Genomic DNA, 144,179 nt, shown 5'->3' on the forward strand with positions numbered 1-144,179 from the left:
ATATTGCATAATGTAAAAAGAAAGGTTGGCCATGGTGTCATTTTCAAAGTTAAAATGAGTTTCTGCTCATAAAATATACAATTACCTGAAGGGATTAAAAAATTTATCTGAGTCATGTAAGAGCATTTGGTATACTGTTAAATTGGATAACTATATCGGAATGTAAAAATTTAAGAAAGTGGGATGCTTGACTTTTAATTTGAGAGTTTAATTAAAAACATACAAAGCTATCATGTGGTTGATTAGCTTTCATGGTTTAAAATTAGCCAAGTAATAATAAGTATCTAGATTTGCAATATAGCTGTTCCCTAAGGCTTGTTTCTCAGATTCAACCTGGCATGAGTTTGAATACTGAATTAATTTATTCAACATAAATAGAAATTAAAAACGATAGTTTATGAATTCAAATTTTCTCGTCAAAAATAAAACATCCATTTGTCTGAAAAGTTTTGCCAACAGCTTTATGCTGTTGCTTCCATTCTTGGTACAACAGACAAATTCAGGTCTGAAAGATGAATGTTCAGAGGAGCATTGGGGATTCTGCACTCTGTCATTAGCAAACCATGGAGCCACAGGTAAATGCTTGGCAGTCACACACATTGAAAATGTCTGTGTATCCAACCAACCAGAAGAAAAATATATTTCTATAATAGAATTCCTATAACTCCCCACTCCAATAATATTGCAAGAAAGATGATCTTCTCCTACTCTCTACTCATTAATGCAAGTGTAGTATGTTTGTCTGAAAAGTTTTTGGCATAATAAAGAATGCACTAACACATAGAAGAAGCAACCTGCTCCTAAATGCTGCCTTTTGAAAGATTCATCTCCCGTGAGTGATTCTATTAAAGTATTTTACTCAAGATAAGACTGCAGTTATTAGAAAGTGTTATACTGACTGATGACATTTTTGGACTGCCTCTCCTTTCCTTCTGATAATTAAACACTATCTTGCAAATACTACCTTCTCCTTCGCCTTTAGGCATGTATGAGTAAATTGCATTTTCAAGAAATTCTTGCTCCATCCATCTTATTTTCAAAGTGCTGTTTTGTCACTCTGATCCCTGTCATATGGAAAGCCTGGAAATACATCACTTTCTCAAATGAAATCACTTGTGTGTTTTCCACACTTGTGCAATACCTGTTAACCAATAACAAATAATGCTCCTGAGGGTTGAAGTGCGGTGCCCTTGTTTTTCTTGGTCATCTATTTATATGATTTCAAATATCAACGGTACTAGGGTGACTTTGATTTATATTTCTACACCTGACCCCTTGTCTTCTCTATTCTCTTGTGTTTCACAGCCCACTGGATGTTTCTTGATCATAAATGGGACCCAATTTTTTTGCCTTCCCATGTCTCCCTTCTTTCCCAATAATTTTTAAAAGAATTTTGATAACCCCCAAATCTCAGAAGCTATGAATTATCTTTCACTCTTCCAAATCCTATGTTCACTCTATGAAATCACATGCTAAAATGTGTTGTATTCCATCTCTAAATCCAGCTCCTCTTCTCTCTCTTTGCCACCCAATCTATCCAGACAGGTAGGGAATGGCAATGATATCTTTGTTTTGAAATAATATTAATAGGTTACTCAGACCATATTATCTATCTTCCTTAAGTGATTCCACTGACTCCTCTTTTTTTTTTTTTTTTTTTTTTTGTTTGTTTGTTTGTTAACCCTCAACCAAGGATATTTTTCCATTGATTTTTAGGGAGTGTGGGTGAGGGAAAAACAGAGAGAAGCATCGATGTGAGAAAAACAAAACAAAACATCAATTGGTTGCCTCCTGCATGCACCTTGACCAGGGTCTGGGCCGAGGAGGAGTCTGCAAACAAGGTGCATGCCCTTGACCAGAATTGAACCCGCGGATCCTTTGGTAGGCAGGCCGACAATCTATCCACTGAGCCAAAAGTGCTAGAACTCATTTTTGCCTTCTTAAATAAAACTCACTTAGAAGATTCAAGGATCTTTGGCAAGTAGCTTACATTCATGCCATATGCTTATTATGCATTGAGTCATTTTGTCCTATTCAGACTTGAGAACTCTTTTCTCCCCTCTCTGATAGGTTTATTATTTTTACTTATTCCTCAGTACTATTTTTAAGCCTGTTGTTTTCCAGGTATTGAGGAACTAGAGATAAACAAGATATGGTTACCTTTCTCAAGGAATTTTGTTTTCCCAGGGGAGATGCTGATACAGATAGGTGAACAATTAAGTTCTGTTCACTGTTAAAAGTGCAGGAAGAAAAAAAAAAAAAAAAAAAAATATATATATATATATATATATATATATATATATATATATATATATATGGAAGTAAAGCAAAGATATGAGTTACTAGGTTGCAATGATGCCATTTACTAAAGATTAACTAAGGAAAGCTAGAGAAGAGAGTTCTCCAGGTAGGAGGAAACTTATGCAAGTGGAGACGCAGAAAATAGAACAAGGTATTTTGAGAACAATGATTTCAATAATGCCAGATTCAAATCTCTAGAGGCATTCTCTATGAAATAGGCCTTTAGAATAAAATTTCAAATTTTTACTGGAAAACTTAATACTTATTTTCTCCAATATGTACAATATATAGATTGTCATTTCAGAGAGGAAGAGAGAGGGAGAGAGAGAGAAATATCAATGAGAGAGAATCATTGATTGGCTGCTCCATGCATGCCCACTAGTGGTTGGAGATCTAGCTCAAAACCCTGGCTTGTGCCCTGACTGGGAATGGGATGGTGACCTCCTGACACACACTTGTCTGGCAGGGCAATTTGTCAATTTTTTAAACATATATTTGTAGTAAATGAGAGTATATGTATATATAGAAAATGAGTTTATCCAATGTTAAGCATACCTTTCTACAAGCCAGCATATGCCTGTATTTCCTTTCTGATTAAAATGTTCTATGGATCTGATTTGTATTTGGATTAGGCAAAGGGTTCAACAGTACTTTGGCTGTCTGGATTTCTCAGGGTTGGTCAGAAAGCTTAGGCTATTTACTAAGAAAGTGAAAGAAAAGGCAGCTAATTGTGCTCACACACCTTCTGCTATTCTCTCTTTGGACCTCACTAACTCTCCTTTGTAAGTCTCAAAGCCATTGATCACCTCCTGAATATGTTTTGTTTTTTTGTTTTTGTTTTTTTAATTGTCACCTGTGCTAAATGTTCTCTCTCTCTAATTTAAGGTGAACCTTCCCATAATTGCACCATAGTGTTTACACAATAATCTTAAATAATCTTAAATAATTTTAAAAGCATGTCTTTTATCCTATGTTATAAGGTTCTTAGAATATTAAAAAACATTTTTGATCTCAGAGCTGAGTACAGTGTCTACTTCACAAGTGGTCACTTCACCTGAGCATCCCACCAACTGGTGCTTCTGCTGCAAGGCATGTCATAAGTGAAGCTAAATGTCTGAAGAATAGCTTCATGGAAATGAAAAGAAAACATAATTACTGCGAACAGCTGCTAGAGACCAAAACCAAAAAAAGACAAATAGGAGAGTGATTTTATTCAGGGGACTGAAGAAGGCAGTTCCCCAGATCTAAGGAGGGAGTAGAGCACTCAGCAGAGCAGGGGAGGGGGGGCGTTGCCTTCACTTGGACAGGAAGCCATAGCCTGTTGTAGGTGAGTTGACTTACATTGATCTGTTTTACAAAAGCAGGGAGTGTCTCATTAGGTTATCTGAACGGGAACTGTTCTTTTTTTGGTGTTGTTTTTTTCCCCCTCTGTGATTACCCCATTTCTCTGCAGAGTAAAGGGTTCTAATCCCAGCTAATCACCTGAGAGATAAAGGCTGGGCTGTTATGCAGTTCCTGGCCTTGACATTAGGTTCAGGCAGAAGGTAAAGATATGAGAGTTCTCACAGGTGAACAAGGGAGCCGAGGGGCAGCAGGACCAATGGGAGTCATGAATGGCAGAGTCTGAGCCAGATGGGGAAACATTCTTCTTTTCCGTAAGCCATTTTTCCAGAAAACAAATGGGTATGGGATTTTGGCATAAAGAAGTAAACTAGGGCTGTTTCTAAATTGTTCTCTGGAAGTGAAGAAGTCAGTTGTAGCTGTTGTGAAGGCCTAAGTAAGCAACCTAAAATCTTAGCCTGTGCATGTCTCAAGGTTACAAATTCAAAACACCAAAAACAACCAATCACAGCCAGCCATGAGGCTTTAGGCTAGAGCCAATCAATAATTTCCTTTCTTTGCTTCTGCACTTTTTAGGTCTTTCCCAGCTTCCTGTGTATCCAGGGCTCCAACAACTTCTGCTTTGGTTTCTGCCCAATTGGATTTGATTTTTACTCAAATTATTAAAACTTTTAATATGGATTAATTAATATTTTAGCAATTGTAACAGCTTAAAGAATATTTGCAGTGAGATGGTTTCTGGTATTTGTATTTAATGCTGTTTATTATTATTTACTCTCAGTGTTTTTTGTTTTTTCAAAAGTAATAACTTCTATAAATATGTCAGGTATTTTCAGTTATAAGTCTTTTTTTTCCTTTTCACTAAGACTCCTTCATTGGTTTATTGGTCCAACTTTCATTGGTTCCTTTTTCTTTTTCTTTTTTTTTTTTTTTTGCCACAACATGCTTCTAAATTATAGTAATATATCATTACTTCTAACAGATGTGAACTCATTTGTAGTGTCAGAAATGTGACCCCCAAAATGTGCTAATGCAGTGGAAAAGAGCGTTGATGCTTTTGTTTAATTTTATTAATAAGCAAGATTTTTCTTTCCTTGTCCTACATAGAAACTAGGTTAACTTTCAGTCTAAAAAGTCTTGCAAAATAAATGACCATGTGTTTGATTTATACAGGCAACATAGAAGTTGTGTACTTTAAAACAGAAAGATTTTATGCTAGGATTTATGCTACATGTAGTTTGTTAGATGTGGGTCAAATTAATGGAATATTTCATTGGTATTGTTCTTCCAGAATTCATAAGAACTCTATAATTTTGCACCGGTTACCCTCCTTCAATCTCGCAAAACAACAAAGGTTCAGTGTGTGATACATGCTGCTATAATTTGAATTGTTTATATATTTACTTTCTCTTTATCATGAAACTCCAGGGGTTCATACTTCCCTTCAAATGCATGATTCTTACCAACGAGGCCACAGGGATTAGCATGAAACAACAGCAGATTTCTTCTAAACTTTTATATCCAATGAAGTGTATATATCTTTAATGAGATATAGAAAAAATGGTCATTTTTTTCTTCATAATAAATTTTCACAAAAATTATTTAATCCATATATGATCGCTTGATTCGTTTGAGATGCATACTTATTAAGAATGACTAAACTCATATTAAAAAAAAGACATTTATAGATATTGTTATCATCAAGATATCCTTTCAACATCATTAAAATTCAGCAATAGCACAGAAAGGTTTATTCTAAAACATATATATGTGTGTGATCTTGCTGCAGGAATACACAATGCAAGAACCTAAATATGGCAAAGAATGCATAGGATACTTTTCAGGCTTTACTAATTCAGACTGGTCTAGGTAAAGAAGATTAACTCTGTATGCTGTGATTGGTGACAATGTTTTAAAATCCATTACCCAAAAGAAATAGCCAATAAACACAACTCTTTAAAACAGAGCCAGCCAATTCTAGATTACTCACTAAAGAATGGTTTGTAGATCACCAAATAAATTATAGAAAAAGTAAATTTCTATTACTACTCCATGTCTTTGTAAGATGTTTTTTTGAAAAATGGGGAGTGATGATAATAATTTTGAAATTGCTTTAACATGCATGCCTCCTGGCAGGAGGAAGGGAAATACTGAAATATGACCCTGGTATTGTCCTTAACAAAGGCTATCTACTCTTCAGAGGAAAGACTGTACCAGAGTCTTATCTCACCCAGAAGGATGGAACTTATACTAGTTCATCCTCTCTAGCTCACCTATCTCACCTAAGAGGAAATTGGGAACTAAGAAACACTTGTAAAAGTCACAGCCCAGGGACACAGACCCACTAACTACTCGGATTTCATTATCTGTCTATCTATCTATCTATCTATCTATCTATCTATCTATCTATCATCTATCTATCATCTGCCTAAAACCCTAATATGCAAATAGACCAAATGGTGGAACAACCAAACAACCAAACAACCGATCACAATGAAGTGCACTGACCACCAGGGGGCACGTGCGGAACATGGCAGGTGTCGGCCACAGCAGAATGGTGGAACAGGTGAGTGGGGGTGCCAGATCAAGGCAGGACAGTGGTCCCTGTCATCAGGCGAGTCTCTGGTGGTTACTGAAAATTCTTTGCTCCTCCACACTGCAGTCCTGCCCAGTGCTCACACTGCAATGCTGTGAGTGGTGGCTGCTGGCCCTGATTGCTCCTGAGGGCTTCTCCTCCCCTTCTCCCCCCCTCCCCACCCCGCCTTGCTCTTGAGAGGCAATCTGGACAGGCAGCTGCCTCTTGCACCCGCTGCTGGTGCTGGCCCCAATCGCTCCATGCTATCAGTAGGTGTGAGTGGGGCTGGTGCCATCAGTATGTGGGAATGGTCGCAGTGGGAGTGGGGCTGTCAGCAGACAGGAGACTGGGGGCTGCTGCAGGAGGGGCTGGGCGGGGGCATGGAGGATGGGCTGAGACCCACCCCTGTGCCCACCTCAGCCTTGTGGCCCACAGTTCTTTTCAAGGTGCACAAATTTCGTGCACTGGGCCCCTAGTAATATTATAGAAAGCTCCCCTCTCCACCATATTAATAGGAAACCAGGGTTTTAAAAGTGGATTACAGTTTAAATAAATGCAAGACTCAGATTCTAATGAGGAAGGAGTTCTTAGGGAAGCTCAGAGATAATAGGGGAGATAAAAACAATATTGAAAGAATTTGAAGCCTAAGAGAAAAACAAGTAAGCAAAGAATGACCTGTCCTTAATATTAATATAGACTAAGAAGACTGATAGGCATGTTGAAAGCTAAGTGACTTTATATGACCAAATTTCCTGTAAAAATACTTGTAATTTTTTTGAGGACTCTCCATACTGTTTTCCATAATGACTGCATCATTTACAAGTATACAAGGGTTCCCTTTTCTCCACATCCTCAACAACCTTGTTACTTGTTATTTTTTATTTTTTTATTTTTTGAAAATAGCCATTCTGACAGGTGCAAGATGATAGTCACTCTGGTTTTGATATCCATTTCCCTGGTGATTAGTAATGCTGAGAATTTTTTCATATGTCTGTGATGCAGAGAACAAACTGATGTTTGCCAGAGGGGATGGGAGTTGAGGGATGGGTGAAAAAGGTGAAGGGGAATAAGAGGTACAAACTTCCAGTTATAAAATAAATAAGCCACAACGATGTAGTGTACAGCCCAGGGGATATAGTCAATCGTATTGCAATGATTTTTCCCAATGACAGATGGTTGCTAGACTTATCCTGGTGATGACATTGTAAGGTATATAAATGTCAAATCACTAAGTTGTATGCCTGAAACTGATATAATATTGAATTCCAACTATACTTTAATAAAAATTTTAAAATGTCTTTCTAAACTTTATAGTGAAATGCCTTAAATCAGCCAAATGTTGTAAAAAGCTATATTTTGGAACAAGTGATAGGTTTAATTGGAATATCTGCAAAAAACAAACAAACAAACAAACAAACAAAACACCACCTTAACTTTGGGTCAGGGAGGTGAATTTTATCTAGATGCAATTAAATGAATTATAATAAATATTTCTGACAATAATAAAATGTGTAGATTTTGAAAAGTAAGGGCTTTGTTTTGTTTTATTTTTTTTTTAATTTTTATTAAGGTATTATATGTATACATATCTTACCATTGCCCCTCCCTCCACTCCTATACATGCCCTCCCTCCCCAGAGTTTTGCATCCATTGGTTATACTTATATGCATGCATACAAGTCCTTCGGTTGATCTCTTATCTCACCCATATCTCCCTACCCTACCCGCTGTAATTTGACAGCTTGTTTGTTGCTTATTGTCTCTGTATCCATCTTTTTGGTCATCAGTTTATAATGGTCTTTATTATCCATAAGTGAGTGAGATCATGTGATGTTTTCTTTCATTGACTGGCTTATTTCACTCAGCATAATGTTCTCCAGTTCCATCCAGGTTGCTGCAAATGATAAGAATTCTTTCTTTTTATGGCAGCATAGTATTCCATTGTGTAGATGTACCATAGTTTTTTGATCCAATCATCTGATGATGGGCACCCAGGCTGTTTCCAAATCCTAGCCATTGTAAATTGTGCTGCTATGCACATAGGGGTGCATATATCTATTTTGATTGGTGTTTCTAGTTTCTTAGGATAAATTTCTAGGAGTGGGATTAGTAAGTCAAATGGGAGTCCCATTTTCAGTTTTTTGAGGAAATGCCATACTGTTCTCCACAGTAGTGTACTTTTTTTTTTTTTTTTTTTTTATTGGAAACATTCAGAGTCGAGTGAAGTGCAGATTTTGATCTGAAAGTGTTTCTCCTTCTTCATATTGAGATTATTTCTAAACTAGAGACCTGGCGCACAGAATTCATGCATGAGTAGGGTCCACTAAGTCTGTGGAGCAACCAACGGGACTATTGTGGGGGCCCCTGCTGGCACCTGACTTGGCCGGCCTGGCAAAAATAATACAATACATATATATATGGCACACATATATTCACATGTATATGTACACATATATAAATATATATTTACCCTTTACAGTGTGTTTCCTCTTTTCAAAAGGCCAAAAAATTCATCATGTATCTATTTGTTTCTAATATTCACTCATTACCATGGCAACACCTTATCTGAGTCCGACCTGATCAGGTGAACTTTTTTACAGCTATTGACTGGAGATACCATCCTATGAACAAAAGAAGTTTAAGTATCCTATCCTTTTATGTACTAGTGCAAGAGGCTTTCTTACTGCTTTCATTCCCCATTAACTCACCCAGGCACATGGATAAACATTATTTTTGGAAGAATATAACTCAGGATTCACCTGGAAACTTGAATATGTCTCCTCTCCAGATGACTTTCTTATGTTTAGTTTCCCAGTGTCAGCTTGGAAATAACTTAAAACATTTTAAGATTTTTTTTTTTTGGGGGGGGGGCTACTTTTCCTTATATTATTTGTAGAATGAGTTTTACAATTGAGGAAACAAAAAGATCTAAATTTGCCCTAACTGGTTTGGCTCACTGAATAGAGCGTCAGCCTGCTGACTGAAAAGTCCTAAGTTCATTTCTGGTCAAGGGCATGTACCTTGGTTGCGGGCACATCCCCAGAAGGGGGTGTGCAGGAAGCAACTGGTCGATGTTTCTCTCTCATCCATGTTTCTAACTCTCTATCCCTCTCCCTTCCTCTCTGTAAAAAAAAAATCAATAAAATATTAAAAAAAAAAGATCTCAATTCATCTCCTTTGCTGTCCATGTCACTTTCAGTTTCTGTGAGAAGTTATATAACACACATCACAGAGCTTGTCTCCACCTTTGTGTTGAAAACACCGGATTATCATTGTTTTCTCCTCAAATGTTTGGCAGCTTTGCCTTTTTCCCAACCCCATCTGTCTTTTTGCAGCTGTTCGGTTGCATGTACACTCACATTTTTGGATTTCAAAATCAATAATTAAAAGTGGTTATTTTTGTTGTTGTTGTTGCTGTTACATAAAAATTCCTCAAGCCCCAAACTCTAATGACCCATCTCTTCCCATCTGCCAATCACCCCCTCCCACGTTCATTCTCAAGGTCATCTCAGATCAATACAATTGGCATAATATTTTTAAACTCAGAATTTTTCTAAGTTCACTTAATTTATCCATTCATACATATTAATGTAAAGTGACTGTGCCTGGACATTTAAAAAAGAAAATAACTCCATGTATACCTTTAAATTTAGCCAAGAATAACATCTTATAAATGGAAGTACTCATGTACTTAATTATGACTCAGGTATAAAAGGCATTGTGGCATGTTTATTAAATAGATTTCACAATTGTTGCAATCTCCAAAACAGGATGGACATATATACAACTTTTCAGTTCATTATTCACTGAGAAAATATTCCACTCGAAGGGGCTAACGTATTGCGTAGATCACCTAATGTCCCACATTCTAAGTATAAGGAGACATTTCAGGGGAAGAAGCACAAATGCACACGTATACCAATGAGCATGCTACCTCTGGGCATCGCATTCACTGGTAGATGCCAGGCAAATATGAAAGAAATGGAGAAATTCTGATTCAAGGAAAAGTCAAAACATTACTCTGAATACCTTAAGATGCGTCTGTACGACAATTTGTGGTTGGAAGCTTGTGGACACATATCTGAGCAATGAATGCATCACTAGTTTGGAATTTTAACTAGCTTTTTTTTTTTTTTTTTTTGCTATTTTAACTGAAAATTTCAAAAGCTGGGAGTTATCCACCAGAGGGGATCTGTCACATTAAGTGATTTAGAAAGTCTGTGCTTAAGAAGGAGCTGCAGTGAAAAGCAAAAAGGAAGAAATTGGTTCAAAGCAAAAACATGGTCATAAACCGTAAGAGCTGTGAGTACACGGGTGCATCAGAAAGCCAGTCAGTCACCGTCCTATGTCAACCACTCACCACACCTCCCACAGGCTCCCTAGGTACCTTGTCTGCATGCCTAGCCTCCATAACTGGTGACTTCCTGCTGCGTATGATGCTCCACTGTGACTTGGGAGGCCCATGACAGCTGGAAGGCTCCATGCAACACCCCCGAGTCAGTGCCAACTGAAGTGGCACCCAGATAACACCCCCCCACCAATCCAGTTTCTTTCCTTTCCTTTTTTTAATTTTTATTTATTTTTTTCTTTATTGATTAAGGTATTACATATGTGTCTTCATCACCCCATTGCTCCTCCACCCCCCACTCATGGCCTCACCGCTCTGGTGTCTGTGCCCATTGGTTAGGCTTACATGAATGAATACAAGTCCTTTGGTTGATCTCTCACCCTTACTCCCACCCTCCCCTACCTTTTCTCTGAGGTTTGACGGTCTGATCGATGCTTCTCTGTCTCTGGATCTGTTTTTGTTCATCAGTTTATGTTCATTATATTCCACAAATGAGTGAGATCATGTGATGTTTATCTTTCTCTGACTGGCTTATTTTGCTAATTTTTATGTTGAAAGTACTACATATGTCCCCCTTTCCCCCCCACCCCCATTGACCCTCCAGCCCTCACCCTACAGTTTCTTTTCTATATAAAAATATCATGAGATAGATTTAGTAAGTGAATAGTTTTCTTTGGTAATCAAATGCATCCATGGTTACATAATTTGCAAACATTTAAAAAATGTTTAAATCTCAGTACTTCATTTCTATGAAATTTGTCATTATTTTTATGACATGGTTCTGTTATCTTATCTAATTCATTACAAGTGCTCTGGAAGATTAAAATCAGCTTACATGAGTTATACAATGCACTAGGATTAGTGAGCTGCTGTTCACCTCATATTGTTGCTGATACAGTAAGCCAGAGTTCTCATTGTTGACGCTATTAAGCATATCTCTCTATTGCCTATTACATTTGAAAAGCTAGCGTACTACAAATTAAAGTAAAAAGAGTCATGTTTTCAATATAAATATATTCATATGCACTCAGGTCAATTAGACTTTATAAGGGGATAATGGCATTTTAAACAATAATTGGTTGACAGACTAGAATACAGGAACATGAGAACAGTTGGCCAGTTTTTGTTATTTGTATTATGACGTCTCATGAGAAGAACAACAAAAGAAATGTTTACATTAATATACAGTTAGTGGCTTTCTGCCAAGTATGCTATGTGAGAAGTTATCTAATTAGTACTTCATTTTTTTTTTTTTTCAAAAAGGCTAATAATCCTTCTTAAAGCTGCCAAATGTTGAAGGTCTTTGGTATAGTTCACTAACAAGCAGATTTAGCATCATCAGGAAAATAATGAAAACAATGTTATCCTTTCTAAGGCAACCTCACTGATACAATCAAAATAGCAATGAAAACATTTTTTAAAAATTAGGATTCTTATACTCTCCTTTTAAAGAAATAAGTTCCTCAAAGTCAGCTTAAGAGTGAAAGATGAGATCATTATGTTTCACTCTAAGAATGTGTGCTCAGAACGGAAACCAAGGTTGTAAACCAACTCTTCTTTTGAAACTCATGATCACAAATAAGTGATTATCATTCCTTTTCATATCGGTAAGTGAACAGAGTGACAGACCCAAATTAGACGTTTGGTTCTTGCCTGCTCACATGTGGGGGTTGGAGAGAGTGTGTTGGGGGAAAGAATCTGCTCATTTTTAAAAATCTGCTCTTTGCCTTTCTTAAACTCTTAGAACAAAAGATATAACTTGTGTGAGAATGGAACTCTTTCCTGTTTCTCTTCTCATCTGTTATTGTCCCCCTTTCTGTCCCCGTAAGTGCAGAACTGATAGGGAGGGTGTCTTAGCGTGCAGGGCCAAGGCCAGCTGTGTTGGGCCAGCCCAGAGGAGGAAGCTTGTCTTGGGCTAGTCACACAGGCCAGTCTGCCAGTCAGTCCCCATTCTAACTCCGAGGTCACCCTGCCAACATAGTACCCCCTTCAAGATGTAGGGAGGCATTCCAGTGAGTATATTGGCAGCAATAATTGTGACATAAAGTAAGGTCCTGGAACAGCAGTTGAAAGGAGAAAAAAAAAAAATGTTAACGTTGTTATCTGAAAACCTAATAATTTCACCCAGGATAAAAAAGGACAAAAATAAAAAATTTCCATCTCCAAGGGCCAACTCTTGAGGCCATATGTTAAATGGCCCAAGAATGACTTACAATCACAGTTGTTTTCCAAGTGCCTTCTTCTGTTATCTTTCAAAAAGTATTAAAAGTACTTTTGGGTTTGTTTGTTAGTTTCTCTAATCACCAAATGTACTGCTTCTTTGAGCCATTGATTTAACAGAAAATGAAAAATCAATAATTTAATCCAGTGGAATAAGAGTGACTTAATCATCAAAAAAATGGGCAGGCTCATATTACTTAGAAAGCACTAGATTATCCCTGAATGTTTTTCATTTTTCTGTTGGGAGGGGGAACAGTGCTATTCATTACTTGAAAGTGGTTGGTTTGTCCCCTGGATTCCAGTCTTGAAGAATAATCATGCATCAGCATTGAAAGAAATATTCATGTGCTGTATTGATGACTCTTTACACATTTTCTGTGGCTTGCTGTATATGTTTTGGAGGTGTTTGATAAATATACAAACGTTGCTTTGATCAATGAGAAAAAAAAATTACCTGTCAAGGGGATTGAGTTTTAGAACAAATTTACTCAAAGACTAATAATAGATTCAACATCCTGTAAAAGGTGTAGAAGAAGGCAGTGTTATTAAGTTTTGCCTTTAAATTCAGTTTTGGTGCTTTACAAAAGCAATAAATCATAGTTTGTAAATTTTATTAAATGAAAGTAACCTAAAATGGATGACACTATTGTGATAAAGGAGTTAAAATTATTAAGTGCCATGATTTCTAATAAAAATACAACAGCTTGATCTGTTGTCAAGCTGCAATAGCATCAAATTATAAAAAAAAAATTATAAAAACACACTATGAGCAATAATTAACCACTTTATTTTCTCTCAATACTTAAATTAAATATAAATTTGTTCTAAAAATGAATTTTCAAAGCAGTTTTAAAATTTGACTTGTTAATTTTTTTACTAAGTGTTTTGAGGCAAGCACTAAATATTGAAAAGGTCAAAATTGTTCCATAAAATTCTTAGGTAAAGCATGCAATGTTTTAATGAAGCACTAAAACTAGATCAAGAAATGTTCAGAAAATGCACTATCTTTTAAATTATAAAAGAACCTTAACACATACTTACAATGTAACTTAGGTGTGTGAACACCAATAAGAGATATTTAACATTCAATATTTGAGTATATTCCATGTTAATAATTTGTATATTTGTTTATCTCTATTTTTTTTAGCATAGATTTTTCAAATAATCATATTTTGCTCTGGTAATTATAATTTTTTTAATTGTATTTTTTATTGATTTCTTTACAGAGAGGAAGGGAGAGAGATAGAGAGTTAGAAACATCAATGTAAGAGAAACACTGATCAGCTGCCTCCTGCACACTCCCCTACTGGGGATGTGCCCACAACCAAAGTACATGCCCTTGACTGGGATCAAACCTGGGACCCTTCAGTCTGCTGGCTGATGCTCTATCCACTGAGCCAAACCTGTTTGGCCGGTAATTATAATTTTTAATACCTATTTTTATTTATTTTTAAAAAATATATTTTTATTGATTTCAGAGAGGCAGACAGAGGCTGCCTCTTGCACACCCTCTACTGAGGATCGAGCCTGCAACCCAGGCATGTGCCTCTCACTGGGGACCTTCAGTCAGCAGGCCAATAAGCTAACCATTGTACACCAATGAGGGTGGTAATTATAATTTTATTTATTTTGTTTTTTTTTTGTAATTATAATTTTAAAAACGCATTCATCATATGTAAATTGCTTAAAGAATGTACTTGCAAATATGCTTATATATAACATATTTGGAGAATTTCAATTTTCCTTTTTCCTTCATTATTTTTAGTTTCCAATAATCTATATTTTAATCAATTCTGTAATCATGAAAACACACAGATAAATGAAGCAACTACACACATTGCACACACCTACCATGGTGGAAGTTTCTTAAGTTCTTTTGTTGTGGAAGCACATGAAAGGGTAAGTATCCTGAAAAGAAATAATACAATGTGAACAGAATGTTGACACAATTATAGTTTAAAATATCCTCACACTAAGTTGTAAGCACATGTTCATAAAGCTTTTGAAATCATATTTTGATGAAATAAATGAAGACAGCTGAGAGCAAGGTCTAAGCTTTAGGGAAGATGTTATTCTTTTATCCTCTTCTTTAACAATGCAATCATATAGCCATTGGGAAAAATAAAACACACACAATTTTCCTTCAAAGAATGTATATTCTAGTGGGGATGAAAAATGAATGCAAAGTTATGTGAAGGACATAAGTGCCTGAACAAACTTCACTTGATGAATAAATAAATGTCTTAGGTACAGTCCTAACTGTTTAAATCTATGTGCTATTCGAGAGAGGACTACGAATTGTAAAGTGCCCATTGGTAATAAAAAAAAAAAAAGTTTAGAATCTTGGGAGAGTATGGCTCAAACACAGTTTCCTGAGTGATGGACCTCCTTTGAACATCCCTTGAGGGCCCAGCACAGTGGGAAGGTGTTCAAATCTATAGTATGAGCTTCTTGGAAAGGGGCAAGCGTGCAACCTGTTAGCTGTCCTACAAAGACAGGTATTTCAAAATCTTTTTAAAAAAATATATTTTATTGATATTTACAGAGAGGAAGGGAGAGGAATAGAGAGCAAGAAACCTCGACCAGGTGCCTCCTGCACACCCCCTTACAGGGGATCTGCCCGCAACCAATGTACATGCCCTTGACTGGAATCAAACCTGGGACCTTTCAGTCCGCAGATCCACACTCTATCTACTGAGTTAAACCAGTTTCGGCTGTATTTCAAAATCTTAATTCTGGTTGGTTTGGTGTTGACTTCGTACATATTGTGTATCCAATTGAGAGAGAGAGAGATTTTAGTTCATTTAGCAACATCATTTTTTACTGTTTTCAAGGCCAATGGATGATGAATGTTTAGGAATTCAAATTCCACCTTTACGTTTGAACCCCTCACTTTAATTGGGCAGTGAATAAATATTAGTAAGGAAGTCACTGTCTTTGGAATAAATGCTGTATTTATGTTCTCAATACTGTGAGGCTAATGTGGGAGAATTAATTTTCATTAATTTTTTGTATGGAATCATGTATTATAGAAGTCATTAAGAGCGAGGCAGTGCTTGCAAAGCATGGTCATTTTCTCTGAAGAAGGTAAACTAAAATACACAATAACAAATTACAGCCAGAAGCGACAAAGAAAGCTGTCACCATCCCACTGGATTTGCAAAGGCAAATTGAAGAGCTAACGTCCTCTGTAAGCAAGCTGAATTCTCTACTTACACTGAGAACATTCTAAGATATGGCTGTGACTCTGCTCTGTCTCCTTTGCGAAATGTGTTTGTTTCGGGAAATCCGAAATATGCACATGAGAATCGGCTAGGTCCATGTGTGCCATTTGTCATGTCTCCTCGTCCTAATAAATCTGTCTCCACTCTAATACATCAGTTTCATGTGGAGTAATGTTTTATACTGCTGGAAAGGCTTTCCCCCTAGCTATTGTCATCGGTCATAGAGAAAACAGTGCACGGTATGGAGTAATAGTTGCTTGATACCGGAGCATAAAATTGTGTAAAAATACGAGTGGATTTAGTGGTCATAACAATGATGGACTGTGTGAATTGAACCAAATAAACGGTGTGTTGCCTTTCACTGCTTGGCCAACACGCCTCATCTATACTGCCTCTTTACACTTCACTCTTGAATTTTTTTCAGCAAAGCACAATAAAACTTGTTGGTGTTAAACAACAATAGGGTTCCTTTGAAATACTCACAAGCCGTGAGTTATAGCACCACAACCACTTGGATATATTACTTGAGCTTTCATAAGTAGCAGTTGCTATAACACTGATATTATGAAAGAACAAGGAAAAACTGATTTTTTGTTTCCTACTTTTGAATTTTGCATATGTTCTCAATGTAATAAACAGGTGTAAAATGCAAATGACAATGAGAGCTCATAGTCCTAGAGAGGTTTATATTTCCAAAATGCTTATCAAAGAGTCTAGTGTAGGGGAGTGGAACACAAATCTCTTCATAATGTAGCAATGCTAAATTCATTAAGTTTTTTTTTTAATTGTTAATTCTCACCTGAGGCTATTTTTCCCATTGATATTTTTAGAGAGGGTAGAAGGGAGGAAGAGGAAGTAGAGGAGAAAGAGAAACATCCATGTGAAAGAGACACTTTGATTGGTGATTGGATGCCTCCTGCATATGCCGATGGAACCTGAAACTCAGGAACTTGCCCTTGACCCAGAATGCAACCTAAGATCCTCTGGTGTGTGGGCTGATGCTTTACTCAGTCTGCAACACTGGCCAGGGCAATTTCAAAAGAGGGTATTTTAAAAGCTCGCAGAACCCAGCAACTAAATGAACATTTCTCTAATAGAAAAATAAACAAAAGAATATTTAGCTATTTTTAGATCATAAACACAACAGACATCCAGTATTTTAAAAAGGAAACTTGAGTGAAAATAAATTTATAAACACTAGATATTTAAATGAACTATGATTAAATACATTAAAAGAAACTAACTGTGAAACAGTAATGAAAAGAAAGAAAATGACAATTACATGTGGCAAGTACAACAAAAGGGTGGGTAAGAAGTTCATGAAAAATTAGTTCAGAAGAAAGACATTTTCTTGTCTATAGTGCTGAAGCATTTGTTATTAGTCATTAATGATTTTAGAAGAACTGAAATTTTTTATCAAGATTTAGCCTATTGCCGAAACCGGTTTGGCTCAGTGGATAGAGCATCAGTCTGTGGACTGGAAGGTCCCAGGTTTTATTCCAGACAAGGGCATGTACATTGTTTGCATAGGGGATGTGCAAGAGGCAGCTGGTCGATGTTTTTCTCTCATCAATGTTTCTAGCTCTCTATTCCTCTCCCTTCCTCTCTGTAAAAATTCAATAAAATATATTAAAAAAAAAAAGATTTAACCTGTCCACTATTTCAGGGAAAATGTGTAATCTTAAAAGGTGTTATTCTAAGTCTATAGTGTGAGCTCAGCTATACAGCCCAGCATATACTATCTAATAATGAGGGAATATGCTAATTGACCATCACACCATCACAAATATGGCAGTGCCCACAGCCAATAGAGAATATGCTAATTGACTGTCACACCTCAAATATGGCAGTGCCCACAGACACAAGATGATAGCGCCCAGTCCCCTCAGCCCTTCTAGGGTGGCAGGCGAGTAGCACAGTTGAGCCTTCCCCCAGGCAGGTCCGGCCACTTCACGTGCCTACTTCCACAGTCCCTCAGTTCCCTCAGCCCTCCAGCCACCCAAGGCTGGCCTGAGGCACAGGCAAGCCTTGTAAGGAAGCTGCCCAGTTGCCTAGGGCTGCCCAGCTTCCCAGTTGCCTAGGGCTGCCTGAGGCTCAGATCCAGGGCTGTAGAGGCTTGTGTTGTTGGTAGCAGCAGCAGCTGGGGTGTAATGGAGGTGTTGTCTTCCCCTAATTGCCAGGTCACTTCCTGCCCCTGAGGGCTCCAGGACTGAGAAAAGGGGCAGGCCGGGCTGAGGAACCCCCCTCCAAGTGCATGAAAATTCATGCACTGGGCCTCTAGTTGAATAATAAAATATAATAGTTAAAAGTTTCTAATGTTGGCTGTGCTACACAGTACTTTATATTGATCATTTTCTTTTATATTCTCATGAAACTTAACCTCAAATATGCACAATTTTATATACCTACTGTACAAATAGCATATGCCATTTATGATATATCTCCAGGGTTACACAGTAGAATATCTAACATTAGAACCCATAACTCTTTACATATCATTAAATATGCAGCTATAGAATGTAGTTTTCTATTATGAATAGCTCAAAACTATATTTTTTTCTACTTTGTTTCTATATCTCAAAAATTTTAGGACCATTTTAAATCCCACTTTTAATAGTAATGCCATTAACTTAGTGATGTGTGTCTCTTAACCTCATTCAAACTCTAAAATTATAAACACACAGTTCCAGAAAACATCACTTACTTTAAATACCCTTTCAAGCAGAGAAATTATCCCTACTATCTTCCTGCCAAATAGCTGTCCAGCTTGTCTTGATCAAGGACAGTAACTGATCGTCTGAGACAGCCCTTTCTGCCTCAAAAGGTTACAATGACCATGGTCAAGTAAAATTGAAATATTGTCCTTTGAACATCTCATACTGCTGCCCTTGTTCTAATCTTGGAACATCATAAAAGAACCTTATTTCCTGAACCACAAGAATATTTTAAATACCTGAAAATGTATTTTTCCAATTGAGACAAACTTAGTTTCATGAACTTCATTCATCTTAGGCTGTTTTATGTCCTCTTTGTGCTGTGACCACTGTCTTCTGTACCCTGTGCTCAGTGAGCCAGCCTACTGAAAGGTAGTGAACAGGGTTTGGAACAGAGCTTAGATTATCTAATTCGTGCAATGAAAATATCCTAGATTCTAGCTTGGTATTTTTAAATGAATTGGGGTTTGTTTGTGGCTGGTTTGTTTTGTTTCGTTTTGTTTAGCCTGTTTATGAGCTGTTCTACTTAACTTAGAGTATTTATATATTTAAATCAAGAACTATTGCTATAGCTCAAATGCCTCTTTAGCTAGCTAAGAGGAGTCCCAGGCTTTTATGAATGTTCAAGACCAAGTGATCAGCTGGACTTTGGAAGAAGCTGTGTTTTCATGAAATAGAGATTTATTTATTTATTTATTTATTTTAAAATATATTTTATTGATTTTTTTACAGAGAGGAAGGGAGAGAGATAGAGAGCTAGAAACATCGATGAGAGAGAAACATCGACCAGCTGCCTCTTACACACCCCTTACCGGGGATGTGCCCCCAACCAACGTACATGCCCCTGACCGGAATCGAACCTGGGACCTTTCAGTCCGCAGACCGACGCTCTACCACTGAGCCAAACCGGTTTCGGCTCATGAAATAGAGATTTAAAAGGACACATAATTCACTGGAAATACTTATATAATTTATCTCAACTGAAATAAGTCCTTAATGTGAGAAAAATAAATTTGAGTGGAGATAAACAGTTTCTACAAAGCAGGCTGAAATGACTTTGAGTAGAATAAACTGTTTACTAGCAAGGAAAGCCCTAATAAGATTCGGTTTTCCCATGGGCCAAATTTTGCCTGCAGTGTTTTAATGACATCTGAGACCATAGCTTCTGGAATATTACTAAGAATTCTCAGCTTGAAGTCTCTTGCTGGAATGAATGTTCAGTAGTCAGGAGAAAAAATTTATATTTCTTTTTTTGGGGAAATATGAATCTAAGGTTCAACTCCTTGGAGTGTTGCTCTACTTGATAAGGTCTTTTACAATGATTTTCATTGATGGAGGGTTCTTCTCTGCTGTCATTTCTAGAAATCCAATACCCCAGAGTCACTTTTTTTTTTTCAGAGTCACTTTATATGTCTTTAAGAAATGCAAGTGGAGCCTGTTATGGATATTGTGGTATTTATCTCTTGTGGTAATTGTTTGTTAGCCCAAATATAAGGTAGTATCTAGGATCATGAAGTAAAATTTCTAAATGCATGGGATGTCCTCGTATTAACTCATAATAATAAAACTTGTGGATCCTAAATGGAATTGATATTAATATAATCAAATGTAATGACAATGGTTTAGGCCAGGGAAGCTCAAGGTGTCTTAAAGTTTTTTAATAGTTGTAGTTTTATTATTTTATTAGTGAGCTTTACTTTTTATAACTTTTGTGGATAAAGTTAGTATACTTTCTAAATATGAAATACAGCTTTAGAGAGAGCTATTTGAAAACAGTGCCATTAAGACTCTGGTCCCTGTATCTGTGATCTCCTAATTGGGTAATTCACAATCAAACAGAAATGTTCCTTCCATTGCTATTACAGCTCTTCAGAAAGGCAAAGCCTTAACCCATCCTGAAAAGAAACTACAATATCCAGAACATACTTCTGGGTCATTCAGAGTGGTCTAATGAGGCCTTAAGGTTTGGGTTTCTATTCATGTCCTCCCTTTTAGCAGAAATATTATGAAATTATCGGAAGATACAATTACTCTAGCAGGAAAAATGATCATACTCAAAAAAGAGATTAAGGAAGTACAAAGACTACTGAATATGCTTCCATATCCTTGATCTCAAGTTGTATTTATACATTAACGTATCACCAAAATGGGATAGTTTTTGTATGAAAGATGTTCAGATGTCTAGTCCAACTTCAGAGTTCTCTGATCTTAGGGAAAAATTGGTCTTGCTAGGAATCAAAGAGAGAAATAAGACATTGGATGTCATCTTTGCTAGGAAGGCTTCCAGCGTTCCTGTGGAGTTATTGTACTTCAGGTATATTTTTTCACTGAAAATCAGAATAGTAAATTGGGAATTTTATTTTTGAAAATTATATAGTTTGTTCTAATTCATATACTTTGTTTTGCCACAGGCCACCCCCCCCCCCCCCCCCGAGATATATTTGAAAACACTAAACCTATCATCCAGTGCTATTGTGAGTTAATATTCTATGACCTCCAGGATCAGGGACTGAAAAACAAACAAACAAACAAACCAAAAAACAAAACAAAAAAACAAGTTTGAAGGAAGTAAAACTTTTATACACAAAAAGTTTAATTTTACTCTGATATCCTACTATAAGAGATATTTCTAAAAAGCGATCATTATTTTTTACTTCAAGTTTTTTTTTAAATAGTCTATTTTACTTAAAGAATAATAGCATGCTTTTAATATTGGATTTGTTCATGTAGATAATAAGAGAATTTCAAGGCCAGAACATCACTGCCACACTGATCCTCTGCACAACAGAGGGATTTATTAATTGGATATTAAAAATAAAGTAGAATTCTTTTTGCTGAAAAGAGTCATTCAAATAGTTTTTCTTCTTCTTCTTTTTGTTTTATTACTCCAACCTTGAAAAATATCCCAATTAGTTTTAGTAACTGTCTGGACTGAACTGAATTGCCCCAGAAGTCATATGTTGAAAAGATGGGGCTTTTAAGGAGTTACTTAAGGTTAAATAAAGTCGTAAGAGTGGGGCCCTCATCCAATAGAACTAATGTCCCTATAAGAAGAGGAGTAAACACCAGGGATGCCTGGGCACAACTGTGAGAAATAAATATTTGTTGGTTAAGCTACTCATTCTGTTGAATTTTATTATGGCAGCCCTAGCAGCTAATATCATAATTTATATGTTAAATTCCATATATTATATGTTCTATCATATATATTTAATTATATATATTTTATAATATATATATAATAAAATAGATGTAATAGAATGAGTGACTTCTATTTTCTAGTAGTTTTTAGTTTTTTCATGTTTTGATTTTCTCATTTGCCCATAAGGCCCTGAGGTTTAACATGATGCAATATGCTCATTGCCAGACTATTGGCAAATATGAATGAACAAGTATCATTCTCTGATAAGAGGAGTAGAAATACTTTTGTCAAAAGATTCACTTTAGGTGGTAAACACACAACGGAATATACACATGATGTGTCATAGAATTGTGCACTTGAAAATGATAGAATTTTATTAGCTAATATCTTCCCAGCAATTTCATAAGTAAAATATACATAAATAGCAAAATAAAAACATTAACTTTCTCAATTATCTAAGAAGTAGGCATATTTTGGAAGTGGAAAAAATATGATAAGCAAAATTAACAAAATCACTAAGAGACTACACTTTTTCTGCCTGTGCTTCCAAAGATTTACCTTAAGATTTTTGTTTTAAATAGCAACAGCCTGCAATTTTCCCAAAAATAAAATCTGTGCTGTTGCCAAATGATATAACATTTACTCTGGGACAATTCTGCCAGACAGAACTGCTGGAAATAATGTTAGTATATGCTTTGCCCAGTAATCCCAATCAGAGTGCTTAGGAGAAATTCAATTCCTTAGTGGAGTTTAATTATCATACAGTAAATGTGCACACGGACACCTCAGAGAGGCCCTGGGCATATTGGGCACCTTGCTCCATGTTCTGTTTCTGGTTTTAGTGTTCGTTTGTTCTATAGAGGCAGGATATGTACTCAAATGAGCAAAGTATGGCAAGAGCATTTGCTGTATATACAGGCTTTGTTCCAAAATACTCACTCAAAGATAGGATGCCAGCATACTTCCCAACTATTTTATGGATTTTTTTTCTTCAAAGTATGATACCATAAAAATAAAATTATGACATTCAGACCCAAAAAGGATACACACGAGTGCATGCGCACACCCCCCCCCCCCATGTATACACACATATGTATTGTTATTTAGTGGTTTTTAGGTTATAAAAGATTGTTTCCAGATGTAAAGACATCTTCATCTTTAAAAAAATTTTTAATGCTTATTATTATTGATTTCAGAGAGAGGAAGACAGAGGGAGAGAGAGTTAGAAATATCAATGATGAGAGCCATTGATTGGCCACATCCTGCATGCCCCCTATTGAGGATCAAGCCCAAAACTTGGGCATATACTCTGACTGGGACTTGAATCCTGACCTCCTGGTTCATGGGTTGATGCTCAACCACTGAGCCACACTGGTTGGGCAAGGACATTATCATGTTAGAGAGTGTGGTTATATTGTAAATGGGAGTAGGACTTATTTCAATTCACTATAAGGCAAAAAATGAGAATAAAGAATGGCACACATGATATAAAAGCATTCAAGCATGTTATATACAGCAAGACTTCCTTTAAATTTTACCCTGAAAAAAGAGCTGTTAGCATGGTGATACAAGGAAGAAAATGCCATTCATTTCTGTGGATTTTTATTCTTGAACAGATGAAAAACATCAATATGTAACTTGTTCCTATTTGCACAGAGCTGAATCACCTAGGGGCAAAATGAGAAGTTAGAAAGAACAAGTTGTAGAGAATGACAAGATGCTAATGTGTTTTAAAATTAATGATGCAATATTTTAGCCACTTCTTGGAGAAAGTATTTACTTCTAAAGCATACTATTGATATAAAGACGCCACACTTTAATTTGTAGACTTAAAAGGAAAAAAAACACCTTTAAATGAATATCTTATTTATAAACTGTATGAGTACCTTGTGGAGAATTTTAGCATTATCATCATCTTTCAGTACCAGAGAGAAAAGTGAGAGGAGAGGCTGCCTGAGTTAGGCATTAAAGGTCCCTGGTATACTTAAGGTTAGTTACCCCTGCTCCTTGGAAAAAAGAAGTATTTCTTCCTGTTGATCTTTACAACAAGAAAGAACATTCCATGGCATATTTTTCACATTCTAAAGTCAAAATAAACCCAGACTATTGCTTTATACACTTGCCAGGACCTAGCCTTGACAGGTTCGCATTGTGCTGGTGCGACTTCACGGTACACCTGGGTATGTTGGCTCAGAAACAGAAACATCCCTGGTGTTTCCTTTCCTAACCAGGTGTTTCAGTTCTTGGTAATCAACTGACGGACTCTAGCAGGGCTAATAGATCAAATGGCTGCTCACTGTTTTCTACTGCTTTCTTAGTCACTGCTTCTTGAATCTAAGGTCCAGCTTTCTGGTTTATTAGTATAAACCTCATTTGTATGAAAAGATCTTTCGTTAGCAATGAGCAGAAAGACAATCTTCCTCTTGGCCTAGAACCTTCTTTTGTAACCAATAGACAAAGCCAGTGCCTTGGCCCCAAGATATAAACAGAAAGAGAAAAGAATAGATTAGTAAAACTTGAACTTCCAAAATAGGATTTCTTTTTTTTGTGTGTGTGAGAGTTGTGAAGGTATACCTAAGGTAAATGGCCACACACTGTGCCTCCCATACTCTGGGCACATTATAATAACATATAGCAAGTGCTCAAAAACCACACATAGGCAGAATTCACTGGCATTTTGGCTGCAGGGGACAGTTCTTCAAACTGACCATGCATTGTGGCTTTATACATACTGTCTGCTCCTTGACTTGGATACATATAAAGTGCTCAGTCAGTCATGACATATGTTTCTTGAGTTCTCAGTTTGCAATTATTCCTGTCCTCAAGTGGGTGCCAATCGGGTGGGAGAAATAAAGATGTATACACATGTTTATTATGAAGCTGATAAAGGTTATAGGATAGAAAAGACCTGGAAGGGCATGGGAACCAAGACAGGGCATGGAGCTCTAAGTCCACTGCTGAGGTCACTGTCTGCGACCGGATTAGACAATGGACAGGAGCAGCCAGGATTGGGGGGCTCTGCTGAGGCTTTTAGACTCAGAACCACACGTCAGGCAAGAGAGCAGGTCGAATTTTTTAGGCTGAGTGTCACCGCTGCGTTGGAAAGTGCATTTTTAAAACTGGCGTAGCCTGTAAGGGGACACCGGATTGGGAGGAAAGAATATTTGAGGCTTTGGCATTTGTAACTCACACAGGGCCATCGCTGCTGCTTTTTTCTTGGTTCTGTTCAATTTCAGTTAAATATGCTTTATGGCTGTATCACTAGTTGCATGTACATGTCGTCGACATTTTTCTTTCGGGCCAATTCTCTGGGAGGCTAGTCTATTTTTTGGTTCTTCCTTACTGCTATCTAATGTGCAGTCTTTCAAGACCTCAACTTTAATTCTAGTGAAGGCTTCTCTCTTCCTGGGTGGGTCTTGAACTCCAGTTTTTGGCACAACAGACACAGGAGACGGCCAAACACCCTACTCTGATTTTTCAGCTTCCCCTCTCTGCATTTGGCTAAACAAGATCCTTCAGTGGGCAAGGCAGCATGAAAGACTACACTCACCTCGTGGGTCCTTCTTTCATCCCTGGACACCCTTTCCCCATATCATCCCTGCTTGTTTTTTTCTGTAACATTTTATTTGGTTTATCTTGTTGTTTTCATCAGGAGGGTTGATCTGAATAACAGTACGGTATTCTCATAAGTGCCGTTTTGTCAGAGTTTGATTTAAAATTGCTTCACAAATTGTAGCAAGGACTTATTTCTGCTAAGGTCTGGAAAAATAATTTAATGCAAACCTGTTATTTTTCAAAAGCCCAGATTTTCTTCCATATTATTTTAAAGTAATTTGGGCATTTGCTATGGAAGGGTTTCTTTTGCATTGTTTTATTTTCTTTTCCCTGTATGATTTATTAAACTATTTAGTTGCCAGATAAATGTGAAACTTTACGACGTTATGTCAGCCTGCTTCAAATTTTTCTTTACCATGAAGTGTAAGAGCTGCTGAAAGTGTTGGTAAGAATTGCTACAACAGGCATTCAATCAACCAGAGTTGAGATCATGTAAAAAATGAGTGCCTCTCATGCTGATACGTGTAAGGTTGGAACATTTTATCTGGACAGTATCTTTCATGTTAATGCTTTAATTACATCTGGACACAAACTGTGTCCTCCTCCCTTCCGTCCCCCCAAATCAGTTGCCTCACATTCTTTTCAGCAACCAAAACAGCATGTGTTAAAGCAATGAGGCATGGGCACCCTCTGGGCCTTCAGATGCCAGGATAAAGAAAATGAATGTTAATGCCAAAAATAAAAATAAAACCCATGTTAAAAATGCAGATGTTGTTGGAATAGTATTCCTCTCTACTTCATGGCTTCAAGGTGCCATTTTATGATGTTTGTGGAGCTCAGACTTGAATGGGGACCGTGTTTTTCTCTGAATTTTTACAAGAAAAAAGTATGCTTCACTTTGTTAGAATCATTTGTGTTTTTACTTTAACGAGACCAGTGCTCTAACCCCTGAGCTATGGAGCCGTTGTGTTTTTAGTTTTAAATTTACACAGGCATTTATTCTAAACACCATTTGAGTGCCGAGCATGTTAGTGTCAAATATAGAAACAGTGTAATATTTTCTTAAAAATACTGGTGCTTTTACAGATTCAACATTGAACACTTTGGCAATTGAACACTTTATTTGAAATACCTTTTTTAAGTATATTAGTCATTTATATTTGTGTTGTTTATTATATTATTTGTCACATAAACATTATGTGCTTATGCTAAATGCTTATTGGGGTGAAAAATTCTACAGGCGACAATTTGGGAATAAATTTAATATGGTATGTACACATATAAATGATGCTAAGCCATGGAGATTGCTGGAAGGTGGATAATGTCTTTAATGATAAATCGATAGTACACTAGTAAATAAGCATAGACAAAAAATATTGAAGCTGTAATTTAATATGATATTTAAATAATGTCTCTGGTAATTGAACAGAATATTATAGATAATACTGTATGTTAGTTATGAATGAATTAGCATATTTACTTGTTCCAGCTGGAAAAACCCACACATGTAGATAAATTTGCATCCATAGAGTTGAGATATAAGAAAATAAAAAAGCAAAATGATTCTTAGAGAATATTTTTAAGATATGGTGAAAACTTTTTACAGTATACACTTGAAATAGTAAGCAGCTTTGACAAATTGCCTTCAATTAAAAAATATGTTATTATTAATTTTTAGAGAGGAACAGAGAGATAACATTGATCATCTCCTTCCTGCAAGCCCCTATTGGAGATCAATCTGGAAATAGGAACCTGTGCCCTGACCAGGAATCAAACAGGCCACCTCTTAGTGTACAGGATGACTCTCAATCAACTGAGCCACACCAGAAGGGCAAGTTGCCTTCAATTTTTAACTAAAAAAAATTACTCTTATTATTTTTAATCTTCCATAAAAATTCACAAAATTCCTTGACCCTGTTTTTCGAGTCTTTAGACCAATCTAATTTCATATGAATAAGGCCAACTAATTCAAGAATTTGTACCATGTATATGGACATCAGCAATTTAAGGATAGAATATAATTTGATTCAAATATTTTAGTTATTTGCCTTGAGAGATAGGATTAGACAGTTATATAGAAATGAAATTAATAAATCCAGGAAATATATTTATTTAAAAAATATATTTTATTGATTTTTTACAGAGAGGAAGGGAGAAGTATAGAGAGTTAGAAACATCAAAGAGAGAGAGAGACATCGATCAGCTGCCTCTTGCACACACCCCACTGGGGATATGCCCACAACCAAGGTACATGCCCTTGACCAGAATTGAACCTGGGACCTTTCAGTCCACAGGCCGACTATCCACTGAGCCAAACCAGTTTCAGCAGGAAATATATTTTTAAATAATAATAAAAAAAGACCATATTCCTGACAGTCAGAAGTGTATTTAGAAGTCTCTCTGAAGTTATTATTTCAAAAGTGGTTCTCCATGCGTGTATGTATTCGGGTGTTAATACTTAATGCTGCACAATCTCTCTTGGTAATTTTCCCTTATTTAAATATTCATATTTGTAATATTTTCTTGATAATTCATAAAATAATACATTCACAGAGTATAAAACTACATACTTAAAAATAATAATTTATATGTAATAAAAATATTTTTTCTACATATATTACAAAAAAGTAATTACCTTTGTTTTCCAATCATATAAAGGATGATTTGTTTAAATTAGAAGTTTGCTATAATTTCATTTGCAATATACACATTTAAATAGTTCAATAGAATACATGTACATTATTTAAAACATTGAAATGTTTACATAATTCAACAATATTAGAAGATTCACTCAAAAAACATTTTTTTCTTGCTTTTGACTTTTTAGGTATATAGTAGTATCTACTGAAAATAACATGTTTCTTTATGCTGAAGAAAATCTGTGGCAAAACCACATTTCATAATGAATTTTTGTTATTCACCTAACATTATTAGACATTTAATAAGATTTCATTTTATCTACTTACATAATCCATAAATCTGTCAGCAATTGACAAGTTAATATCTGTGTAATGCACCGATAATCTTCTGACTTTGGATATGAGTCATTAGTATGATTATTGGGCCACTGATGAATTATACATGATATTGATTTTGGTGAGTCAGCTTAATGACAAATGTCAGTTTCAGATGGTGTTGCCCTACATTTTTCTTCCCACCTATAGTTTCTTAAGAAAAAACACAAACCTTATAAAACTACTTCAAACTAATTCCAATCACTGGAACAATTTGAAATAGATACAGGTGACTTTGCTGAATTTTAATTGTATAGTTTGTAATAATTTGGGACCACATAAGGAATGTATTTGTTGTTAGGTACATTTTTATGTGTATATTTTACTTTCCTAATATCTACTAGAGAGAATCTGTATAATATTGTCTTTGCTCATGCTCATATTGGAAAAGTCCAATAGATAAAAATTCCCTCCATTATCTTAAATTATAGTTAAAATACCACTTCCTTTTTGATCTCTTCCAAATCAACAGATCCCTTTCCTTATCCTTTTCTAGGAAAATTGATCTTTCCTTGTTTAGAAATGTTCTGTAATCATACAGATAATAAAGTACCTATATTCTTTTTATTTATATGTTCAACAAGCATTGCATTATACTCTTTTATTTAGATGTCTGTCTAAATAACTTCCCTGAAGATAAGAGACAGTGTTATGTGTAACAATATAATAAAGGTATAAGGCATGTTATAAAGATAGACTCTGTCTTTTCAGCATGCATTTTCACAGGCATATGGACATGAACATAACCAGGGTCTCTCATACTATTTCCTGAGTAATATTAAAATCAACATCCTCAGAAAGTGAGTAAACATAAAACCATTTTATAAACCAAATCTGTATCTATTCCTTTGCAGTGTTTTAAGATGTAATGTGCAGTCTTTATAACATCGATATTTGCACTTGAGAAATGTTAATTTCCTCTACATTGGATGGCAACATTTTTCACTGCCAGAAATGCACAAGAGACCGAAGAATACACAGAAGAGTTCCTATTGTTTTTGAGTATTCTTTTGTAAACTTCCAAATGTACTATTATTTTTAGTTTGATTGAGATATAGTTGGCATATAACATGTACATTTAAGGTGTACAGCATGATTATTTCATACACTCGTATGTTGCAAAATAATCTCATACACAGCATGGTATTATAATTAACAATGATATATTGTATACTTAAAATTTGCCTAGAGGGTAGACCTTAAATATTATCACCACACATACAACGAAAAACAATTATGTTAGGTGTTGGAGGTATTACTTAATCTTGTGGTGGGAAACAAATGTACTATTTTCCTCATACTTTATTTTGGCAATGCACCAGTTCTGCCCATTGAAGTGACAATGAGAAAATTCTGTTTTGTCTTTATTAGAAACCTTTTCCTTAGTCAAATATGTATCTTTAATTTCAAAATAATAGTTCTATTGGTATCTTTTGGAGATATGTAACACATCCAAATTCTTAAAATATTGCAAATGTTTTTATATAGTAAACTATTCATCATAACCAATGTCTTTTAAAAAAATTGTCTTTTTGCTTTTTAGAGAGAGAAGAAGAGAGAGAGAGAGAAATAGAGTGAAACACTAATGTGAGAGCAACACATCAATTAGCGATGTCCTGCATGCCCCCCACTATGCATTGAGCCTGCAACCCAGTCATGTGCCCTGAGGCAGTACCTTTAAGGGCATGAGATGAAGCTCAACCAACTGAGCCACATCAGCCAGGGCAATGTCTTTCTTTCTCTAACCAAAAAAGTCCTCATTTTCTTCTTCTATGTTCCTATTATGAAAAAATGTTTAACTGTTCCAAATCCTGCTTACTTCTATTCTGTGGATGGGCTCTTGAGTCTCTAAGCACCTCTTACAATTCAGTTCTCTGAACAAACAAATAGAACACTTCAGCTCTCAGCTCTTGTCTGAAGTAGTCCCAGACTCTTTCCTCTCTGATGACTGTAAGTTATCTTCTGCCCTCTGCCCCTTCCCTGGAAGTGGTTGTTTATGTCATTAGTGTTGGCATCTACTATAAAATCCAGTGTTCTTTTCCTCTAGTACAGCAATTGCTATGTTACTTCACTTTTTAAAGGCAATAACAACATTAGTTACCCTTATGTTTCTTCCTCCCTTTCTTTTTGATAATGCCAGTCTCTTGATCTTCCTACTGCTATTATATAATTATGTTATGTTTTTCTCACAGGCTCCTGTTCCTTCTCTTGCCTTCTCTCTAATGATGCCTTTTGAGTTTTATCTTAAGTCTTTGGTTATTTATCTACACACTACCCAACACTATTTCTCAAAGAAAATTTAAGCATGTCAACAATTTCAAGATAATGACCTCCAAATGTATTTCCCCCCAACTGGTCCTTCAGACCCATAGTTTCAAACACTTATGAACTAACTCCTACTAATTCTTCAGTAAATGCAAAATCATCTAGGGTTTCCCCCTGAATGTTGTAATTTATTTCAAAACAAAATGTGTGCAGTGTTGGGACAGAAAGAATGAGTCTGTGCTCTCTGAATTCATAAATGTAAAAAGGTCAAGAGAAGGAAGTTGTTTTTTTTTCCACATACTGCAGGTGAACAAATGTGAATCTTGTTGCATATAAACTAGCATAATGTGTCAAGATGTGGGAAACCTGGAAGATGAGAGAAAGATGACCTATAAGTGTAGGAGACTAGGTCTGTGGTGGGTGCATCTCTTATAATATAGAAGAGAAATGACACCATCAACAATTTACTAAACAGCCTTTCAATCCTGGATGCGTTTCTGCTCTAGGCATTTCACTTATAAAATAGTTCACCAGTATATTCTTTTTTGTTGTGATTTTATTTTTAACATTAAATTGTTAAAACATATTGAAATTATATTTTTCCAAATAAAATCATTTACCTTTTATTTCCAAGTGGTTTAATTTTTCTAACATAATTTTCAAAATTTTTATATTTAACAAACCATCAATATAAACTTTGTAATGTGATATGTGTGTGTGTGTGTATGTATAATTGTATATATGTGTGTGTGTTGCATTATTAAAGACCCTCACTTTTGTGTCCCTTTTAATTGCTTATATTTCCATCTGATCATGCAATCAAAAATTTATTACTACTACTTTATCATCTTTTACTGAAATACTTAATAAAATTGGAGTTTTATTCAGAATAGATATTATGTTTTGCAGTTAAGTAGGTATCAGCACCAGTCTCAACTATCAGATCAGAGACTGTCCTATGATTGCCTCTGTTATTCTAGACTATTGTCCCTGACAGTGTAATCCTTTCTAGACGAAGCAGTGATGTTTGACACATGGAATCCCAAAGTTAAACCCCCTTCTCTTTTTTTAATTTTTGATTTTCGGCATTTATAGCCCAAGTTCAGTCTCCCCCCATACTTGATCCTGAGCAAAGAGCCAAAAGGAAGCATTTGATCTATATCATTATGGTGGAAGAAACCTCACAATTTGGACTCATCTAAACTAAAATCTTTTCCCAAAAGGAAATATTTAGAAAATATTTCTGTCAAATATTGGGAGTAATCTAATATTATTTTCATCTTGAACTGGTAGCAATGTTGCTTATCCATGGCCATAAAAGCACTCTTAGATTAGATTCAGGAATATATCTCACTTTCTACTCAAATCAACAAATTTAGAGCAGAACAGAGTAAGGGTATTCCGATTAGTTCATAGATCTAATTGTTAGTGTAAGATGATTTACAAGTTTTAATTATAAATAGAAAACAGAAAATAACAAAAATTAATTTAAAATATACAATTCTGATATATGATCAATTGAACATTTGAATTTAATTTTGCTCTTCCCTGAAGATCACAATAAAATATGACAAAAATTTTTCACAAAATCAAGTAGAATAAACTCTTTAACTGTAACAAGTTCAACTTTTGATATCAGTTGAGAGACTCAATTCAAACTTTTGTTCAAATTTTTAAAAAATTTTCACTCAAAAGTTTAAAAGAAAAACAGATTGAGAATTCTTGATATGGTCAATTTTAATTCATGTCATTGTCCACATGGATATCCTCTTATATACACACAGTTTGCCTACAGCAGGGAAAGAGAAAATTCTTACTCTTCCTATTAGATATAATTCTAGTATCTATCTCAAAGGATTAGAAGCTACTCTTGCAGAAAGCAGTGGCATTTATAGCACTGAGAATATGGACAGAATGTTAATTGCAAGTCAGTGTTGTGTATCAATGTGCATAAAATTTTTCTTCTTCAGGGGAGTGATTAACTAGGAAACTTATATGCATAATCCATGGACACAGACAATACAGTGGTGAAGGCCTGGGATGGGAAGGTATGGGGTGCAGGGTCAATGGGTAGGGGGATAGAAACACAAAGAAAGGGGACATATATAATACTTTCAACACTACTGATAATTTTCTTTTTAAAAGAATTGAATAGCCCTTTTCTTTTTCAACAAAAATATTAAATATTATTTGTATTAGAAATAAAATCTAGGTCCCTTCTAATACATTTTATATCCTTTAGTTTTTCTAATATTCAAGACAAATACATATTTAAAAATATAAAACCAAAAGTATATTTGACATTAAAATAGAATGATCATCAAATTTTTATTTACTCTTGTTACCAAATTTTAATAGTATATTATGTTTATCAGTTAATCAAGTAGTTGAATAATATAATTTCATACCAGCTATTATTTGCACACTTTCCACTATTTAAGCAGAAAATTATGCAGTATGTTGTCATGTAACTTGTGTTGTAATTTTAAGAGAATGCATATTTCCGAATATAGTTAATTTAATTTCAATCACGTTGATGTTGGCATTTCACGCAATTTAATATTTTGTATTTTAGCTAATATTAATATTCAAGTTCAAATTAGACATGAAAATATTTATGGAATAAAAGGTACTTATAGAATCTAGTTGACATATTCCATAGGAAAAAAATTTGTGAATTTGGATTTACTTTTTAAATTTTCCTTTCTACTTATAACTGTAAAGCACTTTTGTCCTCCTCATGTGCATAACCATGAGCAAGTTTTTGTTTCATTCATTTGTAAGCATATTTCAATAGGAACCAGATAAAAAGTAATTTAAGCAGATATTAGGAAGAACTTTTGAGTTAGAAATAGCCAATTCTTGTGTTTGTCTACCAATATTATTTATAGATACAGTTACAAAATATTTTATGTACCTGAGACTGTATAGCTGAAGTGTGTCTTTTCATCCTCACTTAGAGGAGCATGGACTAGCATTCGATTTGTCATATCTCTGATCTATCAGTTCAGATAATGAAGATTTCAGAACATGTGTTTTATGACTAAGCATTTCTTTGGCCAGAAATTTACCATCTTTGACAATATTAAGAATTCATATTTCTTATGTTTGAAAATAATGTATTTAAGAGTGAAACACACAGTTCAAACTATACCTTCACCACTTAGAACTTCACCACTTAGAATTTCACCATTCTGAAAATAGAAATAAGGCAGGGCCTTCACAGCACAGAGAAATTATCAATGCAGGTGCAACTACTCAGATGTGCAGGGAGGACTCAACACTGGCCCGTTGAGACTTTTCAGAGCTCTGAAGTATGCTGGTTGTGATTTAGAAGGGCCAGAAGACATTTTATGCTATCCTTTAGGCCACATGTGTCAAACACAAGGCCCGCGGGCCAAATCCGTCCCGCCAGGCCTTGCAATGTGGCCCGCACCGCACTGTCATCACTGCACTCCGCTGCGTTTCCATCACAGTGACAGTTTATGACTGTTCAGTAAACCATTCGGCCCGTGATTTAGGCTGGATTTTAGATTTTGGCCCCTTCTCTGATTGAGTTCGACACCCCTACTTTAGGCCTACAATACATCTGTCATGGCATAACAGAATTGTAATAGATATTTTTGTTCTGCAATACAGTTCTTGACTCTGCCTCACTAACCTTGCAGCTATCCAACCTGGCATGCTGACATACCTTATCTTTAGCTTGTTAGATTGAATTTAAACTATGTGTACATTGGACTTAAATAACCAAAATATTCTAAATAATGTACATAACAGGAAAGAAATTATACAAATCGACTTTGCAAAGCTATTCAAAATAGTACCAGTGTGCAGGCTAGTGACTGTGTTTATTAAGCTCTAAGAATTCCTTAATAACAAAAGCAGTCCCAAAGGTAGGAAGTTTAATTCAGCTCTGACTTTCCATCTTGAGTGATAACAGTTTACTTGTTTGTCACTTTCCTAAGCCTCCGGGATATTTTGTGAAAATATGATGTAGAAGTATTCCATCAACATTGAGCTGGAAAATCTCTCCACAGTAGATTTCAATACGCCTTCCTGACTCTCCCACACAAAACTGTTCTGAAGGAAAAATGTGTTTTCTTATTTTTCTATTCTTAGCAATGCTTACAACTAAATAGCAGGGAGTAAAAGTTCTCATGATAATGTAAGTACAAGAAGGAATTTGTTCCAAATTAGTACTTTAGCTTATTTAGCCATCCATGTTACCCTCTAGTCTAGGGCAATTCTTTAAATATCTTATATAGCCCTAAGAGTCAGAATATAGAAAATAAATATTTCTTGAAACATAAATGCTATATCTATAAAACATTTCTAAACGAGACTGTGAAATAATTATCCTGGACACATAATAAAATTATGGGGCATGAATGATTCCCATATACCAAACAATAATATTTTTAAAAAGTAAAAATTTAAGATTGTACTGCAAAACACATTAGCAATAATGTTAGAAGTTATCAATAATTTCTTCATTCCTATTTTGACATAAAACTACTATCTATGGCATTAGGTTTTTCTATTTGGCCCCCAAATTCCTATCTCTTATTTCTTTAAAGGAAATTATTCCATTATCACTATAAAACAAAGTATATGAAAATACATGCTATTGTTAGGAGATATTAATGCAAAAACTGAATAGAGCAGATAAACATATATTAATGTATTTAATAGAGGAAAATATTATATTTAATTTCAGCCATATAACCAGCAAAGAGGGGGCAATGAGGGTGGGGGGATTAAGGACATATATGTAATACCTTAATCAAGAAAGAAAAAAATTAGCAAAGACAGAATGATAAATCAAATTTTTTCATTTTATGATCGCTAAAGTGTAAATGAGGTTTCAAAATGTCTATGAAGAAAAATTAATAAAAGAATAATTGAAGGTTGGAACACAGTTTTAGAACTTAAGTCCTTTTAAAATAGTATTACTATGATTATAGATCTTCATAATATTATTCATTTACCAGAGTTTACTTCATATAATATCTTATATTTATCTACACACCTTGTATTTGATGGCATGGTTAGACCTGACAAATACCTCACTACAAAAAAGGCTTTAAATTAAATCTTTTCTTGTATATATATATTTTATCAATTTTTACAGAGAGGGAGAGAGAGGGATAGAGAGTTAGAAACATTAATGAGAGAGAAACATCATCAGCTGCCTCCTGCACACCCCCTTCTGGGGATGTGCCTGCAACCAAGGTACATACATACTTTTGGCTGGAATTGAACCTGGGACCCTTCAGTCTGCAGGCCGATGCTCTATCCACTGAGGCAAACCATATAGGGTTAGATTAAATCTTAAATGAATGATTCTAAGAGCATGCATGTCTACATATTTAATAAGGAATTATTAATATTTTTGAGATTATATGTAATTCAAAGAGTAAAAAATTATTCATTATTAGTAGACTATGTTGAAGAGAATAAATATATTGTTCATTTGTAGAGCACAATTACTAGACTTTCAAGAGTGACTTTGTTATTATAATACTGTGAAATGTTATAAATTTATGCAGTGTGATATTATGAAACAAGGATAAAGAAGGGTGAGCTATTTATGAAACCAGTAATATTTGAGTTATACAGTACAGGTTCTAAGAAGATACAATAATAATTAAATGCAAATAAAATATAGAAGCTTGCATTTATTTGATGGTAAGTAAACTAAGAAAAAATCACTTATTCTTATTGTTAACATAATTAAATAGACATATAACTTTAAAATATGACAGCAAGTGTGAAATAAACATCACTGCAGGGTGCATATAGTGTTATGTAGAAAGTGTCATGATGTGCACAGCTACCCTGAGTGAGGGACATCCTTGTGAAGGACAGGCTCAATAGGAAAGGTTTTCTTTTTGAGAAAGGGGGTCAACAGAAAACTCTTCACAGTCCTGCAGTGTAAACAGAATGCATAGACAGCTGGACTTCATACAGGGAGAGTGCTTAGTGTCAGAGTGTCACAGGGCTAGACAAACCAAGCAGTAGAGATTGAGAACCTTAGAAAAATAATTGCCCTACCATAAAAAAACTGTTTGAGCAACGATGATGGACTCAATCTACAGGAAATAAAACAAGGCCGCAAATCCTCCTCACCATTTCACTAATCATGGATGGTAAGGGGAAAAGATCCAGAAAAGGGCATACCCATGGTAATGTCCTTTTTTATTTTTAAAATTTAATTTTTAAAATATCTTTTTATTGATTTTTTAGAGAGGAAGAGAGAGGGACAGAGATTTAGAAACATCGATGAGAGAGAATCATCAATCAGCTGCCTCCTGCACATTCCCCACAGGGGATGTGCCCGCAACCAAGGTACATGCCCTTGACTGGAATCAAATCTGGGACCTTTCAGTCCACAGGCTGAGGCTCCATCCACTGAGTCAAACCGGCTTCGGCCATGGCAATGTCCTTAATCACAGCTGGAGCCTTTTAAAAATTATTTCCTATAAAAGAAGAATTGCAAATTATGCAAACACCATAGATTGTCAATAATAAACTGTCACTTGCAAAATTACTTAAATTTTAAAAAATTGTATACATTTTGCATTTTATTATCTGAGTTATATCATCCTCACCTAATCTTTTTTGTTGATTTTATAAAGTCAAAAGGTGGAAATAAAATATCCTATTTATACTGTGAGTTAAGTGGTGCTCAGTGTCCAAGGGTCCAACTCATTGAGCGACAAAGAAACTTTACAAGTTCTGGGAGAACCTTTGATTTTTATTATATTTCACAAATCAAAACCACATGTGATTGAAAGCCTCAATATTAAGAACCACTTTGTCTCAAAAACCAGAAAGATGCATGTATAGCGGAAGCATATTTATGAAGTCTCATTAGCATAGTTACAGGAAGTAAGCTTTTATTTCAGGTATATTTTTTTTAGTTTTAACACATCAAGGAACTTAAGTACTTACGACAAAACATTACAAAGAACCCCTTTAATGCATTTTTTTCTTAATTAAGAGAAAACAATTCCAGGAAAACTAGAAACAAAATCAATAACTCATCTTATAAATATTTCCATCTTACCTCTTAAAGTAGCATTATTTCCTATGTAGAAAGTTATGCAAACCATGATTAATATCCAAAACATAGAAAATTTGTGGCTATCATTATAAAGTTAAGGATAATATGAATCATCTATTATACTTATCTCACCAGTTGGACTTAATAAGCAAAATGAGAGCCCATCTTGTGCTTATAATCAATGTGCTCCACAGATTTAAAATTTTAAAAACATAAGCTCAAGGCCACTTGAGTATGAATAGGTCTAATTTTCACTGTCAATGTGATTTGTAGAGAAAATCATGGCCCAGAGTTCATGGAGAAATACGCCCATCTATGGTGCTATAAAATTAGCTCCATGCAGCATAGCCAGAGAGAGTATGTCCTTGCTTCCTTTTGGCAAACGTCTAAGGATAATTATCAAAGTAAGTCTGAGGACAGGTGCTGAACCATGAGCACTTGACCAAGTTCAGGTTACAGTGAGTTATAATGCACAATGTCAAAATTTCAGGATTCGCTGCCTTAGAGGAACTGGTTTATACTCATGAATATTTCCTTGCCTGTGATCCCAGTCTTTCAAATATATCAAAAAAGGGCTAAGAAGTAACAGTTTATCTCTGATGAACATAAAACAGAGATATAATAGGCTCTCAAAATATTAAGTATAAATTTATCACAACTTCCAACTAAAATGTTATCACTCCTAGGATGGGAAAAGCACACTTGAAATAACTGGTGTCTTACTTTTAAAACCTTTAATAAGAGGAGTTTTATGCCATTGCTTTGAATTCTTCCCCTATGAACTAATCCTAACTTCAATATTTGCAAAAGCCTGTTAATTTTTTTTCCAGCAAATAAGGTCAATATTTACTCCCATTCACTGAATATAAGCATTTATAAATTGTGTTTTGCTTTTAAATACGTACTCTTTCCTTTTCTAAGTCTGTTACCAATAATTTAAATGTGAGGCAATAGGTAGGAGAAAGTGCACTCTCATTCCAGTTTAAATTAGTGTGTAGTTTATTTACTGTTTTCCATTTACTTTGTATCTCCTAATATAGACTGCAATACCAGTACCTGCAAAAAATTGCAAAAATCATTTCACTTTATTTTTCTATTATAAACTTTTCATTTGAAATGCATCGACCCAATGGATTTAATAGTTACATGCCAGCGGGTAGAATGATTGTTTGAAAATGATTTCCAGTTTCTAATTCTCTTCTCAGTCAGGAGTAGTAGCTCAAGTGACGTTCAAATCCTAAGTAGCAAGAACACTAGGTTTCCTTTTATGAGTCATTTGGAAACGCATTTACAGTGCTCTCTCTTCCCACTAAAAATGTTTCTCACCTGGGTTGTCAAGGGGCTCACCTGGCCTCCTCTAATTGGTATCTGGGGCTGTGACTGACAGCTCAGTAACAGGGTGCCCACAAGGACCAGAAGTGACGCCTTTTCCTATTTGGTACACCAGGAGGTGACTATAATTAGGCACTGGTTTCTGTTGGTAAGAAACGATTCCATTTCCTCCTCTCTCTTTTTCACTCATGTCTTCATCTCCCGCAAACTTAATTCATGTTCTGCTTTTGCATTTATTGTATAAAAAATAAAAATATTCTCGCTCCGTGAATACATCACAAACATGTCTCATTCTCCACGTGGCATTGATTCTCATTTAGCAAGGTTTCCTATGCAGAGTCATAAATAAGCTGGAGGGATTAATTGTTGGTCTTGACCACACAGTAGCACTCAGTTTTTATAAGAGTTTAGTCTTAATGAAAGCACAATGCCGGGGTGTGGGGTGTGGGGGGTGATGTTTATAAGGGAACCAGTAATGACATTCATCTCTCAGGTTATACTCTTAGCTCTAGGTATACTCTGAATGATTTCAAAAGTTGGGGAAGCAGTGAACTTCAATGAAATACTTTTAATTCAATAAATTCTCAGACTCCACATTTCAATTGACATTCTCTCTGAAATTCAGAACCATGTTGCAATTCCTAGAGGAATGCATTCAGGGGGCATCATTCTGAAGCATAGGATGAGGATGGATTTGGGATACCTCTCACTGATTAGATATAAAGAAGGTATTTTGAAATACTAAAATCCAGCAGTGGCCTCGATTCTCAGATATTTTGTTCTACTTGCTAAAGCTATAGCAATTTTTAAACTTCATCTATCTTAAAATGTATATATATATAAAAGCCTATGTGATCGAATGACCAGTCAACCAGTTGCTATGACGTGCACTGACCATCAGTGGGCAGATGTTCAATGCAGGAGCTGCCCCTTGGTGGTCAGTGTGCTCCCACAGCCAACTTCCCATGGCTAGCCAACCTCCCAAGACCAGCCACCCCTCACTCCCTCATTGGCCCAAATGAGGGGGGCAGGGAGGCTGGCTGGCTAACCTCCTGCAGCCCCTTCCCATGGCTGGCTGTCTCCCTCCTTCATCGGCTCTGATTACAGGCCCCCCACCCATGCACGAATTTGTGCACCGGGCCTCTAGTTTATAATGAATGTGTCTCTGAAAATATTTTAATGCATATGAAATTTTGAGAACTTAAAGCATATTTTAAATGCATTCATACAGTTTTCTATTTAATGGAAATGTGTATTAATTAGTTTTGAAACAGAGAGCCATTAACCTTGATTATATGTCCATAAATTTGGAGGTAAATATGTCATGACTTGAAGAACTTTCTATCTTACTTATTATTTGCATCACTCATTCACTCACCTATCTACTCAAGGACTTAAGAGCATCTATTATTTGTTAAGCCCTGAATTATAATAGAAATAGGACAGATAACTGATTATAAATTACCTGTATAGTTCCTGTATTTCATGATAATTCATCTCAATAACTGCTTGATGCTATTTTAGGTAAACAAATGAGCATTGACTTTCTTTTTTTTAAAGATTTATTTATTTATTTATTTTTAAAATATATTTTATTGATTTTGTACAGAGAGGAAGGGAGAGAGATAGAGAGTTAGAAACATCGATGAGAGAGAGTCATCGATCAGCTGCCTCTTGCACACCCCCCACTGGGGATATGCCCGCAACCAAGGTACATGCCCTTGACCGGAATCAAACCCAGGACCTTTCAGTCCCCAAGCCGACGCTCTATCCATTGAGCCAAACCGGTTTCGGCGAGCATTGACTTTTATGTAAACATCTAAAAGTAGATTACAAAAGCACCTTTACTCTTGTAACATTTACTAATGGTTAAAAATAATTTTAAAAACAAAAGCAATGCTTATTCAGACATAGTGGTCACTTTAAAAACTGTTCATGTCACTGCTGGAAAAAGTTTCCACTGTAATTTTCTAGATAATGCTACGTTCTCTAACAATGTCAAAGGTGAAGTGAGGATTTCCCAACTTGTTGAAAGCTGTACTTTGTAGACAGTGGCCCTGAATAATCACTGGGGAAAGAATGGTCCACAACTCTTCCTGAGAGATTGCAAAAAGAAGTAAAATATCAAAGGTATCATTCCAGGCCTCATTGTATCTATTCTGTGTGTTTGCATTTGGTAAAATATACACTACTGTGCCAGTCTTCTGTCAACACCTTTTCATTTCTTAAAAGCGGAGAAAATATCTTTGATTTGTGTAAAATGATAATATTCCTTCTATCTTCTTGAGTCAAAGCCTTAATAATTTTTTCCTCTTTTTGGTAACTTCAGTAAATACCTGTCATGGTGCAAGTGCTTTTATTGTTGTTGCTATTGCTATTTAATAACATTAATTTACCAGCAAGGAAAAATGTTTTGACTTACTAGAGGATGAATAGATATTGTAGATGAGAGAGATTTTTCTTTAGGTATAGATACATTACAGTTGTATGTGTTCTATCTTTCAACTTTCAGAATATTTTGCAACAAACAATATGTTGTACGCTTAGGCAATCCAATATTATCATATTTAATTAGTAACTTTCTTATGTTAAAAATAGAAATGTAAGATATTTATCATTATGCATAAATTAAGCTTTTGTTATAGTAACTGGTGACTCATATAATGCTTCTCTTTGTTTCTTAAGGAAATAGAGAAAGTGACCATAATTATTTTTCAAATATCAATGCCTGAACTTGAATTTCATATCCATATATTCTAAAATTATATGTTCTTATATATAAACATAAATATTTTTAAAACTGTAATACTTGTGCACACATAAAATATACAGTTTTTAAAAACAGTGATTTCCATAAGAACATAGGAAGCATGTTAGCAACTTGCTAAGACAATATATATTCAGTTCTAGCAAATATGGAAGGAAACATTGTAATTTTCCTTTTTTCTCTACATCTGTTTAGTCTTGACCACACAGTAGCACTCAGTTTTTATAAGAGAAGCCATTGTTAATTTTATTTTCAGCAAATAAGGTCAATATACTCCCATTCACTGAATATACACATTTATAAATTGTGTTTTTTGCTTTTAAATACACACTCTCCTTTTCTAATCCTATTACCAATAATTTAATTGTGAGGCAATAGGTAGGAGAAATTGCATTCTCATTGCAGTTTAAATTAGTGTATTCTGTCATTAGGGTCAATTTGCATATTACCCTTTTATTATTTAGGATATATATGTAATGGTTCATTGAAGATGTAAGATTCACTACAGGGTTAATTATGGAAATTCTGCTTTTTAAAATCACTTGAAAATATGCAAACCATAGTGCTTAACACTTTAATATTTATTTTTATAACATTTAATTTTTCTATAAGACCTACAGATTCTGCTTTTATTCTACTCTATATTTGGGGAATGATAATTTTGTTGAAAAATCAACAATTTAACAACACTTTTAGATCAATTTGCATCTAAAATATTATCAGAAATATATATTTAATAATTTTTCTCTCATACTTTTGTTTACCTTTTGCATATTAGTTACCTACAGCTGTTAATAAAAACAGACTTTTTGGAATGTGTTTCAATACCTGTAGTTCAATTGTATCTTTACAGATGATGTTAGAGCTATGTAAAAAAGAGAATATATTTTCTCTCACATATAACCCAATGATCTCTTATTTTTGGTATGTTCATAGAATTGCATTCAGATTTTTCTTTTTTCAGTTAGTTCATCTGAAGGCAAACTGAAATTTTAAATCCTTTGATTACAGGAAGTGCCTAACAAAGACAAACATCTTTCATATATGCCGATATAATCATTTGCTCTGAAACATGAAATGCAGGCTTATTCGTTGTAATCATTGATTCCAAGTGAGCTAGAATTGAAGGTAAGCTATTTTGTAATCACAAGTGACAATATGATTTAAATTCCATGCAAATGGAAAGATAAATCTAAAACATTACTCTATAGCAAAATTAATTATTATTCCTTGGGGAGTTCTGAGTGCCTATATTTCCACATTACATTAATTTAGCTATAAATATAAACATTTCAAGCTACTGAAAATTAGAATTAAAATTATGGAATGTCTTAAGACCAAACTATAAACTTAGAAAAAAATGAGGTAGGTAGAGGAGTTATTTTGAAATGTATCCAGTGAGCTTCTGCTTTGTCATCTCCCCTCTCTGCTCTCCTCCTTTCCTCCCCTCTTCCTCCATCTCCTCCCTCCTTTTTTTATTTATTCGCTCAAGCAAATAGAGTAGAATATATCACATTAGCATGCTCCTTTGGAAAAATACACAAGAAAATAAATGTATTTCTTCAGAAATATAAAACTTTTTGAAAAGCTCTATATATACATATTATGTGATCAAAATTTGAAAATGCCTTAGAAATCCATGAATGGGGATTGGTAATTTCTCTCAAGTAGTGTTATAAATGTATGTTTCATAAATATCAAAGCTTCAGCATTGTAACTAGCATAATTTTATTATTTGTGTAAGCATGGTGCACAAAACATAGATATATACTTTTGTTATATTTATCAGAGTTAAAAAATAATTCATTAAAAATATATCTCACCACAAATCTTGGAAGGTTAAATGGGCTGGAATGTGCAGGGTGAATTCTGCAAGAGAATACTTTTGTTCAAAGAATAAATGCTCTCAAAATTGTAGTAAAATTAAATCACTGTTCGTTGCTCCTTTCCTATTCTGTAGTCTTCCTAATTAACATATGCAAGTTATGTCCCCATCTTCCCACAAACACCTGAGAAATAGGTATGATTCCATGCTCAGGGGACTCATAGGGAACCAATTTCAAGATTATAGAAAACATTTTGTAGAAAGGTGTAATTCACAGCCTCACAAACCCACACTGATATATAAAAGCAGTTTTCTTCTTTTTCAAACATAGCAACAACACTTCCATTCTGCATGCTTTTGAAAGACTGCATCAGGTGAACCAAAACAATTCATGAAAAGACTGGATTACATATAACTAAAAAGGAGGAAAGTTTCTAGAAGAGCTTTCAAAAAATGTAAACATTTGGAAGTACTGGGTGAATTGCAAGAATGTCACCTTTCCATCTCACTCCTTGGGAGGAATTTGATCCTATTGTTTTTTGTTTTGTTTTGTGTGTGTATTTGCTAGATCTCTGTGCTCTTGTGTATTCTCTCTGCTCATCTCCTTCTATTCTTTGAATTCTCCTCAATGTAGCATTTGTTTTCATCGAGGATACAACTTTATTTCACAGACCTTTTCTATATTAGCATAATTAAATTATCAAAAACGCTATAAATTTAATTAAATAAGAGGATATATTTAAAAGTTAAACATAGGTGGCAGTCCCAAGGATTTGTGCATTCCCTGACGGATCCCAGATTACAACAGAAATGTATTATAACATTTTTTATAAATTTTCACATTTTTTATAATCAGGAATGTGAAGATCTTTAGTTTTGGAAAAAAGTAATAAGACATGAATATTAAAGGAATGTGGATAGGTATGGTAATTGAAAAGTCCTATTAATATTGGATGTCTTTTGTGGATAGCATATAATTAGTCCTACCTTTTTATTCATTATGACAATATTGGAGTGTTTAATTTTATATTTAATGTAATTATCAATATAGTTAAATTTAGATCCACCATTTTATTTTATTTCATCTGTTTCTGTTTCTTTTTCTGCCTTCTTTCAGATTAATTGAATTTTAAAAATTCTTTTTGATTTGTCTATACCTCTTTGCATTATATCATAGTGGTTTATTCTACAGATGAAAACATACAAGCTTAACTTTGCATAATCTACTTATAATTAGTGTTGTGTTACTTAATGGAAAATGTAGAAACCTTGCAATGACATAGCATTATCTATTCCCTGTTATTCGTATAATTGTCATATGTATTATATCCACTTACTTTATCATCATGAGACAGTGCTACAATTTTTGTTTTAAACAATTTTAAGAACCCAAGAAAAAGCCAAATGGTCTCTTTGAGAGACTAGATAATGTATGAATGCCAGCATTCCCCATGGATAACCCCTTACACTGAGCACAAGCTGCTTGCAGAATTGAGCAAACATTGGTAAAGAAGCTTTTCTTAGGAAATAGTTCCTTTTAAACAATGTAATCCTGGAAAATATATCCATAAAGGTGAGGCACAGGGAACCTGTAAGCACCTCAAAACAGTTTTGTTTTTTTAATCATTGTTTCCCACAGGAGATTTTGATTATGCACCAGTAACAGTATGTTTATGTTGCTTCGTTTAAAGCATTCAACCATCAGAATGTCAGAGTATTCACTGAGTCTGAGAGCTATTGTTTTTTATTTTCCCTAACTGGGGCATTCTGGTTTATGTTTCTGGCAATAGGGAAGTCAAATTTCCTGGGACAAGTGTTCATGAATTATGTATAAGCAAGGCTTTGCTCCTTACTCAGAGGCTGTTCTCTCCTTATCAACCGCCTCCTCCAAATGTGATAGGTCAGCATGGTGGCATGTTTTGTTTCTTTTGAGTCATGTTCAGCTGTACAAGTACAGATGCAGTGTAGAGGAAGGGTTGGATTTAACTACCGGATGGTTTTGTATGGCAAATATCACAATACTATATATATATATATATATATATATATATATATATATATATATACACACACACACACACACTAGAGGCCCGCTGCACAAAATTTATGCACAGGTATGGTCCCTAGGCCTGGCCTACGATCAGGGCATTTTTCCCAGCTGCCTGCAGCTGGCCCTGCCCCATGCCACCACCCACCACCAGTTCTCCATTCTCCATCAGGTGATCAGTGCCTGACAGCCGAAGGGACCAAGAGGTGGTCAGTGCGCCTCATAGTGACTGGTCCAATGGTCGTTCGGGTCATTCTGCCATTAGGATCAATTTGCATATTACCCTTTTATTATATAGGATATATATATATATATATATATATATATATATATATATCAAGAATAGAACAATTTATGAAACATTTAGAAAATGATACACTCAGTAAATTATCTTGTGATAAGTGGCATATATATAGAGCATGAAACATTAACCCTAACACAATCTGAAAGTAAAATTAAGTCCTTTAAAAATTACTAAAGATGTCATTTTTGAGTACTTGCATAATTTAAGGCAATACGATGTGAATTACTTTATGACTCACATAGTACCATATAGGAAGCTCCAACAAATCTAATTGGTCTTTATGGCTAGTTCGGCTGACCTTTCTCATTCAAGCAGACTTGTCTTGTTTTTCCATGATCTATCCCACAGACTCTCACAGGAATATTTTTCTGAAAGCCCATCTCCAGAAAGCCCATAATCTTGATCTCTGTTTCACTACGAGGCAGCATCTTTGCCAACACAATAGTGCCATCCTAATCCATTCCCTCTGTATTAACACCAACCAGCTAACCTTTACCAGTTATATGAAAATAACCTTTTTAGAACACCACATCCATTCATTATTGCTCTAATAGAAGAGAAATTGAAAGTGAGAGTTGTTCTAATATGTGGAGAATGTTGCTAAATAGACTCATTTTATTGCTGGTACTTCAAACTGTATCCATTCAATTAGCATATACAGCAACTATTACTTTAGAAAATGATCAAGTATATATTATTTGCCATATAGGTCTTTAGATAATTGTACTTTTATGTTAAGTAATGTACTAAAAGATAAACCATAGCATTCAGAAGATTTATTAAGAAAAAAATAATATCAACAAAAATTACTCATTGTTCCATTTTAATGTTTGCAATGCGTTTACATATTTTCCCCAAACTCTTATCCAACATTTATTGATTTAATTATATTTTATTCTAAAATAATTATAAAACAACTTAACTACTCAGTAATTAATTATTTCAGTCAATAAATATTTACTATGTAATTTGCACATGTAGGCACCCTGATCCCGCTAAGCATATCATGGTGAACAAAACATATCTGCTCTTTGATGTCAGTGAGTAATATAATAGAACAAAACAATATATTCAAGCACACTAAAAGATAAAATAAAAGGCAAAAGCAATTAGGTAATGAAGATGAATTGAAGAGTAAATGTAATATCTTTAAATAAATGACACAAATTCTATACCTATATTGCTACATAATTCTTCAATAAAAGAAAAATTGAGAAGATGGAAAAAGTTCTATATCAATAGGTAAAAGTACCCATCTACATGGAAATGAAAGACTTTAGATAAATTTTTATTCATGGTAGAAACTTGCTCTACAAAGTGAAAAAGTTATAATTAAATACAGGGTGAGGCAAAATAGATTTACAGTTGTAAGTATACAAAAACAGTTTATTCTAGTATTATTTATTAATTATTGTCTTATTTTTTAATACCAACAACTGTAAACCTACTTTTGTCCCACTCTATATATTATCCTTATGGATTTTGTTGGAGCTTTGGGAATTTGTCAATGAATTGAATAAATAAAGTCAGGTTGAAATATATGATGCTATTTTCCAGGTGAAGATATGAGAAAAATTTAAAACTGATTATGTACTAAGTGCAGGACTCTTCCCATAAATTGAGTGAATCATATATTGCATCCCGACTCATGTGGAGGAACCTCCATGTTTGTAAATCCTTTAACATGTAAAGAAGTAAATTATCTGTTCTTAAAGGTTAATGGATAGTAATGAAATGGCCTTTAGTCTTGCAGTTGAAACATAGGAAAGTTGCAAAAAGACATTAATCTCAGCACAAAATGAAAAAAAACAATTAGCAAATTCAGACCAAGAGAAGTTTAAGTTCTTTGCTATAGAGCAAATCTATTGCTGATTAGATAAGAAATAGTTTATACTGAAGCTGGAAATGGTTTGAGTCTGTGGTTGAGTGTACTAAAGTAAATTTGTCCCAAGTTGAGAAGTACCATACATGACATACTAAAATGTGCATATTCAATTTAGTTTCTTTGTGTCTGTGTTTCAGAAAGTTAATTTTAGTAACAGAAATGCACTGTTGGTCTGAGATATAAGCTGCTTCTGATTGGTTCCTATTTATTTTTTTATTTTATTTTTTTTGAATGTGAATACTTTATTTTTTGCCTTTTTATTTTATTTTTTTTTAATTTAATTTAATTTATTTATTTATTTTTACATATTTTATTGATTTTCCCCCTCCCTCCCTCCCACACATCCCCTCCCTCCCCAGAGCTTTATGTCCATTGGTTGTACTTATATGCATGTATACAAGTCCTTCAGTTGATCTATTATCTCCCCCAGATCCTCCTCCCCTCCCCGCTGAAATTTGACAATCTGCTTGTTGCTTTACTGTCTCTGTATCTATCTTTTGGTTCATCAGTTTATAATGATCTTTATTACCCACAAATGAGTGAGGTCATGTGGTGTTTCTCTTTCATTGATTGGCTTATTTCACTCAGCATGATGTTCTCCAATTCCATCCAGGTTGCTGCAAATGATGAGAATTCCTTCTTTTTTATGGCAGCATAGTATTCCATTGTGTAGATGCACCATAGTTTTTGGATCCAATCATCTGCTGACGGGCACCTAGGCTGTTTCCAAATTCTGGCTATTGTAGATTGTGCTGCTATGAACATAGGGGTGCATATATCCTTTCTGATTGGTGTTTCTAGTTTCTTGGGATATATTCCTAGGAGTGGGATTATTGGATCAAATGGAGTTCCATTTTCAGTTTTTTGAGGAAATTCCACACTGTTCTCCACAGTGGTTGCACCAGTCTGCATTCCCACCAGCAGTGCACGAGGGTTCCTTTTTCTCCGCAACCTCGCCGACACTTGTCGTTTGTTGATTTGTTGATGTTGGCCATTCTGACAGGTGTGAGATGGTACCACATTGTTGTTTTGATTTGCATCTCTCGGATAATTAGTGAGCATGTTTTCATGTGCCTTTTGGCCTTCCTTCTGTCTTCTTTTGAAAGTATTCTATTTAGATCCATTGCCCATTTTTTAATTGGATCATTCATCTTCCTTTTATTTAGTTGTATCAGCTGTCTGTAGATGTTGGAGATTAAACCTTTATCAGTGGTGTTATTTGCAAATATGTTCTCCCACACAGTGGGATTTCTTGTTGTTTTGTTGATGGTTTCTTTTGCTGTAAAAAAGCTTTTTATTTTGATGTAGTCCCATTTGTTTATTTTCTCTTTAGCTTCCATTGCCCTAGGGGCAGTATCAGTGAAGAAGTTCTTTTGGCATACATCTGAGATTTTCCTGCCTGTGGATGCTTCTAGTATTTTTAAGGTTTCCTGTCTGATGTTTAAGTCCTATATCCATTTTGAGTTTATTTTTGTGTATGGTGTAAGTTGGTGATCTAGTTTCATTCTTTTGCATGTGTCTGCCCAATTTTCCCAACACCATTTATTGAAGAAACTGTCTTGACTCCATTGTATATTCGTGCCTCCTTTGTCAAATATTAATTGAGCATAGTGATTTGGGTTGATATCTGGGTTCTCAATTCTATTCCATTGATCTATATGTCTGTTCTTGTGCCAGTACCAGGCTGTTTTGAGAACAGTGGCTTTGTAATACAGTTTGAAGTCTGGTATTGAGATCCCTCCTACTTTACCCTTCTTTCTCAGGATTGCTGTGGCTATTCGGGGTCTTTTATTGTTCCAAATGAACTTTTGGAGAGTTCTTTCTAGGTCAGTGAAATATGCCGTTGGTATTTTAATGGGGAGTGCATTGAACCTATAGATTGCTTTAGGAAGTATGGACATTTTGATGATGTTGATTCTACCAATCCATGAACATGGTACGTTCTTCCATCTCCTTACATCTTCCTCTATCTCTTTTTTCAGTGTTGTGTAGTTTTCTGCATATAGGTCCTTTACTTCCTTAGTTAAATTTATTCCTAGGTATCTTAATTTTTTTGGTGCGATGGTAAATGGAATTGCTTTTTTAGTCTCTGTTTCTGTATAGACAGATTGGATGATTGGTTCCTATTTAAATGGCAAAATAGATTGACTGGTAAAATTCTTCCCAACCACTGCTTTAAGAAACAAAAAAATAAATACATTTGGAAGAGGACCTTTAAGTTACATCTTCCATTTTTTACTTAATTGAAGTAACACCTATGCTGAAAGAAAGTGATATCATTTCTGTTGCTCCATGTGTCCAGTGACATTTGTTCACATATGTTGCTTCCCAAAGAACCCAAGCCAGGTCAAATTCACAGTTAACAGTGACACGAGTCTTGAGATAGAATTCATTCCCAGATAATAACAGAAAAATTATAAGGTATTTAACAGAGTTAACATTTAAGACAAGGATGCATTTTATAGTGAGAGAAATGCTAAATTGTTTGAACATATTCAATAAAAATATTAAATAACTAGGTTCAATGCAGTGAGGTAAGAACACTGGACACTTATCATAAGGAACATTTTAGAAAGTAGAAAATGTCAAACAATAAACTAGAACAATTGAGCAAGGACTTTGGTGTCTTTTATTGAAGGGAAAACGGTCCATGGATTGGGACCATGGTGCCTCACATACAGTGAAGCGTTGTGCTGGAGGGTTTTGGACCAAGAGTTAGGTATATATTGGTCGGCAACTAAGTAATTGTGGATTTTTTAAAGAAAATCAAAGACAATTTTTTCATGGAACTAAATAACTTTATTCTGTAATGTATTGCCCATTTTGATCAATGACCTTTTGCCATCTTTCAGGCAGCATCATAATCCCACGTTCAAAAAACTTCTGGTTTTTATTAGCAAAAAACTGAATCAGGTATGATTTGACATCATCATCATTATTGAAATTTTTACCATTCAAGGAGTTTTGTAAAGATCAAAACAAAAAGTAATCAGATGGTGCAAGGTCAGGACTATATGGTGGATGTGGCAAAACATCCCAACCAAGCTCCATTAATTTTTGCCGAGTGACCAAAGATGTGTGTGGCCTTGCATTGTCATGATGGAATACAACACCTTTTCGATTTGTCAATTCGGGCCGCTTTTCTTCAACTGCATTGTTTAATTTTGTTAGTTGTTCAATGTAGACATCAGAATTGATCGTTCGGTTGGGTGGGAAGAGTTCAAAGTAGACAATTCCTTTGTAATCCCACCAAACTGATAACAAAACCTTCTTTTGATGAATATCAGCTTTTGATGTTGTTTGAGTTGGTTCACCTGGCCTGCTCCACGATCTTTTCCGCTTGATATTGTTGTAAACAACCCATTTTTCATCGCCAGTTATCAGTTATTTTAAAAATGGATCATTTTCATTACGTTTCTTTAGCAAATCGCAGCTGCTAATGCGTTACATTAACTGTGATTCTTTCAGTTCGTGAGGAACCCATGTATCGAGTTTTTGAACATAGCCAAGTTGTTTTAAGTGATTTTCAATGCATGTATGTGATACATGAAGCTTCTCTGCAATCTCACGTCTTGTACTGTGACAGTCCGAATTGATTATTGCTTTGATTAGGGTGTCATCAACTTCAACTGGACGACCAGAGCGTTTTTCATCTTTGAGTGAAAAATCACCAGAACGAAATTTGGCAAACCAATTTTGACACTGCCATTCTTTTAAGGCTTTATCACCATAAACAGCACATAACTTTTTATGAGCTTGCGATGCGTTTTTCCCTTTGCGGAAATAAAAAAGCAAAATATGACGAAAATGTTCCTTTTGATTTTCCATTTTTCAACGAACGCCAAACGAAAACTACAAAACAGATCAAAAAACTTTTTTTACTGATTAACAGCTGAATAGCCAACTATCAAATAACAAAATGTGTTTTACATTTGTAGTACGTCTGTAAACCTAAAAATTCAACTGAAGCCATATATGTGTGAAACCCGCAATTACTTGGTTGCCGACCCAATAGAACCTTAGAAGAAGCAATGTGGGGAAAAAGGTAGGATAGGCTCAGAGGTGGGGATTTTCTTGTAAGGCCAGCAGGTCCTGTTTTGGTGAGCTCACTAAAGCTGAGGTGAAGGATCCTGATGGGTGTAGATTAGGTGTCCTTGACCCCTATTTCTGTAAGTGTAGGCTGACATAGGTTTAGATTTGTGATGTGGGCCAGGCCACTGGAGCATCTAAATTTTGTGGATCCTGATATGGACAAATTAACCTCATCAGGAAGAAAAACATGAATCCTAATGGCCCGACAACCAAAGTTCGGCGATATAGCTCAACCTCAGGGCCCATTGCCCTTTTGGACCTTGTGTGAACTGGACCTGGAAACTGCTTCCTATAGGCAGAACATGTTTTCTGAAACACCTTTCTTATTCTCACATATATTTTCTATTTTTTATTTTTATTTTGTTATTAATCCTCACTTGAAGATCTTTTGTCCCACTGCTTCTCAGAGAGTGGAAAGGAGGTGGAGAAGGGGGAGAGAGAGAAGGAGAGAGAGACAAATATAGAGACAGAGACATCGATGTGAGAGAGACAAATCAACTGGTTGCCTTCTGCAGGTAAGCCAATCAGAATTGGAGAGCAAAGCTGCATGCCAGTTATGTGCTGTTGAGTACCCTTGACTGGAAATAAAACCTGAATCCCATGGGGCACCGAGGGTAAAAACTATAACCACTGAAAACACCAGCCAGGGCCAGATGTTTCCTATTTTAAGCATCTGATTATTTTTGTAAAGTTCCTCCAATTATTGTATGGAATAAATGTCTAGCATTGCATAGATAAAATATGTTATGTTTTATTCTAACACTATTTCTATGGTTTAGCAGTACAATCTTATTTGCATTGAAAGGGAATAGTTTTATCCTAATTCCACTGTAAATTAACTACAATATATTAATCTAAAACGCAAATTGCATTACAGTGTATGCCTTCACATGAGAAATTCTAACAAATAATTTCCTGAAGTTTTTGTATTTGTTAACCTTCTTTTTGGTTTTCCTCTAACCTCTACTCATAAAAATGAAAGTCTATTTAGTCACTGATTTTTTTTTTACATGAATCCTATATTATTCTAGCATATAATGGTTGTGCTTTCTCCCATTATTCTGAACCTTCTTTCCAATGGAGATTAAGTTTGATTTTATGAAAACTCTCTGCCTTAATTTATTCTCTGAAACTAATTCTGGTGAACATTTTAGCAAAACAAAATGCATACATTTCAAATAGTCATTCCTCAAAGCAAATAAAATTTACATTTTACTTTGTAGTAATTATTTTAAAAACTGTTTTGTTTTTGTAGTGTAGGATAGTATTGAACTTTGACAACTTCTTCCTGAGGCCTATTTAGATAGACTACCTGAAAATGACTACAGGAATAGATACACCCCCATTCAATTCCACAAAAGAATAAATTAAAAGGCAAGAAGAGGAAGACTTGAATTAATATTACGTTTTTTTGTGGGAGATAATTTCAACCACATCTTGTGTTTTCTCCACAGTTTTCATACAAAACTAAGACAACTGTCATAAACTAAACTTCAGTCCATCTGTGGATGATTTCATATATTAAGCAAAATTTTATTTTGAATTTTAAAAACATTAATTGAGGAACACAAAATTATGCTAATCACAAGTTTCTCAGATATTAATGGATACAAAATTAATTCAAATTACTTTTAAGAAAAATCATTTTGGTTCATGTAATGGGTTAGTATTAAACCAGCGACTTAAAGCTAACACGACGATGCTCTTTTCCATCATGTCTCTGATTTTATAAATTGACTGCTTTATTTGACAGTTCTTCCCTCACAGTGATTTCTAACAACTCTCATCTTACATAAATGTATAGTTAAGAACCTCAGAATAAAGAGAAAAAATCTTTCTATATAACTCCTGCAAAATTTTTGAAGTTGACTCAAAATGGGCCTAGCATTAATCATATGACCATATCTAAAGGATTGTGATGAAATGGAATAATTGGCTTAAAATGAGCCTAGAATATAATATTTTAGTTTTAAATAAATTGGTACAGCAGCCAGTATGGAACTAGTATAGAGATTTTTTCAAAATATACTACCATATGATGCAGCAATTCCACTTCTTCCTGCACACGCGCGCGCGCGCGCGTGTGTGTGTGTGTGTGTGTGAAAACAGAATATTGAAGATATATCTGTACTCTTATTGCAGTAATATTCATACTAGCAAGATAGAGAACCACCCAAGTGTCTATCAATGGATGAATGAATAAAGATGTTATGTATTTACATGCGCCATGAACCTGCAAATGAGTAGCTAGGTCAAGGTCAATGACAAGGCAATTGAACAATGGCATGCTTCTTGTAAATATTAGTTGCATGAATATTTGACCTATGAGCAATTAAGACCAGGGAAATATTCAATTAAATAAATAAGTAGTTGAACTTTCTCAGAAATAAGAAGGGACTTGGAGGTTTGGAGATCAATGGTATAGTAGATCAATAGGTAGTAAATGAGATAATATTTAAAATTACTATAATTATTAATTAATTAATTAATTAATTAGAAAAGGGAGGAAAATAGTTTGTAAGTGGCAATGAGGACAAGAGAGACATTTACTAATCCTCAAATATGGAAAGTGTGGTAGAGGACCTCAACCCCCAACACCAGCAGCAGCTCAGAGGGATACAGGTAAAGTTATTTTTGTGAGAGAGTGGTATTTCAGTTAGAACAGAAAGCAGAGAAGAACCTTTAGAGATTTAATTCAAAATGTAGAGGACATATGAACTTCAAAGAACACAGTGAAAGGGTTTCAGAATTCAGAAATGGGTACGGTACGAAAGGGAAATGTGAAAACCCATATACTCTTAGAGACTGAGAAACAAAAGCTGACTCACTGAAGCAGAGCTCAGAGACCTAGTGAAGTCTGTCCTAATGGTTATCTGGTCAAAAGGGGCTGATGAAGCCATCCGCGGTCCTTCCTCCTTCTGGAATTGCAATGTACTTGGTCTCTGGACTCTTCCTTACTCCCAAAGCAGGAGGCTCGGACTTTCTTTTGGTCAATGCTAGTGGACTCAGTAACATTGTCTTAGTCTTTTGGGACTGCTACAACAATACCACCAACCAAGTGACTTACCAACATCATTTACCACTCACAGTTCCGGAGGCTGCAAGTCCAAGATCATGGCGCCACTGTGGTCATGGTCTGGTGAAGTCCTCTCTGGGTTGCAGACTGGAAATTTCTCCCTGTGTTCTTACTTAATGAAAGGGCTAGGGAGTTCTATGGGGTCTTTCTGTGGGAGCATTGATAGTGTTTATGAGGACTCATGGCCTAAGCACCTTGCAAACTCCATCACCTCCTAATACCATCACATTGAGCATTAGGTTTCACCATATGAATTTTGGGGGAAACTCAAATATTCAGACCAGAGCATATATCCTTTTAATTTGCCTGCACTCAGTATTTTTTGCTTGTTGTTACAATGTTTAATTGTGCCTATTTATGTGTAGTGTGGATCGCTTTATATTGACTTGGTTTAAAACATGGTGAGCCCTTTGAGTCTGCATAAAGTAGGTAGGTCTTCAATGCTCAGAAATGGTTATGTATTGAATAAATTTTAAATATTTCATAAATGTAAAAATTATAATATTTTCACTTCAAATTGTATTCTAATACATCTGTTTTACTCTTCCGACATGTCATTATTTTCCTATTTTGGGCATACATTGTATTGTGTATTTTCTAACTTGCCTCCCTATATTGTCCCCTTCGTAGAGCATGCAGCAAGGGAGGGCTTCACCAGAGTACTCTGCTTCACTGATCCCACACTACTGACTCTGCTTTTACGATTTCCAATGCAGACTTTTATTCCATGAGTGATGTTTCTTACTCAAAATTATCTAAATTATCCCTCAATTCAGAGCTCTTCTTACTGTCTTGTCTGATTACTGTGCTATCTTTTCAACTCAAGGTTTTTGTTCTTCATCAAAGATATATATATATTTGACTTTTATATCAGCTTTTGAAAAATTCACTGAACTGTATGTATGAATCCTGCATTGGGTAATTTTTAGACAATTTGTTTTCTTTGGAATTTGTCTTTGCAGAATTTCTTTAATGAAGCATCATCTATATGGAACTGGTGTCTCTGTTTCCTGTGTTTCTCATTTCTGTCTAGTTGTGGTGTTCCTACAACTGTCCCTAGAGAGCACATTGTATACAGAGCTACCAATCCTAATGTTATTCACTCACTGCAGAATTTCTGTCTGCAGTACCAGCAGAATTACATGTTGGAGGGATAAATATGTATTCATTATGTCATTGCTGTTGTGGAGACCAACCTGCTCCTTCGGGGACCTGAGAATCGAGGAGGTAAAGAATATCCTATTCTTTATTCTCCTCCTTCTCCCCCTCCCCTTTTTTCTCATTCTCCTTTTCCTTTCCCATCTCTTCTCTTATTTTTGAAGATGAAATTAAATACATACTGTGATACTATAAGATGGTTATGACCTCAATGAAACAAATATACAAATTAATTATAAAAGAAAACTGACATTTAATCACAACAATGCAAGAAAAGAATTATCTAAAGGAATGTAATTTGATTGTCTTACTTTCAGGTTAACTGAAAATGCAGAGGAAAATATATATTCTTCAGTGTGTGTGTTACCTCTCTCCACCTACTCTTCTCTCTTTTGGGGGTTGATAGTAGATGTTCATATTTGGAAATCATTTTTCTGTTGGAAATAGAAGAGTTTTTTATAAGACATAAAAGATAAGCTAAAGGTTTTTGGTAAAGTAGCAATAAGATGCAAAACTTGCCTATCAGCAATTATTTTTCCACATTAACTTATTAGTGACTTATTCTAACCCATTGTTGACTATTTACTAAAATATATTTTAGCTTTAAAGAGAAAAATTTATTCTATACATATAAACATATTACTATTAATTCATAAATCTAAGTATAGGGGGCCCCTTTTCATAACATCTTCCATAGTGAATATTTGAATTATTTTTATGAAAATACAATATAAGACTAAATATTTGATTGTTCAAACCATAATTGCATACAACATGTATAGCCTTTGGGAGTATGCAACTCAATGTTATAGACTTGCCTATTCCCACACACAAAGTCTGCAAAGTGCAGAATTAGTCCCTAAGGCATGTTAATGTGCTTCTTTGACAACTCTTATTAACCAGAACAAGGTATTTAAATTGCAGATATGCTGCTCAGTAAATATTCAAAAGGCACTTGACAGCTCCACACCAGAACAGCAGATGCTCCTTAACTGAATGTCACTTGCTTTATTTTGTGATTTATAAAAGGTTGGTTTAATTTCATATTTCCCTGGCATTAGAGAGATGAAAAGGAGAAAGAAGAATGGAAGAAAGATAGGAGGAAGGAAAAGAAGGAAACAAGGAAACAAGGAAGGAAGAAAGGAAGGAAGGAAGGAAGGAAGGAAGGAAGGAAGGAAGGAAGGAAGGAAAAAAGGGAGGAAGGAAAAAAGGAAGAAAGGAAAAAAGGAAGGAAGGGAAGGAGGCCATTCTTACATTTCAAAAGGGAAACATATATCAGGCACTTTTAAATCATTTTTCTCACTCACTGTTACTTGAGCAGAGATCTTCCTTACTCTTTATCTCACATTTTTTCCTGCCCATTCTGTTTTTCATGGAAATCTGTGATTATTCATATTTTCCATGGCACTATTTATTTAGATTGTTTTAAGTTGTTAGAAATTAAGTATATTTGTCTGTATTTATTTCACTTAATGAAGTTGCTCACCTTCTGGAAAAAACATATATATATATATATATATATATATATATATATATATATATATATATTCCAAAAGAAAATGATTTAAATTGGTTGTTATAATATTCTTGATAATTAACCTTTATATGGTGGTCATTTTCCCCCTCATAAAGCAACATAGAACACAATAGAGCTATTTCTTTGGGGAGCAAAGAAGATCATAATTATTTTATGTCACTACAAACTCTGAACACAGATTTATCTTTCCTTCCCATTACTGTACATTTAAGTCATCAGAACTTCATGAAAAGATACAATGAAATAATCAGAAATATTGTAGTCTTAATCCCATTTCCACCTCTTCTTGGCTTGCATATGTTACATATTCTAAGTCTCAAATTTATCTCTCTTGTAATTGACAGAGACTGCCTGGTTCTCAAGGTTGTCATGAAAATTAAATATCTCATATGTTTTTTAAATGAGTTGACACTACATAAAAAAGTAAGACAAGTCTAGCCGACGTGGCTCAGTGGTTGAGCATTGATCTATGAACCAGGAGATAACAGTTAGATTTCTGGTCATGGTACATGCCCAGGTTCCCAGCTCTATCCCCAGTTGGGGATGTGCAGGAGGCAGTCAATCAATGATTCCTTCTCTTCATTGATGTTTCTTTCTCTCTCTCTCCCACTTCCTTTCAGAAATCAATAAAAATATATTTAAAATGAATAAACAGATAAATAAAACAAGAAGAGTCCTTAGTATCAATATTTATAACTGGTTAATTTATGTTATGATTACTTCAGTCTTTCCCAACTACTTATTTGTTTTATTTTTATTTAAAAAGAGCATGAAATATGGAAATAACAGTGAATACTTAAAAAGGAAACTCAAGGTTATAAATAGGCATTGAATAACATTCTATTCATACCAACTGCCACATGGAGATTTAGCAAAACTTTTACAGCTACACAGGATAAAATATTAGTCCCAGTTGGCCTGGTTCCCTCACTAACACTTGACCTCCACCTTCTCCTCTCACCAATCTGTGATCAGCGCTCTAATCCAAAGTTAGCTGTCAGTAAGCATGGTCACTTGCCTGCCTGCATGATCGCCCCAAACTGCCTCTGCCTGTCTGCCTGATTGCCCCTAACTGTTCCCGGCCTGCCTAATCATTCCTGACTCTCTCTGCCTTGGCCCCTGCCACTGTGGCTTTGTCTGGAAGGATGTCTGGAAGTCTAATTAGCATATTACCCCTTTATTAGTATAGATACACTTTTATTGTTATAGATGATTTGCAAATATTTTCTCACTTCATAACTTGCCCTTTCATGTTTTTGCTAATGTCCTTTTATGAACAAAAGCTTTTAATTTTGATACCAATTTTTCTTTTGTTGTTCATGCTTTTGGTGTCATATCTAAGACTTTATTGTTAAGTACAATGTAATAAATATTTGTGCCCACATTTTCCTGTGAGAATTTTAAGGTTGATGTCACTGTTCTAGTAAGTAGAAACCTTAAATGTCTATAGCTAATGAAAGAAGCCAATGTGAAAAGGTTATCTATAATAATAAAAGCATAATATGCTAATTTAAACTGGACAGGTGAATGACCTTCTGGATGTCATTCAGTTGAAGCCTCAGAGGTGGTGACTGAGGCAGAGATAGTTAGGGGTTATCAGGCAGGCAGGCAGAGTGGTTAGGGGCAATCAGACTGGCAGGTGAATAGTTAGGGGCGATTATGCAGGCAGGCAAGTGGTTATAGGTGATTAGGCAGGCAGGTGAGTAGTTAAGGGTGATCAAGCAGGCAGGCAGAGGGTTGAGGGGTAATATGATAGGCAGGCAGAGTAGTCAGGGGTGATCAGACAAGCAGGTGAGTGGTTAGGGGTGATGAAGCAGGCAGGCAGGCAAGTGGTTAGGAGCCAGAAGTCCCAGATTGGGAGAGGGATGTCTGACTGCCTGTGGGATCAGACCTAAACTGGCAGTCAGACATTCCCCGAGGGTCTCCAAATTGCAAGAGGGTGAAGGCTGGGTAGAGGGATTTCCCCCACTTCCTCCATGCACGAAATTGTGTACCAGGGCTCTAGTCCATAATAATAAAAGAGTAATATGCTAATTAGACCAGACATCCTTCTGGACTACCTTCCAGATGAAGCTGGAGCTGTGAGGGAAGCCTAGGTCCCAGATGCCTGCTGGTGGCCGGAGGGAAGGAAAGCCTACTCTTACATGAATTTAATGCATGAGGCCTCTAGTATACTATATAATTCCAATGGCATGGCCTTCTGGAAAAGGCAACATTATAGAGAGAGTAAAAAGATCAGTGGTTGTTGGGTGTTTAGTGAAAGGAGAGCTGAATAAGTGGAGCAGAGGGGATTTTTCAGAGTGAAACTGTTCTCTATGATACTATAAGTGACTATGTGACATTCTATATTTGCCAAAATCCATAGCACATAAGCCTAAAGTGGTAACGATAATGTAAACTAGATTTTAATAAAAAACGTATCAGTATTGGTTCCCTAGTTGTTCCCATGGCACCACCAAGTTGCTAACAATAGGAGAAACTGTGCAGGGGGAGAGGATGCATTTGGGAATGTTGTGCTTAAATTTTCTGTAAATCTAAAATTTCTTTCAAAACCTGCATTATTAAAAAGTCAAAGGAAACTATTCATTTTAAATCCGAAAAAAAAAGGGAAGATCATTGCAGTTCAAGGGCTTAAGAAAAATATTCTTTAAATGCTTAATGAATGTTTCATAATTAAACAATGTGATCCAGCTACAAACAGATTTGCTTTCCAACTGGCCTTAGAAGACACAACTTTCTATTTGCCTTCTTTCATCTGGCTGGTTAGTGCTTAACCTGAAATTTGACCAACGGAATAATTTGCAGTTGGAACATTACCTCCCCTTCAAATAAGAGCAAAAATGACCATTTTATATCCACTATTGACATTTTTGTCAGTCTTTGGCATTTTATGAATAAAATAAAAGTTAGATTTTATGTTTGATATGGTCATCAACCCACAAAACAAAATTCAAGTTAAAAATAACAAAAAGCCTATGTGTTGGTACTGCCTACATTCTTCTTCAGGCTCTAGGTCCCATCAAAAGTGGTCATTTGCACTGAGCACAATGGAAGCTGTGAATGGCTGGGAAATGTCCTGCTATGAAGTCTGGCTAAGCAGACAGGCCTGTGGGACTTCTATCTCAGCACCACTGTAAAGCTACGGTCATCCGCTAGTATTTGGGTCAGAATTGCCAAGAAGTTCTGCTTGGAATCCACCCATGCCGATTTACGATAGCCTAGCCTCCCCACAAATAAATTCAGAAGACTCCTTTGCTCAATCCCCAGCTATGGTTGGGAGTGCGAGGAGGTAACCAGTCAATGTGTCTCTCTCATATCAATGCTTCAGTCTCTCTATCTCTCCCCCTTCCTCCCTCTCTCTCTAATAATCAATGGAATAAATATCCTCACATCAGGATTAACAACAAAAAAGAAAGTTTTAAATACATATAATTTGTTGACAGATGATGGAGTTTTGTTACTTATAAGATGTTGAATTGTAGGTGTTTTTTCCTCCCTATTGGTGTTTACCTAATGCCTCTTTTCTGTCCCAAGACCCCATCCAGGATACCAGATTGCATTTAGTTATTATGTCTCCTTAAGTTCCAGTTGTCTCTGCCATTTTCTTAGACTTTTCTTGTTTTTGATGACCTTGGTGGTTTTGAGGAGAATCAGTCAAGTGTATTGTAAGATGCCCTGTAATGAAATTTGTCTGATGTTCTCATGATGACTGGGGTGATAGGCTGGTGTTATAAGTTATGAAATGGAATATTCCCATCTTTATTGATGTATTTTTCAAATAATATGACTATGTTCTCCCCCCCCCCCCCAGCCTATTAATGATGTAAGGGACTATTTAGTCAAAACAAGCTAGTTTATTTTGCAGAAAAGAACATCAAACCTTAGCTCGTAAAGCGATGATTTACTTATCAACTTACTATATGTGTGTTATTGTTTGGCTGGTCCTTCCCGCTGCCCCCCCCCCCCCTTAATATTTGTCTCCACTCTGGGATCAGGTGATGCGGACATATTTCTGGTATTTAAAACAGAGGGAAAAGAGGGTATAGGTAATCATAATCAGTATCTTCAGTCTTCTGCTTAGACATGATATGTGCCACATCTCACATTTCACTGGCCAAAGAAAAACACACAGCCAAGCTTGACTGTAAGTGGCAGAAAATATGATCATCATCAGGAAGAAAAAATGGATATTGTGAACAGTAATAAAAACTACCAAACCCATGTGATAGGCTGGTGTTCATCATTTAAGAGGAAGAAAGGCAATATAATGCTGTAAAAATGAACAACAGCAACTTCATGGAAAACAAGACAGAAATAATTAACATAAAATAAGAAATACATTTCAGAGAGAAAATAAATATAAATTTTTTAAAATCCAGAGTTAGAGTCTATAATACATCTAAGCAAGAAGAAAAATGCACCAATATTTAAAATAACAAGAACCTTATACCCACAAATATAAAGACTTAAAGAAATAACAGCTTGAAATTTTCTAAATTAATAAAATTAGAAAATCGTAGTAACATTGAAAATTGTTGAAAGGCAAAATTAACAAATTTATGGATGAAGAATTTAAAATGTGAGGAATTCCAAATGTGAATTCAATAATCACAGAAGAAATGGAAACTCATCAAGGAATGATTGTATTTTCCTTTTTATACATCTTGGTAGTTCAGCTTATGATCTTTCCAGAATAAAACTAATTTAACTTTCAGTAAATTTTTTTTTGCATAGAAAAATAAAGTTAAACAAAAGTCTGCTATCAAGCAGCAATTTTGTCCATTATAATGAAATAAAACACTACACACTATCTCAAGCGCTGTTTATTACAAAGCTAGAAGATGTTAAATGGTTACTTTTTCAAAGCAATCAAATGGCAAAACCAATTTGTGCTGATATATCTCGATAAGCAAAGCAATTCAGTGTTCTCAAAATAAAATATATTTCATATTTATTTAATGAGATCCACATAGTCAAGGGCACAGTTATTATGCTTCTGTTAGCTAGTTATTCTCCAGTTCTAGAAAGCATTTTTAAACCTGCTCTAATGAAAGTTGTGTACTACAAAGAACAGCTAAAAGAGAGGAGTGTATGTAACATAGGATGTTATACAATACATTAAAATATACCAAACACAAATCAATGCCAAGTGCAGATCTTTGTGTTTCCAATGTTAAATAGGTGAATACTATGTAAGGCTGCATTTTCCCCTTTTCCTCATAATAATCCACCTACGAGGCTAATCATGCCAATCAGTGATTATAGGTTTTATATTACTAACCATTTATTTACATTATTTTGAATAAGAAAGCAGATTTAGGGCATAACTCTTCAACATAAAGGCATTCAACCTCAATAAATACTAGTTCATAATTATTTCAAACGCAATTTGTCAAAAAACGAAACAAAGAATTACCACGTGATCCAACAATTCCACTCTTTGGGTGTGTGGGGAATTAAACCAATATTTGTATGCCCACATAATATCATCATATACAGTAGCCAAGAGGTGGAACCTAGTTGTTCATGGACAGATTAATAGATAAACAAAATATTGCCGAAACCGGTTTGGCTCAGTGGTAGAGCGTTGGTCTGTGGACTGAAAGGTCCCATGTTCGATTCCGGTCAAGGGCATGTACCTTGGTTGTGGGCATTTCTAGCTCTTTATCTCTCTCCCTTCCTCTCTGAAAAAAATCAATAAAATATATTTAATAGATAAACAAAATATAATGTATACACACAAAAGAGTATAATTTAGCCTGTAAAAGAAGAAAATTGTGAAGTATGCTATAAGAAAGAACCTTGGAGACTAAGTGAAACAAACTGGTCACCAAAGAATAACTATTATATGATTCCTCTTACAAGCCATTAAATATATAGACAAGTCAATTTTCTTCCTTCTAAAATGGAACTAAATATCCTTATTTTTCCAGATCATTGGGAGAACTTTATATAGGATGTTATACTATACATTAAGCAATGTTGCTACTGAGCCACTAAACATTTACAAAGCTAACTGGTTTATGTTTTTGTCATTATTTTTGTTGATTCAATGACAAATATACTGTACTAGAAGCCACTGTTTCTCATCCTCCTGACATATTCCTTATGAGCTATCAATTAGACTTACAGATACACATTCATTAGTGGTGGTGTAAAATAAAGCAGTTTTCATTCATTTTGGAGGTCACAGTTTTTGCATGTTCTGCAAAGGGATTCTCTAAAAATACATATAATATCTAATAAGAGAAGCAATCATGAAAGTACCATGCCAATTATAGCTACTTTCATCCACAAGCTATCAGCAGCAGCATCCAAGTGCATCTCACAAATAAATCTAGATTGAACATGTCAATTTTACTGGAATCCATCCTGGGCACTCTACTTCAAATATAGGAGATTTCAGCAGATAAACAGTTCCACCTCCTAAGCAAGTGTGGATATCATTCTCAACTTTTCATGAGACCAAAGTAAAGTTCATTTTTCCTTATTTCAGAAACTATGTTTTCCCCTCCTGCTTTTCTGCGATCACTCCCCATTGTTCCATTTATCACCAGTTTTTACCTGAAACTTCTGGTTCAGCCAAAGGGCTTAATCCATATAACTGTCCTCAATAAATATGATTCTTGCCAATGCTTCCCTCTATGTCCCTTCTCAGTCATATGGAGTAGGTTTAGATTAGCACAAGTTTATTGCATGATCTCCTCCACTGAGTAGGAAAGAAGCTATGACTGTTACATCAATATGGAGTTGAGGAGTAAAACAACCACTTCAGACATCCATTAAAAATTTTGGCAGTTATTTTTAAAGGTATTGCCATTGTGTCGTATTAGGAATCAATACCTTTTCTGGAACTCGTAAACACAATCGGGTCCCAGAACTACTGTAGGATCAGTCAGAGAAAATGAAATATTCATAGAAGTTGGGAAGAAGTTTATATGAATTGCTCCACAATCTCCAACCCCTCTCCCCTATATTTTGTACAGTATCTCAACAGTAGGTGCAATGGTGATACTCCTGTGCTTCTATGCTTATTAAGTTTAAACATGCACCAAGTAATCACTGTCATCCTTTTAGAGATTTATAATCCCTGGATTTTGTAAGAGCTTTAGTTGCTCTTTCCAACAATCCACTACATTGTATATGATACTTTATATGTGATGCTTTTTTACCCTACTGTTTTTATATTAGTGGCCCAGTGCATGAATGAAGATTTGTGCAAGAATGGGACTTCATCCCCCTGACTGCCAGCACCACCTTCACCCTGGCCCAGAACAGCCTTTCTACTCCGGCCTGAAACTGCCTTTCTGCCTTCCCACACTGCCCGAGGCCCAGAGCAGCTGGGATGGTGTAGAACGCCTGCATCCCTGCCCTATCCCGGGCAGCTCTGCGCCTCTATATGCAAATTAACCAACCATCTTTGTTGGGTTAATTTGCATACTCACTCCTGATTGACTGGTGGGTGTGTGAAGGTACAGTCAATTAGCATGCTACTCTTTTATTAGGTAGATACCTGCATTACAAATGATGGATACTTATTTGATGATATTTAAGAAGGGGTTCAAATTGAAAATAATAAATTCTGTGTTAACCATGCAGTAGTGTTTGAGATATTTGCTTTTGTTGCTGAGCATGCAAATCCAAATCCAAAATAAGTCTCCATTCCATTAAGATCCGTAGGTATCCACGTGGAGCTGTGGATAGCAGATTAATGTAATCCACTTGCTTATTAGGTCTAGTAATAATTAATGTCGTTTTCTAATACTTTTTTTAAATCAAATTTATTTAAACAATACAACAAAATTTAATCAACAATATAGTTGTCATTGTTTTCTACTACTTGTGCCCAATGCTCAGGAAGCATTTTAATCCCTCTGTTGTAAAATTCTTGTGATTTTGATGCAAAAAATTCGGTCAATGCATTTTTGAGGCATTCTTCATTATTAAATTTTTTTCCAAGAAGAAAGTTTTGCAAAGAACGAAACAAATGGTAATCGGAAGGGGCAATATCAGGAGAATATGCAGGTTGAGGGAGAACTTCCCATTCCAACTGGCGCAGTTTTTCAGCAGTGATTCTTGCAGTATGCGGTCATGCGTTATCGTGGTGAAGAATTACGCCCTTCCGATTAATCAGCGCGGGTTCTTTTTCTCTTTAAGCTTGGGCTAACCTTTCAAATTGGGCACTATTCACTGCACTTGTAATGGTTTGGGTAGATGGTAAAAGTTCATAATGAAGAATTCCTTTAAAATTCCACCAAACACACAACATCACTTTTTTCGCATGCAAGTCAGGTTTTGGCATGGGCTGCGGAGCCTCATTTTTGTCCAACCATTGAGGTCGCCTTTTCAAATTAACATACAGCACCCATTCTTCATCTCCGGTAACAATTTGCTCTAAAAACGGCAAACGGTTTTTGACGAGAGAGGAGCGAACTGCAAATTGTGACTCTTTGATTAAGGTTGTTGTCGGTCAACTCATGAGGAACCCATTTTCCAAACTTTTGGACTTTGCCAAGTGCACGCAATTGATTGAAAATTGTTTTTTGTGAACAATTTAAAGTTGTCGCAAGCTCTTGTTGGGTAATTTGAGGATTTTGCACCAAAAGAGCTTGAAGAGCTTCTTGATCAAAATTGGACACACGGCCTCGACCACTCTTGTCATCTAACGAAAAATTTCCCTTGCGAAATTTCTCAAACCAATGCTGGCATTTTCTGGCACTAACTGCATCTTGACCAAGAGCACTACAGATGTTTTTTGCAGCCTCACTTGTTTTTCTTCCTAATTGGAACTCGTAAAGCATGCAGTGCAGAATATGCTCTTCATCCGCCATCTTCTTAGCCCTAGTTTTGCAACAAAAACCAAACCAAACACAAACTTTTTCAAGCAAAACTTGTTAATTGCACTTCACACGTTCTGTAGATACCACGTGTTTGAAGGTTATGTCAATACAAGTCAACGCCAAGCAAGATTTTAAATGAATGTTTAAAAACGACATTAATTATTACTAGACCCAATACATTATGGATTGGTTCAGATCTTCATGGTCTGGTCCATGATGGATTTTAGTGACCGGTGATTTTGTTGAGAAGCATGACAATTTTGGTCTATTTTCTTCCTTTTCAGGGCCACAGTAGAAAATGTTATTTTTCTGTCCATGTACATAGCTGAAATTTCTGCACGAATGTTTACTTAGAAGGGTACATTTAAAGATTAAATAAGGACACTGCTTATTGCTACCAGACCCTTCTATATTCAGGAGAATTTTCTCATTATTTTAAATACTAAATTTAAAATGTTCCTCTATGGCCATACCCATTTTGATACCACAGCATCTTCTACAAATGTGTCCTTTACCTTTACCGTGCAAGTGTTATTTTCTACACCACATGGACAGTCCAATGTCTATTGAAAAATAATAGATACATTAATTGTACAGTATTACTATAATTATTTCGTCTGCTACTACAAGAACCCCACTGTTTTTCCTGTCCATTGAGGGAACTTATCTTTTTTCGAAAATTTTTATAATGGAACATATGTCACATTATGATTATTGTACATTTGTAATTCAGTCCTGGCTTCATTTTAAGATTGAGATACTATTATATTGTCAAAATAACCCTAGTCCTTTTCTTTTATCAAGAAAATGATAAATAAGAGACCACCTTTGTGGGAGCACTGTAACAATGTATTCTTGGCCCCAGTGTGTGAATGCAACTTTGCTTCCACTTTCTTCTGAAGTAGGAGTGAGAGACAGCATTAGCCACAAGGGTATCAGCAGAATGCCAGTATTCTTCTATTTATGACAGTGTGATTTATTAACACCATTTCTATGTACTTAAACACCTTTGGAAGCAGCACTTTACTTACCTATAGTCCACTGTTTATCTCCCAGATCTGTCAACTTTTTTTTTAGGAGTTAAACTAGACTAGTAAGCAAAGTATTAAAATATTAGTATACCTGCTCTAACATCCTGAGTAAGAGCAGAAAACCCCTTAGCCTCCTTATTCCACCCCACATAACCAATGTTCTTTCAAATTATTTGTAATTCTAAAGGTTCCCATCAGAATACCCTACTAAAAGCACATAAATAGAAGAATCTCAAGATGACACTTTCCCCAGTGACTGTTCAAGGAAAGAGACCCCCCCCCCCCCAATCAAATATTGCACGCTTTCATTGAAGAGTTCAGGAAGGGGTGTCACAGAAATTATGCATAATTTTAATAAATTACTACCTTGAGCTATCCTTTCCCCTTTATGTCTTCACAACCTTCAAACTTCATCACATTACCTTTCAAGTATATTACAAAATTGGAAACTGTACATTGTACTCTGGTGTCCAATAAGGTCAATAAGGGTTCTTTACTCACCCATGCCAATGTTTCCACACTAATGCAAATGATCGTGGGTCCATACTTGAGTGTTGTGACAAGAAACCTTGGCCACCCATTAGTCAGAGTGGCAACCCCCATTTATCGCCTTATACCATCTTCACCGGTTTTATTTCAAAGAACCTAGATTTCTTCTTTGTATTTTTCTCATATTTCTTTACCTTGTCAGGGCTGTTGTGTATAGAGCAGACCAACTAAGACACTTGTAGAGTCTGAAGAATTGATGTATGATAAGATGAACTGTTTGGACACCTAATCTCTGTTAGTGGACCATCAGCACATTAGTAATCGCATCATTGATCTTCTCCTTTTTCATTTCATTTTCAATTAGCCACCTAAAGATTTCCACTAGATTTAATCTTTCTGATGTATTTCCTCTTTTTAAAATTGGAAATCCTTTTTTTTAACAACTCAAAAGATGTTTACATCGGTCTCCAGATTTTGCCATATGCTCCTAGGGAGCAAAGTCAACCTTATTTGAGACTCACTGACATAACCAGTCCAAAGTGACTTATATTCTCAGCATCTTTACATATTTAGGAAATGTTTAACAGTTTTTCTTCTCCCTATACTTTATTCTAACTTCTTTAACAGATGAAAAGTTAGGAGGGAGATTAAGATAATCATCCATCAGATATAGTACATAGGGATGAAAGTAGCTGTCTACTGAGAGTCTTGTGTTAACGCAAACTTCCCTCTCCTTGTAGGTGTGAGCACAGCCAGTGAAATTTGCCCACTAAATTGTAGGTAAAATTCATTGTAAAAAGAGTCAATTCATTGACAGAATAACCCCAAGTTTAAGTAGTTAACCTATTCAGAATCACTTATTTTTATGGAATTTTGAATAATGGGGGGTGAAATCAGTCATACCTTTTATGACCTGATTACCTTTACAATCTCTCAATAAACTAATCTTTTAATTCCTAACCAGTCTCATGATTCAACCTTAACTAGGCAGATTCTAGATCATTGGACAACTGCTCTAATTTGGCTTTCACCAATATAGCTAATAACAGCCAAGGAACCAAATTCTTTGACTCTTTGCCCTTGGTTTGTATCCTGTTCTTTATCCATTTTGCTAGCTCTGGATTTAACGTTTCTACATTTTATATCCCTTAATTGTCCTTAGTGCTTGGGCAACCTCAAATCAGATGGCTTGAGCACCAACCTGGCATTAGTGATAGCTCATCCTCCCTTTTCTTTTCTTTCTCCCCCCAGACAAAGCCTTAGCCAGATGTAAATTAAAGCTTCAGTTGTTTTAATAATCCTGCCAGCTACACTTGTTGCAATAATTATTCCACTATTCTCACAGAGGCTTTAATAAAAGCTAAGTATTCACATCACCAGAGAATGAAAGCACTGGCAAACATCAGAGCATCAGACATATCCAAGCATGTCTTTCAATATCCTCTCATACATCTTAATGTAACCTCCAGACTACGTATGAAGCATATTATGGAATATTAGATCTCCCTACAGATTAATTAAGAGTAATTACAAACTGATCATTCTGTTGTTTGTATTCCTCAAAAATAGAACTTCATTAACATAGTCTCTAAACTAAATTTTCCCAAGTAACCACCCTGGCCAAGATATTGTTCTAGAGACCAGTGTCCCATACAGGAATAGAATGCATTTCCTCTGCCGTACATAGATACGTAGGATATGTATAAATACACAAACAACCTGTATGGAGTTCTGAAAGCAGGATAGAAGTACCAGATAGAATATACTGACTTCTATTGGCAAAAGAAAGAAAAAGCTGCCTGAGATTGGCTATCTCAAACTTGAATTATGAATAGGTGCAATATTACCACATTAATGAATAGGAATTTATTACAATAGCAAATAGCATTTTACATTTGTATTCATGAGATATACTAGCATATAATTAATTTCTTTAGGAAATTAGGAAATATAAATATCTTGATAGAATTAGATGTCAGTTCCAGCAAGTTTAAATTTTACTTAAGTCTGGTATTTTTATTTTTCAAAAAATATCCTCACTTCTATGGTAAATATTCTTCAAAAGTTGGGTGCATTTAAATTCCATATTTGCCATAAATGTATATTTTACCAGTTAAATTTATTTAAAAAGTTCTCATCCTAAGTATAGTATGTTAAATATTGACAATTGGGTCTATATACTATAATAATACATATTGCCTCTCAAAATATTAAATTCTAACTAGAGGCCCAGTGCACGAAATTAAATCCGTGGATGGAGGTGGGGTGTCCTTCAGCCTGGCCTATATCCTCTCTAATCTGGGACTCCTTTGGGGATGTCCAACGGCCAATTTAGACTTGATCTCAGGAACTGCTGGCTCCTAACTGCTCACCTGCCTGCCTGCCTGATTGTTCTTAACTGTTTCTGCCTGCCGGCTTGATTGCCCCTAAACACTCCTCTGCTGGCCTGATTGATGCCTAACTGCTCCCTTGCTGGCCTGACCATCCCCAACTGCCCTGTCCTGCTGTCCTGATCACCCCTAACTGCCCTCTTCTACAGGCCTGATCATCCACAACTGCCCTCCCCTGCCTGCCATTTTTTGGTGGCCATCTTGTGGCAGCCATCTTGTGATGATGTGAGGGTAGCCATCTGTGGTGGCCATCTTTTGGTGGCCATCTTGTGATGATTTGAGGACATTGCATGAGGGTGTGAGAACCACCAAGCCTTCTATTAGTATAGATGCTTCCTATCTTCCAAAATAAAGAATTGTGACATATAATTAAAATTCTCAAGAACTTTTCATCATAATTAATATACTTACATTTATAACATAATTTAACTACACATAATACATATAAATTATTTAGGATTTATAGTCTGAATAATCTATAAAGATATTTAAGTGCGTCAAATAAAACATTTTGACATTTTCTGGAAGATTGAGAAGCAGTTGGACCTATGGGATTATCATTAACACTGTAAAATCTTCAGCCCACTTATAAAATGATGTATGTTCTCATGTGCTGGAGAAAGGATAGAATAATGGCAGAAGTATTTGGTAAGTTAGATTGCCTGGCATGTATTGGTTGTTAATTAAATCAACTTGATACAATGCAATCAGAATTTCCAAGATTTGGAACTCCTAAAGAATATTTCAAACACAGTATTTAAAATTTTAGTGGCCAAGAAATATTTAACAAAATGATTTTATATCTATACAACTAGGGACCTATGTTCATATGTGGACAAACAGAAACAGTTAAGGAACTCATTATAAAATAGGTGATTTGTACTTAGGTCTCTTATTCCCTTTATTTCTCAAAGGCAAAATCTCCCACTTTTCAAGCGTCAATAATTTATTGCTTCCTAAGACCTCTGATTGTGTCAATTACATTATAAATTAAACTCCTATGTTGTAATTTATTAACTTTAAAAAAATTGCATATTGTGGATTTTTGCCTTGAATCAGAGAATGACTTAGATTAAGTCATTTGACATTTTGAGCCAAGCACAATTAGAGCAGGCAGTTTTGAGAGAGGTTCCTGTGATTATCCTGTGCCTAAGGCAGACATTATCTAAGGGGGATAATGACCGAACTGCTAGAGCTTGGAGGCGAAAAAGAGGTGAAACATAATAAGCAAGTAGGATGTGAGGACTGACCTACACATTCATTTCCTCTTTCCAAGTTTGTGTCCTTTCTCTACCATAACTTTACCCTTTACCCTGGTAAGAGGGCAGGGCAATGTGATGCTTCTTGAGAGATATGACAGGTACAGGAGACAACCACTGATTTGAAATAAACACAGGGAAACCCAGAGTAAAATATTAAATAAATTTACCACAAAGATGGTAAAATCACACTGTTGGTGTTGATGTCTGCTTTACCTCGCATGGATGTTTAGGAGGATGTTAAACACTCTAGTGAAAATGCCTAATGGAGATATTGGGGAATTAAATGTGTGGTTTTCCTTTTTTTTACCTACATGACTCTAATTAGCATTATTTGGAAATGGCATTCTACTTTTATCTGCATAATTAGCATGGAGCCCACAGACAGTAGTGCATTTCATTAAAAATATATCCAATTAAATTTCCCCTGACTTCTATTTGATTGCAGTAATACACTCAATATATATGTTTAGCATACACATTTTGTTGGCCATGGAACAAAATCAGATGTTCAAAACAAGGCACTTTAGGAGAAATATTGTGCACAATGTATGACAGCATGTGTAAAGGCCAGTAGAGGGTCTGGGTTTTGTGTAAGCTTATTCACAAAAGCTGTTAGTCATTACAACATAATGCGTTCAAATGTGTTCAGACAAGCTTCTTTTTGTCTTGTGTCTTCGCTAGTGCCATTTCTTTGCCTGGAGCACCCTAGATAGCTTTCCACCAGCATAGATCTTTCTGCAAACTTTCATAGTAAAATTCTTAAAACTGGGTATTCCTTGTAACGGATAACTTTCAATAAGACAATGAAATGTGAGAAGAGATAGGTGCTTCTTCTACATCAAGCTCTTCAAAGCAATGGCCTTGCCAGTTCTTTGTCATTCCCACCTCCTGGATTAAAGGCTGGTGGCAGGATTGGAGCAGCCACTTTGCTGAGGGAGGGAGGGTGAAAGGATAGTCCTTCCATAGTGTTAAAAGCCTGGGTCAGCTCCTCTGTCATGGGAATAAACCTAGTATATATTCAGAAGTGAAAAATATCATTGTGTTTGCAGCTTTGTGACTTAAGGAAGAAGACCTGAGATTCTGAAGATGCAATTCATTCAGGATCAATTGACTAAGGACAGTGAGGAAAAATGTATTTTCCTCCCAAATAGTATTTTCCCACCCCTCATCATAGTTTCTGCAGGTCAAACCATGTCAAGTTGTATGTTTAAGAATATTAAAATTCAAAGTGAATTGACTGTTGTCAGTTTAATCCTGTAGACATGAAATGAGACCCTAGGTAACCAGACTTTTAATAATAGAAACATATGTGACAAACATCATTTCAAGAAAAAAACAGATATATTGCTGCCTGATATCACAATTTCACTGCAAAATATTATCCCATCCATTGCTTAGTAAAAGACACTACCATCCATGAAGTTTATTGTGCAAGAAAAATACCAGGGAGTCATTCTTCAGATCTCATTCCATCTTATCAGGCTAGAGATGCAAACACACACACACACACACACACACACACACACACACACTGTCCCCTACTGAACTCATTGAATTTATAGTCATCATTCAAGTGTCAGTTTAGATATCACTGCCTTGATATGTGTTTCATGAGAAGTCTCTATACTGATTTCTTCCTATTGTGATATTTTCATTTATTTATTTATTTAAATATAATTTTTATTGATTTCAGAGAGGAAGGGAGAGGGATAAAGAGATAGAAACATCAATGATGAGAGAGAATCATTAATTGGTTGCCTCCTGCCAATCTTCTACTGGGAATTGAGCCTGCAACCTATGCATGTGCCCTTGACTGGAATCAAACCCAGGACACTTCAGTCTGTAAGCCGAAGCTCTATCCATTGAGTCAAACCAACTAGAGCACATGCCATTTTCATTTAAAGTTCCCTTATTGTGCTATTTAAGAAAATTGTGGAATATTCATTTATAGCAATTATTATAAGCTATTATGATACAGATATTTGTGTATTTACATGTTTAAAATCTATTTCTCCAATTATACTGTAATAAGCTCCACAAGAGGAGGAACTTTGCCTGCCTCTTGTTGGAGACTCGATTTTGGCAAAAGCTATGTAATAAAGCAGTACTCATTCTTCATGTCTCTTCTAATTTTAACCAATCTTTAAATATTACAGAGATTTTTAAAACCACATTGTTTAGGTAATGATTAAATAAAGAATAGATAAAACTACTACTACAGAAGGAAGAAAATGTATTTGATTTGAGGCATATTTACTTTGAGACAATAGACAGCTACCCACGTGACACAATTTGGGCACATGAATCTAAGAGCAGAGGTAGAATGAGACATAGACTAGATTTGAAGATAAGGATCTTAAAGGCCATTGAGTGAAATTAGAAGATGACAACATGAATAATAGACTCAGAAATAAGAGTAGAAAGAAAAATACAGAGGGATGAATGCTTAGTTGTGGAAAAATGGTTTTGGAATTTGGGAATTAATAAAGAAACTAGAGGAGTGATGTGAAACACTATTCAAGTTGGTAGTGTTTAGACTTGGACTTGAGTTTGAATTTGGATTGCATAAATGATCTGCTTTTCCACGTATATTGAGTTTGAATGTGCCTTGCCAAATATTAGAATTGACTAACATGTTTTAAAATGGAGGGATAAGAGTATTGAACAATATAATGTGGCTCAAATGTGGGTCTATAAATGAATAGTCTTGAATGTTCACCATTAGTATTAGGTGATGGAGAACCTAAACACTATAAGGTCAAAGCCTAGCCCTTTTCTTTAATTAAGAGAATAACTCTTATTACCTGGTCTAAAATATTTAGTGGGTTGTAGATGAGATTATATTACCAAAATATCTTATTTGGAAAGGTACACCACAATTATATAATAAAATTGTTTGAATATTTATGTTTAAAAGCCAAAATCCATGTCAAAAGTTAAGTGATGCTACAAAATATTTGATAAATTAATGCAGTTTACCAAATTAAACTTTACTTTGCCCTGCCTTCTCTAGGTCATTCCCCTCTGAAGGTCCTAAAATACTAACCACCATTAACTCAGTTAAAATTCTTGGCTCATAGCCCTTTTCACCATTATTGCATTACCTCTACAAAAAAAAAAAAAAAGCCTATGGCAGACTCAGTATTGATCAGAATGACCCCTCTAGAGGAAGTTATTTATGTTCTTATATCTGAGAACAAATCAGTATTCAGTTAGGATAACATTTTAGCTCTTAAACTAATAAAGTGACCCTATTAAAAATGATCTGCTTTTCCACGTATATTGATTTCAGAAGCCCATAGAAGGTAAACAGAGTGAAGCAGCACCATTCCACCCTGCAGAAAAATGGGAAATTGCTTGCTACAGTTTTATGGTTCGAAGATCCACTTAAAGCTCACAGTGTGCAGTAACACAGATGTCATTAATGTGCGTGTAGCATTATCAGTGCTTTCCAGATACGAGTCTTGTCGTTGTCATTAGTCAGGCTCTCTTCTGATTTTGGAAGTCTTAGAGATTATAGGGAAGAAATGCATTCAACACAAGGAGCCATGATGGCTTAAGGTTGAAATGATAAAAATAGAAAAATAATATTGTTCAATTGCAGTTATTTTTATGGAAATGGTCTTAAAATATATATATAATATTGTACAGAATTAAAGTTAAAATATGAGACCAATGATTTTGTTTAAAATGTTGATAATTATTTATAATATATGGAAACAATTAATATCTATAAAGCAAATATAAAATATATTTAATTATAAAGCAAATTAAATGAAAATAAGATAAGACATTCCAAATAATACCTCATAATTAAAAAGAAAAATTTATGTGCTCAAAAATATCCTATGCAGTTATAAGTATGGCAACTATTCCATGTTATATTGAGAATATGAAAATACATGTGAATATAAAGAGTAACTAAACTAGAATTTCATGCTCATAGAATTTACAGTGTTGACATTTTGCCCCATTTACTTTGTCTTCTCTTTAAATGAAAGTAATATACATTACAAAAAAGATTGGATAATATTTTTCCCCTGTTCAATCTCGTCTCAAAACTCCTCTAGAAATAATCACTTATTTGATCTAGATACAAATACCTTTTGTTCTTTGCAATATTGCTACATCAGCCATTTTTAATAGAAAACTAATCATCTGCATTTATGTTGATAGCTACGTGTATTTGCCTAGCTTTTAGGTTCATTCTTCAGAAAGCCAGAGAAAGGTACAAGAGTCCTAAGTCACCAAATATCTGGGGGGAAAATCATGGTCATTTTAAAAGCAAACTAAGGGATTTTGATTCTAGATGAACTTAACCAAACAAGAAAGGATGAAACAAATATGGTAAAAATATTAACAACTATAAATATAGGTAACAGGTATGAGGAGATTCATTTTATTATCCTATTTTCCTCTATATTTTAAATACTCATTAAAATTGGAGGAAATTATTTATAAAAATAGAGTTCCTTAAAAATTAATATCAATTAGTCAAGAACCACTTGATTTATATTGTATGAACCCCTCATATGTGAAAGCAACAAATGAACCAACAAGAAAAAAAAATCTCATAAACTCAGATAATAATATGCTGGTTATCAGAGGGAAGGGAGGGAAGGGAATAAAGGGTAAAAGGTATCAATATATGGTGACAGAAGATTCGATTTTGTGTGGTGAGCACACAATCAATATATACAGATGCTGTATAATAGAACTATACACTTAAAATCTAGATAATTTTATTACATCACCCCAATAAATTTAACTTTAAAAATTTGAAAAGAAAATCAAATAGAGTCATGTTTTCCAAAGTTGCATAATAGCAAGCAGAATGAATCTAAGGCAGTGTTTATTTTGACTTTCTTTTGTTGTTCTCTGGCTTTGTGTCTTGCTTCGGAGGAAGAATCACCAGACCTCCATTTGTGGAAGGCATGAGCAGAGCAAGGATGATGGGCCAGGTACAGAGGTCACCAGGTGGAGAGCCCCAGGTGCCTAGCAAAAGACAATTGTAGGTGGGACCTCGATTTCAGGGTGACTGTTCCTCTCCTTGCATATCTCTGGTCAGGCAGTACGGACCCTCTGACCTTTCTTCCCTAGAGACAACATCTAGACCTCAGTTGTATTTCAGCTCCAGGCAGCTCAGAGGAGCAGCAGAACCAATGAATGCCACAGCTGACCTCAGAATCAACTACATTGAATAATGACCCCTGCCCTGCTGCTGACCAATCAGTGGAGACCACGACCTTGAAAGGACACGCCTGGAAAGCTGCTGAATATTCTACTGAGATTTTCCTCTGTGACCTCTCATAAAATCTCCACCCTTAAAATCCTGGGAGCAGCCGAAACCGGTTTGGCTCAGTGGATGGAGTGTCGGTCTTTGGACTGAAAGGTCCCAGGTTTGATTCCGGTCAAGGGCATGTATCTCAATACATTGGTTGCAGGCACATCCCTGGTAGGGGGTGTGCAGGAGGCAACTGGTCGATGATTCTCTCTCATCGATGTTTCTAGCTCTCTATCCCTCTCCTTTCCTCTCTGTGAAAAATCAATAAAATATATATATACTTTTTTTTGTTTTAAATCCTGGGAGCACACCTGAGTCTTCCCCTTCCCACTCCCCATCTCCCCAGGCTCTTAACATTTACCTTCCTCACCTCAAAGCTCCAAGGGCCCTTCCTTTGCCTCTGTAACTTGTTTCCTAAGTTCACATCTTCTACCACTCCTTCTTCCACCTTTGTGATCTTCTAAATACCTGCTCTCTTATAGTTTGAGTCTTGGCTCTGAATTCTTTCCTAGCCAGAACTCAAGTACTGTGATTGCTGAACCTAGGTCTGCTCTGAGCCCACTGGTCTAACCATGCTCGCCATTGCTAACACATTGAAATGCATTGATTAAGCCTGTAGTGCCAAAGAGAGAGCAGGGCTAACTCCTGTGCTCAGTCAGGAAAAACTGCCAGTCTTTGGTTTCTTCCTGTACTGGCTCTTGCTCACATTCACCTTTTCTGAGCACCAAGAGCCTTCTTTCATTATTTTTAATTGCCTTATATACTTACTTAACAAATGATATTTGTATCCATTATCTACCTTTAACATTTCATAATTATTTTCAAGAACGTGTTGAGTGCAACATGGGAGGAAAATGTAAGTCATGTGTGATACCGTGCGATGCTGTTCTGTTCTGAAACACAGCTACTGAACCCATCTAGTATTAAATTAGTGGGTAATTATTGTAAATGCTTCATATGAGGCAGAGATTCCTTTTGGATTGTCAGAGAAGCACTCAAATGTGTTTTAGTGATATTTGCTGAGATTGAAGTTATTATTCCCTTTTTACTTTCACTCAAAACAATAGAATCTGGCTTGTATTATCGAAAACATGGAAAAATGGAGTAGAGAGGATGTAAGAAGAGTTTAGGAAATGTGGGGAAATATGATTTTGATCCTATTCACTAATTAGAAACTATTAATCAGTGACATAGTTCCCATACACAGAGGTATAAAATTTTATGTGCCAATGTACCAAGAAAATCCACATAATATGCAGAATATTTCTATATTCTGAATACTTTCTGTATTCAAAACTGCTTCTCTTCAATAGCCTATCTTACTATTTCTGCACTTCTCATTCCAGACTTTATTAAGTAAATCTTGTTTTTTTATACATACAATATAAAATATATTTTTCTTTTAATCATTCAAGTAACTATATTGTAGCATTAAGCTTTTTGCTTTTTCATACACACAATAATAAGCTGGAGTTGCATTCAAGGGATGTGGTTCAACATGTTAAATCTTTCATTCTCAATTTGGCATTTTATAGATAAAACATTATGAACTTAGGCTAAATAAAAATAATTTTTATTAAAGTTTAGTATATTTTTAGTACTTCCCTAAGAATGAACAACTGCTGCTTTGGCAGATTATAAAGAGTTTTATAAAATAGACATGATATAGCCATTTATATTCTTTGTTTTTCACATATCTTTATCCAAAATGAATATGTAGTGAAAGAAAATAATACAAACTTGATTGAACAATAAGCATCTTTTAAAAGTACTACTGTTATCACCTGGCCATGGTGACTGTTAAACTTGCCCTTGACCCTACTACACAGCCTCATTTCTCTGATTGCACTGTGTTTCCACTAGTGCTCACACCCCCATCACTGGCACCGCTTACAACCCATTTGATTCCAGTACTGAATTAATGGTTTAACACTTTGACCTTTTATACCAATATTTTAATTTATAGTATATATTTCTCTTCTTTATTCTGGAAAGTTAGTGCACACATGAGTTCTGGAGGTAAAATATACTACCCTGTTTCCCCGAAAATAAGACAGTGTCTTATATTAATTTTTGCTCCCAAAGATGCGCTAGGTCTTATTTTCAGGGGATGTCTTATTTTTCCATGAAGAAGAATACGGTACACATTTATTGTTAAATGAAAATAAACAGACAAACTGTGAATCCTACAGTATCAAGAATTTACTCATTTATTCAATGACAATCATGTCATCATCTCCTGGAACATCATCATAATAATCCAATTCCTGAATTTCGTGGTGAATTTCTTGTGACTCCATTTCTTTCAGAATCAGTGGACCAAATCTCTCATGTATCAAGTTGGGGAGAGGGGGATCACTTAAAATAACACAGGGGGAATCAGAGGGGGGAATCAAATGGCACAGGAGAATCAGAGGGGGGATTACCATTTTAGTAACCCCTTTTGATCCTCCGTGTCATTTTAAGTGATCCCCCTCCTCCCACCCCTGTGCCACTGAACACCTTCACCAGACATCCCCCCCCTACCCCTTTATCAGACATTTACCCCCTGGGGCCTGCCTGGGGACTGTCACTGGGCTTGCTGGTGCCTGCATCTGGGCTGGAGCAGAGTCTGCCACTGAGAACCTTCAGTCATCATGAGGGCGGCCGCGAGCATCAAGTAGTGTCATCAGAGAGAGATCAGCACTCACCACCTTTGCTGAGTCCCGTCTGCTCTAATCCTCCTGTTCTTCTACATGCATCTGCGAAAGTCTCCTCTTCTCTCCCGCCCCGCACTCACCGCTCACTCTGACCTCCGCTCTGCCTCCACACAGCAGTGATGTCAGGACTCTGTGTAACCTCACTTGTTGCTAGACGCCAGTTGGGGCAGCCCTAGCAACCAGTTTATAGTAAATTAATTTTCATTCTGAGACAGAGCCTAGGGGGGGACCTTTTTTTTGGGGGGGATGTCTTATATTTCACTCAGAAGGAAACCTGTAAGTAGGTCTTATTTTCAGAGGATGTTTTATTTTTGGGGAAACACGGTACCAAAATGCTGAGTATTAAAACACAGAAGATTTGTTTACTTCCTTAATATATTTTAACCTAAGCAGAAAGTCCTATATTTATATTGAGGAAAAGAAAGTTGGCCCTGCCTACATGGCTAAGTGGTTGAGCATCGACCTATGAACCAGAAGTTCATGGTTCGATTCTTGGTCAGTGCACATGCCTGGGTTGCCACCTCAATCCCCAGTAGGGGACATGCAGGAGGCAGCCAATTAGTGATTCTCTCTCATCATTGATGTTTCTATTTCTTTCTCTGTCTCCTTTCCTCTCTGAAATCAGTAAAAATATATTAAGAAAAAAAAAGGTTATTACCATAATGTATTTATTTGTTTTACAAGTGGCCCAGTGCACAAAATTTATGCACGGGAGGGGGGGTGTCCCTCAGCCTGGCCTGTACCCTCTCCAATCTGGGACCCCTTAGGAGATGTCTGACTGCCAGTTTTGGCCCAATCCCACAGGCCTAAACCAACAGTTGGACATTCCTCTCGCAATCTGGTACTGCTGACTCCTAACCCCTCACCTGCCTGCCTGCCTGATCACCCTAAACACTCTACCTCCTGGCCTGTTCACTCTCGAGTCCCCCCTTGCCAGTCTGCTGGTCCCCAACTGCCACCCCCTGCCAGCCTGCTCACTCCCACTGTCTCCCCTGCCCCACTGACCTGAATGCCCCCAACTGCCCTCCTTGCCAGCCTGATCACCCCAATTGCCCTCTTCTTGTGGCCTAATCGTCCCTAAATGCCTCTACCTGTCACCATGGCTTTGTCCAGAAAGATGTCAGGAAGGTCTGCTGGAAGGTCTCCCAGTCTAATTAGCATATTACGCTTTTATTAGTATGGATTGTTTAGAGAAATAAGTTTAATATTGATCCAAGTTGAAATTTTATTTTCATAATTTTATTTTATTTATTTAAGAAAAAAAGGAAAGTGCTAAAATGGAATTAACTAATTTTCTCCTTCTGGTAAGGAATGAGAGATATAAAATCATTGTTAAGTGTGAGAGTCAAAATTGTGCCAATAATATTATTTCATTTCTGTCACTTCTAATTTTGATTTGGAGATCACAGTTAATTTTCATTTTTTCCCCCCAAAATATCCAAACATCATATCAAAGTTTATATTATAGTTTACTTTATTATGATAGATAATATGTACTATTTCTGAATGCTTATTATGTTCCAGATGCTATTCTAAGCCCTTTCTTTATATTAATTTAGTTAATTTGCACAGTAATTTATGAGGGAAGCAATATTGTATAGATGAAGAAACAAAGGCAAAAAAAAAGTACATTCAATGTTAAGTTGTGGTGGCACTGGGATTTGATTTTTGCAAGGTGATTTCTGTTTCTATTCATGTGTTTAATCATCAGCCATATGGCTTTTTTATTATAGACTAGAGTCCCAGTACATGGATTTGTACACCGGTAGGGTCCCTCTGTGTAGCCTGCAGGAATCAGGCCAAAAGCAGCACTCCAACATTGCCTGCTGCTCCTACCTGCCACTCCTGCTTATCCTGGCCCCACTGCACCTGCCACTGCCACTCAGTAGACTCACTGCCTCTCAGCTGTGGTCTCTGGGCTATGGTGGCCAGCCGTGAGCCTTTTGTCTGGTGCCTGTTGGTCAACTGAGTGGTGCTCCTGCTGTGGGAGTGCACTGACCACCAGGGAGCAGCTCCTGCATTGAGTGCCTGCCCCCTGGTGGTCAGTGCAGGTCATAGTGACCAGTTGACCGGTCGTTTGGTCATCGGGTCACTTAGGCTTTTATATATATAGATCCTGCTTCCCTTGGCCAAAAACAAAATTAAGACATTTTTTAGAAAGTTCTAACTATTCTTAAGGCCTACATAGTGAACATTATTTTTTTTTCCATTTGATTTTTTAGGAACAGTTTATAATTAGTCTTTTTATGTCTAACTAAAATCAATTTGGCTAGTTCTTAGCTATTTCCTATGAAAGAATACAAAGCAAAATAAAGCGAGGTTCAGATACTAATTGTATACTTTAATCAACAAATGTCTAGGAAACAAAACATCTATAAAGTGGAAACATTCAGAAAAGAATCAATTTAGATATTTTTAGTGTGTTAGTCCAGCTAATACTTCATATGTCCTACAACAGTATAAGGAATTTGCTGTGTTCTGAATGCTTCTGTCTCCCCCAAATTGGTGTTGAAACCTCTATATCACATATGATGGTATTTAGAAAGTGGGGATTTGGGGGGGGGGGGCTGCTTAGGTTATGCCTCTGTAGCCCTCATAAATGGGATTAATACTCTTATAATGGAGATTCTATAAGAATCTCCATTGCCCACTTCACCATTTGAGGACACAGTGAGAAGGTGCCAGTTAGGAACTAGGAAGAGGGCCCTTACCAAAGGAACCATGCTGGCACCTCGATCTTGGACTTCCCAGACTCCAGAACTGTGAGAAATCAATTTCTGTTATTTATAAGCCATGCAGACCATAGTATTTTGATAAAGTAGCCCAAATGAGCAGATTATACTTTCTACATCAAAATCACTACAAATTACTTGTTTCAGTAGGTCACTATGCTATTCAAGTGATATGCATTCACTTAAATACTGAAATAAACCTTTGAGGTTTACATTATTATCACCCCATTAAAGACAGTAAATTAATTGAGATGAAGGGGGAAAATGGGCTAAGTTATGACATTTGTTGGGATGTAAGAATACTATATTTGATCAAGCAGAATAAGAAAGAAAAAAATAATTAAAGGTCAATAGATAATGCAAGTATTTTAATACTTACAATAAAGCATTTGGAATACTTAGAAATCAAGGATATTAAAAATAGTTTAAATGCTCACCACATAAAACCAGTACCACATCAAAGATCTCATACTTTGATGTATATATAAATTGCAAAATTATTTTCTTGAAAAATATCAGAGTAATTGTGATTAATGTGAAAGAAACTTGGCTTTAATTACCATTAAAATACAGTAAATTTTTAAAATTCTAATTAAATTGTGTATGATGTAGTTATCCAAATATTCAGTTGAATTGTGCATACTCATAAATTTAAAAAAGCAACACTATGCTTGAGTGTTTTCTACATCATCAGATATAAAAAAAATGGTCTTAGCTACTGAACTTTGCTGTAAGAGTGTGAAGTAACCCTCAGACAAGGAGGAAACAAGTAAGCATGGCTGTTTTCTGATAAAGCTGTATTTATAGAAACAGACATAGGCTAGAGTTGGCCAAGTGGCCAGGTTTGCCAAGCCCTGAGTTAGACTAATGAACCACAGACAGGCGATAAACGCAGGTATATTATTCCATCATATCCTCATAAGATGTTTACACAAAGTGCCAAAAAACTGTCAACAGTTGATCTGAAGGTTCTTACTATTAATTTTGCTACATTTACTGACAATGGTGCAGATGTTCCTAATTCATTCCTTACATCATCCACTGAAACATTTATTGCTGCGCCTTTTGAGTTTCATTTCTTTTCATTTGTTATATATTGTCAATTGGCAACCATAATGTATGTTCTAGATTTGTACTTAGGTTATTCAGTGAAGTAACTGAATAGGATTTGGTTAAGACCCAGTAACCTTACATCTCCAGATGTTCATTGAAGGGGTGGGGAGAGGCATAAGGCATCATCGTTATTAGAATTACTATATGATTAGATTAAAAATCAAGAATATAAAATACAAAATAAACTGACCCTGCAGTAAAATTCACTTCATTATAAAAGGAAATCAGTTTAATAACAGATTCTCATAGCTGCCAGAATATTTACTTTGTCTTTAGCGCTTTTTGTAGATTACTAAGATTCATTACTTGTCACTCTTTTGTCTCTCCTGTCTTTTCTTCTCCTGCCCATTTCTTTCACTCTCTTACAGTGTCCAATCACATTCATTTGCCTCTCATTCCTGCCTTTAGAGTCGCCTCTGACTTTAATGTAAAATAGTCTTGTAATTTCCCTCTATTTTACTTCAACTTTAAAATTCAGATATATGAATACTCATAGGTAGAGTTTTGACTTTTGCAAAATATAAAATGGAAATTACAAGGAATTGTGTTTAGATTGATTTTTAAAATAAGTAAATACATAAAGTGTTCATCTTGAATTCAGGAACTTGTAAAATGACAGATTTTTTTTTTTTTTTTTATGCCAAACTGTATTATTTCAATGTTCTTGCTTACCTCTCTTTCTTAAACTACTAGAGGCCCAGTGCATGAATTCATGCACAGGTGGGGTCCCTCTGGGTGGCCTATAGAGATCAGCTCCTACTTGCCATTCCTGCTCATCCTGGCCCCACTGTGCCTGTAGTGGGCTCATCCTGGCCCCACTGTGCCTGTAGTGGGCTCATCCTGGCCCCACTGTGCCTGTAGTGGGCTCATCCTGGCCCCACTGTGCCTGTAGTGGGCTCACCTGGCCCCACTATGCCTGTAGTGGGCTCGTGTCCAATCAGTCCTGATCAGGAGAGGCTGGTGCTACCACAGCAGTGCTCACCAATCAGGAGCCCTGCACCTAGCACCCTCCCAATGGGAGTGGCCTACAGGATCAGGCTGAAACTGACTCTCCGATATCCCCCAAGGGGTCTCAGATTGCAAGAGGGTGCAGGTTAGGCTGAGGGACCCCACTGGTGCATGATTGGGCAGGGAAGGGACCATGGGAGGGCTCCAGGGTGTGCCTGGCTCATCTTGTTCAGTCCCTGATCGACTGGACCCCAGCAGCAAGCTAACTACTGATGGGAGCATCTTCCCTCTGGTGGTCAGTGCGTGTCATAGTGAGCAGTTGAGCAGCCTTAACTTATCATTAGCATATTACGCTTTGATTGGTTGTTCAGTTGTTCTGCCATTTGGTCTATTTGCATATTATTCTTTTATTATATAGGATATTTAAGTGAGCAAAATAAATATACAAAATGGCTTTGTAAATAGTTAACATTTTCAGATTGTGAGACAAATAATTAATTACAATGTTGTATTTTTTAAGAGTGTTTATTTTTAATAGCAATTGCCTTTGTCAAATGAAAAAAAGAAAAAAACTTGAAAAATCAAAAACCTGTGCATTCAATCCTGGCCGGTGTGGCTCAGTTGGTTGAGTGTCATCTTATGCATCAAAAGGACTCAGGTTTGATTGTTAGTCAGGGCACATGCCCAGGTTGCAAGCTCCATTCCCAGTAAGGGGTGTGTAGGAGGCAGCTGATCAATGTTTCTCCTTCACATTGATATGTTTCTCCCTTCCTCTCTCTCTAAAATAAATGAAGACATATTTTTTTAAAAACACAAACTGGTGCATTCAAGTGGAGGAATAATTTTTCAAGCAGCATTCATTCTGTAGCCTAAATTCACAAAATATTCTCTATCTTGTCCTGAAAATGGCATAAGAGTGGTTTCTGTTTTGTCTCTGTTTTTTAATTGTATTGACGGATGGCTTGTTTATTTATATTTAATTATAAAACTCAGAGAGATATTCTAGTGTGAAAAGTAGGTGCTAAATAAAAAATGTCTAATTCTGTTTACTTATGTGGTCCTGTAGCTGCAGTAGTATAATTTCATTCTTTCCTCAGATTACTTTTTTCTCACACTTGCTTAGATATGGCTCTGAGGCCCTGGCAGTGAACTTGTCATTACTGTTTCTGACATATATGATAATCATGTTTGTTGGGTAAACAAGCAATAACACCAGCAGAGGGAGAAGGAGATACATTTGAAATTGCTTAAATCACAATTAAAATTGGCTGTATTCAATTTTGCATAAAGCCTTTGTGACTCTAAGACTTCGGTTGTTTGCTTTGGCTTTGTTATTTGCAAACTCCATGTGGATTTAGGAAAATATAAGCAGTGCAATCCCTCTCCACGTGCACAGCGGTGGGAAGCGTTCAGTTAGCAACTACCCATCTGACAGGCTCAGAGCATTTGCTGACCCGAGCTCCTATTTAACCTTTCCGTTCCTCCTTCCTATAAATGTATATGATTTTAAGGACTGTGGGGGAAATGAATCAGAAAGTATAATGTTTAATTAAAATGTGTCTTCTAATTTTTAGGTAGAATCTCCACAGACCTGCAAGTGCACTCAGTGAGTCTTACTTGAATAGTTTATTGTGTTCAAATAAGAGTAACTTGCATAGAACATCTAGAATGTTGTCCCTCTCATTTTTTTGACAGCTCTTGTGAGTTTTCTTTTTGTAATTTTTAAAGGACTTTTTAAACATATAACATTTCATTACCATATTTAATGAAAATTGTTCTTTTCTAAATAGGTACTTTGAGGGGGAAAGGTGTGCGTGCATGTGTGCGTGCGTGTGTGTGTGTGTGTGTGTGTGTATGTGTGTGTGTGTATGTGTTAAATTTCCCCCACTAAGTTCAACAGCTCTTCTAATAAAACATCCAAAGGTTGCTAATATATATATGCAGTTAAGACACTTTACATTTAATGTGAATGTTCATAAGTTGACTTCAAATTGTCATTCTCATAGCACATCTGAAAGTGAATGGGGAACTGGGTGAATCCCATTATAGGGAAGCTCATGATTAGTATACATAAAGTTATTGAAAATGTACCTTCATTCTTAATATGCATGAAAATTATGCTTTCTAGGAAAGAAATTAGTTGTAATATCTCAAAAATTATGAGATGTGTTCAGAGACATTTAAAAAATCTGACAGTGTAATGAAAATTTTTAATGAAACAAATCATGGATATTTAACTGAAAGCCATACCAGCTCTATCATTGTCGGTGGCAATATTTGCCTGATATTGCAATATTAATTGCTAATAAAATTTATATTCTAAAGGAAAGGAGGATGTTAAGGACTTAGAAGTCTCTCTAAAGATATGCTGATTAATTCACTGAATCCATTTCAGATAGATTTATTATATTTTCTCTTTTAAATCTATTCAATATACATTATTGTTTATTAGAAATTGTTTCTATTTACCTGATACCCTGAATCATAGATAAGCTGGTGGTAAAGATAACCAGGAACCTTGCATCAGACTCATTTTATAAAGTTTCTCTTATTTCTTACCATACAGCTTATGGCCTAGTGATAACTGTTTGAGCTTAAATACTCCTGCATTCCTTAACTATTCTGTCTAAGATAAATGTTTAAATTCAAATTAAATCATGAAAATCAAGACATCTAACCTTGGAAATAAATCAGAAGGGGCAATGTCAAAATAAAACACAAATGAAAGTGGGACACATTGAGTAATAGGCATTAATGTTCACTGAATGTAGAATATTTTTTTAAAATATATTTTATTGATTTTTTACAGAGAGGGAGGGAGAGGGATAGAGAGTTAGAAACATTGATCAGCTTCTTCTTGAACACCCTTTACTGGGGAGGTACCTGCAACCAAAGTACATGCCCTTGACCAGAATCAAACCTGGGACACTTCAGTTCACAGGCTGATGCACTATCCACTGAGCCAAACCAGCTAGGGCTGAATGTAGATTAATGTCCATATCCTGATGATCGATGTTTTGCTTTGTTTTTCTCAAAAGGAATTTGATTCTTTTTTCTTTTTCTTTTTTACTTAGAGGCATAAAATCTATACTAAATAAGCATAAGATGCTAATTAGACCAAATGACCTTCTGGACATCCTTCTGGACAAAGCTGTGGTGGTAGAAGCTGAGGCAGAGGAGGTCAGGGGCAATCAGGTTGGCAGGGGAGCAGTTAGGGGGAAATAAAACCATCAGGAGAGCAGTTAGGGGAAAATCAGGCTAGTAGGCAGAAGCAGTTAGGGGTGATCAGGCCAGCAGGCAGACATGGGTAGGAGCAATCAGGATGGCAGGCAGAGGCAGTTAGGAGCAAGTGGTTAGGAGCCAACAATCCCAGATTGTGAGAGGGATGTCCCAGATTGGAGAAGCTGCAGGCTGGGCTGAGAGCAGCCCCTCACCCCGTGCATGAATTTTGTGCACCAGGCCTCTAGTTATTCATAAAATCCAAACTTGGGCGTGATGTTAAAAATTTCAGTTTAACAGTTTTATTTTCTGAATAGCGTTAATTTATAGCTATAAATAGATATATGATAGATAGATATATGATTGATTGATAGATAAATAGATAGATAGATAAAAAGGACCCCTGGAGTTCAGGTATATGGTGTCCTGCCCTACAGTCTCCTGGTTGCATAAGATTCCATGTTCGTATATGGTGATTAAGAGCAAGGAATTTGGGGGTATAAAGATGGGTACAATATCAAATCAATACCTTACTACTTTGTGATATTTCCAGGTTGTCTAACCTTTTTCTATCTTATTTACCAAGCATACAAAGTGAGCTAATAATAGTACATGACCTACAGGTATGTTGTGAGAACTACCAGTAAATGAGAGAACAAGTCAAATGCTTACCACAGTGCTTCACATGCATTAATACATTCTCACTACTAACAGTTTTAGTCATCAATTGCACCTAATTAAAAGAATACTAAAATATTAATGTTATATGGACCCAGAATATATATGCTAGAAATATTTTGCAAAGAGAATATTCGCACCTTTTTTTTTTCCATTGCCAAAAGTGAGTAATTATGAAAAATTTTTAAATGCAGCTTCTAATGGAAGATCTTTCTTTCAGCGCAATTAAATGAAGCTAGAGGAAGTCAGGCAAGGAGAATAACAAAGGTCTGCTGAGCTCCAACCTCAGTGGAAACAATCTGACTCTGGAGCTTCCAACGATACCCTTGCTGAAGCAACACACATGAATGTGCATAGTTTAACAACTTGGACTCTGTAACAGCCCTCGGTAGTCATTTTCACCTTCTGCCTCCTCAATTATCATTCATTATATCAAAAGTAAAAAAACTAATAATGTCTTTTAGGGCATCAAGAGAGAGGAGAAATTGGGGAATTATTTCTTGTTCTGTTTTCATTTCTTGTTCCATCCCTATTGTGAGAGATGGAGGTGGAGAGACATGAGTGTTTGAGTGCATCAAGGCAATATAACAGAGAAAAAGAAAAAAGCAACAGCACTCTGTGTCCTCATGGGCATATCCTGAGAAAAGGAAGTAGAGCAGAGGAAGCCAGGACTTCCCTTAGCTTTGAAGCTGCCCTGGCACTTCATCTGAAAAGGCCTATGTAGATTTCCTTCATCTCTGAACACTTGAAGCACAGAGCACGGGGTCCTCCCTGGGAGCTATGGCTGCAGATGGAAAGCAAGTCTCTCCCGGACAGACACATTGCCTGAAATTCAATGCAAAACCATGGCAGGTATTCATATGTGCATTACTCTGGGCATAAATCCACAGCTCACAATAGAAGTTCAAAAGAGTTTATCACACACACACACACACACACACACACACACACACACACACAGCTACTTAAAAGTCTTGCATGCCTGCAAGATATTACTCAGCTCTCATGGAATATGCATAGAATCATGAGCTAATAAAACAGGAAGAAATACTGATAGTCAATTCAACATCTGACTTTATAGATGGGAATTTTGGGAATCAAAGCAGCTGAAGAACTGGCCCATGATTACAATAGGTAAATTTATAAGTAGTGGGTTCTGGCACAAGAGCTATGTTTTTCTTCCCCCATTCAGATACCTTTATATTGTATATTTACATATGATTATTATCTGACTTTAGCATGTGCCTAAACTATATCAGGCACTACTTTACATACCAGATGCATTAAATTCTTGAGTGCTGAGCAACAGGGTTGATTTTAGTAATTTGGGAGTTTGAGTAAGCAGCATGTTGGAAACAGATAAAAAAAAATTCCAAAATTCCAAAACTCCAGTAATCACATTGCACCCTAATGTTCCTTGCCACGTTGATCACTCTTCTATAGAGAATATAATGCATTTTTAAAATTCTGGTTCTGTTTGCTTGCTTGCTCTTTAAAGCAGTTTTTACAGTGCTGAGTATGAAGCTGCTCTTAGCAGAGTCTCATCGGGTGAGTGATTTTGCAGATTGTGGTGGTGATGACATTAGTGATTTGGTGGCCACTCTGACTCTGAAGTGAAGGAAGTGAAAGAAAATGTACACTGGAAATATTGACCTCTCATTCAAAATTGTATCCTGAATAAAGAGAGCCAACAAGATGTAAACAAGTACCCTGAATATCCATCAAGTTACCACACAGAATTAGATTTAGAAAGGTTTCTAAAAGCAATAAACCTTGAGAAGATCGAATTGCCCCTCTGGGTATTAGCACTGGACGCACAGACAGAATCACACTGTAAATACACTCTCCTCTGACTTCTCTTTGCCATGAGTTTCTCTATGTTTAGGCTCATTATTGACTTCTTTTTAAAGAACTTTTATTATATATTTACTTTCTTAATTACTTTAAAGACATGTTTACAATGTGATCATCCAAGTTGAACAAATGGCCTTTTGAATAAACATGAGACAGGATTATGAATTACAGAATGGAAATCATTTGGACAATGCCAGGTAGGCAGTCTTTCTGGACAGAAGACTCAAATTAGAGCATGATAGTGGGTATAAAGTAATAGATGAAAAAGAGAGATATTGAAGGAAAGACTTGATGACTAATGTCTGAAAATACTAACACAAAGAATAAGTCCTGGGTATTGCTAGAGCTGAATAACCCAAAAGACCCTGTTTCAATAAAACATTTCTAACTTAATTGATTTTGAGAGAGACTTGCATTGAAACATTGAGATTTAGTCTTTCACCTTTTTTGTATCCTACTTTGTGATAGGCCAGCACTTGGGCTCAAACAAGACCTTAACTATTATCTCTTGATATGTTCTTCGCTTTGAGAATTTTTGGCAATAGCTGACTCTTCAAACTTAATTGGGGGCTGCCTATTTCATTTTGAGGAACTTTTTTGACTTTACTGTTGTAGGAAATTGCATCCAGCTTTACTCTTAAATCAGAATTGCACAAGCTTTTAATTTCATGACCTTATCAAGATCATGTCCTTATGTGGCCCAAGTTAAATGTTTCTTAATCTAGGTTATGCAATCAATCAAGAAATGCAAATTGAGTGATCAGATCCATAGTAATATAGATTAATTAATAAACTAGGCTGCTTAAAGAGTCATTCTTCTTTTATCTTCAATATTCTATAGCACTTTCATTACAAAAATTTCCATCTAAGATCTCCTGGGTGGAAGCATGCAACTAGAGTTGCTTTGGAGGTTGGGTTAGAAATCCCAGAGTTATCTTGACCCCTTGGGATTCTATATTTTAATATCTGATTCTAACTAATGTACAGGATCCTATATTTTGCTGATCAGTTATTGCCTTTAGGATGTGATTGAACTTCTGTAGTTCAGCAGGATAGACTATCCAGCTGATTCACTCTTTTTCTAGTTATTTGTATGCAGAAAGTAAGAATTTCTAGCAAAGTTATAAACTTGCTGTCTGTACTTTCTACATGTGCAGATTCATTGCCTGGGACTGGATCTTAGATCCCTGCAGTACTATACTGAAGACAGAAAAAAAAAAGACCAACACATTTTACAGTTGTCCTCACTTCTCCAAAGAGCTAACTTACTGAGCACAGAGTATGGATTCTTAGAGACTATGAGCAAAAATTTCTTATATTTCCTTTTATTATATAACTAAAGGCCTGATGAACAAAGTTTTGCTCAATAGGCCTTTCTTCCTCTGGCTGCCGGCACCAGTTTTCTTCTGACACCCAGGAACCAGGCCTTAACTCCAGCTGCAGCTGCCTCTTCAGTCTTCAGCCGTCTTCAGTCTTCACTCAGGCCAGAGCCTTCTGTCTTTGTTCTGTACCTGCATATACAAATTAACCCTACATCTTTGCTTGGTTAATTTGCATACTCACTCGTGATTGGTTGGTGGGTGTCATGGAGGTACAGTCAATTTGCAACTTTCTCATGTTAGTGTAGATAGGGATGATTTGATTAGCTGTCTTATTGCGGTCAGGAAATGCTCACTCTGCACTTCCCATGTTCAACTTATAATAGGAAATGTTCAATAATCAAGCCTCAAAATGTTGAAAAAAAATCCCAAATGTATAACAATCTGTTTCCATGGTATAAACTGACCCAGTGAGTTATTTTAAACTACCAACATGATGGAGATTTGGAAAGAGGTGAACATAATTGCAGTACATCACTACTCTTGTACCATTATTTGGTATAAATATGATGTGGTTTGAGAATAGTGACATTATCACTTAAATGTTTATCTACATATAATCATATAAGAAAATCTTTCTTGGCTGATGTTACATATATCCTTGTGCTACCTTTTACGGTATCTCTGGGCCATAGATTTTAAATGTGTCCTAGTCCCATATAAGTTTTGTTTACTTGTTTAGTCTCTATAACACAATTCAGAACCTGAATAGAAAAAAAATGTTTTATGAAAATTCTAGGGTGATTGATGTTTGCCATGACAGTATCAAAGACTCAGATCCGTACAATCAATTTTCTTTATGCTATTAGTCATGACCTTCCCCTTTGAAATGATTGCCTGCCATCTGTTATTTCATTAAGTATTAAATCTTTGTCGCTGAGCAGCAAGCCAATTTGCCTTAGTGACTTCACAAAAAAAGCATTATGAATTCACTTATGAGGGATGTAATGGCTTAAACTCAGTATTCTTTAAAATTCCAGATAAAAAGTGAATATATGCATGTGAAGTACACTGCAATCAAGATATTGAAGTCATTAGCTGTGCAGTCAAACAACCCCTTAAAAGGCTATTCACAGCTTAAGCTCTATATTATCACAGTATGTGTCTTTTGCAAACCTTGCCCATTAAGGATGAGGATGTATGCATGATAATGAAGCAAGAGCTTTATTAATAATTTCATGAAGCAATAAATTATTGCCATTTACATCTGTCATGAAACTGCTTTTAGATTGTACTTTTCTGTATTCTGGATGGAGGTTTTGTATATAATTGATTACTTTATATTACTATTGATCTGATAACTCAATTTGCATGCCCTAATTGATTTCATAATCTATATTAAGAAACACCTTGGAGCATATGGGGACCTGGTCTTGATAAGGTCATGACAATGTGCAGGGTAACTAATATAAATTGCATTGAACTTTTTCTAATATATTCATAGTTTCATTGAGAAATCATCAAAGATAATGCGTAGCTCTGTCTTCACCTTCTGTTCAAGGACAGGATTTCCTGACCAAAGTTGACTTACAACCAAAGTTCTCCCAATTAATCAAGGTCAAATGCACAGGAGTTTACCCAAACTAAGGGCAGTTAAGCAGTGGTCATTGCCTAAATGAATAGTGTCTCAAACATTGAAACAATGATATGGAAACTCAAGGAATACTTTTTAAGCCCAGACAGATAGGCCATTTATATACAAAAATGTAGGGACCGAGTCAAACTATTATCCTATCTAATAAAGAAGGAGTATGCTAATTGACCCTCACACCATTGCAAAGATGGCAGTGGCCACAATCAATAAGAAGGGAATATGCTAATTGAAGGCCCCACCCTCAAAGGTGGTAGCACTCACAGCCAATAAGGAGAGGATATACTAATTAACTATCCCACCCTCAAAGATGGTGGTGTTCACAGCCAATAAGAAAAGAATATGCTAATTGACTGCCACACCCTCAAAGATGGCAGTGCCCACAGCCACAAGATGGCAGCACCCAATCCCCTCAGTCCCCAGCCTCCCAGGGCTAGACCAAGGCACAGGCAAGTTTCAGATGGTGGCTTCCCAGCCGCCTAGGGCTGCCCAAGGCTCAGGTAACCAGGATGGCTGAGGTTTGCTTTGCTGGCAGTGGCAGCAGCAGAGGTGTGATGAGGCGTTGCCTTCCCCTGATCTCTGGGTTGCCTCCAGTCCCTGAGGGCTCCCGGGACTGTGGGAAGGGGCAGGCTGGGCTGAGGGACCCCACCTCCAGTGCATGAATTTTTATGCACCAGTCCTCTAGTTAGAAATAAAGAATGATGGAAATGGCATAAATAAGTCAAAGATCCAACCTATGACAAAGTATTGGGATTTTAGCTATACATTATATCAGAATGTGGATCAAAGTTGAAACAAGACATTTCAAACTGACCCACATGGTTTGAAATAAAGGTTAGCAAATTAAATGCAGACAGTGAGGTCTATATTATTAGAAATAACTGAAAATTGAGAAACCAACACAAAATCTCAATGTTGGCATTAGATTGCATAATCTAATAACAATTTAACAGAGAGGATTACCAAGTCATGAAAACTCAAGGACAGGGATTGGCTGAAGAAATTACCAGAGATGTTTAACTATCACCAGCTTTGAACCCGGGGTTCTTGTACCAAGGAGAAGAACTGAGTGTGTAGGGATGTAAAATACAGGACTAGCAATAGTGGGTGCAAAGCAAAGGCTGGGAGATGAGAAAGGGCATTATTCTAAAATATACTCATTTTCATGAGTAGAGATTGTTGAATATTGCATATTAATTACATGTGTCCATTTCTAAGTTAATTATACACTGGAAATCAACTTTCTTCTCTAACTTTAATTTCTAAACTCAAATTCCTGGAGCTGTTGTTGTTACTTGCAGAGCTTTCTAAAAGCACAGATTGCTATGTTCAATCCAATCCTAGGGTATTGTCCAGGAATCTATATTTTTAAAGATTCTAATATATTCCCAGGTTTGAACACAACTGTAAAGGATCACAAAGGTACTTAATAAGGAAGAATACAGATAGAAAGAGTAAAAGGCTGAAAATGCATCAGTATCTGAGTAATAAGGAATGCATTCCCAGAAAAAAATACCTGATTTCAAGAGGTGACCTCTAACAAGGGAGAAAAGAAGCAAGCAGTGGAGAAAGAAATCAAGAGAGCTTTAAAACCAGAGTACCATTTGATTTATATTCCCCTAAGGCAGCGGTTTCAACCGAGGTGCCACAAGTATTTTTAAAACATACAACACCGGACTATTTAGTTAGGGGTGCTGACCTCTTTTCTCTTAGATTGTCAAATAAGCACAACAGTAGCCATCTGGTATAAATGCCCTGTCTGGAACCATCTACAATATATGTTTAAAAGCCTAAGTGACCATCACAACCAAACAAACAACCAAACAGGCTGTATGGGGCAATGGCCTAGCAGCAGGGGGGGAAGGCCAGCAGGGAGTTTAGTAAGGGATGACCAGGCCAGCAGAGGGGAGTAGAGAAGGGTGACCAGGCTGGTGGGAGGGGCAGTTGTGGGTAACCAGGCCAGTAGGGGGCAGTTAGGGGTAACCAGGCTGGCATGGGAGCAGTAAGGGACAGCCAGGCTAGCAAGTGGGGGGCAGTAAAGGGTGACAGTGAGGGGGAAGTTGGGGGTGACTAGGTCAGTAGTGGGGGAGGTTGGGGACAGTTGGAGGTGACCAGGCCATCGGGGCAGGGGAGGGGAAGAGTTAGTGACAACCAAACCAGTGGCAGGGGGAAGAGTTGGAGGCAACTAGGCTGGCAGGAATGGCAGTTGGGAATGACCAGGTTATCAGGGAGGGCAGTTGGGGGTGATCAGGCAGGAAGGTGAGCAGTTAGGAGCCAGTAGTCCCAGATTGCGAGAGTAATGTCTGACTGCCAGTTCAGTCAGACATCCCCTGAGGAGTTCTGGATTGGAGAGGTTGCAGGCTGAGCTGAGGGCCCCACCTCCCTCACCTGTGCATGAATTTCATGCACAGGCCTCTAGTAAATATATAAACCATATAACATAGCTGAATATTACTGGTAACCTCACATAATAAGATGGCATCTGATTGGTTAAATCTTGGTACCAGGAATCCTTATAAAGAAGTATAGGCACATGATGTTTTAAAAAGTCACTTTGGAGCAAAAGGGTAGGTAATTGCTATTATTATTTTGTTGTAAACCAATCAAAATCATACTTACTTTTTTGTTCAGATCAGCAAGAAGATATATTTTTGGTGTGTCAAAGAATTTTAGTAATTAGTTTGTATGTGCCATGAGATGAAAAAGGTTGAAAGTTGCTGACCTAAGGAAATGGAAAAATGATTTCATTTTTTCAAGTATAAGTAATAAATTCACAGAGTTCTGGAACCTGATGTTGGAGTATATTTAAGCCGTGTAATTACACATGTAAGAATGAAAAATTATTAAAACACAAAGAAAGGTAAAGAGACAGCTTCCATGTAGTGTATATTCTACATGATATCTAATCACAATCAGACTTAATGCAAGGCAAAAGGCAGATGTAAAACACACACACACACACACACACACTATTTTATATTTAGACATCACTTTAAAAGCCCTGAGATGTGAGGGGAATTCTTGAATTTAGTAATAGTGAAGTCAAATACCTATGGCAATGGAAGGCTTCCATTCAGTAAAAATAAATGATCGGTGAGATATGGTCTGTCATGGTCTCTAATGACTTGAGATGCTCATGGAAATGTGTGAATAAGTTAGAAGGGTCAGACTTTTGATTAGCAAGATTGATCATATCCTGAAGGAAGTAGATTTTAGAGGAAAAGGAGAAGCTATAATAGAATGGTTTTGTTTTGAGACTATTCTCAAGAGAGAAATAGTACTTTCAGCAGGTGGTATTTGCATGCACATAATGATATTCATTTTAGAGATCCCTTAAATCTTTCTCTTCTTCTATTAAAGCCATTTGTGCTTTGAGTATCAGAGATAACCTGAGAAGATGAGTTCATCCTGAGTTTCTCAAAAAAGCTTACAACTCACTTTTACTAGTTTCAAATTTGATTTTAAAAATCACACAAGAGATTCTAATGTTTTGTTTTCTACCACATTCCTCATCAAGACACTGCTCAATTTAAAAAGCACAGCAATCAAATATTCTTCTCTTTCTTTAATTTTTTTGAAAAAATGATTTCAGGGAGGAAATAAGAGGGACAGAGAGATAGAAACATCAATGATAAAAAAAAAAAAAAGAATTATTGACTAGCTGCCTCCTGCATGCCAATTTACTGGGGATTGAGCTTGCAACCCGGGCATGTGCCCTAACAGGGAATTGAACCCTGACTTCCTGGTTCATAGGTCAATGCTCAACCATTGAGCCACTCTGACTAGGCCAACTTATTCTTGATAGACATTATTTAGACATGGCTAAAAAAATTAACAGAATTAAATCATCAGAGCAGTGTTTTGGATATTCATTTTTAAAGAGCTGAAAATTTTAAAAATAAAAATTTGGATGATCTTTGGGAGAGTGACTAATGATTGAGAAAAACGTATGACTAAGTATAAAGTTTTAAAGTAGTGTTATAATTAGGAATTGGCAAGGGTCACTCAACCCAACAAAAGAATTCAATAGGAAGAGTCCAATAGAAAAGAATCTGGCACTTGCTGAAACCGGTTTGGCCCAGTGGTAGAGCATCGGTCTGCGGACTGAAAGGTCCCAGGTTCCATTACGGTCAAGGGCATATACCTTGGTTGCGGGCACATCCCTGGTAGGGGGTGTGCAAGAGTCAGCTGGTCGATGTTTCTCTCTCATAGACGTTTCTAGCTCTCTATCCCTCTCTCTTCCTCTCTGTAAAAAAAATCAATAAAATATATTTTTTTAAAAAAGAATCTGGCACTAAAAATGTATGGAAGAAACTGGCAGGGGAAAGCAAACCTCACAGAGGAGGGTGGGTACATTGGAATTAATATCTCCTGCAAAGAAAATTTAAAAGAAAATTCAGGAGAGGCTTTTAGTGTGTTGGTAGCCAGGTGTATCCAGGGTTATACAGAACATAGGATTAGGGTATAAATGAGTAAATGGAGAAGGAACCCAGCAATTATAGGATGTAATGATTCCTCATTTAATAGAAATTGGAGATTGAAAATCAGGCAGATCAGCAGAGATGTTTTGGTTGTGTAATGTAAAGGAAAAAATAATTACTTGTTACCTGTACCAAAACTATGAGTGACATGTCAGTAATTATAATAAATGCATGTCCAGCATCTACATGTTATAATAGTTTTTAGAGAGTCACATTGAACTATAGATTTAATTTATTATTCATTCATTAATCTCTGTGTCATGAATACACATACCCGTATGCAGGTTTTGTTAAAGATAATGAAAGGTTTTAAAGCTGTTCTGTGAAAGAGGTCTGTGATCTGTAGGACACCTGGGAGACATGAAGGCAGCATGAAGCTCATATCTTTCTTGATCCATTCTATGATGGGAACTAAAGTGCCAGGCAGAGCTGGGACTTTTGGAGAGTTTTTCTAACTCTTTGAGTTGTAGAGTTAGATCATTTGTTACAATTTTTTCTTGTTTTTTGCAATGGCTTGTAGGGATATGAATTTCCCTCTCAAAACTGCTTTTGCTGTGTCCCATAGATTTTGGATTGTTGTGTTTTCATTGTCCCATAGATTTTGGATTGTTGTGTTTTCATTGTCTTCCTCTATCTCATTTTTCAGTGTCGTGTAGTTTTCTGCATATAGGTCCTTTACTTCCTTAATTAAATTTATTCCTAGGTATCTTAATTTTTTTGGTGCGATGGTAAATGGAATTGCTTTTTTAATCTCTGTTTCTGTAATTTCACTGTTGGTGTATAGAAATGCCATGGATTTCTTGGCGTTAATTTTGTATCCTGCTACATTGCCAAATTCATTTATTAAGTCAATTAGTTTTTTAATGGAGTCTTTTGGGTTTTTTATGTACAATATCATGTCATCTGCAAATAAGGATAACTTTACTTCTTCTTTTCCAATTTGGACGCCTTTTATTTCCTCCTCTTGTCTAATTGCAATGGCTAGTACTTCCAGTACTATGTCAAACAGGAGTGGCAAGAGTGGGCATCCCTGTCTTGTTCCTGTTCTTAGAGGGAACGGTTTTAGTTTTTGCCCATTGAGTATAATGTTGGCTGTGGGTTTATCATATATAGCTTTTATTATGTTAAGGTATGATCCTTGTACTCCACCTTGTTGAGAGTTTTTATCAGGAAAGGGTGTTGGATTTTATCAAATGCTTTTTCTGCACCAATTGTTATGACTGTAAGATTACTCCCAATGTAAACTAAAGAAAAAATAAAATGGTACTGGAGAGAAAAAAAAAAAAAGAAGAAAAATGAAACAAAAATTGGAAAATAGCAGTAGTAATAGTGATGATTAAGATTGAAAAATGTAATAATTGAAAAGGTAAAATCAAGTAAGGAAAAAAGAAAAAAATTCGTTTCTTAAGTAAAAGATGTAAAAAATGAAAATAAAATAAAGAATAGTAAAATTAGCATAAAAATGTCCAGTAGTGGTCATTCACTTCCTCTGTTATTGTATTTGGCATGCCTGATTCTTGGACCAGACAGTCTTGCAGTTCCCAGCGTTCCACTGCACCTCAGTTTTGTAAGGTAGTCCTTAATTTTAAGTAGGCTATCTCTTAGTTATTTGTGTCCATTTATTTTTGATTAATTAAAAGTTAAAAAAAAAAAGGCAGTTTGTAGTTCAGCCCCTAGGTGGCAGTGTTTCTGGTTTGACCTCCCAGTCTTTTTGGTTGCTCTGGCCTTCTTTTTCTATGGCTCTAGCTGGCAAAGTGCCAGCTGGCTCTGATTCCCTGTTTCCAGGAAGGCAATTTCCCCTTGCAGTCCCCAGGATATGCCCAACTGTGCAGTCCTTCCCTAGTATTCAGAAGCAAGGGGGTGAAGGGGATCAGATGCCAAGGTGTCCAGATGTTCCGCCCTTGGCGGGACAGCTGCGATTCTTAACAATCTGTGCTGTGTCCCTTGGCGTTTTTAAAAAAAGTCCTGCTTCTGGGGAAGTTTACGCCAAACCCAGCACTGGGTCGCACAGGGAAGGATTTTCTCTGCAGTGCAGCCTTCTTTCGGCACAGCTTGGCACGGGGGCCGCTCGGGCGCTCAGCGGCTGCAGTTGCTGCCGGCGCAGCGGGGACCAGAACCCTCACGCTATCCCCGCAAAGTCTGACCTTTCCGTGGGTGATCGAAGAACTCCCTTGAATCCACATGTTTGCGCCAATTGGGGTGTCACAGCTGCTCCTTGGTCTCCTCTGCTGTGGGTTTTTCAGGCCTCAGAGAAGATCCTCCTTTCCTGGTAAGATGGCACAGACTTCCCTTTAAGCCGTAGCACCGGGAGAGGTCCCTGCAGCCACAGTGCTGGCTGCTTGGTCAGGAAATCCTGTCCAGCGGACCCTTCCTTACCTTCCTTTAGAGTTCTGCTGCCCCTTAGCTGCCAATCAATATTCCCTGAGCGACTTAGATGCTGCTTTTATCTGGTCTGGGACCAGGATCAGAACAAGTCTGTCTGTTCAGTCGCCATCTTGTCTCCTTCCCCTCAAATTTATTTTATAATCATTAAACTTAAAGTTTTTTATGTCTATTACAAATATTTCACTCTAAAATTAATATACAATGTCCTGCCCAGTGTGGTTCAGTGGGTTAGGCATCACCCCATTCTGTTGACCAGGAACATTGGTTCCATTCCTGGTCAAGGCATATGCCCTAATTTCAGGCTCAATCCCCTGTAGGGGGCTGCAGGAGGCAGCTGATAGATGTTTCTCTCTCTTTTCCTCTCTCTAGAAAAAAATCAATAAGATATTGATTTTTATAATTAATATTGATAATATATAATTTTTCAACTCCAAAATTATTTGGGACAAATTATAGAGAGGTTTTTATTTTATGAGATGCATATTATGAGTAAATGTAGCATATAAAACTAATTTCTATAAGTTTACTTCTCACTTTCTCTTTAGAGAGTTGAACCCCCCGACACACACACCCAAAAGCAAATCAGCAACCTTCTTATATCCTGTCAAGATCTCTATCTTACTTATTATATTCTTTTAGTAAATAAAAAGTCTGCTTTTATTACATAAATTACATTCCTTTATTTTTTTAAAAAAATGTCAATGGATTGTTTATCCATTTAAATTAGTGAGAAAGTAGCAGTTTCTGTGTTTTAGTTATATTAGAAAATTGGGCCTTAGTTTAAGATCAACTTTGGATTTATTTCCTTTGTAAGCTCAAATCTGGTGTTTGGATTTAAACATGGGTTATCATTATTTTCCTTGAAGCAATGCTTATTTCCATTACTTCTTCATAGTGGATTTTCCTGTCAGCCAGAGAGAGATCAAGAAAAAAGAAAAGTACTTAAAATAAATAACTTTATTCAAAGACAAAATACCTTAGGACAATTAGATTTTATACAGCCATACTCAGTAAGAAAAAAATACCATCAAATCTGTAAAGCACTAAATTCTATGAAATATCATGGAAACACTGAAAATTTGAACATTTAGAAATAGCAAGGAGAAACCAAGAGATTATTATTGCCTATATTCTTTAGGAAATCATTTTGTGCTGTGTTTTGTTAAAGGTTGCATTTTTTTAATAGATTGTTAAAGGTACTTAAATGTTCATAATTTTACTCTGTAATAAAGCATATACTTTCCATATCCCTTTAGAGTGCTATTTTCTCTGAGTATATTAATATAGATTATTAATTTAAATTGAATACATACTTGCATTTTTTAAAACCATATTTTCTTAACTGTGAAAAACTAGCATGATTTTATTTATAAGTTTAATCTGCTAATTACAGCTCAGAAGTTTAAACATAATTAGTAATAAAGAGGATTGGATTAGATATTTATAATCTCTAAAAATAAAATAAAGCAAAATGCATTTATAAATTCAGGATGTTTATCAAGAAGTAGTTTGGGGAGTTAATATGAATCAGGATTTTATATCATGTATAAAATCTACATATAAATAATCTTTTGTATTTGTAAACCATTGATATGTCTTATACATACCTGTCAGGATATATTGCTATTGGTGTTCAAAGCTACTAATAATTCATGCCTCTCTGATAAAGAACCAGTTTATACAAAGTCCTGTCAATCATATTTATAATCAGCAAATATGACCAATCCTAGTTTCTATTTCCTGACCTATGACATTTGCTCTCATCTCCTTTGCATATATATGCCATATGAACACAAATATGGGCAGGTGCATACACACTGTCTACATATCCTTTAGTGAGCAAAATATGTTTTTCACAATGAAGGTGAGTGTCTCAAAACAAGGCCACCACCCAAGCAGCACACACATGAAAACTGTTAGGCCCTACTTGTCAGGAAATATTTTTGAAAAATTATATTGATTTCAGAGAGGGAGATGAGAGAGAGAGAGAAACATCAGTTTTTTGTTCCACTTACTTATGCTTTCATTAGTTGATTCTTGTATGTGCCCTGACCAGGGATTGAACCCACAACCTTGGTATATTGGGAAGACACTCAACCAACTGAGCTACCCAGCCAAGGCTCATCAGGAAATATTGCAGAGAAGGAACCAATGGAACGAATGTGCTCCTTGTTGCCTTCTCACACTGGGGAAACACACAGCCTCTAAACAAACAGATGTCAGAGTCTAGGAAGACTATTTCGACCTTGGGCTTGGGGCTTTGTGTCCTCAGGATTCAGTAGAGACACAGTATGGCCAAACCTTGATGACAGCAGCTTGGTCTTCATGCATGAGGCTAAGCACAGGACCCTCCCTGGCTATCATCAGCGGGTGGAGTTTGTAAGCCTTGTGGATACAACCAGATGACATGAGAGAATCAGGATTCAGAGGGCCTTCATAGTTGGTAAAGTGCCCCTGGCTTTTTAATGAGGCTTTGATCTAAGGCTGTGTTTGACCATAATTGATGTCATCCCACTGGCTTCAGCCAGTTTCCAGGGGTCTTTGCAGAAGTTAAATCCTTTTCTGGGACTCCAGTCTACCTGAGACTTGTGTTGGGAAAAAACAAACAAACAAACAAAAACTCAAAAAAACAGACCAAACAACAACAAGGATATTCCACTCAGGGTAATCAATACATTTTTGGAAGAAAATATCTGAGAGAATGTGTCCCCAGCAGAACTGTGATAAAGAAAAAGAGAAACCTAAAGGGTATATGTGGTAAAAAAAAAAAAAAAAAAAAAAAAAAAAAAAAAAAAAGGGAAATTATTCTATATAGAAGCTCAGACAGGCAGAAAATAATGAAGTAATTTTTAAAATGGGAGTAGAGGGGGGTGGGGTTAGGGATACAGCAAAGGCCAGAGTGGTGAGTGACAGCTGCTGTGCTGCTGGAGAAATCAACTAAAACAAGAGAAAAACCTAAGAAACATGGACCCATCTCTGTTCAACAGAGATGGGTCCATGTTTCTTAGGTTTTTCTCTTGTTTTAGTTGATTTTGTGTTTTCTCCAGCAGACTGTATTTTTAAAATGTCTTTATTGATTTTAGAGAGAGGAAGGAAGAGGGATAAAGAGATAGAAACATCAATAAGAAACGTTGGTCAGCTGTCTCCTTGCACACCTCCCACTGGGGAACAAGCCTGAAACATGGGCATGTGCTCTGTGGCCTCCTGGTTCATAGGTGGACACTTAGCCAGTGAGCCACACAGGCTGGACAGCAGTGGAATATTTTTACAACAATTCAGAAACAGGTTGTCTACTAACTCTAGAAATAAGCTGATTAAATATGAAACTGTTAAATTAGCGCTTAAAAGGATGGATCAGGGTGCTTCTGCAGAAGAGTGTGCAAAAAAAGAGTTAACTGTGACAGAGCTTTCACCAAGAAGCAGCAGGACAGTGTATGATCTATAGCAGCACAGCAGCTGTCACTGAGAGAGATGCTGAGTACAGCGTGAAAACCTCTCCCCCAGGGCGATCCTCCGAAATGATGGGGTTTCCTCTGCGAAGATAAATCTGTCTCTCACACTGGAGAGTTAATCAGTGGGTTAGATGTGCTACCATGTACACAAATGATAGAGGGCACCTAGCTTTTGCTGCAAATAACAGTACCCCAAGGCAGTGGACTAAGGGTTAGAGTATAAAGTGGGAGTGGAGGAAGGAGAAAGGGAGACAGTCAGATACAGGCAGAGACAGAGACAGAGAAACAGAGGCAGACATGCAGAGAGACAGAGATGAGAGAGAGACAGAGACAAACAGAGGCAGACAGCCAGGTGGCTGGGGGTGGGGTCATGACAGCCTGGACTCTGCTGGTTAAAGTCTAGAAAGTCAGCGAGAGCACAACTCAGCATCATAGAACCTTACTAACAATGACTACAACCACATCAATTGCCAAGAGAACAATGTGTTTAAAAATATAAAGATGTAAATGGGTATATTTGGTTTAATAAGGGCCTATAAAATGGAAAATAGCTAATAGTAAATAGTGAATGTCAATAGATTTCTCTGAAATCAGAAGTTAAAAACAAATGTAAGCCTTACAAGAATTTTTACAGGATTGTTCATAGCACCATTATTTAAAATAGCCAAAGAGCAGGGGAAATCCAGTGCCCATCGGTGATCAATGGACAACACCAGTGTCACAGTCATGCAATGGAGCATTACTCAGCAGTGGAAGGACATAAAGGGCTGCAACACACTGTAACATGGATATTCTGGAAAGAATTGTGTTAAGTGGGGTGGGGGTGGGGAGGGAATCAGTCACAAAAGATCACATCTTGCATGGTTTCATTTATATTAAATATCCAGTTTAGGCAAATCTGTAGAGATAGAAAATAAATTTGTGGTAGCCAGGGGCTGAGAGCCTAGGGGAATGTGTAGTGACTGTGAATGGGTATGGAGGTTTAAAAATTTTGGGGGTGTGGGGCAGATTTGATAAAAATATTCTCAAATGCCCTGTCTGGTGTGGCTCAGTTGGTTGGGCATCATCTCGTGCACCAAAAGGTTACTGGTTTGATTGATATCTGTTTAGGGCACATGCCCAGATTGCAGGGGGCGTGCTGGAGGCAGCCGATCAATGTTCGCTCTCACACCCATGTACCGGTATTTCTTTCTCTCTCCCTTCTTCTCTAAAAGTCAATTAAAATATTTTGAGAATATTTTACAAATATTCTTAAATGAAATAGTGGTGATGGTCACTCAATTCTTTGAATAGATTTAAACCACTGAATTACACACTTCAAATGGGTGCATTTTATAATTTGTGAATTATATTCCAATAAAGTTGTTATAAAAAATAATGTAAGAGTATTTAAAAGACACAGGCCATATATGTGAAATAGAAGATTCAGGATGAGTATATAATTACATATGTGAATTGGTAATTATGTCACCTCCAATGGTAAAAAGGCATTATTTTGAAAAATTAATGTCCAGACTTGTTTTTCTTGCCATGTCAGAGCAGGGAATTTGGATGAACTCTAAAAACATGAGAAGGGTGTTTTGAAATATCAAGGCCTTAAAATCATTGAATAATTTTCAAAATACTAAGACATTATCAAGCTAAGAAATGAAATAAATATATAATAAAAAATGATTCTGAAATTGCTTTTGTCATGAGGGTAATAGGTAACTCAGACAAACTTGGGTTTCTCTTTTAGCTTTTCTTCAAAAACAAGAAAAAATAGTTGAAAATGAAAAACATCTGATAGCATGAAGTGCTGATCAGAATATATACCACAAAAATATCTCTGGTGGAAGCGAAAATGGAAAGTTTCTGTGAAAAATAGTTAGAGAGAAATTGCAGTTATATTATACTATAATATTGATGAACCTAACCAACATAATTATGAGAAAGAGAAATGCACACAGGAAAACTGCATTCATGTATATATTAGGATTCCATAGATAGTTGGTATATATTTAGTGTTACATACATACTTGGTGAAACAGATTAAAAAAGGAAAACCAAGCTAACATTTAAACAGTTTAGGAGAGGGTTGCCTATGTCAAAAGAAAATTCAGAAAGTTTTACTTTATATGAATATTTTACTGTAGGAGAAACAAACAAACAGGGAGATTTCAAAACCAGAAGTGGTTAAGAAGCTCTGCTGTCAGCAGTTACTGCCCAGTTTATAAGGCATAAGGAGCAGAGACACTGCTTTGTGAATGGTTACTAGAAGCATTCCTTTTAGGGTAGTCATTTTAATCTTACTGGTAGCTGATTGGCTAAGAAGCTGTAAGGTCCTATTGACATGGAGGAAACTTAAGTTTTGTTTTAAGGTCAGAATCAGCATTTCAGGGAAGTGAGGGCAGTTTAAGTTTCTCCATTATGTGGCTTTGAGTGTTTAGTCTGGAGGTCTATGTGAACTATGGTGTTGATTTGGAGTTCCTTTTAATATTTCTGTTATATATTCGATAGAAGAGTTGAGCCACAATCAAAAGTCTCACCCGTGTTGAAGAGAAAATCCACAGGCCCATGTGGTATCACCTGTGCTGAAAGCCCAGGCCATCAAACCTGGATTTAATACCTGACCTAATTTCAGTTCTCATCTTTCTCAGAAATGGAACCTGAATCAACCAGTCCGGAATTTTATTTTTCCAAGTATTTTTATTTATTGATTTGAGAGAGAGAGAGAGAGAAAGACTGTGGGGGTGGGAGGGCTATGGGGGGATGGGAGAGAGGGAGAGACACAGATTTGTTGTTCTGCTCATTTACGCATTACACATTTTGTGCATTCAGCCTCTAGTCTGTTATAAGGGCTCACTCCATTGCCAGAGGAAAAAGAGGCTCCATGCATGATAAAGTTCCTGCTGCCCACTTTCCACCAAAAAGGTGACTATGTAATCCTGTCTTAAAGAAAATCCTTCCTTTTCTTTTTGCTAATACCTTCCTTGCCTCAGCCATCCTTCTATGAAAACCTTCCATTCTGTACAGTCCCTCAGAGTGCTCTTCTAGTTACTACATGGGACTCTGCCTGATTGATGAAACACTTAATAATACCAATTATTGTACTGCGCCAGCACAGCCAAGGGTTCAGTGAGCCTGAGGAGGGGCAGTGAAGGATTAAAGAAGAGACTGACAAGAGAATACAGCTGGGGCTCGGCAGATCTCCCACGCCTGGGTGCGGACACAGAAAGATCTAGCCTGCAAGCTCAGGCTTTCTTTTATAGTCTGATTAAAACAAGGGTAGTGGTCAACATGTTTACAATGTTCTTGTGAGTTTCATCTTGTTTTGGCTTCACTTGCTGCTCCTCCCAAGCCCATTAGCTACCTAGGAAGGAACTAGGGACGGTTATAAAGTTAAGCTTAATTATGCTAAAAGGGTTCTGCCCTGTAAACTGGGACTTTTCTGTGGCCCTGCCGTAGATCAGTCCAAGGCTTAACCCTAGAGCTGCTTCCTACAAATTATATCTTTAAATTTACTCAGTTGAATTTTGGTTGTGACACCTGCTTGATGGATTGCTGGTATTCGCTTTCAAAATAATTAAGAATGTGTATAAAATTAGGAATGTATTGCTTGTATTTCTGTATTTCTCTTTATATATATAATTTACATGAATAAAAACCATCAACTGATCTCCTTTTCTATTGAAGTATGAGCCAAGTTTCTTGAATCATGCCACTGGTCTCCTTCTATCTAGCAGGGGTCTTCAAACTTCTCTCATTATGAGAATCACCTGGTGGAGGTGTTAAAACACAGATTCCTGATAGCACTTCTTATAGTTGGGATCAGTGGTGCCTCGCATAAAGAACGCCTCGCACAGCGAACGCTGCACACAACGAACTTCATTTCATGATTCATACAACGAACTTCGTTTCACACAACGAAGTCGCCGGAGCTTCCACGACTGCTTCGCCCTAGCTTCCACGATCGCTGCCGATGTATTGCATCCTTCCGCGCAGGCACTGCAGGCAGTCATTAGTCACTGCGCTTAACTTAAGCACGTATTGCGGCAATCGTTCTTCATTACGAATTAAATCACGCACGTATCACGGCAGTCGTCCTTTTAAGTTAAACTCAATATTTTTTTTATATCATGGCTTCTAAAAAAAGCAGGAAGGTGATTTCTGTTGAAATGAAACAGGAAATAATTAGAAGGAGTGAATGTGGGGTAAAACAGTGTGACCTCGTCAAAGAGTTTGGCCTCAGCAAGACCACCATTTTCACCATTTTGACAAATAAGGATGCAATCAAATCAGCCAAAGTAGCCAAAGGAGTATCAAAACTATTTCATGAAAAACATAGGTCTTCAATCCACGAGGAAATGGAGAGGCTATTAGCGATTTGGATTAAGGACAGGCAGGTGAAAGGTGACGTAACAACCCAAGATATTATCTGTCACAAAGCCAAGAGAATTTATGACGATCTAAAGAAAAACGTCCCTGGAAGTAGCAGCAATCAAGATAATGAAGAAGAATTCAAAGCCAGCAGGGGGTGGTTTTTTAGATTTAAGAAAAGGTATGGAATCCACAGCGTTACTATGCATGGTGAGGCTGGCAGTGCTGACAAGAAAGAAGCAGAAAAGTTCTTTAGTATTAACTTTCAAAAATGTATTAAGGATGAAGGATACTGCCCACAACAAGTGTTCAATGCCGATGAAACGGGTCTTTTCTGGAAAAGAATGCCGAGCAGAACCTTCATTACAAAAGAGGAGAAGAAATTGCCAGGACACAAAGCCATGAAGGACAGACTTACCCTTATGTTTTCGTCTAATGCCAGCGGAGACCTCAAGATCAAACCTCTATTGGTTTATCACTCTGAAAATCCAAGAATTTTCAAGAAAAATAACGTTATTAAGTCCAAACTGCCCGTCCATTGGAAGTCCAATCAAAAAGCCTGGGTGACCCAAGTTATCTTCAACAAATGGATTCTGGAAACCTTTGCTCCTGCCGTGAAGAAATTCTTGCTGGAAAAAGAACTGCCGCTCAAAGCCCTTCTGATACTTGACAATGCCCCTTCTCACCCAAAAGACCTAGAGGAAATATTGCAGGAAAATTATCCTTTTATCAAGGTGCAGTATTTGCCACCAAACACCACATCCATTCTTCAGCCAATGGATCAGCAAGTTATTGCGAACTTTAAAAAACTCTACACTAGAGCCCTCTTTAATAAGGTGTTTGAAGAATGCGAGTTTGGTGGAGACAATATGACTGTCTGAAAGTTTTGGAAGGAGAAATTTGATGTCCTTATGGCAATACGACTTATACAGAAGGCCTGAGAAGAAGTGTCACAAAGGACCCTCATTTCTGCTTGGAAGATGCTTGTGCCTTCGTGGACCCAGGAAGAAGCAGTAGTTGATGACACAGAAGTGGTGAAGGACATCATCACAGTGGCCCAAAGGTTGGAATTAGAGGTAGAGGAAGAGGATGTAGAGGAGCTTATTGAGGAACACGAAGAAGAGCTGACAACTGAAGAGCTCCAAGCACTTCTGGTCCAGCAACAGGACAATGCTCAAAGGGAAGCGTCATCTGATAACGAGGAGCAACAATCAAACAATCAACCAATCCCAACTGCTGACATCAAGAACATCCTGGTCAAATGGAAAGCAGTTCAGGAGTTTACCAATGCCCACTATCCGGATTCAGCTGAAGCAAACAGGATCAACGATCTTTACTCCAATACTCTTGTCCGTTATTTCCGGCAGATGTTGGAGAAAAGAGAAAAACAAACGACTTTGGACAGGTTTTTCATGAAACCATCGGCCAAAAAGCAGAAAATGGATGAAGATGTGCAAGATTCGGTAGACTCTACTTAGTCTGTCTTAAAATTTAAAAAATGTGTGTTTTTTTTTTAAAAAAATTATGTTTTTAGATGTATCTAAATAAAATAATAACAAAAAATTTATCTTTTTTTTTATGTCATCTTAGCATATTTTATGCTACAGAACGAATTATTTTTTTAACATGTATTGTTATGGGAAAACGCGTTTCACATAACGAACTTTTCGCATAACAAACTTGCTCCTGGAACGAATTAAGTTCGTTGTGTGAGGCACCACTGTACTCTCCTAATAAAGTTCATAAACAAAAATGTTAAATGAAAAAACAATCTATAAACTCTTCCCACAAATCTTAAAAAACTGTATTCATTCATTGTTCAGACCTAGTTTTATGCCCAGGTTTAAGAGAGATTTAATATGTCAATTAGATGCTCTAGAGCACATGTGTCAAACACAAGGCCCGCGGGCCAAATCCGTCCCGCCAGGCCTTGCAATGTGGCCCGCACCGCGCTGTCATCACTGCACTCCGCTGCGTTTCCATCACAATGACAGTTTATGACTGTTCAGTAAACCATTCGGCCCGCGATTTAGGCTGGATTTTAGATTTTGGCCCCTTCTCTGATTGAGTTCGACACCCCTACTCTAGAGTCTAGAACATTTAGACTTAATATTCATGCCTACATAAATTATTAGTTAATTTACTTAGTCTAATTTGAGAATTTGTTCAAACTAAACTTTATTTACCACTTTTGTTCTAAATTTATAATATAGAAAAATCACTGTAAGAACATGCTGGATTGTATGGGTCTTGAGTCTGTTGATCTTGGGCCAAAAAGATTCAAGGGTGAATAATATGCTGAATCAGAGTATTTAGTTGAATCAATTGGTTACATTTTCAAAGTGTTGCATTATTCAAGAGAAGACTAGATTATGCTACAGAAAATTATGACTGACATGTTGGGTTAAATTGTAATTACATAAATATTCCACTATGATCAATATAAAATAATGTTCAGTGCTCATCAGCAAAATATTTTTTTTTAAATCTGATTAGTCAGAAGCGATGACTTAATGAGTTAGAATTGAGAGCAATTATCGTCTGTCCTATTTTTGATGGATGACCCAATGTATTTTAAAATTGCATTGTAAGAAAATATAGCAGAAAATTTTATTGTGCTTTCAGTATATTAAAATGACAGGTAAAATTATTTTATTCATAGATGATTTGTCCCAGGGAATGAGACTCTACCCTTAACCACTTGCACAACATTAATTAGTAATGTAGTCATAAAGACTTCAATACTTGCTTACTTACATCAGCAAATTTAAACCTGCTTCTCTTTCCTCAATTTAACAGCAATAAGAGCTTGTCTAATTCTAATTAATAAATACACTGTGATGAAATTCTAGGACATTCTTTTTAATTGTGCAATTCATTTTAGAAAATTATTTTTATATTTAATTAAAGCATATATCCTTACTATTTCAAATTATTGATTTTGTTATATTTCATTGGCCTACATGGGAAAAATGCATTCATTGAAGAGATTTGTTATCTCTTGAAATTATTTTCCCACATATTACCCATCTCCAGTTAATTTATTAATTTCCTAATATGCTTTGCCTTTTCATTCTTTTTAGCCTCCTCATTCTTCAAAAATAGACTTCAGTTTGCTGACATCGTTTATTATTAGTATGTATTTATTTACATTTATTCTTTTCCCTGTCTGCCTATGTTATAGGAAAGTTCATACAGCTTTGGTTGTGTAACCAATCCATAGGGAAAGGCCAATTTTCGTAGGTTGCAAAAAACCTATCTAAACTAATCTTCCCTTTAACTTCACTTTTTTACCACCTGGACAGAATTATTCAATATCTCAAGCATGAAGTACAGAAGACCCAGGAGAGGAATAATAACATTATGTTGATTTAGCATTCCCCCATTCTGCAACACCCTCCCAACCTTAGGACTCTTGTCACCCAACTCTTGGCATTGATATACCACATTCACTCCATGATTATTCTTTCACAAGTTTGGTGCCTGTCTTTGTCATTCTGTATTCTGAGTTTTCTTGGTACCATTGTCTAGGAAGACCACCCATTTCCTAATTCACCCCACAAATCCTTGGAGCATCTTAATCCCTAAAACATTTCTCTACACTCAATTTTATCTAATCATTTATTCCCAAAACAGCACTCCAAATCAGAAAGTCAAACAAAACATACTTATCTAAAATATTTCAATTGACACTCCTCTATTCCAAGATCTCTGATTCACAATTTCTGTCTATTGAATATTTTGGGGTCTTTTCTACATATTCTTTTTCCTTTTAACCTTGTCTTTTGACTTATCTCTATTTTAAAAATCTATCTTTATTGTTGAAAGTATTACAGATGTTCCCTTTGTTTATGTGTGTGTTTTTTCCCATTGACCCCCCTCCACCCCATGTCCGACCCGCCCAGGCCTTTACCTCTCTATGTCTATGTCCATAGGTTATCTTGTGACATTTCTGTTTCCTTTCCAATCTCTAAGCAATGTCTAACTTCTCTAAATTTTGTTTTCTTGGTGGTATACTATGATAGTCTTATATAATTTCTCTTAGCACAATCTTTTTTCCCTTGTAGTACTGTTATTCCAAAAACACTCACCCAACAAAACCATTCCATTGATTACTGGGTAATGATATCATTTAATTTATTTCTTTTTACACTCAGGTTACTGAAAGCTACTGAGAATAGTAGAAATACAATTCCAGGGACTCCAACTTCAGCTCACTTGTTGCTAACCATTTTTAATTTGTCTTTGTTGGTGTCATCAGATTGCTGAGATAACAGGGCAACTAAGCCTGGTATTATGGTAGGTACCTCTAAGGAGGAATGGAGACTCCAACACTTATTCACATGAGGATGAGCAGAAGAGAAAATGGGACTGCTATTTAAGTCATTATGAAGAATTCGATTACTTTAAAGAAAATTGCAAATAGCTAAGTGTGGATGACTATGAAAGTATAGAACCTCAGGAAGCTTCAGGCAAGGGGTTTGCCCTATTCAAAGATTCTTCATTCTGGATCCTCACCAAATGTTCACAACAACAACAAGAAAAATTGGATAAAACTTCCCTAAATGATGAAAATCTAGAAAACTAGAGTAGACATTGTAGTGAGAAAAAATATACATATCACCTGCATTTTTCTTGCTTATGGGCAAAAAGTCTTAATTTTGAGGGGGAATAAAAATACATATTATTGCCTTTAGGACCAAAGAAGATAATAGGAAGAATAATCTCTACCTCTGGAAGGGGAAAGGACACCATATTGAGCATATACTATTAGAGATACCCAACCACTATGAGAGGGTGAGGTTTATTGGAAAAGTCCCTCCTCCAAGAGTCAGGACCCTGCTAAGCCTGAGGCTGAACCATGACAACAGAGAGCCTCTTTGTCCCACTCCATCAAACTGGAAAGCACTAAGAAACAAGCAACAACATTTTACTATGAAGAGAGGGGCAAGGGCTTGGAGAAAACCTTCTCTGAGCAACAGGCACAAAAAGGTGGCCTAAGAGTGAAGGAGGCAATAAGAAAAACCTTCTAAAAAATAGACTCCACCCTAAGAACAAGGTTATATTAGAAAAATAGGAAACTATCATAACAAACTTTAAATCCAGTTCAACTCCTGATTAGATAGTCTCAAATCCCCATCCCCACTTCCTTCAGAGGCAGAACAGAACAAAGGACATGTCATTTCACTTCCAGGAATAAGTACACACATTATCTATGTTTTCAACCAACTATTTTCAGGAAGACACGAAGACCAGGAGGAAGGCAAAAAAAGAAAATCTGTCCATAGACAAAATAATCAATAAGACTTGACTCAGATGTGACTCAGATGTGACCCAGATGCAGGAGTTGTCAGCCAGGGAATTTAAAATAACTGTGACTAATATGTTAAAGGCACTAGTGGGAAAGATGGAAAACCTGTAAGAACATATGGATAATTTCACCAGTGAGATGGAAAGAGATAAAAGGAAGTGCTAGATTAAAAACAAATTGCTAAGGGAAGTGAATAATACCTTTGACAGGCTCATTGGTAGTGTCCTATTGGACTGAAAGCTTTTTAGCTCAGTAACCATTTTTATCCATATTCAAGTCTAAAGCTGTTAGCACAGTGCCTGGTATGAAGTATGTATTCAATAAATGTCTGCTTAATTAAAAAATATTAATTTTAAATTTATATTTATTGCAAGATTTCAAGTGATTGCAATATATATATATATATATATATATTGATTTCAGAGAGGAAGGGAGAGGGGGAGAGAGAGAGAGCGGGAAACATAATCAAGCCCGCAACCCTGTATGTGCCCTCACAGGGAACTGAACTGTGACCTCCTGGTTCATAGGTTAATGCTCGATAACTGAGCCACCATGGTCTGGCTCAAGTGATTTTTTAAAAATAAACAGATTTATTGAGGAAAATTTACATTCCATAAAAGTCACCCATTTTATTTATATACTAAGTTTTCTCTTTTTATCAATTTACAGAGCTGTGTAAATATCACCAAAATAAATTTTAGAGTATTTCTATTACCCTGCAAAGATCCTTCATACCCATTTGTGTTCAATACCCTATCATCTATCTGTCTATCTACCTATCGAGGTATCAATAAATCTATGTTTTTACAAACTAATTTATTTTATTGTATTCATACTATGTAAAGGTACTCAATATCTCACTCTTAACTTACTGAGAATTGACTTAAATCTCCCTGCTTTTCTTGTATATAACTACACAACACATTTTCCCCCTAAATGTATTATAGATGGAATCAGATTGAGAGAGTTAAGAAATAATGTCTGCATACCTAACTGTGGAAATAAATAAAGAGACTCTTATAGAATAACTCAAGTGACTGGTATTTGGAGAGCCTGGGTGGAAGAAAGGAAAACCTGAGATAAGAAGAACTGAAGCCATTTACTAGTAAAGACTTTTATATAGATCAGAAATCATCATAAGCTACTTACCAAGGGTGAAAAACTAAGCACACACACAAGAAATATGAAAACAATGAATAGTAGGGCTCAACATTTAAGTCAGCTGGCCTTGTCCCAGTCAAGGACATCTCTCCTGAAAAGATGAGCATTCTAACTTATTTTTAGGTGTGACAGATGGAGACAAGGCTTCAGGGTAAACAAAACACATTTGAGATCATCTTAACTTTGTAAACCAGCAACAGATGTGCTCAGTTGGGGTGTGCTAACTCCACCAGAGAGGGAACTTGTTGGCAGAGAAATTCTCATCTACACGGCTTCCAAGTGCTGCCCCACATTTGTCCTTGCCCAGAACTACATTCACTGTGAGGGGCAAATCTTATGAGAACTAGTCATTTCCCTGAGTCTGTAAGAAATAACCTGAAATGGCATCACAGAATATATGCCTAGACCTCTAAGAAAGAAAGATATTCAAACAATCAAATGTGGAAACATTTGCCTCTGCTTAAGAAGTTTCAATGTAGAGAAAATTGCTTTTCAAAATTTCTCATGAATTCAGATTGTCTAAAGTACAATAAAAATTCACTTAATGCAGTCCTCAAATCCTAGTTCCAAAGAATAAGAGTCTTATATCATCTCTTAAAAGTAATATAATCTAAATTAAAGCCACCCACAATATCTATGAGAAAGTGTAGGATGAAATGTATGTGCAGCAGTTCAAAATAAATAAAAGAAAATCTATGAAGCACAACAGAATCTGCAAAATACAAATGGCAAAAATAGCATTAATGATAAAGTGCTTCTTTCTAAAAATATACTTATTTCTGAGAAAATAATTAATTGCATACAGTATTTAAGGAAGCACCAAAGTAATGAAAAGTGATTTCTATATTATATGTGATTCAAAATTGAGATGAATGGAAAAGAGTTGGAAGAAAAGTGAAGTGATTCACTAAGAAATAATTTAGGAAAGTTTAAGTCTATGTCCAAATAACCATTTTTAGTATCAGAAGAAGCATCTGATGCGATGTAACCAAATTATGAGCACTTCATTTGGTAGAAAACCAAAATTTTCACAGAGTAAATAAAAAGATGAGTAAACTCCCCAAGTCCACAAAGTTCTGAGGAAAAACAAATGTCATAAAAGGAGGTGCAAATATCAACAACTGAGAGAAAGAACACCTAAGGAAGTAGTTTCTAGAGCACACATATCACTCTTAACTAGTTCACAGTATACCTCCCAAGGGTTAACACCCATTGGAATTCTGTCTAAAATGTCATGGAAGGGCATGAGAAACCATGTAAACAAATGGAAAACATGCATGTTTCCGGGTGGGAAGACTTCCTATTGTAAAAAGGTCAGTTCTGTCCAAATAAACTAGCCAAATAAACCAACAAAGAAGGTCTTACAGCTCAATAAGCTTATGCTTAAACTCACTAGGAAGATATAAATGAGCATAAATAACTGAAAAGTTTGTAAAACTAAATGAATGTATATTTAAGGGAAAAAGTCAAGGCACCATCCTGTATATACATTAACGCAGACAGACTTGAAGATAGAATCTTCCAGTCTGAGAAATGGAAAATCCTTTAGTGTTTTATCCATTAGAGTTTTATCTGGCAAGAGGCATGGAAATCTCTATGAAGAGAATCAATTGTATTTACTGTATATAGGTGACTAAGCATTGCTTGAAACAATTTTAAAGACAATGGTTCATATAGTAATTTTGTCAATTAAAAAAATGATGATGTTTAAATAGAGTCTTCTAGTGAAGTCTATTTTATTTTCTAGAGTATGGAGAGTTCAGAGAAGTATTTAAGAAATGTAACTAAAATTTTAGGCCAATAATTTGCCTTTAGCCTTTCTGCCCTGAGACAAACAAGGCATGTTTCTCTGCATTATTAGTCAGTTAAGTCTCTGTGTTTCAGGAAGAAGATGGAGGGCATTGCTAAAGAATAAATGAGTGAGTGATTAGTTGAATAAATGAAAGAATGAATATTACTTTCTTTTCAGACATTTTTGTTTACTTTCAGAAACTCTCTGCTCATGTGCTGCCTACAACAGCCACTTTCAACCAAGTTAACTGGGAATGATTTCTCTACATAAACAGACACACCAAGGGTTACCTACTCTAAAACTATTTTTAATTCACAATTTCTGAATCCTGCTAGACACTAGCTATCTAACATGAATTCTAACTCAGTAAATTAACTAGTTCCTTGCTAATCATCCTGAAAATACCTATTCTGATTTAATTTAAAGATTAAGTGAATAACTTAAGTGAATATTGCAAATCTACACTAATAAAATAGAAAGATGCAAATTGACCATACCTCTACAATGCCCACCAGCCAATCAAGAGTGAGTATGCAAATTAACCCAAGAAAGATGAAAGGTTAATTTCCATACACTGAGCTGCCTGGGTCCTGGGAACATCCTTGGGACCCAGACCACTCCAAGCCTGTAGGCCCATATATAGGCCCTGAGCAGCCAGGGTCCCAGAACACCCCTGGCCAGTAGTGGCCTAGGGGTGCCAATGCCAAGCTGCCTGGGTCCCAGGACAAGCAGCCAGGGATGCCAAGTGAGCTGGGTCTCGGGTCAAATGGCCAGGGAAGGCAATTCTGCTACATTGCCATGGCAACGTCATGGAAGTTCCTGCCTGGGTCCACACCCTCCAGCCCAGCAGACACAGCGAATGCATGCCACTGGGCTTGGGGGTGTGCCCTGAGTGGCCAGGGACACACCCCCAAGTGGACACAACGCAGAAGATCCTCTGTGCATGGGCTGCAGAGGAAATACCTTTTCTTTTCTTTTTAAAAAAATATGTTTTATTGATTTTTTACAGAGAAGAGGGGGGAGGGATAGACTGTCAGAAACATCGATGAGAGAGAAACATTGATCAGCTGCCTCCTGCACACTGCCCCCTGGGGATGTGCCCCCAACCAACATGCTCTTAATAGGAATCAAACCTGGGATCCTTCAGTCTGTAGGCCAACACTCTATTCATTGAACCAAACCATTAGAGCATAAACACTTTTTCTGACTGCTTATTAGCTAAGGTCCCTGTATGCTGCCACTTGCAGTGTTTTTGATAACTTCAGTAATAAGAATCTAAGAAGGTGATCTAGGGTTTTTCCACCACACTCCTGGAGAAAAAACAAACAAACAAACAAAAACAAAGGTCTGCTGATGGAAGGGCTAAGAAATGTCATATTCTGCCCTAGCCAGTTTGGCTCAGTGGATAGAGCCTTGGCCTGCCGACTGCAGGGTCCAGGTTTGGTTCTGATTAAGAGCCTGTAACCTAGGTTACAGGCTCCTCCCTGGCCGGGGCCCAGGTCAGGGCTCATGCAGGAAGCAACCAATAAAAGTGTCCCTCTCACAGTGATGTTTCTCTCTGTCTCTCCCTTTCTCTTCCACACTCTCTAAAAATCAGTGGAAACATATCTTTAGGTGAGGATAAAAAAAAAAAAGAAAAAAAAATCATAGCCTATGAAAGACACATCTTGAAAATGCTTAAAGAAAGTTGTCATTTTTTCATGGTGAAGGGACTGGAGTCTGTGTTGATGAAAACACCTTGGAGGCTGCTATGGCTGGAAGTAGCTGCAGCAGCTGGGTGATGGGGCTGGCTCCTTCCCCTGATCAGCCCATTCAGCTCCCAAAAACCGTAAGTAGGACATACCCTGAGAAAGGGCAGGCTGGGCTGAGGGACAACCCTCCCAAGTGCACTAATTTTGTGCACTGGGCCCCTACTACATAATAAAAAAAGATGACATTAATTTTGTGCTTACATCTACCTTAATTCTTACATCAGCCAAGTAAATCAGTACTACACTATTTCACAGATAAGGAAACCCAGGCCCAGGGATGTCAGCAAATGTTAATGGTATGTGTTGGAGCAGATGCCATACATTTGACTCGAAGATTTAATTTGGATGTACTATATTAGCCAAATATTCAGACATTGTGGCCAGAGAATAGGATATTTAGAGTTAGGTAAAATTTCTTCTTATAACTCAGGGGCAGTAAAACCAAGTCAGCTATCCAATGGGCAAAAAGAGCAAAAGCAGTCAGGGAAAGGAAATACATTACTATTTCTGTTCGGAATAATGCTATGTTTCATTGTCACTTGCCTCATATGAACCTATCCCCTGAATTGTTATGTCTTAATTATAAAATTAAAAACTTTTTGGGCAGTATATTCTATAAATGCTTGATAATGATTAAATTTTTATTGCATCAAATTCATTAAGCAAATCCAATCATACTGTGAGTTTATTGTCAACTTCAACTTGTTCAAGTGTTTCACTTCCAATTTCATTTTGAATTGTAATAAGGTGCCTGATAAATGACAGCAGTTAACAACTGCTGTTAAAATACCCCAGGGCAGAGCCCCATAAATGTAGTGCATTTAGAACAACAAATGCGAGTAGCAAGGATATGCTATTATCTTTATATTACTCAGTTAATTTAGTGCAACATTTTAATTGTTCCACTTGTTTTCACTGGTTTTGGTCATTGTTTTGATTCAAGTTTACATCTATTTCATTTCTAAAGTAGAATAATCATATTTAATACTTTTAGGTGCAAAGATCAAATAACAAGGAGAAAGACTTGGGAGTGATTGACTATGCCTACCAGGCCCCAAGGGGTAAGATTTTAGGTAAACAATTGTATTCTTTAGGTGGTCACCAACTTAACTACCTACTAACATGGCTTTGCAATTTTGACTTCCAAGTTCCAAACAGGTGAATTAGGAAAAGATCACTTAAATGCTTAATTGCTTTATTTATTTTACTTAAAATTACCTATTTTATTGTACACTCCACACTTAAGGGAAAATAAAGATGTCACAGTGTTTCAAACATCTCAGAACAATTCTCACATATTTTGCTCATCCATGGAATTAAGTTAAACATAAATATTTACAGTACCCCAACTATTTATAACTAATAGAGAAAATGGCATTTAGATAATGGCAATGCATTCATTTTGTTCTAATGTTCTCACTAGCAATTCATTTATAAATATATATAACTCATTCAAAAACTATTCAACATGCAGCACAAAATTATATTCTCTGAGAATCAATCCAACTGAGTCCCTGAAATAGTTTGTAAGAGTTGGCTTTTTTTTTTTTCAGAGAAATTGCTCTCATTTTAATATATGTCTGCTGTGTAAAAGAATGACTTAAATGCAGTCACTTTTGGATGCCTCAGTTTTTAAATAGTGATAAAAATTCAAGAAAGTATTCTTAAAACAGGACAGAACACCGAGTGTCAAATCATAACTACAGCAAACCCTCAATTCTGTAGACCTCAATTTAACAGACTTCAGACTTAACAGACAGAATTTCTGGCCCATCTGTGATATGTGAAAATTAACACCCTGTTAATTTTAAAATGCTTTCAAGGATGTTTGCTTATAATTAAATTAACAGGTTATTTTTTTGTTATTAATTCAGTTATTTTTAACAAATTTTAGCAAATAGGCCATATGTTGGAAAAAACACTGTAGTAATTTCACCCACACAAATAAATATTACGTATCTACAACTATAGAGTACATATTTAAATCCAAGAATCAACACTCATAGACAATGTTTGGCAAATGATTAGCACATGATCACACCACATTTCTGGTGGTAATAGGTTCTGTTGTCATGTGGTGTGACTTTCTGCAGCTGTATTTTTTTTTAATGTTTTTATTGATCTCACAGAGAAAGGAAGGGAGAGGGATAGAAACATTGATCAACTGCCTCCTGCAAGTTCCCTACTAAGAACAGAGCCCACAACATGACCGGGACTTGAAACAGTGACCTCTTGGTTCATGGGTTGACACTCAACCACTGAACCACACCAGCCAGGCTGCAGCTGTTTTAACACATGGTGGCAGATGTTTCTAGCTGGGCTAAGCCATGCCCCAGCATGTGCATTTGTTTACTCTCAGTGATTGGTGAATGAACATATGTTTTAGACCTATTCAGTAGCAAATTAAAATTACTGTGATACATATAGAAAACTTTTCTGTGAAATTAAAATGTTTATACATAATTTTAATTACACAAATGTGTCTACATAAGTAAAAACAGGTAAACTAATTTGTCAATTTTTTAAAATATATATTTGAAAACCTACTTTATTATATAATAGACTTTCAGCTTTAATGACACTCTCTTGCTAAATTAGTCATCAGGTTTTACTGTATTTAGTGGTGAAAATCTTTTACACATCTATTTCACTGAGAAAATTCTTTTATGATATTTAAGTATTAAAATAAGAGCTTTAAAGTTTTAAAAAATGCTGTATTTGTAATAAAAGTTTTCTTTAATTATATACATATATTGCCGAAGCCGGTTTGGCTCAGTGGTAGAGCGTCGGTCTGCGGACTGAAAGGTCCCAGGTTCGATTCCGGTCAAGGGCATGTAAATTGGTTGCGGGCACAATCCTGGTGGGGGCTGTGCAAGAGGCAGCTGGTCGATGTTTCTCTCTCATCGACGTTTCTAGCTCTCTATCTCTCTCCCTTCCTCTCTGTAAAAAGAATCAATAAAATAAAATAAAAATTATATACATATATATGTTGAATATTTTGTCACAAACAAGACAGCACATATTGAATTTTTTAAAGATGACTTGATACAAAAAATATGTTCTCAGATATTGGAATAAAATCTAGAATAAAAAATTTTAAATCTTAACAAAATTCTCCAATATTTTAATATCATGAACAATCTTCTGTTAGTTATGAAGGCTAGAACGATGCTTAAAATTACTAAAATCTTAAACAGTTATTTTATGGGGTGATAGTATAAACTTTATTTATTTTAAGTCATATTGTGGCTTTTAATATTTTAAATAGCTCTCTAGCTCAGTACTTTTGTACTTCAACTCATAAACCATCCGCAAAGTCAGAAAGCTTTATGGAACTTAAATTGTTTGAGATTTATCATCCTGAGATAAAATCCAAACAACTTTGATTTAAATTGTGTACATGTTCTTGCTGGTCTATTGATATATGCTTTTTTTTTTTTTTGGTTAGTATTCTTTGCATGTACTATCCATGTGACTTCTAAGCCCAGGGAAAAGCATTATATATATATATGTGTGTGTGTGTGTGTGTTGTACTAATGGTTACTTCATGTATTTGTATCAAAAGAAGTGAAAAAACACACATAAGATACTCCTAGCTTAAAAATGAGTAGCATCAGAAGGAGACAAATAATGGGACAGTATGACGACCACTTAAAAGCTAAAATTCAACAAATGATATTACATGATAAGTTGTTAATCGAGTTTCATGGAAGTTAAGAATAAAACTCACTAGAGATTTTCAATATTACCTTCGGGTTCTAGTTAACACAATTAGGCAAGAAAATTAAATATTTAGCTAAATAAATTTAGCTGCATCTTATGATTATTAATTTAGAAAGACTTTGCTACAAACACATTATAATGAATTAGATATTTTAATGTCATTAAAGACTAGATGCATAAACAATGATCAGTAGGAAGTATTTAATACTTTAGGAAGAAGTATAATATTTTGAATTTCAAATAAGATGTACCTTTCTGAGTGTTCATTTGACCTAAAGAACTGCACGCAATTTATTAATGGCATCCTCCTCATTAACCATCAAAAGGGATGCTGCAAGTATGTACTTTGTTGTATCAGAATTAGCGAGTCCTGCTCTCAAGCATCCCACAAGCCACACACATACCAAAATTTACTCTTTTCACATGTCTGATCTTGGGGAGCTTGAGCCACTAACATAGTGGGTGGTGCCTGAACCATGGTCGACTCAAGAGCCACCAGGGGCTTGCCTCTGTAGGCTGGTATCACCGCCAGCCCATCACCCACCTACTGAACCAATAACAGGTACCATCATTAAATGATTCATATTCTCAGTAAGAAAAAAAGTGCCTTAACATCAACAATACTGTTTATAGTGACGAGAACTTTCTCTCCATTTCTGCTGAGCTAACAACAATTTCACTTAAAGAACTTTTTCTAATTTTTATAATCATGCCTGCGTCTCTATCAAGTGACTCATGACAAGTCAGGAAGACGATTTATCAAAGGTTGTCATGTTATCCTACAACAATTAGCATAAACTAAGAAGTTTATATTAGAATTTTATTTTACTATTTCATTTTATTGTGCACTATATAGCAATGGGTAGAGAATGTTGATCATGATCATGCATTCAATAAAAACAAGACAATGTACTTTAGTATAAGCTGTTCTTTTCTTAAGTTATGAAATATAAACCAAGCATCCTTGTGATGTTATCTCTTTAGCATCACAACTGTGATTTAGAGCTGTTCTCTAGACTACAAGTTCCCATTTAAGCCTTCTTAAATGTTGGCTATTCATACTGCCTGGCAGCTAGGCCAGACTTAGAGTGGACACAAAGGGCCTTGCCACGGACACCAGGATGCTGCAAAGTATTATCATTATCTCTGTGTGCTATGCTGCCCTAGCCGTGATCACAGGACCCATTACAAGATAAATTGTTCAGCTGAATGGTACAGGCTCCTTTCTATGGTGCAGTTATTTCTGTTTCCTTTAACGACAAAATTAGTTGTGCTGCATTGTGATTTAATCCTCGATTAACAACGTATCAGCAAAAATTAGTGTTTTCATCACGCAAGCCCACCCTATGATGATTAGAGATGTCTATGCCACTTAAGTTCATAACCACATGGAAGGATTATAGATAGCTCTTAAATCACTGATCTGATTTTCTCTTTGAAAAACAAAAATAAGCAGCTCTGAATAATACAGTTACATTTAGATATTATTATTGCTTGCCTCAATCTTTGCCATCAGGGACATAGAGGAAAAAACACTCATGTCTTCAAAAGGCTAATTGAATTAAGAAGAAAAAAAATATAAACTCAAGAAACATGATTATGTTATTTTGTGGCTGAGTAAAATAAGCAAAACAGATAGATATTAAAAATGCAGTATTCATTCAAGAAATCTCTAAAGAGAGGCATCTCAAAAAAGTCTATGCTGAAGATAAACTGTACTGATTGTAATTTGGCATCTTCTTTGTTATAATTTAAATAGGTTTACTCTTTCAAGTACACATGAAAAAATGATTATAGAGGCTAAAAATAACTTCTCAGAAATATCTTTGGAGACTGCTGTCTACCCAAAGCATTTTCTCTGCTTCTTGAATGCATGGCTATACCACATCATTGAGGTTGTCTTTATAGATATATATAAAATATATATATATCAATATATATATTTGATAAAAATCAATAATATATATTTTTACAGAGAGTAAGAGAGAGGGACAGAGAGCTAGAAACATCGATGAGAGAGAATCATTGATCAGCTGCCTCTTGCATACCCCCTACTGGGGATGTGACCGGAACCAAGGTACATGCCCTTGACTGGAATCAAACCTGGGACCCTTCAGTCCGCAAGCCGATGCTCTATCCACTGAGCCAAACCGGTCAGGGCGAGTTTTCTTTTGATTAAACAATAATATCCATATGTTTTCAAGAGTGGGAACACCATTACTCTCCAACAGAACCCATACAACTTCTCAAATACCCTTGGCATGCTTTTTACCTGCTTTGTGCAGGCTGGAACTGTAATGACTCTAGAAGTCTTAGAAATAATCAGCTGAAAATGGCAGGGACACCATGGCCTGGGTCTCTGAATGACCAGGTGGAGAAGACACTCTGTCAACCAGCAGCACCCAGCCTAGCTAGAATTGCAGCAGGAAATCACCTTCTATTTTCTTCAAGCTATTGGATTATTAGACCTATATATTAGTTGTTTAGACTACTAAATAGTATAGATATCCATAAAAACATACAAACACCTGATAGTTTAATTCAATTCTGTTAAATTATTAACTACAGTTTGTACAGAGTAAAGCAGCTGCTGTGCAAGTTATCACCAGAATGGGCAGAGTAAACCTATTTAAATTATAACAAAGAAGATGCCAAATTACAACCAGTACATTTTATCTTCAGCATATACTTTTGAGATGCCTCTCTTTAGAGATTTCTTGAATGAATACTGCATTTTTAATATCTATCATTTTTGCTTATTTTACTCAGCCACATTTTATTCTTGTGTTTATGGAGCTTAGAATAGGATCTAAGGGAGCGTTAACACTGACACTACTCAGCTGAGATCAATGAACTACTTTGAGTGTGACTGCCCTTCCTTAAGATGCTCTCAGTGGGAGTCAAGGCAGAGAGAGGCAAAACTTCTGCTTCTGGAGTCCCTTTCTAGAACAATTACAGCCTCTCCACTTCTACCTTCTTTGGGGACAGAGGATAGATTTAAGTATACTCCTTCTCCATGGCCATATTGTTAGAGGTGGTCTCTGTGCCGGTTCTTGTCTTGTTCATTGTTTATTGGAAGGAATTCAAACAAGAGACAGTACCAAATAGCAGCAAAGCATGCAAGGATCTATTTGCAAGAAAAGGAAATACACTCGGGTATAGTCCCTGTGGGCAGCTTAGTTGGCCAAAGCTGAGCCAAGTGCCCCACTGGTTTGGGCATTTGAAAGTTTATATCCTGTGGTTAGGTTGTGAAAACAAACAAGCAAACAACAAAACAAACAAACAAACAAACAAAAACAGCAACAACAAAAAACAACTTCCTAGTTTTCAAGGCCCCACCCAGATGTTAAGCTACCTGTCAGACCACATCCTGGAGGAGTTTTCTAGTCTCCCCCTTCCTCACTCTGGGGTCTGCTAACTTTTAGTTAATTCTTGTTTGTCAAATCTCTCACGTCTTCCCCTTGATCTTAGCCATCCATTCCAGCTCACATCTATCTAACTACATACTCTTAACAATATCAGTAACCAACTGAAGCCCTGGTTCTGACCTCTTGAAAGCTTTTCATTGTACCCTAAGGTAGCAGAGCTCTTGCTAGTCCTCCCACGACCCTCTCTGTGATCTTCCTGTGGTCTCCAGGGTGCGGGTTTCTCAGGTGACTTGATAGGGAGGATGAGGAGTGATGAAGAGGTATTGGGGTGCTGAGGCTGCAATGTGAGGGTCATCAGTTTAGCAACTTCATAAAAGATACTTAAAAGGGTCATTGATATACATCATATTTATCTAGAAAAACATTAAAATCTGTTTAGGAATTATAATACGTGTCCAGGGGGGAAATATTAAAGATCTATAAAGAGATAATGAGTTTAATTAATTTCAGCAACAACAATTTTTTAAAAAACATGTTTAATACATTATGCTAAAAGTAAAAACTGGGTTCTTTTCATTAAAAATTATACTTTCAAAAGGATTCATAAGAGAAGGTAATCCAATATATGCAGTAAAAAATAAAAGAAAAAGATTATATAAAGGTATATCTAATTATACATGTATATACTCAAAATTGGGTTGCCACTTTTATACATTTTTTTCTTAATGTCTTCTCTATTTTAAACATATATTTATTTTGTATCTAATTTTATCTCCATATGTCGTGTTGCTTTCTGTAAAGAGATCCCCTGATTTTTATGAGATTCAGTCCCAAAAATTCTAGAACTATCCCTAGATTTATGTTTTTGCTTAAAATGTTAAAGTTTTACCACATTAATGCCTTGTTTTTGTTTTTGTTTTTGTTTTTGTTTCCCCCCCCTTTTCTCATTTCCAAATATAGATGTTATTCCATATCCATATTGGAAGAGATGGAAAGCCCAGGTGAAAGAAAACAACCTGGAATTGCTATGTGAAAAATGCTTCAGATTTTTTTGTGTGTGTTTCTCCCCAACCCCCTAACTTCTTGAGTTTCAAAAATAATAAGAAAAATGTTTGCACCCAGCAGGTTTTGAACTTTGGATACAAAGATATCTTGAAGTAAAGGGCATTTTGTTTTTCTTTGAGTAAACATGCATGGTGCAAAATGAAATATTTTATTCACATTATATACATCACATTTTATGGACACTGAAATAGTTTCCATAATTAAAAAAAAGCCATGATATTTTTACATCTTTTTATTCTCTTATTCTTCTATTCACAAGCTCTCACTAGCTCACCAGTCACATTTGCTCCATCTATATGGCCAGGAGACACACAGTTGTACTTTCCAGGTGACTTTTTTTTCTCTCTCTTTAAAGATTAAAAGCTCTTTTTTGCAGGATGTTCAAACCACCAGGGCTATTGTTAAACTTTTTAATGTATTAATAATTCAATATTTATAACTTAGAAAGGTGATAACATGGAAAGGGTGAAGCTGACAGTAGGAAGAGAAAGGAAGGCCCACACGTGGGCAGACAGACAGTTCTCAGATATAATTCTGAACAATTAGGGGAACTCGAGTCTGAAACAGAAAAGAAAGAAAGAGCGGTCAGGTAGCAGCCAAGACCAGCTTGGAAAATATTTTCCATAGAACCCTCTTGATATCTACACTTTGGGTTGTCATTTTTAAGATTTTTCTTTGAGGTTGTTTTTATCTTTTTTTTCTTAAATCCTTTTACTTTGGTAAAAAAAAAAAAAATAAAAGTGGAAGAAAGAGTAAGGGAAATGAGAAATGAGAAACACCCCACCATGCTCCCTGCACTGTAATTGGTTCTGGGATTTCACTTTCCTTAGAAATGCCCCTTTCATCAAGGATTCATTTATTCTTCTCAGCTAACTTTAAGTAATTTTCTGCACTTCCTGGAGACAGATCTGAAATGTAAGCATTGCTTCAATTGACTGTAACATATGCCTGCTGACTCAGGGTCCCCTTCCACCATTTAAATCTTCTAATAAATGCAAGACACTCAAGATAATGCATTAGCACCTTTGAAGCACAGGTTTTCTCTATAGTACTATATTCCATTATTGTCAACTAGTTAAATTGGTGGGAGCTATTTAAAAAAAATCTATTATTTTAAAAAATATATCATTTGATGAAATTCAAAGCTAATTTTCCATGAGGTGGCCCTCAATTTTTAAGCTTTGGAAATAGCTTAAAACTAAAATTGTCTAGATATAAGGAATGAAATGCATTTTAAGGTGTTTGTCTCTGTGTATTCTTTTTCTGGTGTGTGATCTCATATATGTAAGATTCAGCTTTTATCTTAAAACTGAACCTCAGCTAAGAGTTAAAGAAAGATGAAACAAATATTTGATCTTATTCTTTGATCGCCTGAGATTTGAAACAAGCATGTAACTATCAGAGAGAAATGCCACCAGTCATGAATCCGATAAGATGGCAGTGGGAGCAACAGCATTCCTTTGAATTTTTCCAAACCAGTCCTTCCACAAATGTATATAAAGCAACCAGAAAAACAATATAGGACCTAACCCACAGCCAATAAATTCCATGAAAGGACATTCTTCACAAACTCCAAATATGAGGTGTGTGTGTTTCAAGGGCAGAGATGGGTAGTCCCAAACCAGTAACAGTAATGAGACCACACCAACCACACTATGTAAGAAAAAATGGGGAACTGAGAAATGGATTCATGAACTGGAGAACCAAGAAAACAATAGTCAAAGCAAGTATCCCAAATTGAGGAGATGCTAACTGCCCAAAAGCACAGCCAGGTATTCCAAGAAGAGCAGGTAGAAGTGGGAGTGGGTTTCTCTGTGTGTTTTGCTTAAAGAGAACCCTGGCAAGTTTGGCTGGCCTGGATGCAACCTGAGCCCTGCCTTTGTCAAGGTGCAGGTATTTGTGCTGTTCTATTTTTTTAGTTCATACATATTTCCAAATTGAAATTTGGGGGGCAACAGCCAGTGAAGACAATGACTACAGACAAGAAACTATTTTCATTGTAGTTGCTAAGAAAACATGCTGTCTTCATAACATCACTATTGTACATTATGATATACATTTGGCACAGATAAAAAAGCCTCATTTAGTATCAATTTAAACGCAAAAACAATTATCTAGAATTATGGCTCAGCAGCCATTGAGAAAATATTAAACAGTAATTTGAAATTCAAAAGAAGGCATATGTTCACCCCTCTTGGCTTCCCCCTATATAATTTAGAAGATGAGCAATCAGAAAAAGAGTAAAATCTGCAGATTTGCAGCATCCAAGGTAATTTGGATCATTTCGGAGGCAGTCATCAGACACCATTGAACCGAATGAGCAAAGAATCTAGTATCTTATTGGTCAATGAAAGCAGTTCTTGCAGAGTTAGTGACCTTAACGTTTTGAGGTGAGCCCACATACTCTCATTCCTTGCTGTTTGTCTCAAATCCACAAGTGCTAATAATAATGGGGTAATTCACACTCAGAAGTATCGATAACTCAGATGAGAGATGCAGAGGCTGTGTTCACTGAGTCACCTTAGTAGTTTCCAAAACTGACACAAATTTTTTGTTCGTGTGTGTGCGTGTGTGTGCGTGTGTGTGTGTGTGTGTGTGTGTGTGTGTGTGTGTGTTTTGGTGTGTGTTAATTATCACCCGAGAATATTTTCCCATTTATATTTAGGGAGAGTGGAAGAGAGAGGGAAAGACAGAGAGGAACATCAATGTGAAAGAGACACATGGATTGGTTGCCTCCTGTATGTGCCCCAACCAGGACCTGGCCAGGGAGGAGCCTGAAACCTTGGTACGTGCCCTTGATCAGAATTGAACCTGAGACCTTATGGTTCATAGTCTGAAGCTCTCTCCACTGAGCCTGAGTAGGGCACACAGTTTTTAATAGACATTTATTTCCTAGCTCCTTTTAAGCTGCCTGACTCCCAAATATGGAGATGGAGCCTGAAATCAATAACACAACCAGTAAACAAAACTCTAGATGGTGTGCATGCATAGCCAAATTTCAGAATCATCAAGGAAAAAGACATTCTTATACAGCACATGTATAGTCACTTTTGCATGTGGACTTCTATCTGTGAATGCACACAAACCCAAGGTGTCTCAGATTTAGCAATGATGATTTTCAAAAGTTTGAGAAATAATGAGGAGGATGAGGAGGGTGATTCCATGACCACGTTTTTTCCTTTTTAGCTTAAATGCCTGACTTTTGGAATATTCTAAAATACTTCCTAGTAACATCGCCCAGCTCCAATAGATGAGAATTGTGAGTCACCGTCAAATTGGCTACAATAAGTATTCTTTGACGGTTAATGTTTTATTCATTATTTTACTACCTCACAGTATTTATAATTCCATTAGCATTGCTAAGCTCAGAATATAATGGGATGGCTGGAAAACCATTAATTCTTTAGAAACAACTAAAAGACATAGGGAATGTTCCACATCATTTAAGACTAGGCTGTAAAAAATCGTTCCTCTCTGAAAAAAACAACACCTAGATATTATTTTAAATTTTGTCACTCAAGCTTTGCAATTTATTCATGCCATTTTGATCATAAAATTAATTTATTGATAGGTACTCTTTGAACTTGATAAGTGACACTGTTAAAATGCGAAGGTTACCCCTGCAAGGCAATGATGTTAAATTTTCAGACCCAAAACACCTATATTACTAAAGAGAAGGCTAATAGCCGAATTAATTCTAACTACAACAGAAAATGCTCATAGATGAATGGCATAGTTCTAACATGGGTAAGTGCTCTGAATTATATGTTAAAATTTTATCTGAAAACCTGCCTTTGAGCTGGTTCATAGTTAATCACATTCCTCTGGCATGAATTCATAAGCCACTCACCTTTTCAGAAGATGAACTGTCTACATATTCAGGCAAGATCAAAGGTAAGTAAGATTGAAACAGATTCTGTTATCTCTGAGGAGATGCTAGGAACCAATTATCCAGGATTCGAGAAAATTATAAATACAGAGTGATGTTGGCAGAAAATCCATTTAGTCCCCATATTCTTTAAAAGTTACCATGGTTCATATATCATTCATCAGTCTGATGCCATCCTCCACTTCGAGGTGACTCACATCCCACATGAAGGGAGATGTGGAAATGATCCAAGGTGCCTTCCTTCCTGTTTCATAATTAGTGTTCTCTGAGTCTTTTAGGAGTGTGCTGATTATGATTTTCTTACTCATTACTTAAGTAGCCTGTAGTATAATTTTTGTCATTTTTGTTATGTTTGTAACTCATACTCATGTAACTTTTTTAGATTGCCTTTATTTGGAAACTAGAATATTTTCCATTTAGATAAAAATTATCTGTTACAAATAGAAAAAAAAATTGGGGGCTGCTAAACTCTTGTTTTGAGACAGCACTTTGGTATTTTTCCTGTTTATTTAAAAATGATTCATCTATTCTGATGACCTATTTGTGTTCATTTTAGCCACTGTTTGGGGGCACTCAAAAGAAACAAAGTTGCTGCCTTCACAAAGCTCATATTCTTGTAGGAGAAGGCAGACAAGCAATAGAGAGCAGAGGAGAAGGTTACTTTTAAATAAAGGTGATCAGGGAAGGATTCACCCAAAAGATAAATTTGGGCGAAGACCAGGTAGCAGAGGTTTCTTGATTATTTACCTGTATATCCATTTTTTTGTTCCTTTCTAAGGACATGGCTGGCCAGCTGCAAGCCACCTTTTCAAATTGCCCTACATGTACTCGTCACTATTCAATAAACTAATCACTGCCCAATAACTTAAAAAGAAATTAATGGAACTTGTTTCTTCTCACATCTGAATAAATCTTCTGGAAAGTATAAAACAATGACATGATTAACACAAATTAAAATTTCAAAACTGCAACACTGGCTATCTGAAATAAGGCAGAATGTTTCATCTTTTCTTTAAGCCATAAAATATGTGCAGTTGCGACATAGTACAATATTAATCATGAGTCGAATGAACATACTCTCCAAGCTATTTCTCATCATCGAGCTGCAAGCAAGGAACTTCTCGGCAGACTGACATTTCTCAACATCATCTTGCGATTCTCCAACGTTCTCATTCTGGGATAGAAAGTAGAGCCTGAGGCCGGGCTGTGAGGTTAGGGAAACTGAGGCATTGTCACCTTCCTGGGCCATGGCCATCCTTTGTTGTTCTCTTGGGACTTGCTACCAGTAACCATGTCAACCCTTGACAATGAAGGGGCTTGTAAGTAAATAAACTTTTTCACTCATTTCACCCCATTCTGTAAAACTAAACTCAGATTATTTCAGTGGGCTAATATGCTCAATTTTTCAAAGATGTGTCTTGACTTTCATAAGAATACTCATAAGGTGGTCTTGAACAGATGCAGTGTCTTTATCAAGTAAGGCTCTCCTGAGCAATCATAAAACTGTAAGTTTGTTGATTCACTGAGAGTTTTTTTTTTTTTTAATATATTTTATTTATTTTTTTTACAGAGAGGAAAAGAGAGTTAGAAACATCGATCAGCTGCCTCTTGCACACCCACTACCGGGGATGTGCCCACAACCAAGGTACATGCCCTTGACCAGAATCGAACCTGGGACCTTTCAGTCTGCAGGCCGACGCTCTATCCACTGAACCAAACTAGTTTCGGCGATACCCTGAGGTTTTTATGCTCTACTAATGTTGATGATGTGAGAGATATGCTTGTTCTTTTGTAAGTTGTGAGGGAAAACAGAGTTTGCCACCCCAAAATATGCCTTAAAAGTACATTAATTATATTAAGCTGGTTATTTTTTAAGAAACAAAAGATTAGACAAAAAACCATGTATCCATATTATTCGTCCTTCATGGGACTGTTACTTTCTCCCTCCCCGCCCCCCTTGAGTTGAATACTCACTTTACTTACTGCCAATTTCAATTGCATAAGCACATGCTAAATGTATATGTCACACATACACCTCTTTCCTAAATTCTCAAAAGCCTTAGGGATATTTTCTAAGTCCTTATATGACATTTTTTTAAGCCTCAGGTATAGCACTTGCAACATACCTGTGCATGTGTTCTTAGACCATTATCTCACACTAGCGTGTAAGTGTACTGAAGACCAAGATGTTACCCTACTCACATGCCTGTGACCACAAACAACCTGTACCTAAGATCTGACTCAAAAAGTTGGTGTGTAATGACAAGAGAGCTAATTGCAAGAGGTAGATTATTTGAAAATCTACCACTCCCCTCTTTTCCTCTCCTCTTCTTTGCTTCCCTTCCCTAATAATTTCTTGCTTATATAATGAAAAGCACAGTCTAAACTTGCCAGTATTCATTTTTTGTCCAAGCTCCTCAAGCTGCCAAAATGTACTGGGCTAGTCCTGGTGTGTCATTTCCTCCCAGCAGCAATAGACTCGCTTAGTGCCATGACATTGGACTTGGTTTCTCACTCTGTCCCCTCCAGGCTTGGGTCTCCTACTCTTCCCAATTTTTTTTAAAAACATATTTTATTGATTTTGTACAGAAAGGAAGGGAGAAGGATAGAGAGTTAGAAACATCGATGAGAGAGAAACATTGACCAGCTGCCTCCTGCACAACCCCTACTGGGGATGTGCCCACAACCAATGTACATGCCCTTGACCAGAATCGAATCTGGTACCTTTCAATCCACAGACTGATGCTCTATCCATTGAGCTAAACTGGTTTCAGCATCTCCCCAATTTTTTGAGCCAGGCACAATCCTGACAACAAATTCCATTTCTTCCCTCGCTTTAGTGAGACCTGGCTTGTGATACTGGCCATCAAGGATCCTCACTAACCCACTAGCTGAAGGACATGCCTTACAGAGGAAGCTTCCTGAAGGCAACCTAGTTCTTACATGGACAGGTGACTCGCTGCACTCACTTCATCTTGACTTGTTTCGACAGTACAAACAATGTATACCTTTCTACATTTTATTACCTATGAAAGCTACCCACCATTCTTGTCTCAGACCTCATTCTGCTAATAACAATAACTTACTATTATTAAGTAAGCTTTCTGGTTATTCTTATGCAAGAAAGAAATGCTCTGAATACATGCACTCAGGTTATTCTCTCTCATGTTCTCCAACCTCCTGTGGAGAATTGTGTAAATCAGGCCCTCAGAATGAATCAAGTTGAGGACACTTACAGGAAAGAAGCACCCTGGGACTTCCCTGTATGTCTGGGAAGTAATCCTTCTGGAGTCGGCTGTCCATGGCTGGCTTCCAAACCTTAACAGAACAACTTCCTGTCTCTGATTTCCCTTAGCACTCTGGTCTGTTCTACAAAAATACTGAGATTTTTCTGACCGCTCCACTGCAAACTAATAATTGCTGTGTTGTTATGACTTTAAAAAATGCTAGCTAGCTTTGGTGGATGCATGTCCACAATGATCAGTGATGAAATGTTTCTTTTCCCATTGGAATGTGCAAGCCTCTGGCTGCACGGCTGTTGGAATCTGGGCCTGGTGTCCTGCATGTCTCCACTAGCAGAGGCTCTGAGGATTCAGCCCAGTGAACCATGTCATGTGGTGCAGTTTTAGAACACTGTGAGCAATGAAAGGGTTTTGTAATCTTCCTCAGAAGAGAACATAAAAAGAATTGAAAGTTTAAAGAATTTGAAAGGATTCTATCTCTCAAATATTAACACTGGAAGATAGAAAGTCAAATTATTCCCAGCACGAGTCCTGAAATAAGCTGATAAAGTTTGGAGCTGTCACAGATGATCTGGGAGAGGTTTCTTATAAACAAGGTCATTTAATTCCTGTGGACAAATTAAGAGGAAATTTTCACAAGTGAAGAGAAATTTGGTCATCTATGAACTAGGAAGCAGACCCTCACCAGATATCAAATTTGCTAGCTTCTTGATCTTGGACTTCCTTATCTCCTGAACGGTGAGATATAAGTGTTTGCTATTTAAGCCATCTGGTCTGCAGCATTTTTTCTCTTAGCAACCCCAATGGACTAAGACATATATATTCCATATGCTTTTTATTTTTACATTTTATTATTATGTATTTAAAAATTAAATGTTAAAAGTTGAGCAATTTATTTAATTTCTAACACTATTAACACAAATGAAAAGTAAATTTTTATGACTGCATTGCACAATCAGAAAACACAGTTGAGGCATAGAAATGTGTCCCTATTCAAGCAGTCAATATATGAAATTGCTAAAATAATACTAAAATGTCTAGGAAGACAAAGTCTATAATAAATTTGTATAACTTACTTTAAAGTAACTTCAAGAACATATTCCTTTTAGAACAGTTTGCAATCATTTATAAATAGCACAGTTATGTGTAGACACTAAAATATTCTTCTAAGATGTTAGCAGTAGAAGGAAGAATGCAAAAAGAATCAAGTCCAACTCATCCTTTTTTATGTATTTTTCTTGGGGTTATAATAATTTGGTTGCAACCCATATATTAACCTGCATCATCACTTCTGGTTAATCTGATCACTGTCAATTTGCCAATTGGTCCCACGATCACTGAGCTTCCCTGGGACCCACACTAGAATGTCCCTATTCACATGTGTATATCTAAGACCTCTGATGGAATCAATAGCAACTCACCTCTTTGGAACCCAGAGATTTTGTAAGCTTGTGAATGCATGTTTAAATCACAAATATGAACTAATCAATAAAATAATACTCCCACACTAGAAGAATGTGTTAGGGTCCTCCAATACAGACCAGACTCAAAACTGAAACTTTTGAGAGCTTACTTTACTGGCTGCCATCAGCTTCTGATTAAAGAATAGAGTGCAGAGGCTGTAGATCTAGAAGAATGCAGAGCATAGAATATTTGAGAGTAAGCATCACTTGAGTCTATATCCTTTCTTTGTGTGATTCTAAAGGTTTCATGTTTGATACATACTTAGCATGGGAAAGTTTTTCTTTTCCAAAGCTACTAACATTTCCATCATTATTTTATCCTTTCCTAGCGTATTCATTCTCCAGTCTCCTGGATGATGATCTGATGCTTTGCTTCTCTATTCAAATACCTAACACCTCCCCTAAGCTTATTCTCACGTGACTGTTTCCTGCTTCACTGAGAAAAAAAGGACAACCAGAAGAGAACATATCTAGGCTCCTCACAGCACAATTCCCACATGCAGGCTCTCCAGTCAAGAATGCCGCTGTCAATCCTGTGATTCTAGATGTCTTTTCTGCCACTGTCCACAATTAAGCTTGTGCACTACATACCATTCCCTCCCACGTTTCCAAGTTTGTAATTTCAGAAATTTAGCTCATTATTTCATGCATCATCAGACTTTCAGTCAAATGAATAATCACCTTCACCAGCAAATGTGTTATAACATCTCTACTCTATTAAAAAACTCCTTGGACCCCCACATCTCTCTTCAGAAACTCCTCAATGCGGCAAAACTTCTAAGAAGGCTGACCTAAACTCATTGTCTTCAATTCCTCTCATCCCACTTTCTCTTTAATCCACTTTAACTAAAATTTTATCTAATCATTCAACCAAAATTTCTCAAAAGAGATGTGACTTTCATCTTGCTAAACCATTGATTCCTCATGTTATTTGACCGATGAGTAGTATTTGAAGCCATGAGCTCTCAGTCTTCTTAGAAACTCAACTTTATGTTCCAAGATACCCCACCATTGTAATTTTGCCCCTATATCTCCACTTATCTATCTAGGCCTTATTTACTTGTTACTCCTTTACCCTTACCTTTGGAATGCCCCAGGTCTACTTGCGTTCCATATACACTTACTCTATTGATTATATTTCTCCCTCTCATTGCTTTAATTTATATTCCAACATTTTCCAAATTTATATCTAGTGCCCAGGTTTCATTCTTTCACTTTAGGCTCAAATAAGCAAGAGTGAACTCAATGTCTTCATTTGGATAATAAGCATCTCAAAAAAAATGTTTTCATTGAATTTATCACCACAATACATTGTCTCCCCAGATAATAGCATCTCTATACCAGATGCTTAGTCCAAAACCAAAGGCAATTTGCATTCTTCTGTCAACTAACTCTAACAATCCCCTCTGCTGCTATCACCCTGGACCAAGCTACAAATATTTCTTGTCTATTTTTTTTTTTTTAATAGGGCTCTAGGTAATATCCCTGCTTTCTTCTTTACTTTCCTGTGGTCTTTTTAATACAGAAGCTGGAGTGATCTTTTAAAAAGAACATGTCAGACTATGTTGTGTGTCTGCTCAAAAACCTCCCATGGTTTTCCAACTCATTAAGACTAAAAGTTGGGTCTTTGTGATGGCTCCTAAAGCCCTACATATTTGAACCCTTATAATCGCTCTGACTCATCTGTTCCCTTCCTTTGCACACTCCACTTCAGCTTCACAGGATTCTTTGCTCTTTTGTACCTGGGTAATTGTCTCCCTGATAATGAGCAATCCTGCTGTCTCACCTTCTTTATGTTTTGTCCCCAAGCTACTATTTTAATATCTAATTTATCAACCTATGTACAATGGGAAAATGATAGATCCCCACTTCCCCAACTGATGGACAGAGTATGACGTAACCTGTATTTGCACATAGACATTCCTGAGCACCTAACCAGGCACCTAATATGGATTGTACATTGAACCACCAATCAGCACCTGCCAAATACCCTAAGCCCCCCATTCCTAAGTCCCGAGGTCCCTAATCACATGCCTTACATGAAACCACCAATCAGCGTATGCCGAGTACCTTAGACCCATCCCTTCCCTTTCCTCCCCTCAAAAGGCGTGTCCACCCAGGCACATGTGCTTTTTCTCCTCTGGAAGGCAGCCCAGCAGGGGTCTTCTCCTTCAATAAAGTCTGTGTCCTGGTCCTCTGGCCCTCTGTCTTATTTTTCAGAAAACACAGCCTCTTCACTTCCTGTGTTCCTTCCTGCATCATATTTGACAATAGAAGTCATCATCCCCTGAAATATATTATAATTACCTATTTACTTTATTAGCAACTCCCCCACTTCACAAGAACATAAGCTCCATCAGATCACAGAACATTTATTGAATGAATGGGTGAAAAGCAGTTGCTAAAATAATGGCACCTTTTATAGTTGGAAGCATGTCAGAATGGAGCAAAAGGGTATATCTTACTTTTTAAATAAAGACTTTAGAGATTGCTTTTGAATAGTTTAGAAACATAATTACAAACATGATACTGAAAATGGGTCTCATTATAAATAACTGCCTCTACTCTTGCTCAACCTTCAATAGTGTTCAAAAGTCTCATCTCCATTATTTTCTCCAGAGCAGTTCTTCTTAATTTTAGTCCTGTTAATTCATTTATATTTCCTAAATCACCTTTCTCTCAGTAGGTGATTTTGGCTTTTACTTCACAAGGAAAACAATCATTAGAAGTGAAAACACCTGGTAGGCTGAAGCTCTGCTTTGTAAAGAAGCTGATTTGAGACACTAAAATCAACAGGGTGAGAGGGAACATGGACAGGAGAGAGCAAGGGAGTTCTGTTCTTTTTTTGTGTTCTTTCTAGTTATGCTCAAGGGAAGTACGACCCCTGTCATCCCACAGTTGCAACCTTCCTTTGTAGGATCAGTCTTGATGTTAGAATATTTATTATACATTTTCACTTAAAATCCAATTATATTTTATTTATTGTGTGTTCAAATGGTTCCAGCTTTAAGTATTGGTAATCTTTCATTGTGTCCTGTGCCCTGCTGATATTATTGCAAGGTTTTATTTCTTTGGAGAACTTTCTCACTCTTTGGCACTACAAAGGATTTCTCATATGTTCCCTGACCCAGTTGTAGAGCCAAAGAGTCCTAATTTCTACTCTGGGGTCTATGGATACTACCATTTTGGGTGACCCAAGCCTTTGGCCTAGAATTGTTAAATATCCCTAGAATCAACTCTGCCCTGAGTTATATTCTATATCTTAGCTTTCAGAAGTTACAAGAGTGATAATTTTCATTAGCTATCTGTTGACTATTTAGTTTGTTTGCTTCTTACTTAGCAATTAGTTCATAACTCAGACAGAAAAAAGAAGTGCAATTTATTGGCTCTATGGAAAACCCTAGGGCTGCCATGTTGTACTAACCCAGGGATTTCCATTCACACTATCTTTGATGATAAATGTACCCCCTGAGTACAAGTATGCAGCATCCCAACAAATATGTCAAATGAAAAATTACCTGTCTTTTAGCACAAATGAGTATATTGAATTGCTCTTTGGAGATTTCAGAATTATTTCATAAATCCACAATTCTGAACATTTATGTCAATTCTTTTTGTCTAATTTTCTGTCTTAAGAGAAATTATGTTAAATAGAAATAAACAACTCAAAGTGCTAACACACACACACACACACACACACACACACACAGGTGCGCACTTCACACCACGATAATTCACTACAAGGCCTGGGAGATGATAAATCAGGTCTATTGCTCTATCCTCTGAGTTTTGTGGGATGTTGACTTGCAAGCATTTGAGAAAGGAAAAGAAATAGTTACACCTGGATTTTCTTCTTTTTAGTTTGACTGCTCTACACCACAAATACAATCCTCTCAATTGACAATGGCATGGGGCCATGCACTTAACAATTGGCCTTTCCACAATCCCCTCTTTCCTCACTGTCTGGGGCTTCCCAGCAGGAACTACAGAGATATCTGCAGATTCCTCCTCTTTGTTTGGGGTTTGGAGGTGCCCAGATGAGGCCCAGCTGTGAAGCAATGCAAGGTGCTGTCCAGCCCTAGGCCTTCTTTTGGAAGCTCTGGGGCTCTCTGACCCACCTGCAGTTCATTAGGTTTTAGATTGCAAAAGGCCAGGCCATTCATATGCAAAAGCCTTTGTGCACAGCTTGAGTGTGGTTGCAAATCAGGTGGAGCAGGGCCTCAGGGAATCACTAGGGCAGAGCAAACAGCAATGGCTGACCACTAGCCCTATCCTGAGGAAGTACCCAGGTCTCTATGTCCTGTGGCATCATGTAGAAACAATGATTGCTGCAAACACCTCTGAGAGAAAGCCACTCTCATGTTCTGGCTTTATGCCAGACAGTCCAGTTTCTCCTCGTATGAGTCTGGGTCCCCAGAGTCTCACCCAGAACTGGAGTTCAGAGCAGTTGGGAGCTTGTATCTCCATCCCCATTGAAGAAGAACAGTGTACTCAGTTGCCAGCCCTTTCTGCACATGTCTTCGGACCTCTGCACTTCACTTCTGCACCTCCACACCTCCTCCCAGCCTCAGAGTGCTTTTCTCTTTCCTTCTATTTGTATAACTTCCACTCAGACAGCCTTCCTGTGGTTCTGGATGATATCTGTTTTGTCTTTTTGTTGTAGTTTTGATGTTGTTGTGAGCAGCAGCAAGTGTGTACCTATGCCACCATCTTGGTTCCTCCCCCCAGGAGGTTAATTTCTTAAAGTCATGCTTCCTCATGTTTAAATGATAGTTTTTCTGAAATACTATTATTTTGCCTGTCTTTAATCTTTTCAATCCTTTTTACTTTAATATTTTACAATGCATGTAAGAAAATCTATTCAATTATTTCACTTATTTTTCTTATACTACTTTTAATGTAAAAATAAGTCAACTAAAATTTATGAAATGTTGAATCATCCATCGACAGTCATTTTACCTTCAATGCATCATCTTAGATTTAATGATGTTCTTTTGTTTTTGGAATTAAAAATAGATCTGGTTTTAATAATCCAGTTCTTCTAAAATTCTTCAATTTAATAACATTCAAAGTAATTTAGCTTCTAATTATTATAGAAGCCTAAGCTAGTGCTGATGTTTTGTTGGCAATAAAGTTGAATGTGAAATATTGTTTTCCAAAGGAAGCGTAAAAGTGAATCACTTTAGAGGGAGAAATTTGAAAGGATTGTTAATAGCTTTATAAACACCTTCAAAATGTTACAAGAACCGTGTGGAGTGTTTTTTAATAGTTGGGTTGGGAAAGAGAAAAACAGAAGGGATGTTACAATGCAAAAGGGAATTGTTAAATTTGTTTCCAATGACAGTCAGTGCTAGTACTTTGTGAAACTCAGCAAATCAATCTACAGATGTGCTCCCTGTGCTATGCCACAGAGATGGAGATAGATTAGAAACTCAAATCAATTGTCTACAGGAGAAGCTTGTAGTTTTGTTCATTTATATTGGATTTTTTTTAAATGGGCACTTACAAATTTCAGATTAGCTCTGTTATATAATTTGGTTGCAGTGGCAATTGCATATTTGTTTATTTGCTTGTTTCCTCACATGGCACTCACTGACAACTCTAATCTCTTTTTTTCACATAAATAATAATTGTAATGACATTTGTTCCAAGAAATTCATGAAAACAATTAAATTATTTTAGTCACATATTAGTAAAATGAGTTATTTGAATTCTTCAGTATTACATTATTCATTCATCCTTTTTGAAAATCCTTTTTCCCAGAGGAACGTTGAGTCCAAATTAGAAATGAGTTTACATTGTTATTTTAGTTAATATGGATATTAAGTAGATTTATATTGGTTTAGAGTCAAGGTACTAAATTAAAGTGGGTTTAAATGGTCTTTAGTTATATAGATTTTCCAAAATTACATTAAAATTCTAGTTTAAATCCTGATTTCATGCAATAGATTGTGTAATGACCATCTTAATTAACTTATGCAGTCTTAGTACATGGCAGATATTTTTTAGACATATTACCTAATCCTCATAAGAACTATAAAAGGAATGCATTTCTCTTCATTCCAATATATTCCCATCTTTTTAAAAATTCTGTTCACAAACTAAACTGCATATTTTTAGACCTTCTTATACCTCAAATTTGCCACACTTATATTCATCAGATGGAGACATTATCTCCTACTCAAAGTTCTAATCTCCTAATTGTCTTTTTTCATTCTTTCAAGTCTCAGATTTAATACACTTTTTGTCTTGTGGAAGTATTATATTTCTTTTCCTCAAAAAACAATGTCACTTCTGCCTACTCCAAACTCCCATATTGATAAATTCCCCTTGTAAAACTTCTGTGATTGTCTGAGTCTTCCTCTAATCTAAATGTATGCAGCTGGTGGGTTTATTTTATTTTTATTGTTGAAAATATTATATATATATATATATATATATATATATATATATATATATATATATATTTTCCCCCCATTGACCTTCCCCCAGCCTCCCCTACCCCCTGTCGTATGCTCTCATCCACCCCCCCCCCCAAATTGTCTTGTGTCCACTAGTTGTGCTTATATGCATGATTACAAGCCTTCCCACTCCTCCCCAACACTCCCCAGCCTTCCTGCTGTAATTTGACAGTCTGTTCGGTGATTTACTGCCTCTGTATCTATCTTTTTGTTCATCAGTTTATAATGTTCTTTATTATCCACAATCGAGTGAGATCATGTGGTATTTTTCTTTCATGGCCTGGCTTATTTCACTTAGCATAATGCTCTCCAGTTCTATCCATGCTGCTGCAAATGGTAAGAATTCCTTCTTTTTTATAACAGAGCATTGTAGTATTCCATTGTGTAGATGTACCACAGTTTTCTAATCCACTCATCCGCTGATGGGCATTTAGGCTGTTTCTGAATTGTGCATTTAACCTTTCTGATTGGTGTTTCCAGTTCCTTGGGATATATTCGTAGGAGTGGGATCACTGGATCAAATGGCAGCTCCATTTTTAGTTTTTTGAGGAAACTCCATACCGTTCTCCACAGTGGCTGCACCAGTCTGCATTCTCACCAGCAGTGCACGAAGCTTCCTTTTTCTCTTCATCCTTGCCAGCACTTGTCGTTTATTGATTTGTTGATGGTTGTCATTCTGATAGGTATGAGGTGGTACCACATTGTTTTGATTTGCATCTCTCGGATAATTAGTGATTCTGAGCATGTTTTCATGTGTCTCTTGGCCTTCCTTCTGTCTTCTGCAGCTGGTGGGTTTACCTCTCCTGCACATTGATGCCCCCCAGAGTTAAGTTGTGTGTGTTAGTGGTAGAATTCCTATTAACATTGAATATAGTAGAGCTCAAGGCCAAAAAAAAAAAAAAAAAAAAAAAAAATGAGAGTGAGAAGTCCCAGTCAGTAAGTGGCAGGACTAGCATCCCAAGCAAGGTTGTTTTTATTTCAATCTCACGTGTCTTCAACAATACAGGTTCCCTTTCCGTGGGTCTGTGATCCTAAAAAACAAAAGGCTAATACGCAAATCGACCAAACTGCAGAACGACCAATTACTATGACATGCACTGATGCTCAACGCAGGAGCTGCCCCCTGGTGGTCAGTGCGCTCCCATAGGGGGAGTGCCGCTTAGCCAGAAGCCAGGCTCATGGCTGGCTAGTGCAGCAGAGGTGACTGGAGTCTCTTCTGCCTCCACAGCAGCTCTAAGGGGACATTCCCTAAGTGCTCTAAGACTGCGAGAGGGTGCAGGCCAGAATGGGGACACCCTTCTCCCCTGAGTGCATGAAACTGGGCTTCTAGTTAGTATATAAGTGTGGAATTACCATCTGGTCTAATTTCTGGAAAGAGATAATTCAGAAGAATATCAGCATCGAATGCATTGAAATGCTAATATATAGATCTGGTTGCATATTGTTTTGTTTATTGGGAATATGGGAAAGGACAGGCGATGATAAGTGTTCATTTGATATTGAATTGGATGTGAACCACCTAATAGGAACACCTGAGAATATACATCATGGTTTTCATTTTATAAGTAAGTGAGACAATAATCAATGCAGAATAAAGAAAGAGTGAGACAATGTGTGTTAAACAAATATTAAACTAGTGGCCCACTGCACAAAATTCATGCACATTAAAAGGGAATTACAGAAAATATTTTAATATTGCTATTTGTCCTTCTCTATAACGAAGTTTCAGAGATGAAAGAAAATTAGTAAAATGTATATGAAAATCTTTCTCCTGTCACAGTCTGGGGCATGCCATGGGACCCAGAGTCAAGTCCCGGCCCACCGGCGCACACTTCAAAATTGCACAAGAACCAGACCCAGCTGGCCTCACCCCCATTGGGCAGGATCCAAACCCGGTGAGCCCCACTCCTGTCAAGCCCTGCCAGGCAGGGGGTGCACACCAGGCAGGGACACAGCCTCAGATCTCCTGGTGCACCCTCAGGGGCAGGGGCGTGGCCTGAGTTCTCCTAGCCCATTGCCAGGGTGAGAGTGTGTGGCCTCAGGTCCCCCATTCTAGAACAAAGGGCATGGCCTGAGGTCCCCCGGTCAGACACTGGAGCAGGGGTCACACTTTGTGGTCCCTGTCAAGCCCTGCTGGGTTGGGGACATGTCCTGAAGTCCCCAGTCAAACCCCACTGGGCAGGGGGCACAGCCTCAGGTCCCTCGCTCCAACCTGGCTCCACATAGCCTCAGGTCCTGCTAATTGCTCGTTATGGAAGCCCTGCCTCCACTGTGGGTGCAGCCACCTTGTGATGGTGTGATGGCTAATTTGCATATTGTATTTTTTTATTATATAGATTGCTATACATGAAAATGTTTTATTGGCCTTGTACCTTGTAGGTAATATATTCACTACCCTATTGCTTTTCCAAGGTGATTTCTGCATTTTACATCTAGAGAGATACTGCAGAAGTTCCAGATTTTTACCTTCGGCAATGGAAAAATTTTTTACCAGACCCCAGTAACAAAATGCATATGGAATTACTTTCAAGTCTCAGCTAATTTATCTGATTTTTTTGTTTATTTGTATCTTTAAGCAGATTTTGACCAATTATAATATAGAGTCTGCACTTACAGGCTCAAAATGGTCATTAAAAAAGCTAATTTAAGGAAAACTTTATAGTCTTCATCCACTGAGCTGTTTCACTATGATTAATGGCATTTTTGCCCGATAAACTTTGATTTTTTTATGCAGAATTTTGATGCAATGCACTAATAAAATTGAAGTACTTTAGAACTTTATTGCCCATTTTCATTTAACATTGCTCTCAAACCTCAAAGTCTCTGGGAAGAATCAGAAATTTTGTTAAACTCACCGTTTTCTAGCCTATTAAATTCACATAGGTATGCCTACCACCTAAAACATCCCTTGTATGCAATGATTTTTAAGGGAGAGAGGGAAAGAGTGGAAGAATGCAGATCTTTGGTGTGAGAAGAG

The sequence above is a fragment of the Pipistrellus kuhlii genome, unplaced genomic scaffold, assembly GCF_014108245.1.
Source record: "Pipistrellus kuhlii isolate mPipKuh1 unplaced genomic scaffold, mPipKuh1.p scaffold_m20_p_6, whole genome shotgun sequence".
NCBI lineage: Eukaryota > Metazoa > Chordata > Mammalia > Chiroptera > Vespertilionidae > Pipistrellus > Pipistrellus kuhlii.